The 138,093-nt window shown below is 30.5% G+C and overlaps 12 protein-coding genes across 28 annotated transcripts in view; 4 read left to right on the top strand and 8 right to left on the bottom strand.

Moving 5' to 3' along the window:
- Positions 1-17,603: 17,603 nt before the first annotated feature.
- Positions 17,604-23,891, top strand: LOC111036770. The gene is made up of 13 exons (XM_022318931.1): positions 17,604-18,151; positions 20,145-20,349; positions 20,740-20,867; positions 20,939-21,102; positions 21,580-21,710; positions 21,785-21,944; positions 22,024-22,135; positions 22,196-22,308; positions 22,389-22,518; positions 22,934-23,027; positions 23,216-23,292; positions 23,354-23,578; positions 23,637-23,891. The coding sequence occupies exons 3-13, from the start codon at positions 20,745-20,747 to the stop codon at positions 23,766-23,768; spliced, it is 1,461 nt and encodes a 486-aa protein (XP_022174623.1). The 5' UTR covers positions 17,604-18,151; positions 20,145-20,349; positions 20,740-20,744; the 3' UTR covers positions 23,769-23,891.
- A 96-nt stretch (positions 23,892-23,987) lies between these two features.
- LOC111036771 (structural maintenance of chromosomes protein 1A) lies at positions 23,988-30,640 on the bottom strand. Of its 3 annotated transcripts, none has more exons than XM_022318935.1 (21): positions 30,533-30,640; positions 30,189-30,417; positions 29,988-30,108; positions 29,772-29,874; positions 29,556-29,704; positions 29,315-29,483; positions 29,007-29,219; positions 27,859-28,539; positions 27,413-27,790; positions 27,133-27,255; positions 26,940-27,071; positions 26,787-26,852; positions 26,450-26,705; positions 26,204-26,385; positions 26,011-26,133; positions 25,808-25,941; positions 25,582-25,726; positions 25,058-25,237; positions 24,820-24,998; positions 24,537-24,714; positions 24,110-24,205 (listed from the first exon to the last, which is right to left on the bottom strand). In XM_022318935.1, the coding sequence occupies exons 2-21, from the start codon at positions 30,298-30,300 to the stop codon at positions 24,110-24,112; spliced, it is 3,720 nt and encodes a 1,239-aa protein (XP_022174627.1). In that variant the 5' UTR covers positions 30,301-30,417; positions 30,533-30,640. The 3 variants fall into 3 exon arrangements, with proteins under 3 accessions (XP_022174625.1, XP_022174627.1, XP_022174626.1); XM_022318934.1 differs by having other exon boundaries at positions 30,486-30,597; XM_022318933.1 differs by lacking the exon at positions 30,533-30,640 and having other exon boundaries at positions 23,988-24,205; positions 30,189-30,300.
- Positions 30,641-32,610: 1,970 nt separating this feature from the next.
- Positions 32,611-37,083, top strand: LOC111036775. 2 transcript variants are annotated; one of them, XM_022318942.1, is made up of 6 exons: positions 32,611-32,798; positions 35,097-35,197; positions 35,314-35,399; positions 36,254-36,343; positions 36,468-36,692; positions 36,768-37,083. In XM_022318942.1, exons 1-6 carry the CDS (start codon positions 32,716-32,718, stop codon positions 36,786-36,788), a joined length of 606 nt encoding a protein of 201 aa, XP_022174634.1. In that variant the 5' UTR covers positions 32,611-32,715; the 3' UTR covers positions 36,789-37,083. The 2 variants fall into 2 exon arrangements, with proteins under 2 accessions (XP_022174634.1, XP_022174635.1); XM_022318943.1 differs by having other exon boundaries at positions 35,118-35,197.
- Positions 37,084-37,699: 616 nt separating this feature from the next.
- Positions 37,700-49,660, bottom strand: LOC111036776. 4 transcript variants are annotated; one of them, XM_022318945.1, is made up of 27 exons: positions 49,411-49,660; positions 48,698-48,805; positions 48,482-48,631; positions 47,812-47,898; positions 46,601-46,705; positions 46,349-46,504; positions 44,941-45,021; positions 44,760-44,864; positions 43,806-43,967; positions 43,648-43,740; positions 43,472-43,576; positions 43,225-43,389; positions 42,826-42,963; positions 42,622-42,711; positions 42,441-42,564; positions 42,302-42,359; positions 42,046-42,221; positions 41,795-41,984; positions 41,479-41,667; positions 41,299-41,409; positions 40,495-40,622; positions 40,246-40,426; positions 39,831-40,179; positions 39,663-39,773; positions 39,135-39,248; positions 38,978-39,058; positions 37,700-38,912 (listed from the first exon to the last, which is right to left on the bottom strand). In XM_022318945.1, the coding sequence occupies exons 1-27, from the start codon at positions 49,507-49,509 to the stop codon at positions 38,739-38,741; spliced, it is 3,630 nt and encodes a 1,209-aa protein (XP_022174637.1). In that variant the 5' UTR covers positions 49,510-49,660; the 3' UTR covers positions 37,700-38,738. The 4 variants fall into 4 exon arrangements, with proteins under 4 accessions (XP_022174637.1, XP_022174636.1, XP_022174639.1 ...); XM_022318944.1 differs by having other exon boundaries at positions 41,479-41,670; XM_022318947.1 differs by lacking the exons at positions 47,812-47,898; positions 48,482-48,631; positions 48,698-48,805; positions 49,411-49,660 and adding an exon at positions 47,215-47,426 and having other exon boundaries at positions 41,479-41,670.
- Positions 49,661-51,941: 2,281 nt separating this feature from the next.
- Positions 51,942-53,717, bottom strand: LOC111036777 (phenylalanine--tRNA ligase alpha subunit-like). The gene is made up of 2 exons (XM_022318948.1): positions 53,012-53,717; positions 51,942-52,951 (listed from the first exon to the last, which is right to left on the bottom strand). Exons 1-2 carry the CDS (start codon positions 53,508-53,510, stop codon positions 51,990-51,992), a joined length of 1,461 nt encoding a protein of 486 aa, XP_022174640.1. The 5' UTR covers positions 53,511-53,717; the 3' UTR covers positions 51,942-51,989.
- Positions 53,718-53,924: 207 nt separating this feature from the next.
- LOC111036778 (FGFR1 oncogene partner 2 homolog) lies at positions 53,925-58,122 on the top strand. 2 transcript variants are annotated; one of them, XM_022318949.1, is made up of 5 exons: positions 53,925-54,618; positions 55,071-55,319; positions 55,392-55,538; positions 57,247-57,320; positions 57,402-58,122. In XM_022318949.1, the coding sequence occupies exons 1-5, from the start codon at positions 54,484-54,486 to the stop codon at positions 57,439-57,441; spliced, it is 645 nt and encodes a 214-aa protein (XP_022174641.1). In that variant the 5' UTR covers positions 53,925-54,483; the 3' UTR covers positions 57,442-58,122. The 2 variants fall into 2 exon arrangements, with proteins under 2 accessions (XP_022174641.1, XP_022174642.1); XM_022318950.1 differs by having other exon boundaries at positions 54,484-54,618; positions 57,247-57,477.
- Positions 57,484-59,476, bottom strand: LOC111036779 (signal peptidase complex subunit 3). The gene is made up of 5 exons (XM_022318951.1): positions 59,177-59,476; positions 58,994-59,067; positions 58,356-58,444; positions 58,159-58,262; positions 57,484-57,661 (listed from the first exon to the last, which is right to left on the bottom strand). Exons 1-5 carry the CDS (start codon positions 59,317-59,319, stop codon positions 57,541-57,543), a joined length of 531 nt encoding a protein of 176 aa, XP_022174643.1. The 5' UTR covers positions 59,320-59,476; the 3' UTR covers positions 57,484-57,540.
- A 2,382-nt stretch (positions 59,477-61,858) lies between these two features.
- On the bottom strand, positions 61,859-69,886 carry LOC111036783 (cytochrome b561-like). Of its 4 annotated transcripts, none has more exons than XM_022318960.1 (6): positions 69,809-69,886; positions 67,194-67,312; positions 65,235-65,376; positions 64,409-64,617; positions 62,791-62,945; positions 61,859-62,586 (listed from the first exon to the last, which is right to left on the bottom strand). In XM_022318960.1, the coding sequence occupies exons 2-6, from the start codon at positions 67,248-67,250 to the stop codon at positions 62,433-62,435; spliced, it is 717 nt and encodes a 238-aa protein (XP_022174652.1). In that variant the 5' UTR covers positions 67,251-67,312; positions 69,809-69,886; the 3' UTR covers positions 61,859-62,432. The 4 variants fall into 4 exon arrangements, with proteins under 4 accessions (XP_022174652.1, XP_022174651.1, XP_022174650.1 ...); XM_022318959.1 differs by lacking the exon at positions 69,809-69,886 and adding an exon at positions 67,464-67,674; XM_022318958.1 differs by lacking the exon at positions 69,809-69,886 and adding an exon at positions 67,479-67,673.
- A 3,700-nt stretch (positions 69,887-73,586) lies between these two features.
- Positions 73,587-121,543, bottom strand: LOC111036772 (dual oxidase). The gene is made up of 22 exons (XM_022318936.1): positions 121,038-121,543; positions 94,193-94,273; positions 81,759-81,920; positions 81,481-81,668; positions 81,190-81,394; positions 80,875-81,041; positions 80,519-80,755; positions 80,186-80,377; positions 79,845-80,095; positions 79,583-79,784; positions 78,750-79,079; positions 77,668-77,967; positions 77,117-77,245; positions 76,421-76,624; positions 76,199-76,344; positions 75,958-76,121; positions 75,484-75,858; positions 74,887-75,401; positions 74,613-74,777; positions 74,363-74,518; positions 74,142-74,270; positions 73,587-74,058 (listed from the first exon to the last, which is right to left on the bottom strand). The coding sequence occupies exons 1-22, from the start codon at positions 121,156-121,158 to the stop codon at positions 73,930-73,932; spliced, it is 4,548 nt and encodes a 1,515-aa protein (XP_022174628.1). The 5' UTR covers positions 121,159-121,543; the 3' UTR covers positions 73,587-73,929.
- A 4,835-nt stretch (positions 121,544-126,378) lies between these two features.
- LOC111036781 lies at positions 126,379-129,763 on the top strand. Of its 3 annotated transcripts, XR_002604800.1 has the most exons (4): positions 126,379-126,746; positions 126,814-127,121; positions 127,937-128,034; positions 129,674-129,763. XR_002604800.1 is itself a non-coding variant. In XM_022318952.1 (3 exons), the coding sequence occupies exons 1-2, from the start codon at positions 126,561-126,563 to the stop codon at positions 127,108-127,110; spliced, it is 483 nt and encodes a 160-aa protein (XP_022174644.1). In that variant the 5' UTR covers positions 126,379-126,560; the 3' UTR covers positions 127,111-127,121; positions 127,937-128,158. The 3 variants fall into 3 exon arrangements, 2 of the variants coding, with proteins under 2 accessions (XP_022174644.1, XP_022174645.1); XM_022318952.1 differs by lacking the exon at positions 129,674-129,763 and having other exon boundaries at positions 127,937-128,158; XM_022318953.1 differs by lacking the exons at positions 127,937-128,034; positions 129,674-129,763 and having other exon boundaries at positions 126,814-127,872.
- Positions 128,140-131,780, bottom strand: LOC111036782 (EF-hand domain-containing protein D2-like). Of its 2 annotated transcripts, XM_022318954.1 has the most exons (5): positions 130,307-131,780; positions 129,690-130,251; positions 128,810-128,957; positions 128,565-128,681; positions 128,250-128,497 (listed from the first exon to the last, which is right to left on the bottom strand). In XM_022318954.1, the coding sequence occupies exons 2-5, from the start codon at positions 129,836-129,838 to the stop codon at positions 128,480-128,482; spliced, it is 432 nt and encodes a 143-aa protein (XP_022174646.1). In that variant the 5' UTR covers positions 129,839-130,251; positions 130,307-131,780; the 3' UTR covers positions 128,250-128,479. The 2 variants fall into 2 exon arrangements, with proteins under 2 accessions (XP_022174647.1, XP_022174646.1); XM_022318955.1 differs by lacking the exon at positions 130,307-131,780 and having other exon boundaries at positions 128,140-128,497; positions 129,690-130,158.
- Positions 131,781-132,072: 292 nt separating this feature from the next.
- LOC111036773 (ethanolamine kinase 1) overlaps positions 132,073-138,093 on the bottom strand; it is a 14,933-nt gene continuing 8,912 nt past the window's right edge. For all 4 annotated transcript variants that reach the window (XM_022318937.1, XM_022318938.1, XM_022318939.1 and 1 more), the window contains 4 exons: positions 136,019-136,293; positions 135,392-135,639; positions 134,094-134,319; positions 132,073-133,960 (listed from right to left, as the gene is read on the bottom strand). In XM_022318937.1, the coding sequence (XP_022174629.1) occupies positions 133,903-133,960; positions 134,094-134,319; positions 135,392-135,639; positions 136,019-136,293 (807 nt within the window). In that variant the 3' untranslated portion in view covers positions 132,073-133,902. The remainder of the gene's footprint in view (positions 133,961-134,093; positions 134,320-135,391; positions 135,640-136,018; positions 136,294-138,093) is intronic.

The following is a 138,093-nucleotide window of genomic DNA, read 5'->3' on the forward strand; positions in this document are numbered from 1 at the left end:
TGTAATAGGTGATATTGTATAATGCTGTTTTTAAAATAATGTCGTCAAACTAACATTGTAATATGTGCCGTGCTACGTACGATGTATATTATTAACTTGTCAGTTTCACCGCGCGTATTATTTCGTAGTATATATAATTTACTTTGATAGCTTTATCTTCCGCGGCAAACTAAATGACAAATTACAGTAATTATATTTTACCCAAAACTATATAAATGTCTCCAAAGGATCTAATTGTCTCGAATTTAACTGATTTTAATGGAATAACCGTTCAAATGTCTGAAATGGCCTGTTTTAATTGTTTTGATAAGCATTTAATCATACACATGAATACAAATTCAAACCCTCACGGTATTGCAATCATCCATGGCCTATGGGTAGCTGTGCGATGTATGCAGTTGTCTTCAATTCAAACAAAATTATAAACATTATTTTCTAAATTAATATTCTGCGGTCATCGATGTATTATACCCGCGAATAATGTCATAAAATAAAATACTATTTATATATTTTTATTATTAAAGATTTTAATACAGGGAAGATTAAATTCACGGATAATATTTATTTGTTTATAGTTTACAAAACACTGTTGTATCAAAACTAATAAAATATTATAATTACGATTCTAAAACAACATATTTATGATGTTAAAAATATTTGTAGGTAGGCATTATTAAATTTTATGTACATATATTATGATATATTTTACACTAGACGTTTTAAATTCTTTCTCGCGTATTCGTGGGTATAGAAATCGTGGTCGTGCGAGTGAAATCTTCGTTACGATGTTTTTTCTTCTTATATTACATTACATTATGTACATGAAAACGTTTCGTCGCAGTTTTAATGACCAACAATATTGGGTCACGAATCAAACCAGACACAATTCGCCAATTAAAATTATTTCAAAGCACTAATGATAATTCAATCACGTATTATGTCGTATATTCGTATGCATCGCGGCACGGCCATTTAAATGTTTCACATGAACCGATCAGTGACAATCCTCAGTGGTTGCGCGTGTCAAACAGAATTTATTTTCGGGAGGGCAATAAATGTGTCCGCCCTTTCGCCGACGGACGTTTCAATAATGTGCAGTAGCATTTTTTTTTTTATAAACAAAGTTGTGAAAATATGATTTCTCGGACAAATTCAAAATTTAAAGCAAAGGTATTAAGACCCCTCACACCCGCAATCCCGCAGGTCTGTAAACACATCCCTGCCGCCCGTATAATATAATAAGCTGTATAATATTATGTATAATTGTTGTACATATAATACGCGATGATCGCACACGTGAATGAAACCTTCGGTGTCGGTGACGGGCGAGGACTGAGGAGTAGAGAGAGCTATAATAATATATATACGTACCTACATAAACTAAATAGTATAATATAATAAAATATCGTACACATTATTATTATTATTATTATTATTATACACGTCAACGGTGATCCGCTAAAAACGCTTAAATGACACGCGGGGTGGAAAGAAAGCGAAAAAAATCTATATAAATCTGCCGCCGGATCTAATACAGCGTTTTTCGGATGATTGAGCTCCTCGCATGCAGCCGCGGCGGCGCACAATATAAATCTGTTGTTTATTGTGTGCGTGTGTGTATCTTTATACCGTATTATTGTTATTATTATTATTATTATTACTATTATTATAACATATATATAACCCCCCCCCCCCCCCCGACCGCGTATATACATAATATACACGTATAACATATATATAGGTATACGCCGCCGCCGCCGTCAGAGGTTCAACAAAGTGGGCCCTTTGTACACGCGTGACTTTTAGGGGACGCATTAGCGGCATAATATGTTACAATAACACACTGTATATGTATAAATACGACTATCGGTGGTGAGAAGGCAAAGGCGATATGTCGCGGGGGGAGGGGGGTCGAGGGCAGGGATTATACGATATGGGGAGAGTGCGCGTTTTATATGGGCTGACAGGTCTAGTTTGTAGCCAGTGGCGACGGCGGCGGCGGCGGCGGCAGTGGTGATGGCAGTGGTGGTGGTTGGGTCTCTTCCTTTTTTTTTTTTTTTTTGACGATCGCACATGTGGAAAATGATTTTATTGTTATTATTATCATAACTCGGCCGCCGCGGGCAGCAGCTGTTCATCTTCCGCCGTCAGTCGGCCGTACGATGATTTTTCCTCGACGGTTTTTTTTTTTTTTTCGTTTTGTTTTTTTTCCCCTCTTCCCTCTTTCGTTGCGCCCAATTATTATTATTAATTCGATTTAATTTGCACACACGCGATGACACAACGGTGCGGCGAGAGACATTGTGCCCTGCAGGACGAGGCGACATATTTCGCTCTATTAGTCTCCTGCATGCAGTGTTGTAGTACGCGGCGTGTGACACGACGTTATATACATATGGGTACATTATATGTCGTTATAATCATATATATGCTGTGTACAATAACATCCTGTGGGAAACTGGAGCGCGAGAAAAAAAATACAAATGTATTACTCCGTACATATACCTGTATCCTGCACGTCACAATACAAGAAAGTATATATCATATTTTATGCGATTAATCAGGTGGACGTTATAATATTATGTATTATTGTGCTATTGACTCGTTTGTCTGTGTTGTTTTTCGTACGATGTTTACTCATATTGTACTATCCGTTTACCCACATAACGATTTTTTTTTGTATTTCTGGTTCATCCGAACTATCCGAAATATAATCGACCGCGTTAAAAAAAAACATGTTTAATAGATGCGAATCGTAGCATGCGGTAAAAATATTGATTCAATCAGCTCGTCTGTTTTCCTTTAGATTTTCCATGCACTATCCACGCAACATATACAAACACGACGACTACAGTATTAAAACATCCGTTAAGTTTTTTTTACTTTTGAATCTTCAAAAACTATCCACGCGTCAATCGGTGTCTACAACTTTCACAACGAGGATTTTTCTCATAAAATAATTATACTTCTGTATTTACTACATTATAGTTGACATTTCAAGCTGAAACTGGTAAGCTGTGAGTTTGTATGTAAGGTTTTGTTCAAAAATTTATATAATTGTTCACACCTGTCGGCCGATACCGTTTCTTCTCATTTCCTCAGCACCCTCCAAAATTACTTCTCCGCGCCTACTTTACACTTTGGTTAGTTCAGTGTTTAACGATTTCTTACTGTCAAAACTTACTAAATGCTCTGTTTTATTTTTTACTCCTGGTTAAGTAATTTTGCATTCCACGAGGATTTTTTTATTTCCAAACTCAATATTTTATTCTCGGATAAATTGCACAACCCATTTCTTTGCCATCTCCATTAAATATTATTTTTATTTTTATTATATTATGTAATTAGCGTTTCTTTTTCTTAAGATGGTAATAATAACATTTTAATTGCTTCAGACCCTTAATCATGTCTCCCATAAATGTCCACTAAGCTCTATCTGCACTCACTATGGGTATATTTTGCGTTTGGCACCCAGCTACGTCTTATTTAACTCTCAGTTCATCAAATATTTCCAGAAAACAAAATCGTGCCGTTCTTATGGAATTACTGTCAGATCGTTAACGTCAGTACTAATGAGAGTACATTATTATATGTAGGCTGGCTAGTATTGTCCACCTAATATCGTGCACAATATTTTCCTCTTTTAAAATACTTCTCCTTTCGACCGTAATTTACATGAAAGAAAACGAAAACACTGGAAGACCAAAACTATTTAACTGCTACTTCCTAGAACTTTGGCTCTTTGGATTGAAGAGCACAGCCAAAAATCTACCCCCTAGGTGTATAATACTAACTCATTAGATCTATGTGCCTGACGCTTGCAATAAACTCAAACAGTCAATAATTTTACCGTTGACTTTTCTTGACCTTTTTCTATTTATACTGTTATTTCTACGACTTGTCAGAATTACACGCTTCAGGTGAATTCAGTTAATGTTATATGTTTATTCAGTCTGCAGTGACATTCATCACAATGTCTTCGAATGATCATATATATATATACTGTTTACCCCCTCTCTTTATATAACAACCTCATAAACTACATCTCTTTTATCCTTCTTTAGTTACATAATCTAACATATTATCATTTCTACTAAAGTCCTTTATATTATTTTATATTAAATATATATACATACATGTACACACCATCTCACACATTTTCAACATGCCAAAAATAACATGATATATTATATTATTATATGTATATTTGTTGGAGTGTATATATATCGATGGATTAAATTCATTGTTACTATAAAACTTTTTTTAATCAAATAAATCTCTTCCGATTATCCTATTAACTAAATTATACGTAATCTAAACATCAAACATATTATACATAGTAAGATAATGTCCGTGGGGGCTATGTTATTTTTTTGTGTACTTAGACTCCATGGATACATAATAATCCGCATTTAGGGTGACTCTAAAACCCTTATGGCACCAAACTTCAAAATTTATTCATAACTACTTGATTAAAAATAGTGACTTTAGACACATGACACAACGCGTGTACAATGTAGGGTACACTTTTTTTTATAGAAGAAAAATATAATTTGGGAAACATGTAAATAGTTATTTTCATAATTTTAAAAATTTAAACCATGTACCTAACTAAAATACAAAAATATTAAACATTTGCTTCATTGTAAATTTAAAAGAAATCCAAATTTAAATTTATGCAACTAAAATGAATTTTGTTAAAAGCTACATTAACATTACTATTTTCCAAAATGTTTTTCATTATTTCACCCTAAATATGTATAGGTGTTTGTAATATACAGACGTATTTATGAAATACGATAAAAAAAAAAATTACAATATTTTTACAACTAATACCTACATTACTGGAGTAGTGTCACCAGAGGGGGCCTATTCCATCCGGCCATCCAGCATATTATGTAATCGCACACCAAATTTACATAATATTATTTTTCATCTCACAGATTGAAAATTATCAAAACAATTTATTTATTTTGAATAAAAAAATAATACAAATACCCTACCTACATTGATTGTTTTGCTCAAATTCTATTATTTTAATCCTGTAAAAATATAACACAAGAGTCGGGGGTTTAGGAGTTCACCCCCCCCCCCTCCGAAATTTCAGGAAAATTATTAAATAATTTTTCGTAGAGGAACAGTGAAAAAACGTATAACCTAAAACGGCCAAAACCACTCCAAAAATAGAATTTTGTGTACGCGCTTGACTACAGTAAATGAAATCTTTATAAAATATATTTTTATTCAAATGTCTAAATACGTCCGTCCTATTGTAGACGTATGATATTATGTGGCATGCCATTCTTATTAAATAATCCTTAAATCCATGCAGATCATAAATAAAATTGTAATACTTTGGAAAAAACGCATATGACTATATAATTTATAATAATACATAATATAATATACATTCATTATTGCACACATCACGCCGTCAGCTGGCGGTGTTCATCACAATAATGCATTTGACAAATGACAATTAATCATGCTATTTGATTCCCCGCCATGGATTAAATATTGAATCGCGCTGCAGAAAAGAAAAAAAATGTACATCCTTATACATTTATAATAATATGCGAATTGAGTAAACATTCGAGTGTATTATACGAACTGACTTAATACTTTAGTTTATAGTTAGTGGTAAATACGCGTATTATATTCATATTTATTTCATTGTACAGATATAGGTGCCTCCTATAGTCCTGTATAATACATGTGTGTCGCATAATATCGTGGATTTTATTATCATGCCTCCGAACCCGTTTTTTTAGTGGTATATGGGGAGGGGGGGGGGGGGCAATGGGTTCTGACGAATTTTAATTGTAGCTTATTATATAAATAGTCAGAACCCACTGCCCCGCCCTGTATTTAAATTGGTCAATCGTCTATCTCAGGTCGGCACAGGAATAACCGTATGTAATAATATGTGCAGATAATTCAGTCCAAATTTGAACTTAAAATGTTAAAATTGAAGAAAAAAACGGTGTGTATATTTTAGTTTTACATTTTTTGGTTACAGGGATTATGTTTATCACGTACCTTGTTTTAAATTTTCATTTTGGGCTCGGCTGTTGAAAGCGAACCGTTTTTAAGGGTTCGGATTTGGGCAATAATCTGTATCCTTCGTGAGTGATTTGCTGCTATGTGTGTAGTAACTGATCATTAGTGTGCTTGAGTTCCCCGATCGCTTTGTGTAATAATTAAAGATAAACTACGGCTTTTGGGAATCAGTAATGTACAGTCACACTTCACTATATTTGTCACAAAAAAGTTTCAACACGAAATCCCGAAAAGTGGAAGAAAAATTCACCCAGTACCAAGAGCCTGATTTTAATTTTGAAAACATATTTAAATTCCTTATTCTCTTTTCTAGGTAATGTGAAAAATGGATTTTCGATTTTTTGCATTGTTTAATTACTAATCAATAAATAGTATAGTACCAAACAAGTTATCTTATTTTTCAAAATTTACCTTGATTTTTGTGTTACTTAAAAAAAAAAATTGAAAATCCATTTCCCACACAACTCAGACCAAAGAATAAGGAATTCAATTAATTTTTTGGAAATTATAATTGGACTTCTGGAAGTGTATTTTTTTCTTCTGCTTATTGGTCTAAAATGTAGAAGTATATTTTTGACCAGTTTTTTCAATTCTTGGATGAATGTTGCTCATAACTAAACGCTCATTATTACGCCTATATTATTTATTACTCTGATATAATATCGTATAGACTTATTAAAGTGTAAAATACTTATCAGCCGTTTCGGCAGCAACAAATACAATAATATTACACGGTTCCTCAATAAGTCGTCATCTTTCCACTATTTAAAAAAAAAAGTAATTGTAATTTCTAATAGAAATCGGAGAAAAAACTCTGTGGGACCGTGGACCACCTATGACTGGCCTACGGACCACCGGTTGGGGCAAACTGGTCTAAATAATGCACGAAAATAACGACCAGCTTTCGACGGCCTTCAAATAAAATATCTCATCTCCAATTTTATTCTCGATCTGGATTTCGTTATTTTAATCGCCAGTATTATTGTCCCGCAAATTAATCAGATGAAAACTTGTGAGATAAATAATAATACAACCGGGTCGGTATATATAATATATATATCGTAATATATGTGCGTAATGTAATGTACATAAAGTCATATGACCATTAAAAATAAGCTCGGCGGGATTAGAAGCCGAGGGGGCGATCTCGACAATGGTGGTTTACGGGGAAAAATTCGCACCTGTTCTCTATTTTCTCGTCGGCATATTATTATTGGACACGCTTATTATTTTAAATAAACGTCACGCCGATATCAGCTACTTCGATAATAATACGACGATCGCCGGCACCCAATACGCTTCTGTTTTTAGAGTTTTTTCACCTGTTTTCAATCGCCCTGTCAATACACGTATAATATTACAAATATATTACAAATAAAATATACGAGCTTTACCATATTTTTTTATCACACTCGTTTCCGTTTATAGGCGAAACGAGAAATCTGTTGGCCATTAAAACTTAATATTGACGACGAGAATGTGCACCCGAAGAACATGTAATGTTATACCGTCGTGAAGCATATATATTTTACAGTTTTGCATTGCATATACAATAATAATATTATGCGAAAGGCGCCAAAAAAAAAAAAAATATATGAAAACGAACAGTGTTGTGATACGAATATTATACAGATGGTGTATTAAACAATTCCAAGGCATGCGTTAAAAAAATAAATCGAAAAATGATGTTTAACAAGTGTTTTATTATTGATAAAATATGTGATGGTAGGCGTGTGCTATGCACCGTTCATTATATAACAAAAAACACACGCCCACAATTTACTCTCCCCTTCGGTATGAGAAAAAAATGATTATATACTTTGTGATTGTTTTAGACTACCTAATGCTATGGATGTATATTATAGAGGTGTTTTATGTTTACAAACAAAATCGTACATGATCGATGATCGTTAAATATAATTATTTTTTTGCTAGGACAGTGTTTATTTCTATGTACTTACAACGCAATATGTTCAATGAAATCGTAAAAATAAAATAATTTCTATCACGCGTTTATATTTATGCTTAAAATAAAGGTGAATGATATTTTCCTTTAAAAAAATATACTACTAAATAATGATATTGTGTACAATATAATTCACCAAGTACCACATATTTTTTCTTTTAATAAAGAATTTATTCAAATTCTGTTTTTACAATTTTTGATACGATTAAAGACTATATTTTCATACCCATCGATTTTTGATCTATTTCAGGAAAACCTGTGTTGATACTTGATCCAAATGTATTATTTTTTATGCTGTAAATTACTATTCTGATAATTGTATGAAAATGTTGACGCATTTTAATTTAAACAAGTAAGAGTTTTTGAGTAATTGAACTATATGTAGTAAGGATTTCTTAATAATGATTTCACATACAAAATCAAGTTTATTATATTACATATATTTAGTACAGTATATAATTATTATAAACTTATACAATTTCAATATAATTATTGATATATTATTAGTATATTAATGATTATAATTTATAATTGTAAAACCATTTTAGTGATTCAGCCCCCATATATCTCTTAACTAATTATTTTGAGAAATTATCCGTTGTGCACAAAATGTTAAACTCAAAAACTATTCACTTATATTTCGATTTATTGCACATTTTCAAGCAAGTATATATTTTAAGCATTTCAAAAATTAGGTTCTGATTAAATGCATAACAAATGCATTCTCAGAGGAAATAAATGAGGATGGTTGATTAACCTCCAAGACGTTTATATAATATAATAGGTAGCGCGTATCTACATCACAACTGTCTACCTTAATATATTTTTTAAATGGTATACCGTGGTACATATTGCAATATAATGCTTGATATAGTATAATATGTGGGTACTATTATAATAGTATAATACAACAGCAATTCCAATTGTGTTCAACTAAAAGCGATTATATTTATTAAATAACAGGCGATAAACAAAGTCGCATTTGTCATAATATTATATGCATATACCTTTGTCGCACGCCTTGTTCTTTCATATCATATTTCGTACAGTAAATTTTAATATACAATTATATATATAATAATGGTGATTCCTGAAAAACGGATACGATTTGTCCGTCCTCGTTAAATTAGGTACATAATAAAAACGGCAATCGCCTCTGTATGGGTTTATACGGAGAGTTTAATACAGCACTACCGTGATCAGATACGGTCGTAAATATTACACAAAACTAAAATCAACAGCCTACACACTGCAGAGAGGTCCACCATTTTTTGAACTTGGGGCGCCGATTCTCCCCTACAATACATCCGTATTTCAATTTCGGACGAAAATCCGGGTGGCTCATGGTGGTTACTGTCCCTTAAGACTTGTTCGACATTGTCTACGAAATTATTTCGAGGGTAGAAAAGTGTATAGAGAGAATTAAACTGTGGGGGATAAAGTGCACCCTGATTAAAGTCGATGAATGCTTCGTGTGTGTGTATATATATATATATGTGTGTGTGCCTTCTCGACGGATACATTTAGGTTTTTTTTCATTTATTATTATCATTATTGTTGTTATTATATTTTTTTACTAAATGCCTAGTCGAAACTGTTTCGAACCATTATCCGAATGAAAATGCGTTTTTTTCCATGCGAATGACTTGGAAGTCGAAATCCGTTGTGAATCAACTCCAGTAGGTTTAGGTATATATAGGTACACGTACGTGTATATGTGTCGAAATCCATTGAAATGGAATAATAATAATCGACACTGTATCGTCGTATATATATATTATATATATATATATATATATGCGTCCGTCAGTGGAAAATTACATTTCCAAACGAATAAATCGTCTTGAAAGGTGTTGGCGACAAATAAACGCGGGACATATTATCGCTGTTATTATTGTATAGGTATCATACAGCGACTGCACATGGAGTGTGTTTACGATTATTATTGTGCCAGACGTCCGAGACCTTCTGCGAGACTGTGAATGAGAGTGAACCATGAATGGAACGTATTTCTTTTCTATTATATTTGCGTGAAGATTATGGGTTTTCATTGCCGTCGAACCGACGTTCCTCCAGATAAACCGCTCTGAACAGTCAAGTCTTATCAGCGATCATATATAGGGATCAGATCGGTCTGCAGAATCGTATGCCAACCACATTGAAATGACTATCAACACGTTGGTTTTGGAGATCCATCTAAATCCGTATGGATTATCGTTGTGATAAAACATATCGTAGGCATGATCTTATTGGTGGTTGGGCCATGGCCGAATCTAAGAGCAGCGTACACCTGTACCATAGAGCATAATAATGGTCCATATACTTGTTGTAGATTGTGACTTAGATGATATTATATCGATGTACGCGACGGCACTGTCTTGTTAGTTATTCCGTAATCATTGGGATTTTTGATTTTTTCCAAGTATATCATGGGACCTGAGTTATTGAAAATAACTGCCTAATTTATTAAATGTCTAAAAAAAATTAAATGTTGAATTATTGGTAGATCGTATTATTACCTGTACCTGCAGATCTACCTATTAATTATTATATCTTTATGTTCCCCGTTATTCATATTTAATCTCTGCGCTGCAGCTTAACAAAAAAACATATTTTGTTTTTTTTTTTTTGTACGAATGATTAGTAGTCATTGATTATATTTATGTATTAAGTGGGTGACGACCGGTGGGTAAATGAAAGTATATATTAATATATTATTAATTACTATAAATTAAATTAATTTTTTTAAGTTTAATATTGGCTTGGCTCACTCTGTAACAACGGGCTGAGCACGTCTGTCCGCCTGTGCAAGTTATGCCATGTCTTATACTATTATTGTTGACTGTTGTTAACTTATCAATACTTTGTAAACATTTTTTGTAATTACAAAATTATAACAATAATCGTTATTTTTCATTTAAATATCTAGGTTTGACAAAATTAAAACTTCAAATGTATTCAAAAAAAAAAATGTTTGCTAATATATTTTCAATATTTGTAGAATGTTTAGTTTAATAATTTAATTTGATGAATGTTTTGTTATAATAATTAACATCACCAAATAAGTACATGAAAATAATATATTTTATACATTGGTAAATAAAAAGGACTTTCGAATAGATATTTTATCCAGTAATTCCCATTCAAGTCAATACAACGATAAATACCAGGCAAATACAATTTCTGATTTATCTGCATAATTTATTTGTCATGACCTTCGGCAGAATATATGTCCCCTTTTTTAGTAATTTATTATAATTTTATAACAAATATTTCAATGATATGTGCACTTTTGTAATTTTTTTTTATATATTATAACTATACGAGCGGAAAGTCCTAACCTTCGAATACTAATTGGTTTTTAGTCATTAACATAAATATTAATACTTATATTATACTAAACACTTAGGTTTATAAAGTCAATATTTTAGAGTAAACAAAAATCATGGAACTGAAACACCATATACCTTTGTCTTTTGACGGAAGTCTTGAATATTTACGGTTAATGGTTATTATATGTCGTGAGGTTCGACAATGTTTTGTTTGACACCACTCGGCTCTGAAGTCTAAAACTGTCATCTATAAAACCGTTTGTTTTATTTTGACGATTGGTAAATTAACTTTATAGGTACTACTTTTAAACTTGTCACGCTTTGAATTAATACAATTTCAATTTCAAATTACAGTTGTGTTTGTATGATTAATGATGGTGAAAAATGTAATATATTATATAATATAGTATGAAAAAAAAAGTCAAAATGTAAATCAGTGTGATGGGTATTATGAATTGGTCGGAAATTTATACCCGTACATTTCACCCAGAAGTCAATACGTCATGAAATGTCACATCTGGACTTTGTTATCGTTTTGAGTTATTTACATAAAATAATGGATAAAACGTTTTAATTCATTTTTATTTTTGTATTCATTTTTATTCACAATTTTGTGGGGTAGTTTCCGAAACGCTAAAATGTACACAAATGTTGTCCTGTTAGCGAGATTCATTGCTATCAATAAAAAAAAATCAAATATAAAATATTGAATAGTATATTCGTATTTAAATTATAACATAATATTATTATATAACTAAATGGAATGCAAAAATAAATTGATAAAAGGTGAATTACTACGAAATAGTATATGGGCTTCTTGGTTACAATTATTTAAAAAATTTTGGAAATCAATGATAAATCAGTATTGAGCTCATCTCAGTTTTTGCTTGTACCCATTTGTTTTTTTCTTCTTGCAGACTTCAGTTTATATTTTCCGAACACATTAATATTACCTAACCAAAATAAACAGTCGTGAATCATAGTTGCAACACCATTTTGTCAATGTTTTAGAAATGAAATAGCCCTCTAAAAAAACCAATGTCATAAGTGTCAATTTTTATTTTTTTTTGAAAATCGGGTGATTTAGTGTCATGGCTATATACTATACACAATATATTATGAAATATGGTATTATTCTATTGTGGTTCAATTACAAAATATAGTTTACTAAAATATTCTAGTCAAAATATCCATCGATGTTATATTTTTTTTCATTTGTCTTTAAAATTTGGCCTAAATTCAAATAATATATATAAGTAGACACTCGTGATAAATTGACATACCTGACTATGTATTTATGCGAAAGTAAGTAGTACCTATATCTACTTACCACTCGACTATACTATATTCCATCAAACATTACAATGCGGCGAATCCAGGGTTAACTTGGGGAAGGGGGAGCTTGACTAGAATCCATCATACGTTTGGTATGCTGAAGGTCTGTGGGTGTTTATAATATTTTAGACTTTTGCAACGACCTTTGTTCAAATTACAAATTGAATACATGATACTGCTATCCGCGTACTATAAGCTCGACACAGAACACCGAGATCATTTTAACATTTTTCTGAAAATCTGAACTGACTGCAGCAGTCGCCTGACAGTCCACTGACGACCTCCACCGATGAACAGTATATAACCATATATAATATTATATTATACACAACTGTCGGATTATATGCGTCAAGAATCTGAAAAGGGGGTACACAATATAATATTTAATATTTTAAGTATTTACATTTTAAACGTATGTACCTATTAAGTGTGTTTGATATCATCACTTGTATAAATACTGGGACGCGGGTCGGTCGCTATTTCGTGTCGAACGGAGAATTTTTAAGAAATTTTAAAGAAAAAAAAGACTCGTTTCGGCCGCGATAACCGTTGGTATTTGCACAATTATACGTGTGTACGGGGGTGGGGGAGGGGGCTGGTTACTGTATATTATATTATCCTATGTTATTATACGTATTATTGTATTGCTGTTGTTATTATTATATTAATGTAATGTACAGCACGTGAGATGACCGTTTTTGGGTCGGCGCATTGAATGGACTGCAAAGAAGACGGCGGCGTGGCGGCGACACTATACGCCGCATGAATGGGACGGTATATATTTATTATACCCATGTGTTCTATATACGTAGTATTTTTTTATTATATTAAACGAAACGGTCACTATACATTTTTACGTACCTACATATTTATATGATATGGGTGACATAAAAATTTCACCCGAACAATTAGAGCTCGCGACAAATAACCTCCTGCGTGTACTGCAGCCGTCGCTGTGCCGGACCGTCATTATATACAATATATACAATGGACTATATTATTATGTGTGATTATATAGGTATATGTACACGCACGCGCAATGAATCGGATCGTAAAAATATATAACAATAATAATAATAATAATAATAATGATATGTACAACAAAATAATAACAATATCCGCATATTATATTATAATAATATATTGTTATATAGGTAACAGCGCGTAGGTAGGTGATGGATAATAATAACAGAATACACGTAAATCGTACAATATAAATTGTATATTATATAATACGCGTTATGTTATATTTAATTTTTATACAGAGTATCCGTCGCGCTGCTTAGGTGGTACCCTATATTACACACTATAAATGGATCGGTAGGTTTGTTGTACGTCCCCTACCACCCACCACTGTTGCTGCAGGAGGACACTGTTTGAAATTATAACTTAGACTGGGTAATATTTGATTTCAACAAGACGGCGGGCAAGTCATCGACCGTTGGCCAAAGACTGGTGGTCAAGAGCTACTGCGGGGTCGTAGATGAGGGGGCGGGGGAGGAGAATGTTTGAACTCGAGACCCGCGGAGCTAAGAAATTTGGCATTGAACGATCCCGATCTGTTGAGCTCGAGACTACTTACAGTTTAGACACTGATAATTGTGAGTTCAAGACACGCAACAGAAGTAAGTACGGAAGGCAGGACTTTACTCGAGCATGGGCCCTAAGGTTAGAGCCCTAAATAAAGCGCTTAAAGAGCAGAACAAGTTTTTAATATTCAGTAGCAACTATTATGACGTATGGAACCCAATAACTTTAACGCCTTACAAATGATATGGTCGATGGGGTGTTTTTTTTTTTTTTTGGTTTGATGAACAACAAATCCCAGGTGTTCGTTACCTGTTGGTTGTACCGGATACCAGGAAAATGTACAATTTTAGTTGTACCATTTCTATAAAGAACCGCAAGCGAGGGCTTCCTTGCACCAAATTCAGCTTGTTTATTTTTAGACTTAAGTATACACTGAAAACTTAGTAATAATGATAGAATCTTAAAAGTTTCACAGTATTTTAGGTATGAACACAGCGTATATGACTTTGAGCAACCACGATTTGATAAACTTAAAAATCGATTTAAATTTTTTTTCAATTAGTGCATAGTTAACTATTGGTTATCGGTTATACCTATAGACATTCGTGTGAGAAGAACGACATCGAGTAAAGGACGTAATTGTTGTGTAACTGTTTGAATTCTAGCCCTGAATACATCATAAATCGGCCTGCCGTCTAGGACAATCTAGCGTGGAGTGACACTAAAGTCTTTAGTCGTCTGCGACTTTAAACTCTCGCTAGCGGTGTAAACCGAGAATAAAATCGCATTTAAATAATATCGATCGGAATGGAAACAAAATGTTGTACTAGCGCGTGGAGTATGCGATCGCTCTGTACATTATATACATATTACTATATATATGGACCCTAATATAGTGCGTTATACCTGTATAATATAATATATTAGGTAGGTACACACATACATATTACATAAATATACATATATACCTATACATTATATTTTATATATTATATACATTATACACCCTGCAATATAATATATAGGCGAGGTACATCTGTCTTATTATGTGTGCATTAGCCGTTGTGCATGCCGCACATATATATATACCTACGCTATATACGGTAACTATATAATAAATAATAATATTTCGGAATGAGAGAATATAATGTACCGACGGGTCGACGATGGGGGGGGGGGTTGAGGGGGAGATATGTGTTGAGGGGGATCGGCGGCGGCGGCGGGCTAAGGATTTATTTTCTATAGGCGTCGTAACCTATTTTCGGCGGGGTACGTGCCTGGAAATTTATTGGTTTATGATAAAGCGTACACCTGGACACACCGCACGTCGCGGAAGCCGCGGCCTCATCTGCTGCAGTCTCGTTTGTTGTTTTTTTATTGGCTTTATATCGTTTGGACGAATTGCGTTATTGTTAAAACCGTAATAAATATATATATATATTATAAGGTTGCGGAGACCGAGCGAGAGAGTAAACTGCTCAACTGCGGCATGTATACCTTTATACAGGCACATATATATATAGCCTGACAATACATTATGTATATAATATATAGATCATCGATGCGACTTTTGATCGATTATGGCACACCGCCTATTATACGCGTGCATTGTTGTCGCAGTACATTATCGTAAGATATATTATTGTATATCGTCCGCGAGGCCAGAAAACCAAAAATTAATCATATTCAGGTACTTACGCGTACTATACCGACGAACACGTGATCGTGCCATGCGTAATAGGTTAGGTATATATGGTCGTAACCACGTGACCAGAGCGAACGCGATGCCGATGAAATATATGGCTGAAATAATAGCGCTTGCGATTGTTAGATCATGATTTATATTACAATGATTAGTTGCGAAAAAAATCTGATGCGATTTTTCACACATTCCTTTCCGCCTTAACAATATAGTCTTGTCAAATCTTGACGTGGTTCCGGTAATGGCGTAGGTAGTTATCTAAAATCTACCTAGTGTCGGCGCTGCAATTATTGGCACCCCGGGCGAAACCATGTATTTATACCCCCTCTTCCATTTGTTATTATTAATTTCGTCGAGGCTCCAATTCCCACCCTCTTATACCAGGTACTCTGGACGCGAGCCCTGGTCTCTCACCCCTAACGCCAGCCCTGAAGCTATACTGGCTACTGCAGTTGTACCCAGGGCCCGAGGCCATAAGTGGAAACAAATTTAGTTGGGATCCAATATTTGTTTGACATAGAGAAATCTAGGATACCGGACACAGCTTAAAGTTAAACATTTCGGATTGGGAGACGGAGAATCTGGACCTCTGTACTCCCCTAGGTATGGCCTTGGTTATATTTACCTACTGAACCTACATTTGCATACAAGCAGGGTGGCTCCAGAGGCATGGTTGGGGGGAAGGGAGGTCCTAAGTCATAATTTTCAGAAAACTTTCGATATTATTTTAGGACTTTTTTGAATTGTTGTTTTTAACAATATACAATTTTTATAAATACGAGCTTGGGAGAGGACCACGGCCTTAAGGGCCCCTCCTTGGAGCCGCCCTGCTTGCAGGCATAAAGCCATATATATTAAAATACCTACCCATAATTAAAATTGTTTAAACATGAACGACAAAACGTTAAACACTCTAACCATAGTACCACGAGCCGGTCATTACCGATATGAATAAACAATATACCACGAATTATACGATTATTCAAGTATTTTCGTGCTGTTGTTCGTATTCAAAATAATACACTGATATAGTTACTCGGGTAATCAGGTGTACATTATAAATTATAATTAATAACACAAACAGCAAATTCTTTATTAAAATATAAATCTAAACATGCCGGAAAGTCAGTATTGTAAAGCCCGAGGGCAGTGAATACACTTACTACCTTGCATCTCCCATTCCCCCCTCATAATACGCGGGCGGTGGCGCTCACCCAATTTTTACAACGATAAACCTGCAAAGGCATATATTTCAAAAAAGTTGTACCCCGTGCTTAGTGTACTTAAATAGTGCTCACTGAATACTGAAATGAAGCCAAAAAAATGTTTTTATTGGTTAGGTATACGTCTTGCCTCACCATAAGCCCCAATTTCAGCTCAGAATTTCAGTTAACACTCACCCTTGTTCACTCCACGTATGAAACACTATAGATTTAAGAAGTTATCATCGTTGGCGCACCACATCAGTCATTGGCTCGGAAACGGGAAATCTGGAAATTAAATCATACAAATAAAAACCGTAACGGCAATGCTATCTGCCGATGAACGCGAACCAAAGTTGTGCGCAAGCGTCGAAAAGTTCAACCACAACACGGGTTAGCTATTATCAAAGTATCAAACAATCTATTATACCCACGTTGTACTTGGATTGGTGATACGAAAATGTTACCTACTAATTGCTAAATAGTAGGTTGTAAACTCGTAGACATTAAACATTATGATATTATTATTATTAAATTATTATAACGGATTCCAAGGGTTCGTGTAGAATCAGAGGGTGTCGGTGAAAACCAAACGGCCTAGGCGATAATTTATATATTACGTGAGAATTTTAGAATTTGTACGCCAAAACAAACATCGTATGCAATATTATATTATTATCACAAAACTTGTGATAGCAAAAATAATAATTTATTGTAATCAAGTAAATTTAAAGGACAGCGAAACTTAACTGCGACTTTGTGTTTGAGCTTCGAAATAATTATGAGCTTTCACGTGCGTCGATGATGCACTGTCCAATCTTTACCATATTAGTGTCCTGTGGATATTAAATATTTTTTATTTATTTCCGATAGTTGCAATTTATGATCTCGACTTTTTTTTATCGTTTTAACTGGTTTCAATAATATTGATGTCTGCCTAATCGGTGTCTAATGAGTTTATTCTACTACTGAAAATATGAGCATTCGTCGAAGATGTCATTCCAATTCATTCGTACATTTACAAGTAAGTTTTAGTGTAAATAAATGTTTGATGAGATATGCTATATTTGCAATTTACAAATAGCTTTCAATTAACAATTACTAGCTTTCACAAATATTAACTTTTATCCATAATTAATAACTTAAAATACATACTAAGTGTTAGGTACTAGTGTACTACTGTACCTATAGTAGTAAGGCATAGGCGTGAACAAACTTTTTGGGCTGGAGAGGCACACACCGCAATTAGTGGAAAAGCCCTAACCCCCCCCCCCTTCCCCTCCGACATTTTAAGAAAATAAGAAAATAATTTCTGTGACCTACGAAAGTTACGGCAAATACAAATTTGTATAGCCGTACAAGAACCGCGACCAAAAATAAAACCTCGCCATCAGTAGGCTAAACTTATGGGCGACCCCAATTAAACCATCTCTGTGTTATCACATTATCAGTGCCCTCCCTCCTTTCCAACTAAAAAAAAAAAATAATTAAATAAAAAATACTGGCTACGCCACTGTAAAATAGTTAATTAATTATAAATAACAATAAATGGAACTTTTATACTTTACCGGACACCCCTTTTTTTGACCATTTTTTCGGACTTAGTCATTTTTATAACGAAAAAAACGTTGGTGAAATCAGAAATTGGTGCTCGGACTTAGTTTTCAAGTTACAGGATTATGAAGTTAAGAGCTTTTTCACAATTCTCTTAAATAAGCAATTTGGTCCTTTTCTCAAAACGAGCTGTGGTGCGGTTTTTTTTTTTAATGTTTTTTCTTATAAAAGCACATAGCGACTATTCCTCTGGTTTTTTTTCGTTGATCTTCCCTTTAATTTATATCTTAAAATACCGATTAAATTGACAATGGTGCACAATGAGAAATTGGGATTAGATCAAAGGGCCAAATTCAATAAGAATTATAAATTCTAGTTTCAATAATTATTTTCTGTATTCTTTCAATTGGCATGACATGCGACACACTTTCATGCACGTCTCATAAAATTTAATTACATAATACTGGGTACCTATTATTAATTATTATATTATCATCTAAGTCGAAATATCCAAACCCCCAATCTGCCCCTGAATTAAGTTTTTAATTTTTGTTGAAAGCTAAGAAAAAAATTATATTTATAACAATATCTTATAATAATGTTATATTATTTGACTATATACATATAACGACAAGAGAAGTAGGTAAATGTTATATTATTTGCTATTAAAGTAGTTAATTTATTTTACTATTAGTTGTACAGAGTACCTATATAGGTTGAATTGATTTTAGAAGCTAAGGCTTTAAAGTTGAATTTTTGAGCTAATTCTATTGGAAAATAAAATAATGTCTGCTAATCTACTTAATCGAATTACCTATTTTACGTCTTCATTTTACACATATTACTTGAGTAGGCAAAATGATATTTTAAAATGTTAGTGTTTATTTATATAAACGTTTTTCAGCATAATTAAACTTGGATGTTTCGATCGAATTCCGTATATATAGGTATTTACGTCCATACACCACAGCACGGTGAAAGCTATTAATATGTCTGGTACCTATGCCTTCAATCGTGTTCCACGATACCTATACCGACTATTTAATTGTTTAAATTATTGTTTACACGGGTAGGTACACTCGTGCATAATAATAATAATAATAATATAGTGTCCACGTGTACGTCACCTGACAATAATAAAATTACCGGTTATTACTGTAATATTTTTATCAAGCGTTCTATTTTCGCTACCTTCGCTACGTTTAATTTTATGCATGGATATTGTAATTCGAAGATTGTTGGATAACGGCGAATGCTTATAGTAATCAATACTAACTAGTTATCATTGCAAATGTGCAAATAATATCGTAGTATTCCAGGAATAATAAAAAATAAATAAATTATTATTGTCACCGAGTGGCGCCGGACTCTGCCAACTCTGTCCGTCAATGATTATTGGGCATCACATCCAATATACTCGATGGTTGATGCACATAATTTTTAATGTTGTTTTCATGTGTCAGGTGAATCGCTTAAGGCCTATGACAGGCTGTCCCCGCGAAGATCAAGACAGAGCAGATTGGTACGATTTGTGTGATTTTCTGTGTGAATAAATGAGAGGAAGAATTGTCACAACGCCATAGTTAGTAACCTTACCTAGGTAAACTTACCTGTGTGGACTTCAGGTGAATGGAGAAAAAATTCTTTTGCACATTCCTTATTATAGAGGTGAGTACACTTACATATATTCACCCATGCAGACCGATGGTTTTAGAACGTCTTACCTCTAATTTACAATGCATTATCCGTGGAAGCCAGAAGTGCGTATGCGACATGCGTACCCATATCCAGTCCTTTATTGTCCTTATAATATTTTTATTGTCCATTACCTTAATACTACAGGAATATTGTTCCTTTTAGGATTCAAAAGAATTCTAATATTAGTTAGAAAGTAGAAACTATAATTATTGAGAATTTCTGAATTTGTATTGTTCATATTTATGTCCTTAAGTAATATTTCAAAAAATTAATAATCAGTACTTTCTTAAAATTGGAAACTGAAGTGTCTACATAACTCTATATGTAAATAATAACATACCCAATTATTTTTGTTCACAGCACAAATGTCTATACTTCAATATCAAGAGGACAGTGATTTTGACGAAGCATTTAAAAATTTATTACAACCCGTTGAATCAATTACAAAAAAAGATTCATGTGAAATTATGCAATATGATCTTATTAAGGTAATGCTAAACCTTCACAGGAAAATAAAAATAAACAACATGTTATACTTGTTATGAATGTTTGATATTAGGAACTGGATTCGTATTCAAATCACTTGAGAAAATCTCCAAACGGTAGTTCCACAGTCTTTGTAGAAGCTGCTATAATCATTCAAAACATTTCACTTATTTATCAAAAAAGAGTTGATGAGACAATCAGTTCCATGATGAAACTTATTGGAAAATTCCGATCTTAGTGAGTTATAATGTAACTTTTTAACATACTACCTATCTGGTTTTCTGTTGTAGCCAAATTTAAAGAACGCAAATAAAATTCCCATTTGATTTTGGAATTTGTCATTTGACACTAACTTATGACTTATCAGGTACACTAATGACTAATCAATTACAAATCTGTTTTTAATTAAATTGTTTGCTATTTTATTTTATTGCTATCAATAGTTGTGATATTTTATTGTCCATTTTCTTTCAAGAAAAGTTTTTTCCAATTTTAATTTGTTGTCTATCTTGGGGTAGCCTTTGGTCCTCAGCAAACAAGTTTTTCAATATTTTACATTAATTTAAAAAATATTTTTGTAACTTTATTTGTTAGTGAAAGATTTTGAAAAATAAAACTTCTAATTTTTAACATATACCTAGCTGATATCATAAATAATAATTGTTTTAATGTTATGATTTGATTCTAAATTCAAATATTTATTTGATATAACAGTCGATTAAATGAAAATATTGATCCAGATTATTATGCAGAGAAGAGGGTAGAAAATAAAATCAAAAAAAATAGTAAAAAGGTCAAATGTTTTTCTTTTTTTGGACCAATTGAAGGTCAAATTGTTGGAACATGTAAGTTGATATACCATATAGCATATTGCTATTAAATTACTATCCATAAATAATATGGAACTTTTACTATACAGTGAAAAATTTTGACTGCAAGCAAATCAATGTGAGGGAATTACCACATGTAAAAAAAATTGTATTGAACACCAATATCAAAGTAGATAATAAGTACAGTAAGATATTGCCTTATATTTGTAATGCAAATAAAGAAAATATTGGGAAAAAATATGACTTTAAGTAAGAATAATTATATTATAAAAAAAAATAGCTAATTATGTGATCATACTATTTGTACTTTATAAATCTTTTTTTCAAGGATTAATTTTCCTTTGGATTATGATTTAGCTGTAAGTGAAGAATTTTATTGTCCCACTAAAGAAGATTCAACATTTAAAAATCCTATCAATTATCAAAATAACACTAACATAGTAGGTATATTAATATTAATAAATGATGATTTTTTTAACATTCTAATTACAATAATTTAGTTACCGATGAATTTATTGGATGCTGATGAAATTCTTCCAACTGCTTTCAACTCGATAATTATTGATCAGAATGATATCAATGAAGTTTTCGTTCCTAACAGAATTTCATCAAAGTAAATAAACTTGAGTAATTAACCCCTTACAATTTTGTGATGATTCATCATGCTTATATATTATACATATTATTTTATAGTTCAATACATGTATTAAATGTTAGTCAAATAACTCAAAATGACGACAATCCTGGAGTTCAGGTTTTCAACGCCAAGCGTAATAATTTTACAGATAAGCCCCATGTGAAAAAAAAGGACCTCAAAATAAAAGTAAGTTAATATATACCATACATATTGTTTTTGCAGAATTTAGGCATTATTCTTCAAAAATGACTAATATTAATATTGGTTCCTTTATTTTCGATCATAACAAATTATTTATGATGGACAATTTAAAAATGTATAGCAACAGAGTTGAAAGCTAATTTTATTAAGTTGAAGATTCGTTTAAGGTATTTAACCAGAATTATTTAAATTTAAATTGTTATTTTTGAATTTTAATAATAATATATATTTTAACCATCTTTCCTATTATAATGTAAACATTTAAAAATAACCAATTTGATAATAGCCGGCTTACCATTTTACCTACCATATTGCAATATTGTTCTATCTCTATGGATCGTCAAAAGTGATTTTGTTTAAGGTCCATTTTTATGTTTTATTTGGATATACGATTTTCTAGAATGGAGAAATGATGTCACCTATGCATATGAATGGCACAGAGTTGCATTTCTTAGTTCATGACGAGGAAATGGAAGAAATATTGAGAATTGGTGGTACGTTTTAAATTATAATACATCTATTAGGAAGTTTTTTTTAAATTTGTAAAATGTACATCTAATATTGCCCGCCCCATTTTTATCTTCTCTAAGAAAGCAATTTAAGTTAAATTTGTTTGTAATTACTCTCGCCGCCTTTTCAAATCAAGAAATCAAGTTGTTTATACTTGTTGAATTTATTTAAGAATCAAATGAAAACGTCCAAACTTATCAAAGGAATGCAATAGATATGCAGAACTATGAAAAAAATATAATGGAGACGGTAACTTGAATTCAGCACTCTGAAAAAGAAATTGTATTTCATTACCTATTTATTATTTTAGACAAATGAACCGTTAGAAATGCAAAGACGAGTTGTAGAATGGCATTATAAACTTAAGCCAATTTTAGAAAAAGAAGAAAAAATGATTGAATTTGATGTACATGAATACGGAACACGTATTTTGAGCTGTTTTGAATCTATTGGGGAACAAAAATTGTTCACAGATTTAGTTGGAGGGTTAGACGAAGTAGAAGTTGCTCGATATTATTTGTCTTTATTAATGATGGTATTCACAATTATTTTTTATATTATTCATTTAAGTTAATGTAATCCTATTATTCTAGATTAATACGAATAATTTGGAGTTATCAAATCATATTTCTGGAGAAGATTTTTTGGTAAAACTATTAAAAAAAGACCGTCACCATGAAGAACTTCAAGTTAATATTGGCAATCAAATGACCCAACGTTTGTAATGTACACTTTTTTTTTTAATTTAACTTATTCATAGCTACAATATAAGTCTTATTAACCTGTTAACTTTTTTTTATTTGACAAACAAAATTATTATAATAAAATAAAAATTAATTTTATATTTATGAATCTATTTATCTTTAAATAAACCAAATATTATAAGCTATAGTATAATGTGTAATTAAATTAAATATACAAAAATTAAGAACTAAAGAATAATAAAACTTATAGGACTATTAATGTATAATAAGTTTAAAAAAAAAAATAGTTAACTTATTGCCTATTTGGTGGCGTATGATATACATATTCTTTTGAATTTTTTTACCGTAATATCTATTTATGATTAACGTAGAGAAAATGCTATAGCTTCATCAGTTTCAGCCAACGGATACTCAGCGAGGTCCATCATTATCACTTTACTGATTAAACATTGTCCTTCCTAAAAAATGAAACAGAAACATTCTTACCATTAATATAACATATTTTGATAGTACCTATAATAGTCTAGGTAATAATATAAAATGCATAATATATTATATATACAGTAAACTTTTAATTAGCTGTGGTCTTTTGAAGGTCTGTACGAATCATATTGTACAATAATTCTTACATATTAGAAATCATTACAGTTCAATAACAACCCGATAACGCAGTTTTTCAAGCTTAAGATTAATAAAGGATGATTAAATTTAAAAAAAACTTGAAATTCAAATTAACCACCCTATTCTGAAGATATTTGAGAATTCACTGTATATTATACAACTACTTACATCTGGACAGATCCCAACAAGAGCATCGGCGTGATGGAAGAATTCTTCTTTAAGAGATATAACGATAGTTTGTAAATTGGTTTTTTTCTGTAGAATATAGGAAGCGACTTTCCCAATATTAGTATTGTCCAGAGCAGCATCTATTTCATCGAGTACAAAAAATGGAGCTGGCTGATAACTGTGAACAAATATTTGTTTAAAATTCATAATGTTTCAGATAAATACATTTTAGCTGAGTAAAAATAATTAATATTACAAGTATATCACTTTGCATACAAGTTACCTGTGAATGGCAAATAACAAAGCTAATGCAGCGACGGTTTTTTCTCCTCCTGATAAATTGGACATGGGTTGGAAACGTTTTCCTGGAGCTACACAATTGTAGTTTATGCCATCCAAATAAGGTTCTTCTGGGTTTTCAGGTCCCAAGAAAGCCTGAGCCGATTGATTTTTCGACAAGGCCTATTAAATAAAAGCATGTTTAAAAAAATTTACATTTTAATAAATAAATAAAAGTCTACCTTATAAATCAAATCAATTTCATTGGCTACATGCTCAAAACATTCAGTGAATTTGTTGTGTCTCTCTTTCTTAATACGCTCAAAGTTCTGTTTAGCTTTCTTTGCGCGAGTCCTGGCTGTGTTAAATTCCCGATCGGTTTCTTGCATTTTCTCCCTAGCTTGATCCAATTTTTGCATTGCCTGTTTGACAAACATTTTAATTTAATTATTGAATTTTGAATACAATAACAGAAAAATATTCATTCAAAAAATACAGACAAGTAACACAAATAAAAAATAACAACACAGTTGACACAATACTTTAGAGCATTTTTTCTGAGAAAATTGAAGAAATATGTGACAAACCAAGTTATAGTAAATGGTCAAAACTCAAAAAAATAATTTATCTTTAGAATATGTCATTAAAGAAAAAATTTATACTGTGACTATATTAAATTAGTAATTATAAATTTGTGCAATCAGGAGGTCTTTACAAATAAATAAAAACAACAAATAGTTATTTTGACTAAAATCAATGAATTTACCTTGAAATTAGGGGCATGAATCTTTTGCAGTTTCATCGATTGTTCAGCCATAGTTTTTGCCATTTTATCAGTCAATTTTTTAATGTCATCTAAATCTTCTAAATCCTTGAGATTATCGGGTAATGAAGAGTAATCCACAGTAATTCTATAAATGAGTAACAAAATAAGAAACAAACATTCTAAATAAATATAAATACATTTTGTTTAATGTTGTTAATTAATTAACCTTGCTTCCTGATCATATATCTCTTGTGTGTTGGCTGTACTGTCTCGCCCTTGTTCTTCAGAGTTATTCACAGATTGTTCTTGAATAATATCTTCCAAATTACCTTGTAATAGCGGTATGTTAATGTCCTCCATCTAAATGAATCATTTAACATCAATAAATTTCAAAAAAACAATTTAATATTTCATTAATTTCTACCATACCCGACAGTGAGTTAGGATTGCATGTCGATCAGCTCTACGCATTTCTACTTTGTTCTCCAAGTTAGTTACTTGCTTTTGAGCTGCTTGAATATCTTTAGCAATAGCACCGACTTCTTTTCTTGCCTAAATAGTTTATGGAATGTTCTTTTCAACCATCTGATTACAACTTAATATTTAATATTTATTAACATACCTTGCTGATCACTTCGTCCATTTGATCTACTTCTTGTTTTTTAGTTTGTCGCTGAGCTTTCAGTCTATCCACTTCTTTCATGTCCATCTCTATTTCAGACATTTGCTTCTGTTCTGCCTGTTTGGCACGTTCAAGTTCATCTTCATCATCGTGAACTGCTCTCTCCCAACGTGTCACATTGTCTGGGTAAGAAAATATATTATGATAAATATTTTGTAATGGTATAATCAGTGTTTTTAAACCTACTCTGTGTGTCTTTGGTACGTTCAAAGTCTAATTGACTCATTATTCGATTTTTCTGGTTTTCAAACTCCAAACGAATTTTAGCCCTCTCTTGCTGTGACCTTAGTTCACGTTCTTCATACTGACGAATGTTAGTCATGCCAATTTGACGACAAAAATCAGCAAACACGTCATCCTCGACTGAATTCATGCGACCCCGCATAGACTGAATTTCAATATCACGAGTCCGCATTGTTCTTTCAATTTCTTCGATACGTGGCTAAAACCAAAATATTAATTGAATTTTGCAATTATATATATTATAATACCTTAACTCTTGAAGTAAAAAAAAAATACTTACTCCACTCCCTTCTAATTTGTTTTCTAAGAATTTCAATTCCTTTTCCAAATCTCTGATTTGTTTAAGCTAAACAAGTAATGTTTATAAAAAAATTATTGTAGTACAGTTTTTAAAGCATGAAACATATTGTATTAGGTGAAATTATTTACTAACAGTGTTTTCTTTATCAGTTTTACCATACTTGAGTCTCATATCTAAACCTTTTATTTGGGAGTCAACAGTATTGAGTTCAGACTCTTTACGCGATTTCTTCATAGCATCTCGCAATTCTTCAGATAATTTTTCCTAAAAAAAAAGAATGGCTCGACAATAGTATGCATGAAAAATATTATAGTATTCAAATTACTTTAGAAGCCTTCAATTGAGTCATATGTTTTTCATCCCAACGTTTTGCTTTACGAGCTAAATCCAAACTGCCTCCAGATATAATACCAGATTTTTGATAAAATGTTCCATCTAATGCAACAGCCTAATTAAAAAACATAATACTTTAAAAATAATTTTATTTTTTAACCAGCTGCAAATTAATTTTGTTTAAAGAGAAATACTAAAAAGGTTATTCATAAAAGTCATATAAAATTATTTTTTTTATAGAAAAGTATAAATAATTTTCAGAACAATCTTACGTCATATCTTCCATCTCTTTCAAGTTCATAAGCCACATGATTGGCGTCTTCAGGAGATTCACATACTAGAGCATTGTTGGTTGCAAACAAAACAACTCTATCAATTTCTGGATCAAATTCCAGTACATCATACATGAGCTTGACATTGTGTGGACGACTTATGTTTCGTAATCTCTCCTTCAGTGGTTTTGTTTGCAAATAATCAATGGGCAAAAATGTTTCCGGGTCCAGCATGTGATCTTTCAAGTATTGAATGCACAAACGTGCAGTTTTCTCAGAATCCACAATAATGGCCTCCATGTACTTACCTAACACCTTTGTAATCGCTACATTATAACGGTTGCTAATAGGATGACACATGTTGATCAAGCGGTCATACTAAAACAATTATTTAAATAAACAACTAAAAATTAAAACTTATTACTTCCAACTAATAAAAAACTTACCACTCCTGGATATGCTTTTTTGAAATTTTCAACTAGCTCTTGTTTCTTTTTACGTCTGTTATCATCGTGTTTGTCAACTTTAGCATCACCCAACTGTTCAGTAACATTATCTAAATCCCTTTGAAGCTTGGACACTTTATCTTTGGACGAACCAACATCTTTACGGAGATCGTCAAATAAACGTCTCTGTTCTTCCAATGCAGTTTCACTAGATTTAATATGTTCAGTTAATTTGTCCACTCGCTTTTGGGCCTCTTCTTTTTCATGAGTTTTCTGTTTTATTTTATTTTCAAGTTCTGATCTCAAGCGCAACTCATTATCTAACCTATCTTGATCAGCTTTTTGTTCTCTGTTGATAGAATCTAGCTCTTGTAAAAATAATGCAGACTGTTTACGAGCATCAATTTTCAAATTATTGTACTCCGAAACTTGAGCATCTTCTAACTGAACATCTCTTCCCTGACTATGACTTTCTCCAGCCACTTGTTCTTCATAATCATGGCGCCGTTTTTCAACTTCTTTAAGTTCAGCTTCCAATTCATCAATATCCTTTTTGTGAGCATCATTGGCCATTACTACTTCGGCTAAAGACTTTTTTGCAGTGTTTAATTTTTTACGTATATGTGCCACTCTTTCTTTGGACTTGATGAATGATGGACGTTTTTTATTAATCTCTACCTCCTAAAAATTAAAATCAAACATACATTAAATTAAGACAATAAGAAGAGAGACTCAGTATTTACACAGGTACTGAAACTTTGAAATATATGTATAAATAATTATTAAGAGATATGCACATACATATAAAAAAGTTTAATTTGATAAAAAACATTTCATCATGCAGTTTTTATAATTGGGTTCAATTTTATGAAAAGAAAATTCCTCAAAATATTGATATTATTCTCAATAGCTATAAGTAAATATATACAAAAATAAGGATTATCAGTTAGGTACTAATATTAGGTAGTGATTAAAAGAGTTGAAATTAATATCTGATGATTATGAAACAAGTTTGTATCAAATTAGATAAATGATAAAAGTATATATCCTTTATAAATTTATAATATACAGTTGTCGGTCATATGTGTAAATGCATAAATACAGTATCACAAGCTACGACAATGTGAAAGATCAAAGTGTTGCCTTACTATTTCTCTGATTTCTTGTTCAACTTTAGCCAGATCACGACTAGCCTTGCCTTGCTCCTTTTTTTTTTCTTTAACTACTTCTTCGGCTTTTTCCTTTTTACTTTCTACTTTAGCAACTTCTTTTTTACGGTCTTCTAAATCTTGTTCGTAATTTTTTATCATATTCTCATTTTGATACAAACGAAATAACTGATATTCAACTTCTTTTTGTGCCTAAAAATATATACAAGTTATAATACTTATTGCAGGTAACAGGTACCATCAATTTAAGTTATTATGCCATATCTAATCTAATAATTAATATTTACTAATTCATCCTTGAGTTTTTGATACTTTTCTGCTTCTTCTTTCTCTAACTTTGCTTCTTTACGCTCAGCAGCAACTCCTCTTTTTTTCAAGTATGTGAAATTAGTTTCTTCTTCTGCTTTCATCACTTCTGCTTTCAATCGATCATAATCTTCTTTTAATGCTCCAGAACTAAAAATATATAGTTATTACATAAATAAATAATGTATTTAAAAATACACTAACTCATATAAAATTACTTACCCACTAATTTCTTCAAATAAAGCGGTTCTTTCTTTTGGATTTTTCATAGCAATTGATTCAACTGCACCTTGAAATACCAAGAAATTTTTTGCTTTAACATTCACACCAATCTGTTCTAACTGTGCAAAATATTCTTGATTGGGGACCGACTACAATAACACCAAACATTTATTTAAATAAACAATTTGAGTAAATATATCTAACTAATATATATACTTCATCGTTAATTCGATAGTCTGATGACGATCCTTGCACAGTTCTAGTAAATCGTTTTTCAGTTCCTTCACTATCCATTTTGAAAACTGCAGTTACACTAGCACTGTATAATAAGGTAATTTTTAAATAAAAAAATAAATTACAAATGTTCATTGGTAGTCAATTATTCCAATAATCAATATATAAAATAAATCATTTATCATGCAAGACAAATACCTGCGAGAGACAGGTTGTCCAACAGAAGCACCATGTATAAGATCACTGAGACGTTTTACTCGGAGGCTGGTAGTTTTTTCACCCATAACAAAACTTATGGCGTCCATAAAGTTAGATTTACCTGTGAAACAACAAACAATGGAAATATAGTAAGGTGATACAGTATATTACACTGTCAGACTTTAAATTTCTTCTACTTACCAGAACCATTGGGTCCAATGACAGCAGTAAAGTTCTTCAGAGGACCAATCATATGATGACCCCTGTAGGACTTGAAGTTGTCCATTTCGATGCATTTTAGTACTGGCGGCATGATGATGATGATTTGTCAGGCAACGATTATTCGAACATAATATACATGAACGCCATATGAAGACAAAAATGAATATGTTCAAAGCAAACACAATTGCTCACACATATATCACTGTACCTATACAAGCGTCAAATGAAATTCGATTAATTACAAATTAAAAAGAAAGCTATTATGATCGTACATACTTAGTTGTATAATTACGGGAGAAAAGTACTAAATAAAACAAACCTACCAGGTAGCAAGTAGTTTCAGCCTAGTGCAGTTGTAGTTCCTACAGAAAACAAACGAAGTGATAACACAGAATATAAACAAACACACCAACGTCAATATGACCAATCAGATTTTGATAACGTTCGGAAACAACAAACTGTACCCCTACTGGTGCCACACAAAAAATGGACACAATATTTTCATTAATTTTCGGAAAAAGTGCCACAAAATGCCCAAACTCATATTTTATCAATTAAAAAAATTGCAGAACAATAAATTAATTTAAAACACTATACCGCAATTACCACACAGATCGTTTATTTTTATTATTTCCCGCGCTTTCGTCATTGAACCAAGCGATAATTAAATTTAACCTATTCATCTGTATTCCTGTGATTGATCTTTTGCCAATATTATAAGATTTTTTCAAAATAGCTCTCATATAGTAAATATTGGTAATTGGTTTAAACATTTCTATTTAAAATTTGTTTACCTTGTACGAGAGTTCGGTAATTGGGCATCGTAGTGTTTTTATTAAAAGAGGATGTCGGCTCAATATGTGTGTCCTCTCTATATGATAACTGAACATTGATCCTAAAATCATTTTTTATTTACTTTGTGTACACTTAATGTAGTAAAATCACCTATTTCAAAAAATATAGATTTGACTTAGTACTCGAATTTCAAAAAAATAAAATTTAAATACCCATTGTTCAAACGGGTTTTAAACGATATTTAGACAAATTGATATGCCATACCATACGAAAAATATTAATCTCTAACTATCATTTTTGTAATCGGTAATTTTACTCAAAAATAATTCTGCGGATATTCTTATTTGTTGTCTAGAATCTGGACATTTCATTATAACATCGAAAGTCGAGCATTAGAGGTATTATACAAACACTATTACCATATAATAGGTTAAATGTCACTTATTCTGTGCTATTACAATGGATTTACTAAGGTAAAATGCGGCCACGTTGGGATGTTGTTTGCCCACAAAAACCGATAATAGTTATTTAGAGACACAAAATGTACAGTATCAAAAAAAGTTTTATTCTGCACACGTCAACGTCGTCAACCATAAACAACTGAAAAAAAACATAATAAATTACTACGTCTCGCGTCTCCTCTTCCACTTGTTCAGCCAAGCATCAGTAGCAATAAACCGAATGTCACCCATTTACTAGGATAATTCTTTAGTTTTACTTTTCAACATTGGCCCAGATACGCGAACCCTATGGATTGTAATCCATGAAAACCATTCGCTTAATGCCTGGTCAACTTCGATATCTTTCCTTTTCCGTATACGTTTTTGATCGCCGTTTTGAGTCGAACAGAAGTTTTAGCGTGTAACTATACTTCTTCCTTGATCAGTTTCGCTATCACCGATTTTGGAATGCGTAACTACCCACCGATTTCCCTTCGCGAAGAGCCTAAAGGAAGCGACTTCACAATGTCCAAAATCGCTATTTTGTCCTTGAGGGAGAGGGCTTTTCGTTTTTGAGACATCGTGTTACACGTAGAAATTCACACTTGTCAGTAATGGAGTTAGAGAACGCGTGCCCCGCGGTCCGCGGACCAAGGTGTACAGGACTGGTAACAGTGGTAACGAATGACTCGGTGGCGGGCAGAGTGCGGGGTCTGGGCCAAATGTACTATGGTACAACCACGATGTAGGAAAAATGTTTTATCTACATCGTGGGTACAACGCAAGGTGCACTCAGCACTGGCCACTGACGCAGTGACGCCGGTACAGCCGCGTAGTTTATTTTCTTCATTTCGGAGCGACAAGAATGATGTTGTAAGCTTGGCGGTAAGGCACGATGTTACGAACACTTTTACCATCGAAATGCATTGCTCGAGATCAGCCCGCCAATTTTTTTTTTTAAAAAAGGTCCCTGCATATTACCACTTAGTACTAAGATTTGTATAACCCCCCCCCCCATTTTTTTTAGGAGGGCGCTCTCAAAATTGTTTGCCAGGAGCGCCACCAATACACCCCGTTTTTTTATGTTTATGGGTCACACTGTTAACTAAAAAATGTAATTGTTTGTTTTGTGAACATCGCGAGCTGCAGTATTCGATTTCGATGACACACGTCTTGTACTCTGGTCTGAACGGTTGTGTTTTACGCCTTTTGATTATTTACACGTGTTTTTTTGCAATTATTTTTTATCTTGTTTTTTGTAATTTTACAAAATGCCGAACATTTGTGTTATTTGCAAAAATAAGGAAGGTCAACACAAAGTAACATTTCATCGTTTTCCTAAAGATGAAAACCTGTTAGTATATTTAAATTAGTTGAACCATTACTCGTTACAAATGCAGGTGTTAACTGCAGACTCCTGCAGTGCTCGTTTATTTTTAAACATGTGTTTTAAGGTCCTGAATTAAAATGAATACTAATAATACTATTAATTATTATCATATAGAAATTATAAATCGAGGAATCTTTAGTAAAAATACCTAACTTACTGTTTTTTTTTTTTTTAATTGGCCTTTTTACGATTGATTTTTGAAAATCCGAGTGCTTCATATTGAGATTCTATTTATAAGACCCATTTTTTAAAATTTTCCTTGAATTTGTATATTGACGTATTTACACCTTAAATTACTTAATGCTAAATTTTTATTTGTAGAAGAAAGATCGTTAGTTGACAATTGTTTCTTTTTGTAAAATGAATATTAATTTATTATGATGTAAATAATAAATACAATGAAACTTCCATAATATAATTAAGTCACAGGAAGGGACAAACAAAATCGTAATATAGAGGAATAAGTAATAATTCGTAAGTAATCAGGTAATAATTTGTTTCATAAAATTACATATTTCATATTCCATATAATGTATTAAGAAAATTAATTAAATATTTATTATATTTATCTATTTTATTTATTATCAAGAAATAATTAGCGAGTTTCGTTTGTTTATTATTTTTTATAAACTGTACTTTTTTAGTAAAATGTCTCGATTTCGTTTTAAAAAAACGGATTTGTTATCGAATAATTTATTCGTGTTACTGTAAATAATACCAATTCAATTTATTCACGTGATTACGACTCCGATAGGGGTTCATGTTTTAGCATTTGCATTTACTAAATTCACGTATATTAATAATACAACATGTGACATTTAATAAAACATGTGTTTAATTAAGTTTTTGATTTTTGAAAGAAAATTCACAATCTGTACACAATAATTACAATAAGCAAATTAGATAAAGAAAAACAGAATAAAATAACATGAATGACGTGTTGAGGAAGAAACCCTATGGTAACACCTCTTTTACTAATTTAATAGGTCTCTACACCATTTGCGTTTTAGTCTGCGTGGTGGGTTTTTTGGGAGGGTGAAGGTAGACATGTTTGATATTAAAGTATTACTGTGCGTGTTTAAATTTTGGTGAAAACGTTTTTACATTGCTACGGCTAGTTCAGTGGTAGTTGCTATTTTTAGGTCTTTGTGTAAGGTAAAGTTAGAAACGTACCAGGGGGCTTTGGTAACTAACCTTAGCGCAATTGATTGGAAAGCCTGAATTGGTCTAATGTTCGAGGGCTTGGCCGGACCCCATATTGCTATTCCATAAGACCAGACTGGTCTTATGATTGACTTATATATAATAAGTTTATTTTGGAGTTGAGGAGTGGTCGAAGGAGATGTAGTCTATTGTTTGCTGATTTTCTTTTTTCTTTTAGGCGGGGGCCCCAGGTTAGCCTTTTATCAAGAGTTATGCCTAAGTACTTTATTTCGGTTCGGACAGGGATGGGGACGTTGTTCATGATTAATTGAGGGCACTCACGGGGAGATTGTTTTAATGTGAAAGTAACTTGCACAGATTTATCTGTATTTATTTTGATTTTCCATTTTTTGGCCCATTCGTCGATTTTATTAGCATGGTCCTGAAATGCAGCTGAAGCTAGGTTAGGATTTGAACTGGAGGAAAGAATAGCTGTGTCATCAGCGTATGTGGCAAGAAGCGTGTTACTAGATTGAGGGATATCTGCTGTGGAATACATTGTATAGATCCGAGGATAAATCATTACCCTGCGGGACTCCAGCATATATTGAGTGAGTAGATGAGATGTCGTTACCCTGTCGTACGACAAACGAACGATTTTGTAGATAAGATTTTATAAAAAGATAGTAGGGAGCTGGCATGAAGAGTTTTAATTTGTATAGTAAGCCTTCGTGCCAAACTCTATCGAATACTTGAGTAATATCTAAAAAAAGTCCAGAACAGTATGCTTTGTTTTCGAGAGCAGTTGAGATTTCGTCAGTAAGACGATGAACTTGATGAATTGTTGAGTGCCTACTTCGAAATCCAAATTGATTATTTGGTATGATTTGGTTATTTTGAAGGATGGGACGTAATCTTTTCAGGAGGGCCTTTTCGAAAAGTTTACCAAGAACTGGAAGTAAACTTATAGGACGATATGATGAGGATAAGTGTTTAGGTTTATTTGGTTTAGGTACAACTGTACAAGTATAAATGACAGCAAATTTCCAGATTTTTGGGAAGTGAGACAATCTTAGCATAGAATTATATGCTGTTTTTGATTTTGGATTCTTTTTTAAGTCCGGTCGAATTATTTCCTAGAACATCAGAATCATTACCTGAGTGTTCAAAGAATTGTTCAACATCAGATATTTCATCAAGTTGTTCAACACCTTGTTCAGGTAGTTTATATCACGTATATTGTATATATCTCCTAAATTAAAAAAATATGTATTAGGTACCTATAAACTACACATTGAAATTAAAATTGTAACCAACAAAAAATATTTTATTACAGATTCTGAAACTCAGACAGGACTAGTTTTATCTCAAAACACACTAAGAAAAATGAAACTGAAAAAAAGATTACAGTACACTTCTATGGTAATACATTACTCTATGGTCTGACTGTATTAAATAATTATGATAAAAGATAACAATAGTATGTTTTACATGTTTTACCGTTTTACGTGCTTTGTAGTATTATCTCATAAAATTAGTAAAAAAAAATTTTTTAATGAGTATCGTCATTGTTATATTTTGTAGTATCGTTAAAATTATTAGTTTATAATTATTATTCATTTTTATTTCTCATGAATTAACATATTTACTATTTAGTCCAATGTTCAACATTTAAATTTGTTAATATGATGAACTTCGAAAAAATGGCAAATTTGTTTGCAATCCAAAATATGGAAGTGCAAGAAAACGTAGGGTTACATGTAATATAATATATTATATTACGTGATTTCAAAATTTAGTAAAATATATCATGATCACAGACATTATAATATATATAATATATTAAAGATAAGATATATTATAATATAGATATCTGTGGTCATGATAAAATAACAAAGAACATTTTTTTTTTCTACAAATACAATTATTTTATCTTGGTAAATGTATTATAATTTTTGATTCAGTGTGCAGTGTGCCTTAACTATTATTTATAAAATGCCTTGTTGTGCACCAAATTGTCCTTTTCGTGATAAATGTATAAAATAAACTTGTTTCTGTGTCCCTCAAAACCTTACTCTATGATCCGCATGGGAGAGAGTTTTAGCCAAAAATATTCTCAAGTTTGTTGCCAACACTTCAGAGACCGTAATATTATAGATACATAGGTTTCTTGAGAATGGGATAAATAATTATACAGTATACATAACCTACTGTTGGTATTCAGTCATTTCTTCCTAAATCATTATTGTAATTAATCTAGAAAATTTTTTTTCTAGGAGTGCTTGAAAAACCCTGGACTTTGTGATGAAGCCATTCCTGTACGGGTCGGAGGAATTGATCTGTACAATGATGGATCAATAATTTTAGTAAATATTTATAGACTATAATATTGTGATAGATTACAATAACATATAAATAAAATATGTAATTTAAATAATAATAGTTTATAGGATACCTGTGTTCCTCTAATATATATCTATATTTTTTAAGAACGACAGAACTAATATCTCCAACAATATTGGTACTAGCTGCGGAGATGGACATGACGTGCTATCTTCTATAAACAGTGATCATTGTTACACAACAATACAAATACAAGAAAACAAAATAGCTGAAGTAAATCATGACTCAGATGTTAATACAATGAATGGTCTAAAAAGAGATGCAGCTTTATTTAATGTTGAATTAACGTCTTCACTATCTAAAAGAATAAAGGTACTGCTACTACTGTGAAAGTAAATTGATTTAATTTTATTATTGAGCTTAACATTCAGTTTTTATTATCTACAGCCTTCACAAACATGGTGGTAGTGTGGTATCCCAGTTCCGTCCAGGATTCCGCCAAAATCTTAAATCAACTTATCACTAATTACATTAATTGTAGGCGTATGTTTTATGGTTATTGGATGATTTACATATTGTTATTGTTTTGCTGGTTACCATTTATCATTATACTGCAGATTCTGAGCGGGGCGATGAATCATGACTATTGATTTTGATTTTTTTTTTGTCACTTTTGTTGTTCACCTTTTGAAACAGTAAAATTACTAGTTAGTTAAATTATCGAGTATGTTTGTTTAAAAAAAATATCAATGGCAGTAGAAATGTAGTATTTATTATTTTAGCCTTAAGGAACAAAATACAAGGGTATAAATGTCTATTAAATTTGGATTAGGTTTCATATTTCTGGATAAGGAGCTTTATGTCTCCTAACTAATTAAGGACATTTTTTTCATATATTATTTGTAAAAAATGTATTCTTCTAAAATCGTATCCACATGTTGTGCATTGTAACTTTTTATTATAGACTTATTTTTAATTTTAATTTTGTTAATCAAACTTTTATAAAATGTTTTAAATGTTTACAATTTTATAATGTTATTGATGCAATAAATTTTAGTTTTTAAACATTTTACTTGTATTTTTTAGGCAATTAAATTTACATTCACACCCGAATTATAATTGAAAATTAATGAATAATCATTATAATATTTAGATTTATGTAAAAAAATATTAATTTTGTCGGAGTGTAATGTAACTCCTAACCACATGGGTGAATTGTGTCGAGACAGCTGCACAGACTGGTAGAGAAATGAAAGTGCAATATTTGATGGGCATTTTTTTTGTATAAAATGCAGTAAGAATTTGAACTCCTTATCTCTAGTCTTCATGGTCTGAGTTTTTGATAATATCGTTGAAATAGGTTATAAGTAAAAATATAATTAAAGTTTATAATTGTTTTTAAGTCTAAGTAAGTCCTTATATATATATAAAAAAAAAACTTAAAACTACTAAAATACATCCAAACATTCGATCATGAATTAAAAATATTACACAATACATACGCTATTCACATTTGAAAGCACTAGTACAATAACTAGAAATGACAATTTTTTAAAACTCTTTGAATATATTGAACTAAAAAATTTGTAAACAAATCAATAAAGATAAAAGTAGTATCGTAGGCAAAAATAAGATCTTCCTTTGGTTAAAAACAGTATTCATAAGTTTAAAAAAAAATATACAATTTTGATGAACTCATTTTTAATAGTTACAATAACAAGTAAGGTCCGATTTTGATTTTGAACATAACTGGCTTTTGCAATTGGTTAGTGAGCAAATAATCTGGTAAATCCTAGAATCTAGATGGTGATATTTAAGTTTTGACACTGGTATTCATCATGTTTTTACTAGGAGTATCAATAGTATTACCAATAATAGTTTATTTTCCGTAATTACACAATGATGAAACACCAGTATTCTCAAATTCTAAAAATACTTTGATACTAGTAATTAACCAATATTGGTATGCACCATTATACTGAAAATGTAAACTCTAAGCAGTCAAAATGTATTTACAGTTTTTGCGTGTACCTAATTTAAAAATCTGACTTTAAACCGATGATTGCATTGGATAGAATACCAAAACCAGAATGTTTAGGATAGTTAAATGAAAAAAAAAATGTCAAGTATTATATTTTTATGGGTATGCCTTGTAATTTTTAATAGTAAACGACAAATAAGTGAAAACAGTTAAATAATAGTATGAGAACTCAGTAGTAACTGGCTGTCGATCACAAATTTTTTTCTGAATACTTAACTTCAAAATCTGGTTATTCCACTAGTGAATTCATTTTTACACATCAATATAATATAATATAATAAGACACATTTTAACTAATTATAATCTAATGAAATACAAATATTAAGAATAGCTTTTCTTAGTGATAAACCATTAAAAATAAGATTTAGTTAAAAAAATTACATAGAAATATCAGTCGTATCATGAATGTTACCAATTGGGGTAAAAATTGTTTTATAAAATGTATCTATACAACTATCAGGTAATGCTCGAGAAGGTGAAATAAGAGTAAAACCACTTTGAGTTCCAATCGCCAACCAACGAAAAGAATTAAAATTCTGGTTCCAAGATACCTGTTAAAAATAAAAGCTATTATAAATAATACTTTTGTACAAAACATTAAAAATATAATTTTTACCTTAGTTACATTATCAAGAGGGTATCTTAACAAAGGTTTGCTGGCATCTTGGTCGTTTGGTACATTTTCATTGAAAAGAAACTAGCAACAGAACAAACACATGAAATATTTTTGGTTTTAGAGGAACTGAAATATATAATTTAATATAAATACTTACAAGTTTAGATTTAAGTCCAAATTTTTGAACTGTTTCGTTATAACGGTAACCATCGGAATACTCAGATTCAGTGTTATCATTTGATAAATGTCTTACCGTCAATTGAAGTGTTGTCTGAAATAAAATATAAATATCAATTATCATATTGTGCTACTGATCAAAACAATGTATTGATTCAAATTAAAATATGATATCATTTCTTTATATGGTTATTAACTAAATTAGTTCAAATTTGCTTTAATTCTCTAATCAAAGTAGCACTTTCAGCTTTAATGATATCAATACTCTATTTGGAATGAGATCGTACCTCGACGGAGAAAATTTTTTGTCTGCGAAGGTCAGACGCTTCCCCCACCTAGAAAGCTCGTGAGACCAGCACTGTGGAACAAAACCACGCCCATGGGCAGAAGTCGGCCGCCGAGGTACGATCTCATTCCGAAGAAAGTAAACATTTGAATATGGAAAAACATTTTAATAATAACTTAAAACGCAAAATAAATAAATATTTTTTAACTATAATAAACTTACAGAGTTTCCCTTTCTTATATTATTGGTCTCTGCTAGAAACAACTTTTCATAAATAACTCCATTTGAATTTCCAGTTGCTATGATATTCATCCAATCCGAAGTAGATACAGACTAAAATATTTTGTAAAATTTACTAATTTACATTTATTAAAAAAACTGTTAACAAACCCAATGAGTACTCTTTTGAAAAAAAGCAGGACCATAAAAATCTTCCTCATCAATGGTTTTTGTTAAATCTCCAGATTTTCCTGCATTGTTCGATTTATCTTGATCACTATATGAACTTGAACCATCAGATTTATATGATTCATCACCACTTATATTGGATTCATTAAGAGTTTTGCTTTCATCAGTGTCATCACTGTTTATTTTTTCATCATTCTTTACTAGATCACAGTTACCGAGTATTTTACTTCTATTAGCTACACTTTTTAGAACATACAACTCGGGATTATAACCATCAATATCATCGTCATAATTTGAAAAATTAATAGTACGAACTTTTGAGAATCCTGGACTAAAATAATATTTATGAACCAGTCAATAAATATTTTTAATATTACTATGCAATGAATCAACTTACTTCACAACTTTACTACAATATACCAATGTGTAACACTGTTGAAGCCAAGTACAATCAGATGGACAGTAAGATTTCTTTTGAAATACTGGGGTTTCAGTAGACTTCAAATCCCAAAGAGTTACATTGCCATCAGTTGCTGAAGTAGCCAATATTGTAGTATTAAAATAATTCATGGAAAGACCTTAAAAACAATTCACACTAATCACATAACAATGTAAATTATTTGTAAAAAATAAATAATAAGTTTACCGGTTATACTACTTCTACTTGCTAAGAAAGTATGACTTGGATAAAGTATATCATTATCTAAGAATATTGATTTGAAATTTATATGGAACACACTAACAACACCATTTGAATATCCACAAATAAGAGTTCTGAAAAATTATGTTAAAATGTTAATAGCATTGCTAAAGCAAATTTATAAAATGTATCGCCTCAAAATGTTCACAAAATACAGTGAATTAAGGAACCATTTATACACCATTCCTATATCCTACTATACCTCATATTTAAAATATTTTTTTCCAGTTCTAATGCTTTGATTGTAAAATAAACAATTAAATATTCTTGAAAACAACATAATGTAATAAAATATAATGCTATGATTATTATTACAACAGTTATTTGAAGTTTAAAAAATTTTAAGTATCAGAGGATGATGTTTAAAAATAATCACTTCTTATACTATTTTATGGGTATTATAAATACCATAATACTTAGTGTATAATATAAATTGCTATTTATTGTTGAACATTTTACGAAATGTTTAATTATATTCATGTTATATAAAATATAATATAGATGAAGCATGACAAAATAGATAGTTATCGTCACAGTTGTTAATATTTTATTCAAAATGCACATCTACTTCAACTCCGGCCAATGTCGCAGTTCTCCACTTCTGATTGGTTGATTTTTTTCCTATGTTATATTATGTACGTATTCGATTGACAGTCAATAAGAAGAACGACATAGGCGAAATGACAAGTGGAGGATGCATATCTATTTTGTCAGGATATGAAAAGTTTGTAAGAAAATTGTTTTTCTTACTTGAATGGTGAAACTGCCTGCCAACAAACTTTTGTACATTGTACACCGCCATCAACCCACTCACATTCAAAATTTCTTGCTACTATATGCTGGGCTTTGTAAATATAAAACCTAAATAGATTTATTGAATATCATTAATATTATTTTATTAATAATTTTGTTATCCATTTTAAACAGTACATTTCTGAGATTTCGTCCACAAAAGGCATAGCAAACACAGGACAATCTCCACAAGATGTACTTAACGCCAGTAATCCTATTTTTTGGGGGGGTTCATAAGCTCCAGAAGGGCACCATGCCATATCCCAGACAGCACCATAATCATGAGCCAGACCATAAGACATATGTGGTGTATGAGAGACAGATTCACTACTGAAAGAAATATTAAAATACATAAAAACTAATAGTAAAAACAATCTCATATGATTAATTAGACTCTATAGTTATAAAAAGCTTGAATAGATTTAAAAATAAAATTCCAATAAGCAAAGCTTACATAATATTTGTTAATGAATCGAATCTCCACAACTGCACAAGGGACGGATATTGATAAACGTCCATCTCTTTATGTTCCAAATCTGGTTTAGGATGGCATGCTATTGCCAAATACTGTGTTTGAACTTCCTTTGGAATAGGACACCACGACATAGCCCAATTAGGACCACCAGTAAATAACCAATGCATACCTATAAAAAAAATTTAAGATTAATTAAAAATAAGTAAGCATATTGGCAGTAAATAATATACCATTGATATAAACAGACTTGAAAAGATCAACACAAATTTGTTCATCATTTGAATTAAATATTTTGCAAGATTGTTGAATAGATGGTATATACTTCAATGCTTCATCATTTCTTAAGATCATAAAATCAAAATTAAAATCTTTGTGACAAACATCCTTCCAAAATGTTTTTGTGAAGCTAAAAAATGAAAATAATTTTAATGTTTCTAATAAATTAATATTAAATAATTACTAATTAAGCTATGATTTTGATCTTACAAATTATAATAATTTAATAAAGGCTTTAAGTATATATTTCTGTGCACTTCATATTTATCTGTTTAAAAAAATCAATGATGTAATATTAATTTAATATATTATAATAAAATGTTTAATCAACACATAAATTACAACTTACTTTTTGTATAATTGCCTAAACTATCTTTTTTTTTATTTAAAACAATATCATGAACATTCAAAATATGATCAACAATGTCATTGACACTTATTGTAACAAAATCACATGAACGACACATAAAATCCTGTAAAAAATAGTTTAAAATTATTTATTTATATAAGTTGAAAAATAAAAATCTTACAAAGTATTCAGTAATATATTTGGTATCTGGATGAAAACTTAACACATTTGGAGGCCTTCTCTTCCGACGCATTTTGTAATCACTTCTAGACTAAAAAAATAAGATAAAATTAGTGGTATTTATATAATAATATAGGTACTATATGACTATACATAATACATAATCAATGTGACTAAAATTTAGAAAAATTAAATTTCAACTCACATTGTCTTTGATGATGATATTATGAACATTTTCTAAGCTATTCACACCTTTACAACTTTTTAGTTTGTGAGTTACTAATGATGATGGTTTAATTTTATTTCCACAGTCTTTACATCTTAATAACAATTGTTGAATATCCTGAAAAATAATATATTGATTTATTTGGAGAGAACAAGTGTTGGGGGTTCATCACATGCAAAATCTTGCATATTATTAAGCATTGCCTTGTCGAGGTGTTAAATAAAATTGGAATTTCAATCAAAAGACAACCAAATTGAAAACAGAGCCTCAATGATTGATATTTTCTAAAAAAAAATTAATACATTCCTTGCTCTTTTCCTATGTTCAAATAATAATTTTGCGATATAACTATTACAATTATTCAATAGTACGACTTACATCAGGAGTTTTGCTGCAATATATTACATGGCTTGCAAACCCTGAAATACTTCTCTTAACAGTTTTACAATCTTCACAACACAACTTTACTGATCGTTTACGAACCACGCTAAAAGGTATGAATTGCTTTAATTTATTTAATACTGTATCATAATTTTCTAAATCCTTAAAAAAAAATAAAAATGATATTAAAATAATCTAAATTGTATTAATAATATTATTTTCCATTTAATCAAACTATACGTACAAGTATTTCTTCTCCATCAATCCAACATAAATTTAAATGTTTAGAACAGTGATTAGTACGATATTCATTAAAAGTCATTTCTTTTTTACAACGGCCACAGGTCACCTGAACATTAAACTTACGATTTTAGAAAATGTAAGAATATAAATTATAATCAAATAATATAATCAGCTTACCATTGAATCGTCACTTTTTTTTGGAACTTCTGGATCAGATTTTTTTGTTACATCATTTCCATTTCCTATTTCGTTGGGCAGTCCCAGTTTATCCTAATAAAGAATATAAATAATATAATATTTATTAAGCACACAGTTAATTAAGAAAACAATTTTACCGGTCTAGATTGGCATCGTTTTACATGACTAGCAAAACCAACTACACTTTTTTTTTCATTCTGACACCATTCACAAATAAATTTTACTTTTTTTTGACGTGCAGCATTTTTTGGTAATTTTTGTCGTAATAAACTTTGTATCAAATTCTCATCATCAAAATCCTAAAAAAAAAAAAGAAATTTTAATTTTAACTCTTTAGATAAAACAAAACAAGAATCTTTTCAGTATCTGCCACAATGAAACCTATCTTTGGTGTGAGGGAAAAGCTTGCTACACCTACTGGTGTATGGATTTGCTCACAACTTCTACATTTTGCAAGAAGGGGCTTATGCCCCAAAGGACTAAGAACAATCAGCCAACACCGTAAATGTGGATAGTAAGCTTTATTAAAAAAAAACTTTTTTGCCTACGGTAAATTGTGTGGCAGTCGGCAGATTAAGGGAAAGACCTCAAAATTTAAATAATAGCATGAGTTCAGGATTTGAAAAAGTTTTATTTTTTTTTTATAGTTACTGAAAATATATATGAAAAAATACACTTATTTGTTATTAAAAACAACAAAATGTACAAAGAGAATTTAACAGTAGCAAATTGAATACAAGTGTAGTATCCATTTAAATATGCTAAATTTCAGTCAAAAAATAAAAATAACCAGTAGAAATTTAAATACTAAAGAATTATTATTTTTGAATTATAACTAAAGAAGTAGTCAAAAACAATTTTGTTTGGACTATTAAAATGTTTTTCCTAACCTAAAAGGTATCTTGAAATTTAAACCTATAAATAGTATTGTTTTAAAAAGAAAAAGAAAATTGAATATATTTAATAATTATTAATTAGTAATAAATATACATTATACACGAGTATATTGTTAAGAGCAATATTATTTATTAGTCAGTACTCGCATTACATAGTATAATATGTATATACAATTGTAAAAAAAAATTACTTACTGGTTTTTCATCACCAATTATCCAGCATAAATTGTAATGTGTTGCACTGTGTATATCTTCATACTCCTCGAACATCATGCTTTTATTACAAAGACCACAAATTACCTTAATAAATAAGAAAAAAGAAGTAAAATTTAAAAATTGTAATTTTGTACAAAAAAAAAAAAAACAATATGCATACCATGGAATTGTTTTTACTATTGATTTCTTCTTCATCTATAGGCTGGGGTGAATCAGTTTCATCAGGAATTTGAAGTACTTGCTAAAAAAAAAAACTTTAAAAACAAACCAACATTTTTTACGGACAGTTTCTACATACAAATAAGAATATCTTCACCATATGGATAAACATACAATCATGGATATGTTTTTGCGCTAAAGACCTAACTAAATTAAATTTGTTTCAATATCAAATCGGGTTGATCTTTTTACAAAATCCAATAAGTACCATGACATAAATCTATAAAATAAATTGTAAGATTTGATGTGCAAGTAGAATGCAAGTTATTGAGTAAGTTGGTAAAGCAGATAGTATATGTATTTACATAATAAACAAACATGTTAATCATAGACAAAACTATGGCCATGGCCTGAACTTAATACTGAATGGTTATCTATTGACCTAACAGGATTTTAAATTCAAATTAAAAACTTATTTTTTATATATATAATTTGGCCTGTTCTAATAAGATTCTTTATGCCGCAGACGTACTGGACTCAGTGGCGTGGCGAAGTGAAATATTTTATCGGGCAATTAATTTTTTGATTTACCTACCACCCACCCAGTGGCTTATCCAGGGGAGCCATAGGGGTCATGCCCCCTCCCCCTCAGTGGCCGTATTTGTTATTTTTTGCAGTATTTTAATTTTTTTTTAATTTTTGCTATTTTTAAATTTTAAACAGTGTGTGACCCCTCCCTCCTATAAAAAAATCGGTTGTAGAAGATTGGGAATACCTGTTGAACAACCCGCTACTTCAATAGTATATAGAGTACAGTTGTAACTTGTAGTTACCACATAAATATCAACTAAATGATAATGCTTTAAATAGCCATGTTTAGTGTTGTTATTCACAATATTGCAGTACTGTACTACTGAGTATCTTAGTATAGTTATTAATGATGTTATTAATTCTTATACCATATTCAAATGTAGTTAGTTTTGTACAAAAATATTTCTCACTAAATCCAGTACTCACCATCCACCCACCCAAAATTATCGGGCACCTGCCCTTAAATCACGGTCAACACGCCACTGACTACATCGCGACCAATACCTTCTTAGTAAAAACACTATTATACAATCAAAGTAGTAATTTTAGTAGGCAAATAGCAACTGTTATAATCTGTAAAAGGTAACAAGACAAGACAATTTGGTTTTAATTTTTTTTTTCTGGGATTTGGTCTGGCGGTCAAGTTGAGTTCTTTAACCTCAAACTGAAACAACTTCTAGATTGAGCCACAGCGCTTATTTATCAAACAACATATAAGTTTCTCAAATTTTTGACCAATCCTTAGCCCAAAAATATATCCATGTTAGTAAATGTATATAAATAAAAAAAGCGATATATTGATTTGAAAAAATGATTACCTGTTGTTCTATGGCACATTTTTTCACATGAGAAGCAAAGCCTAACACACTTTTTTTTAAATCATTACACCATTCACATATAAAATTTTTTTTAGCAGTACCGTTTGGTAAAATACTACGGAGTAAAACAGCCATTTTGTTTTCATTTAAATAATCCTAAAAAATAAATGTTCTTTGATTATTTAACTTATTATACCTACTAACATTAAAAATTATATTTTTTTTAATATTAAAATTAATATTTTTACTTACTAATTTTTCTTCTCCTTCCAACCAACATAAATTATAGTGAGTGTGTCTATGTTTATTTTTATACTCTTCATACATCATACTTTCTCCACAACGACCACATGACACCTAAACATCAATAATGAAAAGTATAACATGTTTGAATTTATTATTGAGTATATTATGGTAACCCCTAATGTTATACTAAAAAAAATATTACAATACAAGTATTTGATCACTGAAAAAAATAATTGGAAAATAATACTTTGAGAATGTAGATACAATTATGTATGGTAATGCAAATATTTTGAAAACTATTGACAAACCAAAACATACTACCAGGTTATTAAAATTAAGAATAATTGTCTTCCAATGCTAATATTAGAAGAAAAATCATGATAATGAAAATATATTCTACTATTCAATTAATTTATTATTTTCTTTACTTAAGTCTAAACTAATTTGTGAATGATGTTGATAACAATGTAAGTACTTGTAAAATGGTGGATTAACCACTCTGCATGAAGTGGATATCATGCAAGAAATTTTAAAAACCATAATAAAATATTTTACCATACTTAATATAAGAAACAATATCAAATAAGTCAGGAATATTAGTTTTTTAATAACAGTTTTACTTGATCACTTGAGCCCACTGCTCTAAATGAACCAGAACAGCATTCCAATTCGTAATATTAGCTTTTGTGTTCGTTCGGGTTGGTTATGGTTAGAATTTAAGAGTTTCAGACAATCAAGGGGATTAAAATTATCAAACTTGCTTTTGACAAATAATATTATACAAGTCCAATAGACATGATGCGTGTCTTTGCCGACTATTGTTAATTTCTTTGTCTTATCACAATAACAATGTTATGATCAAAAGTGCAAGTACCTATCTATGCTACAATCAAGTATTAACTGCAATTTGTAAACACAAAAACTCTTAATTGTATAATTCCAATTTTTTTAAACTTAAAATATGTATTTACATTTCATTATAAACATTGATTTAAATTAATTAAAATTAAAAATTAATACTATCATTTTCATATTCCCATTAGGCATATTAAATTAATAAGCAATCGGTTTATAAAAAAAATTCCAATTTGAGCACTGCCTGAGCTATACGTAATTAAACAAAATAGTACAGTACCCAGTAAAATGTTCAAGATTTGCTTTAGCAGTATCACAACTAAGTTTATCCTTTACATATAAATATAAATGTATTAACTTACCATAGTGTCATCATTATGAGTAGTAGATGATACACCAAGATTTACATCAGACTCATTTAGAACTTCATTACTTACACTCACCACTGTCTATAAAAGAAAATTAATTTTAAAATGTTGATACAATACATCATAAAAAGATTTATAAGTGCACACATTTAATATCATAGAACAGTTGAAGCTTACCAAGACTAAAACAAAAATTGCAATTGTTAAAGGAACACATTCAAAGATCAGAAAATATGTAACATAGAAAAAAACTAAATTAGTATATTTTGGTATGATGTCATATTTAGTGCTTGAAATGGACCAGAACGTCCAGAACAACACTCCAGTTCATAATATTAACCTTAGCGTCCGTTACAGGAGGTTATAATTATAATTTAAGGGTTAAAGATTAATTTTATAAGCGTTCAAGTCAATACAATTTTTCATTCCAAGCACTGGTCATATTTTATAACAGGGTAGTGTTATAAAATATAGGTATGTCTCATAAAATATGACAGAATAGTAAAATGACAAATTTGATTGTATACTTTTTTTTTCTCATTCGCCCAACAATAATAATTCTACAATAAAAATAGTTAGACACTATTCACAAGTTACAAATAATAACTTGTTAAATTAACTAGTGAATGGAGCTATTATATAAGTAAATTAAGTACCTACTTACTTTTTGTTTACATTTTTTTAGATGATTGGCAAACCCAGAAATAGTCAATTTAACAGCATTGCACCATTCACATATAAATTTTGACTTAGCTTTAGATTTGGTTAAAGTTTTCTTTAATATTGCTTGTGTTTTTGAAGTATCTGTGAAATCCTATGAGATATACAACTATTAATATAACTCTATAACATTTTAAAAATATTTAAATTAAAACAGTACAATTTCATTTTCTACTCCTACAATCCAACAGAGGTCATAATGAATCTGACGGTGTTCAGAATCATACTCCTGATATAACATTTGTTTTTCGCATTGACCACAAGTCACCTAAAAAAAAAACTAGGTATATTGTTGTAAAGGTATTTAGAAAAATTAATTTTTTTTTAAATCCAGGGCCAAAAGTATGTTATTAGTTCTAATTATAACCAATAATATTAAACATCTTTGATTTAATTACAATAGTAATATTAAATTAACCGATTAAACAACTATCATCTATCATATAGAATGAATTATATTTGTAGTTATGCATAAATAATAAATTATTTGAAGATAGTCAAGTAAGTTCTTTGATTGCAGATCATGCAGCATACAGAGACTAATAAGACAATAAGTAATATGTTAACCTCAATGAAAACAGTAAAAACTAACTCTGAATTAATAAGAAAATAATTTCAATTTTAAAAATTATAGAATATGAAAAAAATTGATTATTCATTACACCAAGAGAATTTGTTTATACATTAATCAGAAAGTTAGTAGTTTAAGATAGAATGGATGCATCATTTCATACAAAATGATCTCAATAATATGATAAATAACTACAACTAATATTCAATAACCTAATTCAGATTTTTTATTTTTATTAAATGTATAATATTATAAAAAAAACCGTTAGGCCTTCAAATAATTTTTAAAAGAAAATTTCTCACGACGGAATCATGGCTGATGATATTTGCAGACACAAAATTCGCAACCGAAGTTTGGTCGTCATCGACTTCGAGTTTGACATCAACAGTATCGCTGTCCATCACCGGAATCGTACGTAAAAGATTAATCTGACAAGATCATAGGGCAACTATTTAGTGAAAAAAATCAAGATAAACGTCGGTATGGTCGTCAACAATTGAACAATGTGAGCACACCACCGAATATCCGACAATTCTGACCTTATCCGGCGACCGGTATCTGCCGACTGCCGACGTGCAGCTGCAATCACTGCGGCCTGCTGACGACGCATGGTATTTTGCGTAAACAAAAGTACTATCTGTACAGTGATTTCAGTGGCTCAAATATGAGATAACCGCAAAATATTGATAATGTTTTAATACGGCACGAAATGCAGTATGCACGATTTAAGGTATTATATCGAAATACTATAGTATAGTTCTAAACTTCTATAGCACCATGAAAAACTAGATCTGCTCTGTCATGTTAGCGCGGTCTTAGAAGACATGATAAAATAAATAATATAATAATATTTTATCATGTTAGAAACTTAGAAGATGTCTGATGTCTTCTACGACAGTGATCCGTAGTATTTGACATTTAGTACCTATAATATCTTAAATTGTGTAATACGGCAATAAGGTAATATTTTTGAGCAATAAGATCCACGTAGATTTGTATTTATAAATCCATCTTCGATTATTGTTCTTGGCTTGAATGAAACCTTAGATCATAATATTATACTATATACCTAGTTAGATCTAAGGTATAATCACAGAACAGATGAAAATATTTTTATATATCTGAGGGTATACCTAGTCATTATAATAGACCAAACAGGTTATAACCTAATTATATAGTTATAATTTATTTTTTATTTATGGTACTATAGGTATGACGTGAATTCAACCAAAAATGGTTAAATATTATTTATTTATTAAATTATAGTATTCAAATTTAAAGCTATTTATCATAACATTTAAAAACCAAATCATTCATTATTCAATGATAGACATAAATAGGTATTGAATTTGTTACTCAAATAACTATTAACTAACAACTTATAATAAAGTAAAAAAGTGAACTCCCTTGTACACATATAATATTTTGTTTTGATGACGATCCATTGAAAACAATTAAATGTAAGCCCACATTTTGTACTCATTATTATAAGGTGAATAAAGCACATTAAATAAAATATCAAACACATTGTTGTGGTCGTTACATAGCTTTACTATAGCCAATCTATGTATTTTAAAACCAACAACCATTTATTTGTCATAGTTATATATAAGTAATTATATTTTAGTATAACATAACTACATAAGTTTTACAATACTTTTTTTCCTCAAAAAAATTAGAGGTATTAAGAACAGTAAAGAATAAAAATAAAAAATGTCTTTTTTATTACATATAACTGAAATTTGTATTTAACATACTAGCATAAGTTGTATTGTTCACCACCTTTATTAATAACGAGTAAATAATTTACACATTTTGTACTTCATTAATTTTAAGTAAACAGTACCTAATTATTTATTATGATTTGTACAGTAATGAGGAATGAAGAAAATATTACTGTTGACAAAAATGTGTGTACCTCCATCAGTTTAAATGAACCATCTGATCAATTTCTACACAACATTAATGATATAATTATTTTTTTCAGCATTGACAAAGTAAATAGGTAGGTACTTAATTTTAATGAATTGTAATAAATAATATTTTAAGTTTTGATTATTCTAGTGCAATATTACAGAAATCATGAATAAATATTTACCTTTGGTTAAGGAGAAGTCAAGCTGAAGTTTTACTGAGTGAAAAAACATAGATGGTTGTATGTCCAATAATGTTACTAACAGTAATAATTTACTTAATCATAATAAAAAATAGAATCCCTGTATTTTTCAGAATTGTTTTTCATGTTCATTGAAGTATTTGAGTGTCAGAAAAACCATTTTGAATTAATTAATGGCAGAAATTGCTGATGAAATGGATACAAGTGGAATTGAATGTGTTAAACAAGCCCTTTATGCAAATCATTGGCCAAATCTTAAAGATAAATTTATATAACTTAAGACTTACTAACTTAACTTAAATATTATTTACATACCCTATTATATTAAGGACAAATAAAAAATTCTAGTACAGAGTCAATAATCGAAAATAGTGTAATAAATTTGCATTTAAGTGGAGATTTATTGGATTTAAAAATGGACACAGCACAAGAAGGTGAGTAGGACATTGATTCATTTAGTAACTATAATAATTAAAATAATATATAAATTATTTACTATGCATTTTCACTGTTGAGATATTTGAAGGAGATTTTAGTTTTTTCATGACTGTTGACAATGTAAAAGAGTTAAAAGAACAAATTTCTACAATGCCCCTAGGAAGAAAGAGAAGATACTGTTGAAAAGACATTGACAAAGTATTGGAAAGTATTTTTGGAGATGATGTAGACCAAGCACTATTTATGACAATAGTGAAATTGAAAGTATTATGAAAACAATTAAATATTCACCATATATATTTGCATCATAAAAGTGATCAATATAATTTATTTGTCTAATCTACAAATTGGGTTATCTTGCACCATTTGTAAATTAACCCTAGGTCCGACTAGATCTCTAATGTTGTTGATGCCATATTTAATCATAGTTGGTCTCTCTAATGATAATCCCCAAGCAATAACATTTACTTTTTCTGGTAATCCCATTGGTAACAGCATTTCAGGACGAAACATTCCAGAATTGCCAATTTCAATCCATTTTTTTAGTCCTTGGTGATAGCAAAATATTTCCATACTAGGTTCTGTGTATGGATTGTAGGCAGGTTTAAATTTGATTTCAGTCATTCCTAATCGTTCAAAAAATGTGTGAAGAACTCCAATCAAGTCTCCCAGGGTTAAATTGTAATCAGCTATTACTCCTTCTACTTGTTGAAACTCTGCCAAATGAGTAGCATCTAAAGTCTCATTTCGGAATACTCTGTCAATACTGAAATACTTAGTTGGTTTAAAATCTTTAGCCAAGCTATATAACATACGAGCACTTACAGCTGTAGTATGAGTTCTCAAGACATTTTTCTTAGCTTCGTCTAAAGACCAATCATAGCCATATCCTTGAGAACCATAGCCACCTTTAGAATGTACTGCTTTTACCTTGTTTAAATATTCTTCAGGAAAGTTTTCACTAGTTTGAGGGTTGTCCAAAAAAAAAGTATCATGCGAGTCTCTTGCTGGATGTTGTTGAGGTTGAAATAAAGCATCAAAATTCCAAAATGAGCTTTCAACAAAATTATTAGTTGGCATTTCTGTAAAACCCATTTCAAGAAATATTTGACGAAAATCTGAGCGAACTTTCAATAAAGGATGTAAGCAACCAGCTGATTGTGGCTGGCCTAAAGCTTCAAAATTGTAAGGCTTGAATGGAGTTGATTTCCATGAACCAGATAATATCATTTCTGTAGTTAGTTCAGTTTCTAGTTTTACAATAGATGTTGTAAATTCTGGACCCTTGCCTGCAAAATGTAATAAAATTAATTAATTTTATAAAGATTAATGAATTAAAAAGAAACTACCTAATGTAAAACTTTTTATGACTACTTCACGAATAAGTTTTCTTTTTTTATAATCCAACTTATCAGATTCAGAAATTTGGTCATTAGATGCTTTCAGTTCCATCAAATTTTCTTTAACCTTATCAATGACTGAATCAACTTTTTTCAACACTTTGTTTGCTGCTCGATCAATGACTATCCAACCCTTTGACATTGCCTGGCTGAATCCAATTTTTGCATTCGGTATTGACATTAATTCCTTTTGAGGTATCCCATCAGACGGAATAGCATTATATAGGTTTACCTCATAACTACCATTCAATAAAACTGATTCTCCTTCATCAGTGAGTTCCCAATATTTGCTTGTTACCGGATCAGCAGTAATAATATTTCCCAATGCTAATATACTATTAACAACACCAATTATTTTTTGATGATCAATATTGGTCTCTTTACTTAGGTCCCATGTGTTAATGGAACCTGCAATATCCAAACGGCTTAACAACTTCTCTGAATCCATAATGAAATAGTGTTAAAAATGTCGCAGTGGCTATTTAGTATTTTCAGGTCCGACGTGAATAATGTTTACTCTAAACAAAGTTAACAACTAACAAGCATGTCAGCAAAATGTAAAAATCGTTTTGGACATCCGACATAGGCAATATGGTAGGGTATTATCTACTATCGAGTGATAAGCACTTGTTCGAAATATGATAACAATGGTTAAACCACGGTTACCTAGTATAAAATCTATGGGGTACACCACCGGTTCTATGACAAAACAAGAGATAATGTGACATTGTGGTAGTATCACTTATCAGTGGTAGTGCAATAATAATATTGAAAAAAAACATTGTTCAGATATTAAACAGTAAACATAGTAACAGAAACAGAATACATATTTGCACTTTCCAGGGTACTGACAACTGACTAGTGAGTAGTTGAGGCGTATTACGGTGCGATCGTTTCACTCTAGTGCGTTAATTCGTAGTCACTAGTTACTACGTATTCACTACTCAGTGGTCAGTGTGCGTGCCTACGACTTAACAGTCATTGATAATATTGTCGTGATCCCGTCCGTTTATAATATTCACATACGGCGAGCATTTTAAAACAATATTATGTCATAGATATAACTCCACACATAATATCGTATATAATATTATTAAAATAATATTATGTCAATATTGGAAGAACGTTGCCCCACTCCGGCCTAGATCTTAAGGGCCCGCCACCTACTTGACTGCCTACGCTCGCGTATTCCATTTCAGACTTGTATAGTCGTTAATCGTTGTTTCACGGTTGCGTTGACCGTCATGTGTTTCGCGGAGTGCGGACATCGTCGTCAATGGCATTTCGAGAAGCTGTTGTGCATACGTCTCGTCGTCTCGTAGACGTCCACCGAGTACCAAGAAGACGATATTAATACACGATATCGTCAGTTATTTTGGTATTACGTCGAAGCTTTGCGATTGTTTACCGGCTTCGGTGCAATGTCCGTCACCGTACAGCAGATATTGTCCGACGCCAAGCGATTGGCGTCCAAACTTAAAGAACACGACACAGCAGCAGATGCGTTGTTGTCTCAAGCCCAGTTCGCCTACAAGAAAATCGACGCTATGAAACAAGTGACTAGATAATAACAATAATATTACTAATGTATTATATGTACCGATTAACGGGTTCCGTCATAGGTAGATTTTGGGTTGGTGTCTGGTGATGGAGTTTAAGACTCCCCCCCTCTATTGTATGAATTAACCCTACAAATTGGCTTTCAGGTATAAAAATTATTTTTAGTTCTGAAACATTTAGAAGTTTTCATAGATTTCCCTCTTTGCCTCCTATTAACAATATCTTATCCTCATAATTTTAGATTTACCTACTGAGTGTTCGAAATAAGACTTAACTGCAAAAGTTAATGTATAAAACTAATAGGTATTCAATAATAATAAGTCCCCACAAGCAATACAATTATATAAGATTCCAAAATTAAATCTTAAGTTATGAGTATCAATTATCATTTTGTATCCAAGCCTAGAACATACTGATAATTATAATGTTTTCACTGTTGCTTATCTAGTATACAGATGATTTGTCTGAACTCAACGACATGGAAGAAGGAGGTCTGCCACATGAAGAACTGGTCAATTCGATACGCACCGAGAGTCGGCAGCTACAAGAGATTGTACGAGAAAATCGAATATTAAGAGCAATGGTTGCTGAACACCAGACTGCACTCGAGATGATCATGAGCAAGTATAGATCACAGGTTTCACATCTTGTTGCCCAAACCAGTGCTGACCAGCTTGTTAACAATCTCACAGCGAAGGTAAAATTAGTCATACTTAGAGTGTAAGTAATAGATTCACAAAATTAATTTCTCTTAATTCTTGTCTTTCAGACAATAGAAGAGAAAAACACTTTGATAGTTCAACAGGAGGAGCGTATCAAAGAAATGATGGCTGTCATGAGTCTCGCCTCTCGTCTAGAAGCCGAAGAAGCTAGTAAAAAGGAAGAAACTATTGGGAGGTTACAAACTGAAAACCAAGTATGTTACTTAGTATCTTATTTTTCTAAAAAACAAAATTGGTGTTGTTAATAAAGTCGTTATACTTTAACCATCATAATATGTAGTAAAGATATACTACAGCTATATTATAACTATTTTGATTTTTGACAATGTTTCTATTTTTAAATTATTGGCACTTCTATCCTAGTCTTACATTTTTTCATTATTTTTGTACAAATTAGTAAATTAACATGCTTGACTAGACTCATTTTTGGTAGTTATTTGATTACTCTGGCTCTGGCATTGTTTCTTTCCAGGTAAAGATAGTTGGTAAATATAAATTTAGTTTAAGTTTTATTCATGTAATTTGAAAATAGTTAGATAAGTACATTATTTTACAAAATATAAAATAAACTACACTACCTACTTATGTAACCCATTCCTAACACTTAATTTGTTGACACTTCTAAACTATGCTTACTTATTATACATTTTTTGTTATATACCTACTTAAATGTACATTATAATATGTAAAAAATTTATTTTATTTTTCATATTTCTTAAATCTTATTCAAAATTTGTATTCTCGATCTCAACACATACTTAATTATGTTTTATAACAATTTTAATTTTATTGACATTTTTCCATAGGAGGTTTGCAATTGCATAGCCACTAAGTTAACATTTATTCAATTTGATAAAAAATATTCTCATTGAAATTAATAAGTAATACATTTATAAATAAATATGTAATCCTAATTGTTATGAAAATTTAGACCATTAATATAACAGCAATGTCTTAAATAATACCTTAATGTGTGAGCAGCTTGCTCATTAGTTGTTTTTGTCAATTTCCCTAATGCTTTTTTTAAAAATATGTCAGAGATTACAATTTTAGTATTATGAAGATTGATAATTATAAAAAAAATGTATTTTCTTTATTGTTTTATTATAACAACTATTTGTGCCTTGTTTAAATTTAAAAAAAAAATCAGGACCATCATTCAAATCATCTGTACCCGTGGGTCATTAAAAAAATATATTAACTTTTGATTTTACAACCCATGCAATATTTTATATATTCTTACTCATTTTTCTGTCCGAAACAATATAACAAAATTAAATTTAAATAGTATAACAGCTAGTTCTTTGTGATTAAATGACATTGACCTTCAATAGAAAGCCAAAAAGTGTAGTCGTGAAATTTAATTTAATTTATGTAGTAAATATTTAGATTGGAGGTATTTATAGTTTCAGATTAAATATAGAAGAAACTAGCCAGTGGTGCCTAAATATTGTTAAATGCATAAATGTGACAACTGGTGTTGAGACTAAACATTTGTAAATAAAATAGATACTCCTTTTTGTTTCTCAAATATATATTTTTTAAATCAATACTATATTGTAAAGCAGGTTTATTTATTTTGCAAAAATCTAATATTATTTTTTCAAGCTGTAGGGTCATTATTGTGTTTGGAGTCATGAAAAGGTTATTTTATTATTTTATATAACTTCACTAATTTTATTCACTCAATTAATGAAATGGTAAATATTTTTTAATCAATGGTTTTAATAATTCAATTTATTAGATAAATATGTGTATAACATAAGTTAAATACTTAAAAATATATACATTGTCTTGTTATTAAAATTATTTAAGAAATTTCCTTTAACACAATTTTATTTAATTTTAATATTGTTTTGGTTTAATTGTTGATAAAATATTATGTTTTATTTTATTTTACAGACACTTAGAAAACTATTGAAAATATCCAGTGATCTGTCCACAGAAAAAGAACCAGATACGATTTTGGAATCTACGTAAACTTAATACATTACCATTGCTTTATCAAAATATTAAATTCAAATGCCATTAATAATTGTGTCATTATAATAATTTAGGAAACACAAACAAATCATGAACACAATCATTTGGACTTAAATTTAGATAATAATAAAATAATTTTGAAGAAAAAAACATACATTAACATATAACATAATATTATATTCATATATTCAAATCAGGAACAATGTTGTGTCATCATCGTGTATATTGTGAGGGAAAACTAAATGTATGAGATCCGATGGCACCCACAATTGGCAGTCGCCCCACATTTGGTATGATGTTGTAGGACAGGGTTAGAGTCACGTTTTTATTTCCTCTGTAAAACATTATAATTATAACTGAATTATCTACTTTTATCATAATTTTAATCTATATTCTTATATAATTAATGAAGAGAACAAATCTGAATGCAAATTTAATGGTAGAAATAATTAACAATTATAAAAATGATTAGTTTAAGCAATGATTTTCATAACATAAGTATAAAAATTTTATTTATTGTCAGTATAGTATGCTATTATAACATTTTTAAGTATTATTTATACAATGACATACTATCCTGTGATTTTAACTTGTAACAACTAAGAATGAAATTTTTAAAACTAATATAAACTATATTGTCCAATTGATTATTGAAAATCAAAATTAAAATTTGATTAGTGCATATTACATTATATACTAATATACCTAACAATGTATTTGTTATCTGTTTCTTAGTGATAAATTAGACTTAAGTATTTTTATGTAAAAACAAATATATATGTTATATATACTTTTTTTTTGTAAAAAATTATTATTATGATATTCAATTACCTTAAACCATTACCATCATCCCAAAAGTAATATTTTGTTCGCATATTTTTAAGACGCAAGTTGGAGTTCTGTCCTCTCAAAATAATCTTGTCCCACAAAACTACCTAAAATAAATAGAACATGAGACAAAATATGTATTAAGCAAGTAGTTAAGCAAAACAATAAAACTATTTTCATTAACATAATATGTAGTTTACTTGATTCAAGGCATTTGTAGGTGTCTCATATTCTGCAGTCATGTAGACAAACAATTGTTTAACATTCCAATTGAATAGGCTAGTGAGATGTGCACAGATGGTTAAGTAAATAATACATTATAATAACTGAATTTTCATAATACAGTCAGACATTTCAGTAATAAATATAGTCACTATATATTTACATTAAAATATTTATTAAGTTAGGTAATATAAATTTGTTATATAATTAATAACTTTTAGCTAAAAAAAAAAATTAGTATTTTCAAGAAGAGTTGACTCAAGGCATCTTGCCCGGGACTTATGCCATTCTTCAATAAGACAGCAAAAAATATATTTGAAAAGTTATCAATAATTACTTGAGTCTTAATGATTTTAAGAAAAGTATTCTTCTCAACACTTATCAGTATCAAAAATCAGAAAATTCAACAAAATAGTAGAATTCATAGTCAACATGAGTACAACACAGGGAAATTGATAGAACATTTTTCAATATTGAATTAATTGAAAGATGTAAACAATATATAAATTTACGATAGAACATTGAATAATCAAACATTTTAAGGTACCTGTTAAGCGCTATACAACACAATTTTAAGACTATATTAATATTAGGTGTACAAATTTAAAAAGGATATCTGTTTCGAGATTGAATGTTATGTGACCCAAGTCATTGATCTTTTTGGATACACCATACTCTGGTAAGTTTTTTCTGAAAACAAATACGTAGGTTAACGGTACAATCATACAAGAGTGTTCTCGGGCATCACTTCGCGTACCCAAGACGAGGTCGGTCATCTGTCATTGATCTATATACTTACACTTCGATTTTGAGCGTCTGCATCTCGGTACCAGTCCGGTAATCGACCAATATGGTGGAAAGAAAACATGCGAACGTGAGAGTGACGAGTACGCTGAGCGTGTACGCCAGCACCGAGTTGCCCCGGGACAGTAGAGAATGCATGGATAGCTGATTTTGTCTGACAAACGATTTCTCAACAGTCTACAACACAATTTGTCGATCGATGAACTAAGACTCAAGACACTCAGTTCAAGACACCGTTTAACATCGTAAAAAATAAATACGTATACACTTCGTTTTAACGGGTGATGGATAATGGTTATTATCAAATGTTATTATGGTGATAACAGAAAATCGTGACGTTGAGCATCCTACGCTGATAACCTGGTAACGAAGAACAAATACATGACGTGGTTACAGCGAAATAGTTGTCGGCGAGACGCGTCATTAATTTATACTATGGATGTTGGGAGTGTGTGCATTCCCACCTTTTTTTGAAAACGACTCTTTTGAACTGCCATAAAAATAAAAAGCCTATCCACATTTAATTTGCTATTAAGTAGTAATTTTGTATTTTCAATTTAGTTTTTTTTTTAACTTTTTGAATACATTTTTGCTGTGGTCTGACACTGATAATTAGTAATAAATACAATTACAATTAACAATTACCAAGAGTCAAGACTCGAAAGTACCAACAAACGATAGATAACAATTATATTGTTCTGTCGAATTGGCACCAGCTAGTCGGCCATAATGAGTTTGGTCACCATATTTAACTTGTCTTCATGAATATTATCATGGCTAAATATATGTGTATATACATTAAATAAAATTAAATAAATAAATACCTAATAATAAATAATGGTGGATCAGATGTACTGGAGAATACCGGTGGATTTAGTTGGTTTCAAATGTTGTCTCCAGATAGAGTAACTCTCAGAGTTTTGTGTATTTTTATATGTGTCTGTTTACGGACAAAAATTTTCCCCTTTCAGGCGATGAACTTGTTAAATTTAAATTATTTTTGCTCTTAGGTTTCTATTTTTCGATGAAATATAATTATTCGATTCCGACAAAATTTGTAATAAAATTGAATATAATTCAAATAATAAAATGTACGACTAAATAACAAATAACTTATCCAATATAATAAAATGTGGATACAATGTAATGTACATGGATATTAAATCCAGCTGTAAGGTACTTAAAATTTAAAATTTAAATACAGTAGAACTTCGATTAACCGTCACTCGATTAACCGTCACTCTCAGTTATCCGTCATAGGTCATCGCCAAAAAAAATAAATAATAAGGCGATTAGACGATTGTCAAATGCTACGCAAGTCTTACTTCTACGTCAAATACGTAATATTGCTGCTAAAAAAGCTAGAGAATCAAAAAACCAAACTAAAGTTACAGATTTTTTTCTATAATATGTGTGGTATATATGTTTATAATTTATATGTGTTATAATAATTAATTTATATGTTATATGTAAGTAATTTTTTTTTTAAATTACACACACGTAAAAAATATAATAAATGTGTGTACATATATGTATGCACACGTTTTTTTTGCAAAATTTCCGTTAACCGTCTATTCGATTAACCGTCATAGCCCCGGTCCCGACAGTGACGGTTAATCGAAGTTCTACTGTAAGTACATGGAAACTCGCACACACTAATTAAACTTATTAAGCATTTTTAATAAAAATAAGTTAATAACATTAAACATTTATGCCTACAAAGTAGTATACTAGACTAGAGTGTGGACTATTATCCAAAGCGTCCCGGAGGTAAGTGATGGTCCGGCTTTATATTATGATAGTATAAGGTACCAATGGTACCATAAACGGGAGATTGTAAATTCCGCCCGAAATGAACAGGTAAAAACAAGGTATATGGTAAATTCCGCCCGGAAAAATATCCAAGTAAAAAAGGTACATGTAAAATCTGCCCAAAAAAATATACAGGTACAAAAATAGTTCCGCCCGGAAAAATAAATATTTTTAAACTACGCGTTCAGTGATTGTATGACGCGACCGTACTTTTCGCCACGCGGCGCGTGTTATAACTTATAGTATTAGGAAGTCACAAAATGTTCGAACATGAACAAAAAATAAATAGTATGGAAGTGATATTTTGACTCGTATTTATTATTATAATTATTACTATTTTAACAATTTTTAACAATTTTATATGCTATACAATATACACGACTTATAATATTATGTGCTAATTATTGATGATGATTTTATTTTACTATAATATTATGATTGTTATATTTACTTTTATAATTATTACTATTCTTACGATTATACATGATTTATGTTGTAATTATTGACTTAATATGTGAAATATATATTTATTTAAATACCCACTTCTAAATTATAATGTTTAATCTATGTTATGTCAGTAATAATATGATTAATAAGACACATTCAGAAATTTGTTTATTAACAGTAATACATTTTTTTCGGGCGGAATTTACATGCGCCCCCATAAACAATGAAAAACCTCTTTAAAAGGGCCTAACTTTTTTTTACTTTATCGCTTTTATCATTTTCAAGAACATTAATATTGTTTTTTTACTTTTTTTATTTATTAAAAATAATTTTACAATGGTTTTTTTATTTTATGCATGATAAATAATATATAATTAACCATAATTTAAATAGATATGTATAACATTTATTATTATTTATATTATTACTTATAATAATTTATAGCTGAGTCATGGTCAAAAGTAACAATTATAAATAATATAATATACTGTAGAACTTCGTTAACAATAAACTATACAACATCAATTATTTTTAGTTTTATTACAGATTATAAGTATTAGCACCCTCCCATGGTATTTATTTTACTATACGTATAGAAATTAAAAATGAATACAATTAAAAAATATTTTGATATATATACTTTTTTAATGTATAGGTAACTCTTCACATTGAAAATATCTGTGTGCGCCACTAACTGATATAATATATTTATTAATTAGTAGGTAGTAGGTGGTTAAATACCTAATTACTAATTACAGATTTCTTCAGCTAATTTTGCATTTAGATAAAACATTTCTAATGACAAATACTGAACGAATATTTAAATATTAATTAATTTCAATTTGCAAATACATCTACAAAAGTATCAAAATAGTATAAATCGAATAAATGGAAAATATTGATTTGTTCTATTTTAATTTGGTCGACATCTAGTAAAATATTTCACTTGAGTGGCAAAATACAGAACTTTAAAACTTACATTTTCTAAAACTTCATTTAAGCAGAGTCTCGTATTCTAGTTTAGGGCGTCTCTTGAATTCAGGTTTGGTAATCATATAAACCACTAATATACAGTAGAACGCAAAAAGAATACCTAAAACGTTTCCAAGCACACCTTCTGCCGGGAACAGTTTATATTGTTTATCCCTGTAAAAACATTGAAATTGTAGTAAACGTTCAACCAAGTTATGGGAGGTTCGCAACTCATCGTGCAGTGTCGTGGTCCGTATATTGAATTCATATAGATAACGAGTGATCAACATTTTGTCACCTATATGCATTGAATATACGGAACACGATACTACACGGCGATTTGTGACCCTCTCCCCCTTTAAAATAAAAAACACGTACAAAACAAAAATTATTTTTTCACTGAATCCTAGTATGGCAGTCGCAACTGCCAATACGAAGTTGGAAATGCCGAAGAACACGTGATAAGGTGCCAAAGTTTCTCTGTGTCGTGCAGCTACTCCCGGATACAAGAAACACCAGAATCCACTAATTAGCTATATTGAAGTATAAAACATATACATTGGTAAAAATGCAACTTTATGTATAATAGTATTAATTTATGATATAAAAATAAACATATTTATAAGATGTTCAAAAAAAGTTGTAGACGCTCTAATATCCGCGGCTGTTTTTATATTTTTATACCTACCTCTAACAATAATAGGTAGATAATACTGCTGCATATTTATTAGGTAAAATATTTAATCACCAGATTACTGATATCACATTCATGTATCAGTCCTAACTATAGTCCAATGACCGTTTCTAAACTTTTTGAACCCCTTGTACCTATTTGTGCACATATCAATATTTTAGGAAATAAAGAATTCAAGAGATACAGAATGTTTGCAAAATATTGATTAGAATAGTAACCAGTCTTGGGTAAATATATGTACATTTATCTTAGAACTTAAATGAAATATAAATATTTCATTTTTGTTAAAAAAGAATAATGGTATCGTAGTGAACTATTAATCATGGCTAACGATGTTCGTATTAATTTTGATTCAAAATAGTCTATTGGTACCTAACCATTTGCAATATTGACAATTAACTTCGTAAAAATAAGGTATTTCAGAAGTTAGGCTAATTTAAAACGAACCTGTAGGTACTTTCAGGACGAGACTTTTTTTAAATTATTTTACCTATTTCCCATTAGTTCACTTACAGTTCAACAGTTAGAATACATACCTCCCTTACAGTCATATTTATATTTTATGCACTCAAATCCTTTAAATCATTTAGGTTCATATGTTATTTGCAATTCAAAATAACTTATTTAGGTTTCTTTTAATTAATTGCCTTATCGAAAAAATTTCAAATTCAGAGTATACTGCAGCCTGCAGATGTCTAAGGACATTTTAATCTACCAAATCTAAAAGTGGTAGTTATTTCACAAAAATAATTTCAATTACTAAATTAAATAATCTACTGCCGATTGCTCCGAACTTATTATATTTAAAATAAACATAAAGGATCATGCGATAAGTTCTTATTCTACATAAAAAACACTACAAAAGAAATTACTTATTGAATTCTCCATGCAATGTCTTAATATTACTCAAGGTAAATTTATAAAAGATATAGATTTTTTCAATTTATCTCAGAACGAATTTTCATTACAGTTACAAGTAGGTAATTATTAGTTAAAACCCATTACCTATTAATTTTATTTTATTTATTCATATAGTTTAAACTTTAAATATATATACTTTATTCATTATTACCATAATTGTATATTACATTTCATATTCCTACTTATCAAACTAAATACTTCAATGTATTATATTTTAATTGTAATTGTTTATTTTAAACCCATGTATATATATATATATTATATAGGTATGTTTGATATTTATATACTATTATAACATTACACTGTCTCATTTATATTGTAATTGAAATCGAATTCCGTAAATAAATATTATTATCACACCTGTGTAATAGGTCAGCTTACCTGGGATAAAAACAATACGACAGTCATAACTCCTAACCAACTGTGCAAAGAATACAAATGAGGAATTTGAGGTTTAGCATATTGGTGTGAAACAAATGCAGCAAATGCAGCAATTAAGATAAGGATTAGTATACAACCATGAATAAGTGCATGTTGGTTTTTTAATTTTCGTTTGGTATTATTCTGAAATGAACGATAATGAAGAATAGCTGAAAACAAAATAAATAATGTAAATAACACAATCAATATCACATTTAGGTAAGACAATTGGAGCATTTCAAGTTAAAAATTTAGAATATTTTTTACAGTATTTACTTGTTTTGTTTATTCAAAATTTGAGAACTTAATTTAAATTTATTATTTTAGGTACAATTCAATTTCATAAATCAGATTGACCATTATTATCCATCCCCTGCCACAAACGTACAGTACATAAAGTATTTCGACACAGCTCCCACATATGTGCATTTTGAAAAGTTTTTTTGTAAATAATAATGAATGAATTTGTTGGACTAACATCCTACAGCTGGGGCTGGTAATTAAATTAATTTAACAATCGAAATTTCAGAAAATTCTTATTTTTTTTTTGGATAAAAATAGCCCTGTCCAATGTCAAACCCTTGGCACATGGACAATACCTCGCATACACGGTAATCCAGGGCTGCATATTAATTAATTTATAAGTTCTGAATATACTTAATATTTAATACCTAACTTGCATACCTAATATTATAAATTTTTAAAGATATTGATTTGATTTGGAATAAAATATTTTAAACAATATTATGTCTTATAAATCCTAATAATACATTTTTTTAAAACTTACAATTTGCCAGTAAATAAATGAATGCAATTGTCATCAGTAATGGATGCCAATTGAATATTATTTTAGGTTCAGTGAAACTAAATCCTCCTCGATATTGAACAATCCAATAGTACACACAATATATTAGTGTTAATCCAACAATCTAAAATTAAAACTCATAAAAACAATTGTTATATGTACCTTTAAAGGTATATGTACACTTAAGTCCTCCTCGCCATTTTGAATTTCTTATCGATATAAGAATGTATATATATATTATATATATACATTCTATCCTATTTATTTTCTTACTCGTTGATATAAGAACGATGGTGCAATCAGATGTCATCGCTCGGCCTTCGTTTAATTTATAACTTAAGGAAATAAATTATATCGCAATTTTCCGTTTGCGCTTACGCATACACATGACAGAACTCTATTTTAACAAGCCTTTTATGAACAAAACATTTTTTTTTTTAAATATGTGGTTTTTTACACTGAACTTGATGGAGCTATCAATTTTTTGCACAGTACTTATATACCTACTTACTAACTTTATGGTGTATTAACGAAAACTGAATAAATTTACCTTTTTTTTTATTACATTGATTTTTTATGTAATAAGTCTGAACAAAAAAAAAACCAACCGAGAGGTCTGTTATACCCTAACTTTCTCACCTTAAAAGTTAGGCCGAGCCCCTAACCGAGATGTCCTACCCTAGAGTTTTCCGACCGGAGCTAGTATATATTTTAATATATAGGAATAATATAATGATATAATTAAAACAATAATTAATAATTAACATAATATACATGGTATAATACGTAGTTTTAGTTTAGCGTAGTTTTGCCTTTCATAACTAGTTAAGATGGATGTAATTTTTAATCATCTCAGTATTTATACTTTACGAATGAAACGTACTTAATACTACGATAAGATATTATACTATTATTTTATACTTTTGTTATGAGACGAATTATAGTGGAATTAGTTTATTTAATTTAAATACTTCATACTTTTGGCCTAGTCACCACAACATTAGCACGTTAGCTTTTATTATACTTTTAAAATAAAATGTCTGATATAAATATTATTTCTCTTCTCAATAATATGATATTTTTAACCCCGAAGCGAGTGTCCACTTTTCTTTAAGACGTGTCATCGACCGTTTACAACTTTCGAATTTGATACCCCAAGAAGGATTTTTGATGTGCTCCAATAGGCACGGCATAAAACTATATTGTTATGTTGAAGCATGTGTAGTTATGAATGGTTTTGTTGATGCACCACAAAAGTAAGTATGGTGGCCAAAAGCTGATTACTTCACCAAAACAGCATAAAAAAAAACGTTTATTCAAAAAAAAAAAATTTAATTCATGAAAGGCGAGGTAAATATGTAAAATAGAATGCTGTGTGTTTGCGTAGCGCTTACGCAAAATTGCGAAATTTTTTACTTCATTTGCCTATAACTTAAACGAAGGACGAATGGCATCTAATTGCACCATCGTTCTTAGATCGATGAGTTACACAAGTTTGGGTTAAAAGATATTTAAAATGATGAGGGGGAACACTAAACTTCATTTGTCCCAGAACGAATATCATTGATAAAATAAAATTGTTTAAACATATCGGTGGAAGACATAAGCGCCAAATGAGATAAGCAAAAAAAAAAGTCGTATCGTACGAAAGTACCAAAATCGTATGATGGTAAGAAAGCGCCAAAATCCCAGGTAGGTTAGGTAGGTTTAATAGTTAAACTTAGAACTAAATCGTTCAAAACTCCAAAGTTTAATCTTAATCTGCGTATTCGTAGGAATCAACCAATTTATTAAAATTATATTATTGGCAATTTTTTTAAAAATCGAACGACTTAGGAAAGTTAAGTTATAACCTAACCTAACCTTTGGCGCTTATGTCAAACAGCCAAATATATTACTATACTATTAAGTAAATAATATAATTAAAAATAAAAAAATTACCTGAAATATTATATAGAACTTAGTATACAAACTAGTCGGGCCGGTGTCACTAGACATAATTATACCGATCAATTGTATTCTTCAGTTTGATGTCCTACGAAATTGTTCTGCAAGCGTAGCTGTAATAATATTTTAACTAATGTTAATAGTTAGTTATTTAGTTCATATTAATATAATGTTATGTTAAATATCTTGAAATCAACCCATTAAATGTACTACAACTGGTATGATCTATTTCAAATGTATATTATATTTTAAAAAATAACGAACATTAAATTTACCTACGTGCTGGTATCCAAGTGCTTTGGACGAGAGTTAAATATTGACTGCCGATACTACTGGTAAATGCAGTGATTGTCGCTCTAACATTTTATACATACAGCGTGATTCTTTTAACATAAAATCATTATTTAAAAAAACTATAGTCATTCGCTTAGTAGAAAAACGACTACTTTAAAATTGTATAAATAAAGTTGTATATTATAAAAATATTATTTAGTTTGAATGAAAGAAGTTAAGATATTTTATAAATCGTGCCTTCTTAATTTAATAAAACAAATTTATATTTCATACTTTATAATGAGTCATATATTTTTACTTAATAAAACAACTTAATTTAGTATTTGACCCCAAAGGTTAAGCTTTTGTGATGTCTAATAAAAATGATAAATTTTTTTTTCTTATTAGTGACCTATGCTATGTTCAATCAAATGACGATAGAACATTATATTATTATCTGGATTTGTACCATGCCCAGTTGGGTTTGCTTCGATAGTATTTTTTTATCTAGTTATAGATAAGTCATCTGAACTTAACAATTGTATAGATAAGTATAGATAATGAAGAAATGTAATATATAGGTATCCATAGGTGGCTAATTGGTTCTAATTGTCGGGGGGTGGGGGCTGGGGGGCACTGTCTTTGCTCAGAATCGTTTTTCGTAAGCCATGATCTATTATCATTGAATTCAAATTTAATACATCTATTACAGTCATCCTACGATACCTAATTTACTGCAAAGCGGTATCCACTTACTATTTTTTACTGTTTTAATTGTTTTTATTATATTCACTTTTTGAATGATAACATCCTTTTTTACTCCCTCACTCCAAGTTAGAATATTTATTTGTGTATTTTGATGTACACAAATTTGAATTTCAAACGATTCGTCCATAGTTATAATATTAATTTATAAGTATTTAAAATTTTAAAAGTACCTATTAGATGAGCGGTGATGGAGAAATATTTACGGAGTATCCCTATGCTCTATGCCACTCATTCCAAGTATAAAAAATTACTAAACCTACTTTTAATTAATTACTAGTTATTTATTCATCGAAATTTAGTCAAATCTATTTCGACAAAAAAGTAAATAAATAATATTAACAGTTAGTGAAATAATTTTTTTTTAATGTTGTTTGTAATGACTTCGACTAGGTAATGTAAAAATTAATATTTTTAAAAACATTCATAGTTTTTAAAATAATAAGCAACTAACGTGAAACAAATCTCCCTGTATATTATATAATATTTTCGGACTAGGTCACACAGGGCAGTATTAAAAAAAAAATACTGCACCGAAAAACGATAAGAATATTAGCTAGGTATATTATTAGTTATACTATTTAGATCCATTGCTTCATAAATTCCCTAATTAGTAATTATCTATAATTTATCAATAACAAAAAATTAATTTATCATATTTATAACAATGATTTATTTACTAATATATTATACTAATATCTAATATAAGAAATATACCTATTTAATGTTTTATTACAATGTATACCATATACTAAAAATACTTGAGGTATTTCTCTGAAAAAAATACATAAAAAAATAATTTTGTTATCTATTCACAAATTAGCCAAGTACTTTATTTTATACATACTATTATATGATTTTTATTAAATGCTTATTAAAATACGTGTTATGTTAAAATGTTTTGTATAAAAATGGGTATCACACCCATGACAAGTTTGGTTACCGCTAGACTACGGCTGGTGTTTAGTTAGGTATAAAATACATTTAAATGTTACAGTTAAAACCCGAAATCCGTTGAAACTAGTTTTAACTAGTCAAAACTAGTTTTCGCAAATCCTCTTAGTCACTTCTGCAGGTCTTAACTAGTTAAAACTAGAATTAAAAGTTCAAATCAGTCAGTAAAAACTAGTTTTGATTAAAATGCATGTATTCGAACTCGTACATAAAACACACACTATACCACAGACTATCTATAAAATATTGCTCGATAATTCGACCGGCCGACTGTCAAATCAATTAATAGCGTCTTCCATCTTAACGCACTGTTGCACCCAGGTTGCATTGATATAGGTCACAGATAATCGTTCTGGTGCAGGCTGGGGCAAGTGCAGATAAAACTCACATTATCGCAATCACGGTATTAGAAGATTAATTAATTAATTTTTATCTTCTAAGACCGTGATCGTCATAATGTCAAGGCGCACGAGGTCCTACGACCAATGACTATCACTGCATTTGGTGCAAAAAACTCGCATAGTGCAGTAACGTGAAACATCAAATTAGTAATTTAGTGCACACTGGTATAGTTGGGGAAACATAAAAAAGCTGCACTAGTGCAGACGTGTTTGTACCTGTTGAACGTATTGATACCTGACGTGGTGGAAAACGCTATACGACAACTTTAATTAAACGCTCATCACTTAGGTACAATATCTTCGACAGATCAAACTACAATGATATTGATCATAGGCATAATTTCGTTAAAATTCAGTCGGTGTAAAACTAATCAGGATAAATACAGTTGTATACACAATTTAGTGTTATCATTAATATGAACTAAGTAAATGTTTATACATAAATAATTAGTATACTGTGATTTATTAATTATTACATTGAATATTGATCTAATAAATTTTAGTACATAAATTAAACTTAGCGTCTACCGTGTACGATTATTACTGCTTCATTGATTTCGTCAATTACAATTTCGGAATCTATAACTCGATTTCTCAGTTTATAAAATAGCTACATTAGACAGTCTTCTTTGTTCCATAGTTGTTCTGAGGTGAGTTTTACGTTTTACCCATGCCTTCATAAGCAGGAAAAACTATAATTATTTTATAAATATTTAAAAATTTGGCATTAGTTAAATATAATAAATATAGACAATTTAGGGGGGCAAATTAAAATTTCTGCAACCCCTCAACAATTCCAGGGGGTGCAAGTGCACCCCAGAAATTACGTCTATGATATTTATAGTAATACGATATCGATATGTACGTCAGTGACGTTGTGTTTCGTCAGTACCATTGTATTCGTTGTAATCATTGTACCTACGTGTTTTTGTCGCGAATTGCCCATTTTCTATCCTAAGTTCTGTTTTCGCTCTCGTTGACGTTCCACGGTTTTGAAAATCGTCGTAGGACTAGGGTGCCACTGTATACTTTGGTGTCATATCGAAAACTGAGAGAGAAATGAGTACCCGAGAACGGTGTTTTAAGAAGTTTGTGGAAGGAAAAAAAGACAATTGTTGTAATATCTTACGAATCTTATAAATAAGTTAGTTGTTTGCCGCGACTCGCATGGATAGATGAACAAGGTGACCAACACAAGTTTTTACGCTAATAAAATATAAATTGTAACGGGAGTCGTTGATCTCACAAAAATATATATAATAAATAGTAGGTACTACGACATTTGTCGTGACTCAAATAATTGTTACAAAAATAATATTAATAATATATTAACAGGGCGCCGCAGAAACAACTGTGAAAATAATAATATAAAAATGACATGCACAACTGTGCAAACAAAATAATAATACTATAGACATAGTACAATATATTAAGACCGGGTCCTCTGGTGGCACTGTCGACTTACATTTCTAGTTCACCACGCCGGCATTCAAGATGCATATTGCACAGGGACCCTGATCCTGACATCGTTGGACGACGATGAAAGATGGATCGCTGAAGCACAAAAAAAAACCGTGCTTGGCGACATTGCGACCGACAGATTATAATATCGTGATCAGTGATCACAAAGTGGATGTGGGGCAAGTGCACGGCGCCGGCACTCGGTACCTACTGGGCAGCGTAGATGCAACGGCCCAGTGTTGGGTAAATTACTTTTAAAAAAGTAATGGAATTAAGTTACTCCGTACTTCAAATATTTTTGTTTAAATTACATTTGCGTTACCTAAATATATTTTGATCATGTTACGTTACTTTTTCATAAATAAAGTAGTGCGTTACAAATAAAGTTACTTTTTTTTTTAACTCTGATAATAGATATCATTTTTTTTTAACCATATTAAATTCATATTATGAAGTATTTTACAAATTACAATCATAGACCTACCTATAATGTACAAATTACAAAATAATATTATGTAAATGTACAATAATCTAATCTATTATATGGCTTTATGGTTTAAACTCAAACTACACATGTCTATGATATTAGTAATAAGTAATGGTAATACCTATGCTATTCGTATGCATATAATGTGTTATATATAATTAATATTATTACAATTTATATTCTGGTTAGGTAGTATATATTATAATATAGTATTGTAAATGGTGACTGCAGTCTAGGAAGGTATTAACATCGACGTAGGCAGGTATATAAGTTTAAATGTGTATATAGCCATATAGGTAGACAGGCAGTATAGTAGTACATATATCATAATTAATTTTAATTCAATTTTATTTTTAAGCCAAACTTTTTTCTTTCTGCCAGTGAAGTAATTACATTAATTCCTGGAATGTTTAATAATATTGTTAACTATTATCGGAATCTACGGAATCAAAAATAAATAAAATTGATTCTGGATACCTTATCGGCTTGTTTTTGTAATACTTTTAAAACTTATTTTAATAAATAACGTGGAAAATAACTCTTTAGTGCCTTATTTCATAGAAATCACTTTTAAAAAGTAATTGCATTACAATAAATTGCGTTACTTTAAGTAAAATGTAATGCAATTACTGCTGCGCTACTGAAAAAGTAATTGCGTTACGTGACTACCCAACACTGGGCCCACGTGTATACTTCACACTGCGATACTGTCCAGTACACAACAAATTGCGGTACGTCAGTCAATAAACGAAAATTGTGACCGAACGATGGGGATCAACAAAAATGCCGACCAACACATAGACTACACACTGCACTTTACCTCGAGCACGGCCGTAGTGAAAAGGCAACCGATGGATCGTTGATCCGACGAGTACGACGGTGACAGGCTGGCGGCGATCATAGCATGACAGAACGGAGAGGGAAACTACTTAGATGTCTGGACTATCGTCCGCGCTGCCATGAACGTTGATCGTGGGGGGGGGGATGGTTAGGTCCTAAAAATGTATTTATTTAATTATACATTTTTTCTTAGACTGCACCATTAGCTATTGGATAATAGCTAAACGGTGTGGAATTAATCGAAATGGATCAATAATGAATTCGATACACCTATAGGTATATTCTTAGGTATACTATGTATAGTTACATATAATTTACATATAATTTTACTCTGTATTTTCATTTTTGTAATTTGTAATATTTTTGTATACTAGCTATAGTAGATCGTAGTTGGTTCTTGCGCCATTCCATTTCCATCATGAATCCACATACTATAATACAATTATGTGAATTAATAATATTACAACAATTACGAATTAGGATAACATTCCGTAGCTATACTCAGGTCTTAGAGCACGACTGGGGAAATTTACGGTCAGCGTTCATCTTACAATACTCAACAATCAATCCTTTAAATATTAAAAAAGTATTTTTTTAATAAAGCCACATAGTTGTACAGAATATAATGATTATGTGTAGGTAGGTACAATTGTGATACTCTTTAAATTCATATAAAAGTCTATTATCGTGATTTCGAAATAGTGGATATAATATTTTATACAAAATTGACACTTTCAGTGTAAAGGTGAAAAAATGGGTAGTCCGTAAATTATTATTTTTATGTTGGAAACTTATTTGATAAAAATCTTATCAAAAGAGATATATTATAATAGAACGATACATGATTAATATTATGCCCTAAATACTAAATAGACACCGACACTATTGCCAAAATGTAATGTATGAAAATATATACATTAAACCTCGTTAAGACGCTCTGTCTTAATAAGCCATCCCCATTTTTCCCGGTCCCAGATACTTGTACACTATATATAATATATCGCCTATAACGCTATCCCGCATAATACGCGGTTTTACGATTTCCCCTTCGAGAGCGTCTTAAAGAGGTCTTACTGTATTATTATTTTAATATTCTTGGGACGGCGTAATAGGTATGCAATTCAGTAACATCAAGTTGACAACAGGTGGCTTTACTCGTATATTAGACCAATATTAATAATACTACGATGTACCAGTAGTTCCTTGTTAGAAAGAATGTTTTATTGTTTATAATTCTGAGTTAGAACTGTGGTAAAATGTATCGTGTACGAAGCGGAAGTATCCTCGTCGGTATTATTTAAGTTTAAAAAGTACACAGAAATACATGACCGAAAGGTTATGTTTGTATTTTACAAAATTTGATGCAACTCACGATAAGATGTATAGTAAATAAATTAACTCTACAATGCAATAATAATAATCATAATAATAATAAAAAAAAGTATTTTACATAATCTTTAAAGTTTTAATAATTAGGAAGTAAGGCACCTAAGAATAAAATGTAATGGCCAAAGATCACAATGTAAGAGTAAAACCGGACGATTACTGATTATCCAAAGTTCTCGAAGTGGTGAATGAAGTATGGCAACTTTCTGCCCTTGTTTACTTCTTCGCACGCCGTCATAACACTCTTCGTCAGCGGCCTTGGTCCGCAGCTGAACACTCCTATCTTGCTTACCTGTGATAGATTATTATTATTATAAGTATCATCATTATCGCTGTCGTTATAAAGTCGGGTGTGATGGATAACAAGATACTTACGTAACTATGTTTCTTCTGAACAAATTTCAAAAATGAAGACATGTCTGGTCTACCGAAATGGTTTACCGCTTTCAACCCGGTAAACATGCTCATTTTGCTCAGTCGTTGGAAGTGGTTTTCACAAATGTACTATTTTTCGAACAACATGAAAACCATACGAATTAAATATTAGCAAACGTTACTTGTAGTGTAATTGCTGCGCAAGTGTTGTATATACGTACCAACATGGTAGTCCGTAAATCGAACTTATGGAAGAATTGAGTGATAAATATATGTATTTCTAGAACATTAGTCACGTCTTTTTTCTCGACGTCTCGCAGCACGTCAATGAACCATTCGAAGTGTTTGTGTGAGGGGCATATCCACAAAAAGTAGACCTGAAATAGAAAAATCAACAAATTAAGTACAATATTTTACATATCATCAGACAATTTATGAACTATTCTTCTTCTAGTAAAAAATGTTACTTACTTTTTTACAGGAAACTCCCGAGTAACGGTTGGTCGACGTACCAAACACCAAATCGTTTAGGATAGAAGCGTACGGAGTGATGCCTATACCTCCCCCGACCATTACAGCCACTTCAAACTTGTACCAGTCTTGATTTCCACCTCCAAACGGTCCTTCGAGACGTATCTGCGCACAAGACAAAAAAATTATAAATAAATGTCTGCATTTGACAATGTCTGTGGAATCTAATTATTGTGAAAAAATATCGTAACATATTATAATGCCATTACGTCACCTTTGGCTGATGGAATTCTGGATTGATATTGCTCGGATCGAAGAAATTTCTCAACTTCCACGTCCAATGCCCTTGGGCCTTGATGTGACAGGACAAGAAATTTTCATGTGGAGCCGAAGTCAGAGTGAACGAATGGTATTCTGTAGACTTCAGAGCAGTGCAATTCAAACGTATCCATTGGCCGGATAGGTACTTAAAGTTCGGTGGACGGTAGAACTTTACTTTGAGTACGTCGGATGGTAGAAGTTCAGTTTCTAGTATGTCCAAGGCCATATATTTAGTCCTCAGACTCACGACTTTATCCAAAATGAATATGATTCCAGGACCGATGAAGTATTTCCAGAACTTCGGTGGCCCGGTTATCCTGGCTAGCCCATGTAATAACATGAGTACATACATTGCCACGTACAGACAGTGAGTGGACCAGAAGTACACGTACGCTTTTTTCCGTATGATGGGATGCGCAAACGTAAATATGATGATCATTATCACGAACAAGCACACTCCAGTAACTCCTGAAATTAAATAGGTAAGAATGTTTCCTACATAGATTTCGATTTTGCAGAGGACTAACACAATCTTATTGTGCTCGCGTACCTGTAATTGTTTTGAAGAGCCAGAACGATATGCCTGGCTTATAGTCGGACGGAAAGTGTATTTCGGACGTCAAACAGTGAAGATTTTCTAATGGCTGAGTGGACACGTGATAGAAATTGATTATATGACCGACAGTGTGAATGATGGAAAAAAAGAATGCAGTGCAAGCGATAACTTTGTGGAATGGTATGTGAGAGTCCAGTGGTATATACTGCTGTATAGAGAAGTCTTTCAGCTTCGTCAGTAAATTTCTCGACATGGTGAGCAATAATAAACAATACCCAAACGACAAAGATGCCGCGGATCCTCTTGTCAACGCTATACCTACTCCCATTATATGACGGAGATCGGTGTGTTCGGCCAAAAACGAATAATCTGAAAAATGAGTTCGTGAATAAGATATGAACTTGGATGCTGTTACAATGTAATGATTACATAAAAAAAAAACAGTTTGAAAATGATCGGAACACTTACATATGAATTGATGAACGAATAATGCAATAGTGATGACGTAGAAGACGAACAAATAAAATATGTTTTGTCTGTTTTCTTCCAAGTATGTGACAATGCAATCAATACGACTTTTGATTTTTCCTTTGTCGTCGTGAAGAGACGGATCGACGTGAAAACTGGTCATTCTACAACGGGGAAAATTTAATGAATAAAATATGCAGTGATTATTTACTGGAAAAAGATCAAAAATTATTATATTTACCTTGCAACATTGGTCGAGGTGTCTAAGAAATTTTGTTTTGCACCTTTGCAATCTAATCCAATTGCGACAAAATCACCTTTGTATTCTTTCATCATGAGTTTAAAGTCTGCGTACGTCATGAAATCTTTATTTGATAGTCCCACATTCTATAATGAACAAGTTTAATACATTATTTTAGATTTACAAAAAAATAAAATTTAATTATTATTGTTATATCAGTACTTGGAACATTCCATCAATTAGTTCGGTGACGTGAGCATCTGATAAACTAGTGGTCCGAGCGATCTCAACCAGGGATCTTAACATTTCGGAGAATTCTCCTTTGTCAATGACTCCATTCCGATCGTTGTCACACATATCGAATATAATGCGGAGTTTGTCTTCAGTTTTACCTCGTGAAAAAAGAACAACCGTGTCCAAAAACTCCTGTGTACAAAAATATTCAAGTGTTAATAATTATGAAATTCATGTGCATAATTTGTACGCAGTTAATAGTATAAAATATATAATAATAGTAATAATATAAATATAGATAATATATAGATTAATAGTGTAAAATAGTAAATATCTGAAACAGTAATAATGGTTATATTTTTGTATACAAAATAGGGCATAAAGTTTATTTTTAAATAAAAATCTGAAAATGTGAAAGGTTATTAAAAAATGTACTACTAAGATGTTATCTTAACTATACATTTCATGAAATAAATTAGTGCCTCTATAGTATTATGCGTCCTAGAGTTGTTATAATTAATTGGAAAAAAAAATATTTTCTACCGGCATCATAGAATGAAAAAAATTATTGACATTTAATAAATAATATCGTCGGTATCACATTGCACTACTGGTAGTGTTTACTAATATACATAGCCCATAGGCACATAGCACACAAATAATGTTAGACAATAAGGTTTAAACCTGAAACGATATTCTTCCGTCGCTGTCTTTATCTACGATGTTGAACATCATTCTGACGAACACCGCATCAGCTTTCATACCCAATGCAGACGCAAACTCTGCTTTTGATAATGAAGTTCTCATGACCACCTGCGAAGTAGTAAAAGTAAAATTTAGTTATGATCAATAAACTGTTAATGAACATTGTAGATTCAAATATTATAACATGTCACGATGAATATAGCCTAGGACTTCAGGTTAGTCGTCACGAGTAGTGTATACCTTACTATATTAAATATATTTACTATGATACGTACAGAATCCTGAATCGTACACTTTGCACATGCTAAATGGCCGTATATTGAATATTTATAATAACTAGGTACTATATGTATTACCATTGTATATATACAATGTCAACATATCATCAACTTACAGCAAATGTACATGATTTGTACCATATATTATGTTTACTTTATACATAAATAGACATTTTATATACACTTCAGAAAGTGTAAAATGCTGGACTTAAGTACTTTTACGTAATATAATATAAAACATTGTATACTTACGTCTCCATCTTCGTCGCCTCTTCTTCGGTCACCCGGTCGAAGTCCGAATGTGAGTGCGTATGCTTCCCTGAAAAAGTGTTCTAGTCTTTTTTGTCTCCTCTCTCGAGTTTCGGCTTGGGCTAGCAGGAAGTCTCTGGGAGCTTGAAGCGTAACTAAGTGTTTTTTGTGCGAATTCAAAAATGCTTCGAACTTGTTGATGAACTTTCGCCTCTCACCAACAGAGTCGAACTCGAGCACCAGATCATGGTCTTTCGGCACTCTAATCAAGACCAATGGACGTTTTTTTTTGCTATTGTCCACCTATAAACATCAAAATATTTTATTATTTAAATTACGTGGGCTCAGAACAAAAATGTACGAATTTGATTTTGTTGAATTCCATTAAAATTATTTTATTCATATACGTTTAGCTATTAATTCTGTAATTAATGCTTAATTCAAAACCGCAGTCATTTAGACATTGTTGAAAGAGTTTTCGAGAGCTAAAAAGTTCTAAATCAACATAATTCACTAATTTATAATTTAATGGTGATTTAATTATTGGTTCGTATTTCTTGCCTACCTAATTATATATTGTTAAAATTAATAGGTTTTATCGACATGATTAAAATATTGAACACTCTAGTAATAACCAAAAAGTAATATCTCGTGCTCGTAACCTTACAACAACAAATTAAAGTACAGTATATTAATATATTGTAACAACAAAATAAAAAAATTCTATAATTCGTATTATTTTGGGTTTCGTTAAAACGTTCGAACCAAGTTAAAAAAATCTGTCGAATCTGTTGGTCCTTAAGGGTAATTCAAATGTTGAATTGAAATTTATATATGTGGGTTTAAAGTTTTTTTATGTTCAATTTGGCTAAGAACAAACCCAACTCACAAAACTTAGTTAAAAATAACGTCTTCATCATTAAAAATTATTCATTACGAAATAAAGATTTGTTTAATGTTTTAAATTAATATTTGTGGTATTCTCAATATGATATTTCAAAATAGCAGTTTTCGGTTCTGATCTCAGAAGGTGATAGTCGTCATCGAGCTAAAAGTGGTACGATTAATTTTATACTCGACGTTACCTGTGATTCTTCGACGGTAATTGTGTCACATTTGGCGAAATTCACCGATCTCAGCTTCTCTCCTTTTCGGTCCACTGTGTGCATTTCGGCTTGAGGGCCGAATCGCACCTTTACTAAACGTCTGTGGTTCGCATGAAGCCATTCTCTCACTGACATTTTTTCAACAATTATGCCGTTCGATTTATTTCCCGATTTCATTTCTTCTTGCTTCATCCTCAAATGCCTTTTGCGTTTGTTCTGGAGTTTTACGACACCATAGCCGGCCCCCGCACAAATGAGCGGAACGACTCCCAAAAATATGCAAACGTAAATGTACGCCAATTCATTTCCCTGCAATTGATATATAATGACATTTTGCAATTGTGAAAACTATAATTATTCCATACTATACATTAAACATACAATTATTATACACTTCTCAGATGTTTACGGTTAGGTACTCAATATAACACAATACAATTAATAATTCCCGATTATAATATATTCCTTGAACGGGAATTACAATTATGTTATTAAAACCTACGCTAGGTATAGTATTATTACTGAAGACAGGTAATATTATACGATAAAATATATTATCCTCAATTTGTATCAAGACTTGTTTTGTAATTTAATACGTGTATAAGTAAAAATATTAATCCTTATTTAACACATTTTACATACTACTAAAATATTGATTACTTGTATACGTTGTAGGTAAGTTTATTTAAAGTTATTTATCATGCATTAAATCAGAATGATCGATACGATTTTCCATCGAATTTCACGTTATTAAAAAAAACAGTTCAATTAAAGTGGTTGAATATTTTAGAATAATTAACATTTGACATTACCTCGAAATAGTCAAATCCTTTCAGATACGAACACGGTTCTAATGTGGACGGTTCTATTTGACCCGGCTGCGGACATGGATCTCCATCGTTCCAGAAGAAGACTTCTCGTTGTATTGTGTCTGGTTCTATATCAGTGCTGTTTACTATTACGTCCCACAGAGTCACTGAACGAACCCATTCAAGCTCCTCGTCCGTGAACATACTGTAAAAACAATGTTTAGGTATGTTTTATGAACACGCTAAAAATGGGTGTAAAACTCACTCGTTTTTATCGTTCTCAAACCAGAACCTATCGGCTTCTCTGATTCGGACAAATTGATCCAAGATTATTGCGGTGAACAATTCACCGGGACCGTCTTTCGACTCTAACATGCCTCCGATATATAAATCTACATTGTCTACGCTACCGTAAGCTTTTAACAATTTATCTGCTAAATCAGGGTGGTTCCGGAACAGCTCCTCATTGATGTCTTCGAACTTTTCGATTCGGGGTAGTTCGAAATACGTCCTGATCTAGGAAACGCCATCATAATCAATATTACCAATTTTTATATCGCAACTTCTAATAAGTGCAGTTCTCTCTCTCTCTTTCGCCAACACTACCGTATTGTAATCTGCTAGCCCATTGTCCCGGCCCCGCATTATGTTGAGTGCGCCGAGATCTCTCCGAGAAAATTCATTTGGCCCAAATAGTTTATCACGGACGTCTGAACAGAGGACCGCGTCTTCTCGTTCAGCCAGCTGCGAAGCCATGCCCAACATAAACTCTTCGACGCTACTGTCAGACATCACATCCTGTATCATTCGAACGTTATCAGTTAAAACAGAGTACAGACCGATCTAGCTTATAGTTATATGATTGTTGGTAGTTATTTTCAAGAGTGGAGTCATCAGTATGTTATTTGCAATATATACGCATATAATAAAGATACTCACACTGGAATCCCACCAATAAGCGCATAGTCTCAAAGCCGGGTTCCCCATAGCTGTTTTTCGATAGTTGCATTTTCCGTCCCTCCGATATATGCCAGGTGGAATCATCGTGTGTCCGAACCGGAAAGCTGACGATTGGAACACGTGGCTGATACCAGGATGTACATCCAGCTTGTAGCCCGTGTACTCTGGTAGTTCTGTTCCCAAGAACGCGGGAATATATTCGTAAGCAATGATGTTCTGCAAAACGAAGATAAATAATATATATTTAAAACTATACAATGATAAATATTCAGTAATCCAGTGATAAGCTTATAATTTTACAAAAAATGATTAGCGTACTGTGACGTAGTACATACCTGCAAAGTGGCCACCACGAACCGCCTAGCTTTCTGAAACACTTCTTCGTCGGACCAGTCCGGGTGGTCGAGCTGCACTCTATCGGCGAGCACGTTGTGCCACTTGAACAACAATATCCCAAACGACAACAAAGCCGGGTTTTGATTACTCCTGGGATCTCCCAATACTATACACATATACACGCGATCAGTTTAGGATAGGTTGTAAATGCCATTTACAAGAATATATGAGTATTACGATTTATGATGTAACATAGTAAAGTAATATGTGTTAAATATTAATATTATCGAATAATCATTAAATGAGTCACTTACGGAAAAGTCTTTCGGGACTCAGCGTTCGCAGAATATTGGGAACAGGATTATTGAATAAAGGGACACGCATCGTGTTCCTCACCGGAAATCCATTACTGGGTTCGCTGAGGAGCGTACCGTTTTTAAAAGATCTCATAGCGTTTATCCACGCTTCACTAGTACTATAGATAAAACTTCCGTCAATCCAGCTAGTGACCCGATTTATCTGAAATAGATGGTTTCGTTGTAATATAAATTAAATTCATTTTTATACCTATATAAAAATATTATGTGTAATATTACTGTTATTACCTGTTGTCTCGGAGTGTTTGGACTTTGACCAGTGTTCCGGTCATAACCCGCTCTGTGGAACGGTATCGACTTACCGCCTTCGCATTCGTGGTCGTACATCTCGTCACACTTTTCGATTTCAATTGGATGCACTTCTATTGGACAACCACTTTCGCTGCCCATTACGATTTCGGAACTCACGACTTGACCTGTGTCGATTATCAACATGATAAACAATTAATTTTTATGAAATTGTTATTGTTCTGGCATTCTTTATATTGTCATATTATTCTGTGTACCGAAAAACGCTAAGATCGCAGTTCTGTTCTTTAGTGACGATAGACCTTCTGATCCTTTCATGAACAACGAGCTTAATTTTCTAGGGCTTGGTCTGTCTTGACCGGGCATCATGTACACCCCATCGGAGTAACTGGCAGGTGTTTTCCTGGTCATGTGACTATCTGTTGACATAAAAAAACAAAAAAAAACGATGAGTTAAGTTGTTGGCAAAGGTATAGACAAATTAATTTTAAATATTTATTTGAGTTAATTAAATTGAGTCAACGTTGATAGCATTAAGCTGTTATACATCTATAACAAAACAAACATTTAACTTTAAAAGTTTAAGGTAATATGGAGAATAGTCATTTAAATTTGTTGATTTTATTTTAATTACCCCTTGGCTCACACATAATATTATAATATTTGAGTACAACTTTTAATTACATTTTGATTAAAATAATAACTAAATATTTTGTTAAGGACGTATCCTATATTATTCCTTCTTAGTGCACACGAGCAGTAGTGGTTTAGAAAATTACGCGTTTGTCTCAACGAAATCATTAAGTAAAAGAATTTTTATTTGTTTATTTATAATTGTTGTATAAAGGTAGACTTTACCTGGCAGAGTGTCGGTGGATTGAACAGAAAAATAATTAAATGTTATTAATTATATATAATTGCGGTTGTAACTAATAAGTTATAACATATAGTTAAATATAATCATGATAAAAACCAAACGTATTATTATTCAATTCAATTTGAAAAAGCCAAATTGTTATAATGGATTCTTCGACTAATTAAGTCATTATGTAATTAGAAAATTTACTAATTGCTATAATTTGTTTAGTTGGAATGTTTTCAAAAACATAACTTATTAACTACCTAGTTAATGCCCAACTTTGGTTTTTGGACATATTTTTGTGTGAAAAAAACCATCATCGGGTATGTAATGAATTATTATCATTAATGTTTGTAAAAGGTAAACACTCTAGTTCTCGACTTTACCGAGGCCGTTCTATTCATAAATTCGACTATACGGCGAAGGCGCGGCAAATCAACCGACCATTGTTTGCTTGAGTTGAATAATGTAACTGTTGCGACAAAAGAATGCGCGCAAATGACAAGAGAGATCCAGTTCAAGTGCTCGTTTTAACCTTATGCCTTATTCGATCATTGGGTTTATGATCGTGGTTTTAAAAGCAATAGTTTAATAATTGTGCAACTATAGCGTTCGGAGAGTTTCATATAAACATTATGGAAAGTAATTTATCAATTAAACCTATTTTTCCTAATGTATGCGACTCATTGACATACATAATATTATATATTATACACAGTTCAACCGTGTGATGGTCTTGTTATTTTCAGGCCTTTCAGCCAGCTCATTATGAGCTACTATAGTCGAATTGTTCATTATAATGCTTATTACTACACATGGTTTGAGTATATGTTAATTTAAACTCAATTTTTCTTTTTTAGTACAATATATTTTTATGTTTTCGAAAGTGTTTTACGCACAGCTATGTATAATATATATACCTATAAATGCAATATATACATGTGGTATAGTAGCATCTCTACAGTTAAATGTATAGTAGGAAGGTACTTTGAATGAATTCATGTCAACTCATTTTACAGCCATGGAGGCCAAATCATTATCACGATCTCACAACTAATTTATAAGCGAAATAATAAGAAGAAAAAAAACGAGAAAATAATACCATCCATTTGTTTTGTTGTTTAGGTGCGTTTGCGAATTGAGCACGATTATTTATTGTCCATTTTCCACATTATAGCGTTACATCATTCCGAGGAAATGTAATTCAATGGAATTTATTTACTCGTATATTATATACGACATAAAGTTTATTTATACACAACACACTGAGTGTGAATCATGTGCTGGATATAGAAAAAACATATTTAGGGTAAAAGTACGGTCGCCTTGAGGAAATATTTTTGGGCGCGTAATGCCAGAAGCACGAATTCGTCCTTGAGCCTCGAGCAGCTTAGTACGTGTGCGGTATAAAAAAAACTTAAGAAAAATAATAAATAAGTACATAATATAAACGCCATTACTCAAACACACCAATTCATTTTTTTCTTTTACATTACAACGACGTACCAATGAAAATATAACGATTTGTAAGAAAAAAAATTACGTTTGGTGTGTTTGTGTGTATATTATGTATATTATAATAACCTCACGCGATCAAGCGCGCGACACTGACGAAACTCAGTAGGTATTCGATGCAAGGTCACTCGCGAAAAATTATAAAACAACATAATATCATATCGGGGTGTTCGGGAATAAAACCAATATATACGGCAAAACATTATAATATTAAAATATATATTATTTTTATTCTTGTTGTTAGTGCGTTGAATTTTTCGAAAGGACAATATTTTACGATACGCGTACGCGCCACGAGCGTATATAAGTACAAGAGAACGATGACCGACTATATGTGTGAAAAACACGTTTCTCGGCGCGGGATGTTGTGCTTCTAATAAAATAATAATAATATAAATATACAGTCGACCGAGGCCATTGCGACTTACACAAAGTCCCGAGATATACGAGGCCGATTTTCGTTTCGACTTGGCCGCGGGCACGTCTGGAGGAGATTGAAAAAGATTCACGTTCGGGCGGTGACTTTGTTGTCTGTCCAGTGTCTATGAGGCTGACGATATATCATAATGTGGCTTATAGGTATGTCGTGTGTATCATGGTTGTGAATTTGCGATACCGATATCAGAGCTCCAGATAAATAGCTCCATATAATATACATAATAGATGTAGGTACATTGGTATCATTGATAAGAGATCGCAATTTAAACCGGAGTCACCAGTCGTGCCAAATTGGCTACGTGACCGGTGGCCAATTTGGTTTCACTTTTGCAGGTTCACTTTTTCTTCATCAAATAGGTACCAACATGTATTTTGTTCAGTTGTGCATGTATGTTCTAATGAATTACAATTATTAATTATTAACTTTTCTTCCTTTTGTATTTTAGATTTTTGTACAATAATATTCATAGATAATATAACAATTAGTGGTAGAATTTGGAAAACATATAAAAGATAGAGGGCCCAATAAAACATAAGAAAAGATAGAGGTGTTAATGTATACACCGTGCCATTCTTTCCTCTAATGGAACATTTTTTCAAAAAATACACCACCTTTATAATATATACAGGACGATTCACCAATCAAGCTCACTCCCCTTTTCTTTAATAACGCAGTTATTTAAAACTGATTTTTGGAAATTTTAAATAAACTTATGGACTATATTTTCAAATTCTTGAGATTTTGTGTACTATACATATTATAACAATGGCCCAGTAGAGATACGAACTTTTGATTTTCAAATGAGAATCACTCCCCTTCCCATTTACTCTCAATTATTCAGTAAATATTGTTTCTGAAAAATTTGACTTATCAGAATCAAAGTTCATATGAGTGGTTTTTGAGTTATTTAACTTTGTGTTCTAAGGATCAAAGATGGGCTTATAAGATATGAAGGCTGTGGAGATTTATTAATTTTAGTCATTAATATTAATATCGATCAATATTAAATAATAATTTATAAAAATGGCCCAATATATAATAAATACTAGTTTTAATATTACGTATATCTTAATATCTTATGTGTTTGTGAAACCATTATATAGAGCCCATTTTCTTAAGTACAAACATTTCAGTATCTAAGAAACTACTCATTTAATTTTTTAATTAGGTACATCGACATTTAAAAAAAATGTATCCACTGAATAATTTAAAGTAAAAAATGGGAGGGGGCGGGTGTTCTCATTTGAAAAACGGAAGTTTGTATTGCCATAGGACACTCCGTAAGTAATACAAACAATTCAATAATTCGAAAAAATTGTCTTTGGATACATTTAAAAATTCCAAAAATCAGAATTTGAATAAATTCATTACCAAATGAAACAATAGGGGTGATCATGCTCTATGAATCACCCTGTGTATGTAAATATTACCTGTACCTATATACGAGTAGGTTACATTTATATGATATGTATATAATGTGTATGCGCTGCTGCTGCGCAGCGTTCGTGCTGATTACGGCCTATATAATTATACACATTACAAGATCATTATTATTAATATTATACGATTCAAAAAACATTAATTCTTTTCGGAGTAATAAGACGTGTTTGCTGCAATTGAATTCATTTGATAATCACATAGCAGTACAGCACATCGAAATATCTTTCAGGTAATAGTACCTTTACCTATATATTTTACTATGTCGTACAACGTATATTACTGTGATATAATATTATACAGTATAGATAAGTATCAATGTCACCGCCGTTAGTCATAGTTAACTGTTTTTCTCTACTTCCCGAACGTCAAAAAATATTTTTGATTTTGATAAAATATCTCCGCTACAGCTTATTATCATAATTTATTATACGTAAGTAGACATAAATCGCTATAGTAGGCAGCTATTCGATAATTCGCGTCTTTCAACACTTCCGTTTCGTTCCAGCAGCGCCAACGGCATACGATGATTTATATTTCCTGATATCAAAATGTTATTACTTTTGTAATATACAAAGATTATGTATGGAGTCCGTATCGCAAAAATGCAAAACGATTTATAATATTTACGTGTTTATTTGCGTACACATATCGCATATGTATTTATACGCACACCACGATTTATCAACTTCACACAACTTAGCTATTACAACGGCTTTGAATCATTCTACATAAATTCATAAAAATATATTTTCGTCGTTGTTGCTCATACAGTGGCCACGGGGAGGTGGTCTAGTTTCTCCACGGCACATCCAAAACAAATCCAATTCAATAGCATCAGTTGCATTGCGTAATGTCATTAATAATCTATCAACATTTTTTTTTTTGGTTTTAAATAATCAACCCTCATTTTTGGTGCTCCGAAGTTTTTTTAGCAAATGAATGGCTCTGCGATCAATATAGTTTGAGAATCGCCAAAATTAAGAGATACAATCTCGGAAACCTGCATTGCATCGGCGGTCTTATTAGTCGTACGCGCTGTATTCCGGTATTCGAGTGCATATTATGCAACTCGGTATGCATCAAGTTCATATTTCGTACCAGATTATACCAATAACCCATTACCCACCTAAATGTATACTATGTGTGTATATTTAAATAATAGGTTACCAGCAATTATGATAATACGCAGCCACTCAGGAAGTTATGTATCGTTTATTGCAATATTGCAGTAGGATAATTTGGGATTGTTATAATTAAAATGTATAATCATTCCTTAGGAGTTAAATTATAAATTGTCTAAGCCACCGTCGGCAATGTAGTACCTATAGTAAATTCCACGTACGTTACTTTACAATTTGTATTTTATTTTAATCTTCGATAGTTCGATATGCTAAAGTCAGAGCTCGATTGGCCCGCCCCATTTCAACGGCTATATGTCTTCACGTATTATAAAATTCGTTTTTATTTCAACGATTAGTGCTATATAATTTAGTTTGAAATCAAATAAATTTTAAAACAGGCCCAGCAAACATAAATAAATTGTCAGGAAGTAGCAGGTTTAAAATTATGAATTATAGTACCACTGTACCATGTGCAGAAATCAAAAATGTAACGGCGAATTTGAATATTAAAACGTATGCCTGTCGCGATAGCATTACAACAATAACATAGTTTATTATATACAAACTAATTTGAATGGTAATCACTAATCAATTAAGTTTTATCCATTTAGTTTTTATAAGAAAAAGTATTAGTATGAATTATGAAACCATCATATTTAATGCGCCTATATACTCAATATTTGGTTTTCGAAATCTTATAAAGCGTAACCCTTAAATGTATTAGGCACTGTAAAAAATTACTTGGAAATTGCATATCAATTCTTAAAAATAACATAAATATTCATACATAAAACAGGCAATTTCGTTGTAGTCATTATTGACAGTGCCTATAATTATCAAAATTGCCGGTATAATGACGTAAAACCAGTAAAACTTGTGGAGGAGGAATCAGGAATTATTCAGGATATGCGCGTTTAAGTCTCCATATATGTACACAATATTTACATCAATACTACACACATACATGATACATATTATATAGATGAATAACCACAGCAGTCAACACGGTGAATATTATATAACCTACACGTATTTGTAATGCTTTTTATCCGTTTCCGTTAAACACCTTATAATCGTTATACATAATATACGAGTCCATTGCGTGCTAATAATGTGCTACATAGGACGTCCAGATACCTATACTTTAAGTACTACGAATTAAGGTATGCCGTCACTCCCTCGCGTCTTTGCGTACCCACCTATTATACATACTCTACTGCTACACCCGCTGTATTGTTGTACACATAAATATTAAATATAATATGCGTAAAATATTATTACGAGTACACTCGTCGTCGTGTTCATACTTAATACAATAATTTATAATTCACCAATCGATGCGAATCTGCTTAAGTCTTATACTTATCAACACAACTATAACCGGCAAGTCATAACGACCGTGGTTAAATAGAAAAGCATACGTTTTGAATAATATTATTTCTATATGTATTATTATTATTTTTTTGACCATGCAATTCCCGAATTCAAACAAGCATGCGCGTTAGCGTGTTTAATAGCGTACTCGATACAAACGGTTATATTATACTGACGTGACGGGCGCTATCAAATACGCGTGTGTTTAATGTTTATAATCTCCATGCTCGATTATACTCGTGTAATAGCATACAAACGCACACTGTCCGTGTCCGTCCACATCATCACGAAGATGTGACGTAGACGATGACGATATAATGTATATTATAATGTTTTTGGCGAGTGAAAAACCAGTGAAAAACGTGTGTATAATCGTTTGCTGCTTGTTTTCATCGCGTGTCGTATTTCTGTCGATTATAACTCACACAGACGCATGCAGTATGATGAGATTCGCAGGAACTGTAATGTAAGGACTCTGATATACAGTGGATTGGCGAACTTGAAATCATTGCTCAGAGCCAAGTCCACATTATATATAACACCCATCCACCCAAAAACCTGATAGAGGTATTTACTGTCTGCATATTTCTAACTACACCTGTCGTAGTAAATACTAAATTATTACCCATCCACCCACACCGAAGTACCGAACATTTAAAACTCAGAGGCTGCACCTTCTCCATAACTCCCACCGTGTCAATATAAAATATACTTTTGTACATGTACACATAGTGACATTGCATAGTCCATGTATACAAATCTTTTGGTACCTGCATGTCAAACAAAAAATTACGATTGGTTCGTTTAGCCTTTTAAAATATAGTTGATTATAGATATTTCTTACATCGGTGAACGAAATAAAAATAAAATGCAATTTTGTAAAAAAAAAATCATAATAGCTAACCAAAAATAGTTTCATCGGTCTCAGTTTACTAAGTAACGTCAAGATACGTACCTACATGAAGTCCCCCCCCCCCCCCATTATGCAATTATTTTCAAACAAGTTGTAAACGATTGTAAATTTATTGTAAATTCAAACCCCGAATTTGTAAATCATCTGGGACCTCGGGAAATGAAAATCAAGTTGAGGGAGACTAAATTCACGTAGCCCTTCAGGTGGTCCGATCGTGATTGTTTACAATTTGTTTGGAGTCGATCAGACCACCTGAGCCACTGACCTCCTTGTACGTCGCCTAGATGACCATATTTCACTTAAAATGTGTTCACGTGTCGTATGGATATACTATCCCTAGAGGAATAGCCATTATGATTATAGAAAAGCACGGAGTATTCGTATAGTGGTTCACAATTTAATGAATTCTAATTTTTATTATTGTTCTATTAAGTATCGGCTTTTTATTGTAGTTATAATTTATAAACGATTTGTTTTTTATCGGAGCAGCTGCTGCTGTGCCCGGGAGGATTTATTATCGTTGTACGTTCACCTGTACGGCCAAATAAACGGCCTCGATGGCAATGGTTTTCGTCTGCAGTAAGAGATAGGTAACCGAACTAATATATTATGACGAAGATATAACCATTTATTGTACATTATATGGTATACCATTATAGAAAAACGCAAATAATAATTAATATCCACGCGGTACCTATATTATGTACGCATAGGATATTAATTTATATGTTCGATTTTATTGCATATTTTATCGAAACGATATGACCTTGCTTCAGATTCAAACAAGGAACAACTCGTCCTTGGCAAAAGGAGCGCTAGCCAATAGTAGTTTTCGACTGCTGTGGTTACTTCACGGATCCTGACGACGTGAAAATCCGCCTACCTATACCTGTTCCATGGTATGCGTGTATTATGTAAACGTAATTAAATATTGTCTTTAAATAATTCACCGAATTTGATCGTGTCAGTATTATAATAATAAAAAAAAAATTATTTTCGAGATTATATTATAAAGATATATTTATTTTTAATCGTAGATCATAATATCATTTACGTACCGGACGTCAGGACAAGACTTTATAATATAATGGTTTGTATACCAAATAGTTTTCTTTATTATATCATTGTTTTAATATATTAATATGTTCTATCGCAGAATCTCAAGCTCGCAGTGGCTATCAGAGTGATCGCCCCCTTTTATTATTTTATATATTCTACACAATATTGTATTTTTATCGAATCATTAGTACATACTACATATTAACTGTCGCCTCCTACGTTGCCGTCGGTTGGTTCTCCCATAGTCGCTAGATTTCATAAGATTAGCTCGTAGTCTAGCTTATTTACGGGGAACTCTTGCGAAACTTAATTTTGTTTTATTTATTTCTATTTTTAACATCGATTAGTTCGGTATAATTAACTTGGCGATGGAGAATGATGAATGGAAAAAATAAAATTCCCCGTTCCTGGTGGGCGACGAAATCCGTGTTTGGACTGGCACATGCGAATTATAAGAACAGTACAATAGGTGCTATCTACTTCAACTATCATCGTTTATTTTATAATCGACTTGTATGCCAGCGGGTGGTGGAAAATTGACAATCTGCAATCAAGTGAGTATTGACTAGGTAGTTAAAAAGTTCATTTTTTTTTTAATTGTTAACTTTGCTAATTATTGTTAAAGAATCCGTAGTAACAACTTATCTACTTCTATAGGTAGTTCATTTGAAAAAAAATACATTTAATTAAAATCATACAAATCACGTTTAATGTTTATATGCAACTATAACTTTAAGTCTGTACCTAGTACAAATATTTAGTTATTCTTTTGTTTAATCACCTGACATTGTATATATACAATGATTTTAAATAGATAAAAATACATTTTCCTTGATAGGAAATTTAGTTGGCAACATAATAATTATAGTTAAGTCTTGATCTAAAGAAACATTAGTATATAAAACAGCTGGTTTTAATGTGTTTTCATTGTTAAATGAGTTTTAAAATTTTATGACTTTAAATTGTTTCACAATTTTTTTTAGCCTAAAATCACATTTATAACTTATAAGGCTACCTACGTTACCAAATCTATTTGGTAATTATGTTACGAAATAATGAAAAATAATGATTTTAACTTTTAAGTACCTAATCACAACATTATAAATATGTCTGTGGACTGTAAAAAGATTTGGAAAAATTTACAAAATAAAAACCAATTTTACAGTTTTGTTCGAATAAAACAAAAATGAATATATATAAAATAAATCAATAACTGAACACTGAACAGCCACTGAACGATTAACATGACATGTGCGTGTTATCGACGTGTGTTTTTATAGTAAATATAATATTATATGAAACACAAATAATCAAAACGGTCAGAACTCAAAAGAATAATTTGTATTTTTAATATGGAAACTTTATTGATTTTATTATAATGATAGGTATATATTACTCATATTAGGCTATAGTTAAATTTAAACACATAATATTTACGTTTATTTCTAAATCAGTTATGTCGCCGTGCAACTGCCAACTAAAATTAATATTTATAAGTTCTATGGAATGATCGTGTCGATTGCAAATTCGAACATTACTGTTTTTTTTTAACCCGAGTGGAATTAAAATATTATGTTGATTTGGTTAAGAAGTGCGCAGTTTTGCAATCCCCAACTACATAAGACATAACATGTATAGGTAATATTTTGTTGATATAGGTACAAACCTAATTCATGTATTAAAGTACACAATATTTTTTACTGCCACGATATCTGTATGGCTGCATAATATATATTATATATAGTCATATAGCTAACGACATAATAACTGTGTTTTTTTTTTGTCCCAAGTGCACCCGAAATATCAGCCTAGCGCTTATGAAGAAAAAGATCATTAACAATAACTATAATACTATTTCATATCTCTAATGTTTTATTTTGTATGAAGAAAAAAAAATAAATAGAAGAAAATATACATGAATGCAAAATATGATCATAATGTGGTTCCCAAAAATTCTGTTTTAATTCTTTGTGTTAATTTTATATTGTTTGATTATTTACATCATCATTTTTTCGGATGAATTTCAATCTGCTACATTTATTCTTTCATGATTATAATTTATAAGCAGCTTTGGTAAGTAAGTAGTATGTACAAGCATGCAGTTATATACATTTAAATAACGTTCACAGTACAGTAATTGTTGTTATTATCTCAACATTCGTGGTGTTGTTGCCTGGTAAGTAGATCATTGTTGTACACACAAGTATACGTTCGGCTTACGAGTTGTAAGTAGTTATAACCCAAATTGATTAATTTAAATATACCTAGAGGAACGAGAATTTTACGAGCGCGCTGCAATTAGATGTGAGATATCTGCTGGATCGCAGGGCTCAGATAATCATTGCATATATTAGCTACGTAGTTAAGTATATTATATTATATTATATTATGCAGGTAGGAACTGTAAGTATATATATATATTAATATAATATAATATAATATAATACCAACATAATATATATTCAAACCTCATTCCTCATCACACTCTGCGAATATATTATTGTGCGTGTGAAATTACCGTAATCGCAATAGCGAGCGATGAATAATTTTCCTATCGTAAATAGGAAGTGTGTAGTGTGTACAGTGTATAATATGTAACGAAGTAGGTTATCACTTATTATTATATATTAATATGTATACGTAGTATATATATGTGATACTATATAGTGAGAAAAGTGTGAAAGAAAGAGAGAGAGAGAGAGAGAGAGAGAGAGTAGAGAGAGAATCTCTCACTGCACCTAGCACAGACTGTAAAATAATGTTATTACTGTTTCGTTCCATCTCAAGTCCGTGACATTGACATGTACCGAACGATAGCAACTACAACCGTCGACCACAGAAATGTAATCAATCAGCATCATTACGTGTTGTTCACGTTATTACGACGGGGAAACCGCGAATACTGCGCACGTAATTCAGAAGGAACATGACGATGGGGCCACAAGACGACGACAAGACTAATGGACAAAAATACATCCACCGATGGGCATAACTGTAAACTCTGTCTACATTTGAAGGTAAAATCTTGATTTTTTTTTATGTACTAAATATGACTGCGCGAAATCAAAATGGGGAATATGAGAGATGAAAAAACATTAATCTATGTAGAGGTTAGACAACAAGCCTAATATCAGAATGTTTTTAAAGGCTAAACATTAAGAATGGGCTGACCACATTTGGCGGATGGATGGTAACTCTTATGCGAAATGTCCGGACCAAAAACCTCCAAAAAATTTGACCAAGTGTAATTACCCAACCAGCGGTAGTTTAGATAAGGTAATGAAGGATATCTCGGATATCAAAGATCGAAAAATATATGGAACAGTTTTGTTAAGGCATATCACTATAATGAAAAATGAAAAAAATATATGACTGCGCAAGACTAACAAGTTTTGCTAATTTATACAACGTCGTGCAGGTTTTTAAATGTCGCAACTTGCAATGTAGGGATAGGTAATATTATATATTTAAGGACTAAGGTATACACAAATGTATAATGACAATAAAAAACAAATATACACAACCTAACCTACATTATAAAATATAACTATAATAATGTATAATATTATATACTTTATTATTACTTAAATAATTTGCATTGTAACCTTCGTTCGATTAAAAATACAGCATATTTTATTAGACGTTGTTGGCGGCGATATATTATTATTAATGAATACCTAATGACTATTGCAGTATCATCTAGATCGCGAAGACATAGAATATAACAATAACATTTATACATAATATATTATACATATATATTATCATTATCATAAAATATAATAATAAATAATTATACGACCGATGTCAATCAACGAAAAACGACTAGGCGGTGGAGTGACCATATTTTATATAATAGTTCTACTAAACAATGGTGAACGACGTTGACAATTCGATAATCGTCTGACATTCGTCGAATCACTACGATCTACTAGTAAGTATAATATAATCGAATAAAAGCTTTGACTTACCAATCGAACCCCATTGCGGATGTGCCAGATTGTTGAACCATCCGTCAAACCTCTGTTTCTCCGTGAAGCTGAATTGTTTTTCTGAAAAACAAAAAAAAAGGCGTCAGCATATTGATGGTACTTGTAGTAGTTAACCTATACTTGTGCGGTACTTATTAATGTGTTGCAGTATACAACTTAAAAACTGTGAGCGGATAAATCCACCAAACTCATAATATGTGCACTAAGTTGCGGTGTTGCAACACGGTTATTATAATATATATATTTTTGTTTTCAGTAGTGGCCTTAATGAGCTCGCGACCAACACAACGGCCAAGTCATTATTAAAAAATAAAATATAATAATAAATACTCGGAATTATGACAACGGTCGGTGGTTGTTAAGTAACGGGTCTTTAGGCGCGATATGAAGTAATTTCTTCGGTGGTTCTCACAGTCTTTACACACACACACACACACACACACACACACACACACACACACGCACAAAGAAAATCATCACGACTATCGTTTGATGATACACGATGATAGATCGTGAAAACTTCTAGTGATCTGGCGCTGGGCGTATGTCTCGTAAACTGGCTATACCTATACAGACATAGGTGTACACACCTATATATTTTTTGTACACTGTATTTTTATTTGTGACCAATTACTTTGTCAATTCCTTTAAAAAAAAAAGAAATTTTCACCCTCCAATGTTATAACTTAATAATTAACACCCATTCCATAAATAATTGTATTAACTGTGTCGTATTTAGAAGGTTAAAACCTTAAGTATTGAGGTGGTTTGAGTGAATTATATTGTCGATGCAATACCTATCTTATTCATAATCATAATAACTGGAAAGTATAAATTATTATGGTAGGGTGAATGGTTTTTTGAACATTTTCTGTATGAATAATTTTAAATTGCAATTAAGTAATCAATGCTAATCGTGGTTCAAATGCATTTAGTAGTTATCATCAGTTAACAGTTATTTTTGTCCACTGAAGGGGTGGACATGGGTGGGCGTTAATATGGGGTCTTTCACCGCTATGATACTTTCAAACCACTTTTACAGCCTTTAAGTATTCAAACGGTATATCTACACTTATTTTTAAAAGTTAACAGTAACATATACGCTTTTCATAATAACATGTGTATTTACTATTTATTATTTACTACTATCATATAAATCAATATAATATTATCATATACACATATACACTAAAGCTCATAAATTATAATATACAATTATCTATAATATTAATAATCATAATAATTTACAATTATTACTTTTATATATTTTGTTCTCCATTGTCTGAATTCAATATTGTCATTCGATAATGTGAATTTTTCGCTCTTATTTAATCGCGGAATTCGAATAATATTGTACACTGTTTGTTCCCGTCGACTTGTTAAAATAATAATAATAACATCATCGGTGTACAATAGTGAATAGAGTAATCAATCAACTGTATTATTACGTTCAATATATATAGAGTGATACAACATGTGTTATTCAGTTATTATATTTATTGCAGTGCGATTACAAATGTGTTGGCGCACACTAATATGGCAATACACACGCTCAATCCTTTTTTGGCTTTTATACCGAGAGCCTGTTTTAATTTATTTATCATACATTATTATCAAATTAATTATATCATACAATTTACTAGAATTCAATTATTTTAAAGTATTTTATATAAATAATTAAATAATATTTATTGCTGCTTTGCCTGCAGATAAATGCCTATAATATAATACTACAGTTAAACCTCGTTAAGACGGAATCGTTTGGGACCGTCCAATTTTTCCGTCTTAAACTCTCAACGGAAATTCCGACTTGATGAAGTTCACATTCATTACCTAAGCATGTATTTGAATTGGGACCATGGAAATTGTCCGTGTTACAAGGGTTTCCGTCTTACAAAAGTTCCGTTTTACCGAAGTTATTGTAAATTGAAGTCATTGTATTATATGCTTAATTTTTGTTATATAATTAGTAATTACTCATTTTTCAGTGAAACAAATAGATATCTTCCTCGGTTTGTTAAAAAACAAAAATATATGATATATTTGTATTATATTATATATTTGTAGTTAGCTGCTTAGATGAGTGCTTAGATTAAATAAATAGCAGTTTAATTACATTATGTACAGCTGTATCTACTAACTATACCTTCGTATAATATTTTGTTTTAAAACAAAAATCTCATCAGACCGGCAGCATAAGTCCTGAGACCACTATAATTCACTTCAGATAAAAAATGATGATTTGATGGCTAGTACATATAGTGTATACTTGTTTTAATTAAATTGGATAAATCAACAATAAACCACAATGATAAAATATTTTCAAAACAAGGACGCAAAGCTCACGAATTCCAAAATCCCGGGTAAGACTATTGTTTTGTACAATTTGAACGAATTACTCACAAAGTCAGTAAACGCGTTGAAGGCCGAAAAGTAGTTAATCTATGAAAGTATAAATATAGACATGGACGTATATAACATCAACATAAAAAATGAATAGCTTTTCGAAAAGCTAATCAACTTTTTAATACCGCTTTTATGGGAATCTACGAGGGATAAAGATTATTTTTACGATAGTTATTAATATAATATGTTCAAATCCACGATGTTTGATAATGACGGTTACAGTGACATAAATACTAATACTTGAGGAGATAACATGAAAAAAAAAATAATAAGTTTACGGTGAGTTTTTGCATTTAATATAATATCATAAGAGACTTCAACGCAGTCACTAAGTGGACTCGTTGTGTCACCCAACGCGATGCGTGTTGCCGACCTCGCCTAGATGAATCGACAGCGACAAAGACATAATATTATTAAAAAATTATAATTTATACTATGTATAAACATTTTATCAAACAGATGTAGACTACGAATGTATTTCGGTCGGTATATAATATAGACAGTAGGTATACAAGGTATATACACACACACACAATCATTTATCATATTATATGATTCACATAATATATTACCATATACAATGCGTAAACCGGGACGTGGAATCGTGACACTGACACAGCTCGACATAAAATATTCCGACCGTTGCAACCTGCAGCGTACTTGGAACACTGGTAATTAAAATCGCACGCAGTTAGGTATATAATATACTATATATCGGAATATATACGATGGACGCTGTTGAAATGACGAGTATTATTTTTATTTTTTGTATAAGGAGAAGCGGTCTTGATACGATTCGGATATAGGTACACGCACACACACGGGTCACGTATGTCTCGTAGATGTATATTATTATATAAGTCAAGGCAGCCTCTTCGACAACGATGCTGGTCGCGCGGGTCGATGTATCACATAAAGATTTAATATATTATTATAGAGACCGTATTATATTATATGTATATATATAAAGGTATATTTATATTAAACTGCAGTAGACCCGTTTTCGTTTGTATACGCGGCGCATAAACTATATCTACAGTATAATAATATTCTCGTCACGATCGTACGGAATACATGATAAAAAAAAATCATAGTGGAATCATTAGAAACACAACACGTTTCACGGTGTCCGTCTATCGTGTCTCGTAGTGGAATTCCTATCGTCCCCCGCCTCGGTACAACTGGATGACACATACAGGGCGATTCACCAAGCATGCACACCCCCATGTTTTCCCACGAATAATGAATTCATTAAAATTTTAATCTTTGGAATTGTTGAGTGTGCAAGTATACTTAAGGATAGTGTATTAAATTATTTACATTTTTATATTATTTAAGGAGTGTCCCGTCGTAGTGGTACAAACTTTTTTTTTTAATGAAAAGAAATTCTGAAAATGTTGATGTAACTACATCGAAATTTGAAGTAGAAGCTTCTGTGTTGTTAATAGTATTATGTTATACTAAGAAATAAGGATAATAGTCTTTAAAAATGGTAGGTACCTCACAAAATTATAAAACAGATGTAATATTGAATCTACAGTATTTATAATACTCTATTTAAATTGTTTTTTTTACAAATCATATCATATTTATGGATTAATATTAGTTTTTCTTGTTTTCAAATCATCATAAAATCTATATTTATCTTCCAAGCCCATTATCATAGAGATCTATATTAGGTATCCTTTAAAGTTTAAACCTGCACAAAGTTAAATAACTCAAAAAATACTCATTGAAATTTCGAATAGATAGATCTAAGTTTTCAAAAACTAAAATGTAATATCATTCCACAGGATAAAAAGGTGATTTTAATTTAAAAATAAAAATTTATAATGTAATCGTAGACTCTTTGAATTATTTAAAATAAAACTAAATAATTTAAGATACTATTATTAAGATACTTATTAAGTATAATAATTTAAATAATGCCAAAAATCAGAATTAAAATAAATGCATTATTAAATGAAAAAATCTGGATGAGCATGTTTTGTGGATCGCTCTGTATAATATGTATATTCATTAAACTGTTATATTTTTATTTTTCACGGCCCACTCGTCATCTTTTCCACCAGCATATATCGTTGTTCACCGTCGTCATTGTCGTCGACTGAGTAGTGAGTTCGTGTTGCAGCGATTGCGTAAAGCTCGTTTGACACGGCCGCGGAATTCATAAGCACGTGGTTCATGCTGTTTTCGTACATAATTAATACGTGTAATATGCATAACACTATGATATATATAACAATATGATATATGTATATAATATGTACCTATTTAGCACGCGCGCGTAGGATGCATCACGATCGCATTTGACGTGTTGTGTAGCCACATATAAATATAGGAATGATTGTTGACGTTCGCGATTTTCTATATAATATTTTATACTCATGTATGCCGTATACGGTATGCCTACACCATGCCAAAAAAGAAACTATTCGCATTCTACGTATTCTCTTCATGGCATTTCGATTTTTGATCTCGAGTTTCAGTCTTGGAATCAGACCGGGTCACTTTGGATTTTACATTTTTCTGTCTCTGTGCCCTGAGGATAGTCTTTCATATATTTTTGAAACATATACAGTTCGAGTGACAATAATACTCCAGTAATTAATCGAATTGCTGCCAACGAACTATTTTTTTTTCATACAGATATTCTATAACCTAAACCTTTGTATATGTTTAAATCAGTAATAAACTAAATATTATAAAGTATTATTTATAGTTTAAATCGATTAAATTGGTTTTGTGTCTATATTATAAAAATACATGTTATACAATTCAAAAAATTATTCTTAAAAAAAAAATATTTTTTAATATTATTGCTTATTAGGAAGGTCCATAACTATATGCTTGTCAAGTGAGGTATAGAGAAAAACTTACTTTTTAATCAAACAAGATCATAATATATTATTAGTATATAAATTCCATATTTAAGAAACAGATGTTATTTTTATTCAGAATATTGATTATACAATATACATAAGTACTAACACAAGAACCATTCTACATTAGGTCAAGTTATTGTCTAATCCTAACTTAATGTAACCGAACTTTTGGCCTAACGCATCTTATTTAATTTTTAATAATATAACATTAAATCCTATATTCCTGTTATATCCTTGAATAAGTAATTTTACATTTTACTTATTTAAGAGCATGTACATACCTATGTATTTGGAAATATTATGGTTTTATGACGATGGCCAATGCAGGTTGCGAATTAAAAAATAAAATAATAATTGCACACTCTCCATCAGAACTGATGTCGACGTCCTTTTTGGTCCAGTCATGATACCGAGTACCGACTGACATTAAAATGCTTTTTACATGTTAATACGAATTTATTAAATGTTACGTTTTTTCCATGACGTATTACGGCCTCGTAAATCATACGCTGACTCTACAAAATTATTAAACATTAAATAATATTACTGTGTAAAATATTATGTGTGTTTGTGTGCGCGCTTGTGCGTGTAAGCAGTAAGCCTCAAGGGCTCACTACGGCAAGTATGCGACTGCTCGATCCCATAGGTATATGTACGATGTATCCGCCATATATATATATATATTATATTACCTATAAACATAATATGCGCAATACGCGTGTCCTGTAGTGTATAATAGGCATGTACAATTGCGCCACCTCAGCGCAGGGTGATTCATTATAATATGTTCTATGGGACATAATATTATAATATCTACGAGCAGTCCATTTCACAATCTGCAATATTACAGTACAGCAGGATGGATAAAAATCAAAATTTCTCTCCTCTCCATATTTATATAAATTGATCGGCCCGTTGTCGATTTTAAACACTCAGTCATGTGGAGTAAAACAGCAGTATAAAATGCTCCCTCGAAAGAAAAAATAAGAATTTGACGACAATATTTAAAGATACCAAGTCAGATTTACAGTTGACATAATATATGATACGTTTACAGTTTTACCAGACATTAATGATAACTACTAAGCTATTAGATTATTGCCGTGAAGAAATAGTTATTATCATAAATCTCCAAATACGAGATAGTAAATATTTAAAAAATTTAAGTCATGTATACATAATATACATAGTACATACCTATTTAACAACAATCACCAGTAAATATATGAACTTCATAGTTCACTGGATAAACACATAAGATTAACGAAAAATAACATACAATTGTTTTATTTAAAATTAATTATGAAAATCTCATTGACAACCAGAAATGATTTTTTTTTTAAGGTAACTAGTAAGAATGATATTATATAACATAAGTTTAAGTTTTAGTAGTTCATTTAATTTATTGCAACAGGACAAAAGTACTTGTAAAATATATATTTTTTATTTATTAAATATATGACGAAATTTCTCATAAGTAATTAAACTTTAAAGTGATCTTAACCGGATGTGCGGAGAAAAGATTATACGTATCTATGCATGCAGCCGTGTAGACTGAGAGATACCAGATGTACCTATTCGAGAGTCAGAAATTGTGCCGAGTCGCGTCGTTTGGTAGCAAAACTCAGTTAAACGTTATTCATGATTATGACATAAGTAATATTATACTACGCACATTTGAATATATACACGAGTTTAATAGTACCGACACGATTGTATTGTGTTTCAAAACAAACGACGATAAAATCACGACATTGACTGCAACGGCGGCAACTGCAGCAGCAGCGCCTTAAAAGTATGCATAAATCCGCAGGAACCTACTCTGATTTTAGCTTAACTAATAGCTTATAATATTATGTTTTATGCTTAGTTAGGAAAGAATTTTCAAGATAAAAGTGTGAATAATCAATAAATTATCATTAATGTACTAATACATTTCACATCCTCCACAAGAAAAATTATGAGAAAATATCTTTTACCTATATAATAATATTTTAAATTGTAATTTGTAATTTATATTGTTTAACCTCCCCCTCCCTTAAATTGTTTCTATCAATGCGAGTACGTAATTGTTGGGCAACATATTATTATCATTGCAGCGTAATTAAAATTATTAGTTCTGGGACTTTTACATTAATTTCTTGATAGAAAAATCATTTATGCGTATATATTTATACATTTATTGAAGTATCTGTAGACTATACGCTTAGTGAAGTAATTTTCAACGTCATTAAATAGGTGTAAAAACAAATAAAAGCTATTAAATAATACTAATGAAATAAAATACCGCGTTTTATCGATTATTCAACTATCCTACAGCACGGCGGTATAAGCTAATTCTTAAGGAACTGTTTTTTTTCTAGTTGGAACATTATATTTTATAGTATTTCATCTATTAAGGTCATTCAACAATATAATTACGAGTATATTTTTCATTATAATGTATATAGAGGAACGAAGATATATATATACATATTTCCATAGGAAAATGTGTGACTGTATAAGGATTAAGGACAATATTATACTATTTGCAAAGAGAAGAGCGTAGGTATACTTACTAGTTACTCGGTCTAACTATATTATATTTTACTGCAGTATCCACGTTCGTATCTCCACCCGGCAGCGTTTCATGTTTATTTTATGGCAAATAATAATATATTAGTCGTCCGCGATTACATATTATATGTAGGTACATAACGCACATAATATAGGTACCAGTTAACTATCTCCATATAGGTAGGTATATGGTTAAACGTATCCGCGATAATTTTCTTTTTAAAAAAACAATAATAAGATAAAAAAAAATATTACATATATAGACGGTTGGCACGAGTCGTCCAACCCTCGCATTTACCACGGTATTATAACAATATAGCTTTTACGTATTATGTGGCCAAAGGTCGTGCGAGACTATAACATTAAAATAATAAACATATATGATTATCGTTTAAGCAGACGACGCCCCCGAAAAACTTCTTGATTCTCGACGATATCACGAATAATATTATTATGTTTTGGGTTAAGACATCGTGTCTTATGCTGGTTGCATACAAATTGTGTGCCAAAACTCAAATTTGGGTCAAATTGCGAGTTCTTCATTTAGTGTAACCAAATTGTATGATGCTTGGATATTATATTATACAACACAATTGTAAGATTTCCCTTCTCAGTCTTTCAGACTTACGAGTAAGTTTATAAAATTTAACTAGTGTGGTTAATAATAGCATCAGTATGATGTAACGTTTAAAAAAATGCTCTATACATTTTCTTTAATCATTAATATTAATTCAAAAAAAAAAAATAACATATCATCCTGATGTTATTTTAATGAATATAAAAACCTTTAACACTGGGCTTAACTTACGCCCCGTTTTCTAGTGTTGGGAGGGGTAAAAGTATTGTTGTCTCCCCTTGAATAATAACATGGGGTGATTTTATCCCTATGCCCTACCCCTAAATTTAATCTGTTATAGAGAAGGTATCGAAACTTCGAGTGTAGGTACTTAGTGTAATGATGATTGAGTAATTAACTGTAAAATATGAGTTAAATTTGAATTCAATGATAAACATCATGGTGTATAATGTAAAACAATTTTTGTGTAGGTACTTACGTTGTTTAAGTTAAACAAAAAACAACTAATATAACCTTACATTTTATACATATAGACGTATAATATATGATTTATGCTCAAAGCTCTATCGATGTTCTTTATCATTAAGTGCCAAATACTTGAAATGAATAATAATTAAAAATATTATCTTAATATACTATACAAAGAAGGCAGCGACAATGTTGATATTTTAAGCAGTGAATGTTATATTGTTACCTAAATGTTAAACTCTAGTTCAGCGAGTGTGTATAGAGTGATAGACTGTAGTTGAGTGTATACGAGAGTTTATTGTTGTCTTACCAATCAGATTCGATCGATTTATAGTACATATATATTATATAATGTAATCTCTTATCCCGAGTCATTGAATTTAATTTTACACAGAGCCTCATTATCGAAATCACAATAGCCTATAGTATAGGCCCTATACTATTAGGTGTCTGCTAGTGATTAGTGTGCGAGACTCGAATGCAGTGTTATATTATTACATTCAAAATAAACGAGCCTTGTAAAATCGTTTTACTTACATTCGAAGTAGTTCAAAAATCTAGAAGGAAAACCGAAAGCTCTGATATTATGCATATTAAATATGATGGTAGGAAAAAAAGTCTCGAGGAAAAAAAGTCCCGGAAAAAAAGTCTCAAAGAAAAAAAGTCTCGGTGGAAAAAAAGTCTCAGGGAAAAAAGTTATATTTTTATAAAAAAAAATATGTCATTGAATCGTAGTCGTATTTAAAAAATAACACATAATATCACATAAATATAATAATATAAATAATAAATATGGATTTTGAAATTGCTGTGATTAAAGCTGCAAAAAATATCTTAGGTGAACATATCCGTGGTTGTTTTTATCATCTCACACAAAGCACCCACCGAAAAATACAAGAACTGGGTCTTGAGAATCGGTATCGCAATGACAACGAGTTCAATCTAATAAAATTCAATAAAATTGAACTCAAAGATTTTTGAAAGCTATAGGTCAAAATATTAAGCTACAGCGATAACAATTTATAATTTATATATCTATAGGATTTTTTATAATTATGTAATTATTTTTTTTCTAACTTTGTGTGATATATATATGTTATTTTTTAAATACGATTCAATGACATGTTTTTTTTTTATAAAAATTTCTGTAAAATGTATTAACTTTTATTCTGTAAAATATGTTTCTGACAAGTCATCTAACATTGTGTGATATACATATTTCAAAATATTAAGCTACAACGATAATAATTTATATTATTTATATTATTATATTTATGTAATATTATGTGTTATTTTTTAAATACGACTACGGTTCAATGACATATTTTTTTTTATAAAAATATAACTTTTACTCCCTGAGACTTTTTTTCCACCGAGACTTTTTTCTTTGAGACTTTTTTTCCGGGACTTTTTTTCCCCGACACTTTTTTTCCGTTCCCCATTAAATATACAAATAGTGAGTCAGTATTTCGTAATTCGATTATTGTATATTTCTCACTCTCTGGATGCATTTTGACTGCAGGAATCCAAAAATTGACCAACTACCAAGAGAAAATATGTTACAATACTTAATATATTATAATATAAAGAATAAATTAAATAATAAAAAAATCATGTTTATATGATACAATGTTCAATGGGGTCGTTTGTACTTTGTAAATCGCTAAATCGTGCTAATAAGATATCACACAAATCGATAATATCCCAATAAAATGTGAAAAAGAAAGTCTAAAATTGCATTCCTAATCGTTTATATTTTATATCTTATCAGTTACCTACCTATACTGCATGCAATTAAATTAGGTATAAGTATACTATCTACCTACACTCTACAGCTATATACAACCTATATCTATTAATGACTGGTAATGATTTTAAAATTGCCTGCAAACATTTGGGCACCAACTACTGAAAATCTAAAATTACGCCCCCGAACTACCTACTTCTGTTACATTGGGCACCTATAATTTGGGTGTTGGCCGATTACGTCAGTGTTGATTGTGTAGGTACAAGCACAGGGGACGGTCGGCGTGACGTGGCGGTCGCTTGAAAAAGTTGCTACACATAATATTATGTATATATTATTAAAATTATTATTTGCAGGTGACTAGAGTCGTACAATTGTAACGAGCAGATCATTAAAATATGTGTTATGAAACATGATATTATTATGATAATCAAAATAATTATATTGTTATATTATTATTATAGTGGATGTGAGAAATGTCGAGAGCATGAAACGCAATAGTAAAATTTCTTAATAATATATAAAATATAATACTTATACAAACATTTTTTTTATTATCATTAAGAACGTACAATACTACAATAGTATTTTACTATACCACATGAATGCCTATAGGTATTAATAGTTATAATTAATAATACTATTTTATTATATAATGCTGTATGTCTGTGTCCCTGCGTAAAAGTTTAACACTGCGAAACCGAAGTAGATCAATTATAATTACTATAAGAAAAATTGCCATTTGATCATTTAAACGTGTTTAACAACCCGACTTTATAAAACTATTGACCTCAGACCCGGTTGATCTCATTTCAGAAAAGCAATCATTATCCACCTTGATAGTTGATTTGTTGTAAATATCAGTAATGAAATAATGATAAAAAATTATGTTTAAAAAAAATTCATTATTATACCGAACATAATTCAATATTAATCATACCGGACAACCAGTTTTTTACGAGCCGTGCAAATAATGTGTACATAATAATACATTGATTTGATATATATTAATATATTATATACTAAATAATATATAGTTTATATTGATCAATCATTGCCTTTACCTATATGGTTACGTATAATAAAATATACAGTATACAGTATACACCAATACGGTGATCCATAAATCTCAACAGACGAACAAGCTGAGCTACGATGTCCTACCTATATTTTATTTTATCTCATTTCTTAAAATAGTATTTTTAAGCCCCTTTTAACAGCGAGATAGTTTTTTAATGATGCAATATAGTTTTACCATCATGATTGGTACTTAGTACTATTTGACTTCAACCGTTAGTACTTTTATTGTATCTATATCTAGCTGTATAGACTATAGAGTAAAACTTACAACACGCATGCGATCCAAATTAAATTTATTGCTTCCGCGAAGTACATAGAATATTATTATGTACCTTGAACCGAATACCTATATTATAAATAATAAATATAAAGCAGTCAAACGGGAAATTCGCCATATAAACGCCTACTATCTTTGTAGATATCTACCGTTTATCTCAATCGATCGTCGGACGGAATTTTTTTTTTACTAACATTATCTGAATTGTCACTCACAATTGCGATTTGTCAGTTAATATCTGCGGTGAATATCATATGATTGACAGTTCTAGTGGATGATGAGGGGTCATGACTCCCTCCCACCGCGACATTGAAAAACCTGACATATGCAAGGAGCATGTATTTTTTCAATTTTATTATTTATTTATCATTAATAATATTGAAGCTATAAAGTTTTGGTCACGACTACAGAACGATCGCTGCAACGTCATCAGCCGGCCAAAACCCAGAGAGATCAATATAAAAATAGCTTCCATATTGGATAAGTCTTTGATAATTTTTAAACATGACTATTTCCAATCAATTATAACCATTATCACCTTGTTTGTTTCTACTTTTTCATAATATTTTTGGTTTTTGCTTTTCTGTGAACGTCAAATGTTCAACAAATTTTTTAATGATTGGCATTGGAAAACTCGATGAGCAAATAATTATTATGGGTTATAATTTAACCATACTATAGTATAACCTACTATACTAACAACTAATAGAGCTGTAATGATTAAATATATATAACTTCAACCAAATATAAACAAACATTTTTTTTTTTGATTTAAGTACTGCATTTGTTTAACTGCCTTTAACTGAATTCAGCCAATTAGGTACCAACTGAAAGTTGTTGGCCAGTATACATTTCATAAATAAAAATTTTAATATTTTCAAAAATACAATTTTCTTGGTTAGGATTTTAATTCGTTATACATTTAGGACTGTAAAGTTAATAAATTAAAAAACCATAAACAATTCACTTCAAAATATCAAAAATGCACTAAAAACCCTTTATAAACATTACAAGCTAAATAAATTCTGTGTAAAATGCACTAAACTGCAGTGGTTCTCAACCTGGGGGGGGGGGCGAGTCCCCCCTAGGGAGGCGTGACAAAATTCATGAAAAATAAAAACATGCTGTTTCCTACGCCGTGCCATGCGGGTGTGAATCTTAAAGTAGTGAGGAGGTGGGGTGTGAACTCATAAAATAGTTTGAAAGGGGGCGCGGATCTCAAAAGGTTGAGAACCCATGACTAAATATACGTATCATTAAAAATTCAAAAATATAAAAATCTCTCAAGTGTAAAATATTTACAAAACGAAAATTAAAAAATGTGTGTAAATAGTTTTAATTGTCAAAAGTTATTAATATTATATCGAACAAATTATTAAAAAAAAATGGAAACATGACCAAAAAGAACCTAATACAAATCAAAATCTTCAAAAAAGCCAAAAACTGAAAGAATAAACGTTACAAAATTGAATTCATTAGAACATAAGTCAAACTTTGTGTTAAGGAAGCTATGTATTACACTTTAACAGCAAACTAATAATATAAGTACATGTAGTATATTATGATAACGTCTAATATTCATTATATTTAAATTGTTATAATGTATTGATTAATGATTGAATAATTGATTTGTTTTTTTTAAGAAAAATAATAATTTAAATAACAAGCGGTTATTTTCAAATAACTTTAATAAACATTTTAGGAGCAGATAGATTTGCCATCATAAATAGTACACTAATGCCATTGTAGATGATTTGAACTGATTAAGTTACTATACATATGCTCTGAGTTGGTGGTCTGTACATAATATTAAATGGTGCAGGTTGTCTTAGCCCGCTCTATTAGGTTGAAAATAACACGTTTTTTCAGAAAATAATAAATTAAAGATACTAGTGATACGTAATTTTTGAGACTATTATTTGCAAACAGCCATATATCTATTGCGTTCGCGACGTTGCGATATTTGTGTAAGCAAGGACAGACTGCAGAAAGCGGGAAGTTTCACTATACCTACCTATGCATAAATATTATTATTATTTTATTACTATTTGTATTCGTAATGTTGTGCAGTGCGGAAACAAATGTATATAATTTTTAATGTATAATATGCATATATGTATTATATATATACATATATAGTATATACCTATAATCTATATTATATAGCGCCAGAAGGGCCGTGAATTAATATTGGGTTTCAATGTGGATTGATTTCGTGCCGACTGACGGATAATATACAGTATAAATTTTAATAGGTATATTATTATATTACTACAACCTCCTGTTGATGATATTGTACTTCTCAAAAGTTCATTGAACATGCCAATACTGGCCCACCGGAGTATAGTATAATAAAATAAAACGTTTTTATTTCTTTTAAGAATAATTAGATGTATTGAAAAACATAAATCTTCCTCGAAACAAAAGTATGATTATTATAATGTAATTCTATATATTTTCCGCATAATGCTATAGCTGCGAGCCTGTGCATAGGGACTAATCAAATCACAATGGTATACCCATACAATTGTATAAGGCATTGAATACAACCTCATTGTAATAAACTATTAAAGTGTTTTATATTATGTGCATCGAAGTGATTTGTTTTTCCCAATTAATATAAATATATAATTTAGAAATTTAATGGAATGCATTGATATCAAAAAGTCGAGTATAGTTCATAGACAGTTTCAGACTGACTGCGAAAGGCAAGTTGACCAATTACACATTTTATACATTCTTTATACTAATAATAATAAAAAAAAAAATACCTTATTCATTACTGCCTTCTAATAAAAACGTAATTGCATCATTTCCACATACCTACTTAGCTCAACAGATAATGTTTAACTATATGAATGCAATTTTAAACAGGAAGTTATTTTGTAATAGTTCTATTGGATTGGTTGGTATATTGATTGTTAAACCTACCTATTATAAATATATATATATATTACATATAACTTTTTATGAGAAGATAAGGTTAATATTATAATAATTTTCTTATTTGATTGGACTATTTACATTTTACACATTTTGTTTCTTTGAAAAGACTGCAAAGTTTAATTATTTGTTTACCTACCGTTTATGTATATGTATTAATATATAATAGCGAGTAGCTTGGTATAGTACAATATGAATACATAATATTATGTAGCTACCTACCTGGCTAAATATAATAATTAAGAATAAAGTTAGATTATCGCTTTATGGTAATTTTCAAGTGGTTTATTTGAATTGTGCTTAATGGATTGGCTATACGAATAGTCGGTTTCTTTGTGCTGGGCAATGAAAGTCATAACACGTAAGTCATAAAAAATTAACACACAAATATTGAAACATGTTTCTACCTATATATCGTTGATCTATAATATTATATAGATAGTAATTAATCTAACGATAAAACCAAGCTTTGCGTTGTAATTTTTTTTAGGTGGATTTGTATATAATATTTTTATGATTCAGTTTAGATGTGATAATACTGCAGAATTTCAACACAGAATAATTATCACGGGTAATTAATAATAATAATACTATACACTGTTAAAAATAACAGCTGACCGGTGTACATATATCTACGATATGGATCGTTATCTCTAAGTATATTGGATATTATTCCTATCCATATATACCTACAATACCGGTTGTTACAAACAATGGGGTCTCGAGTATAAAAGAACTTAATAATTATGGTGATCTGAATTTATTGTGGAGATCGTTAAAAAACAAATCTAGGGCCCCATTATACGATAGGTGAATGAAAAAAAAACCGTAATGCCCAGTTGTAATAGTATGTAGGTATAGTGAGACCGCCGCAGCGGCAGCGTTAATACAATACGCGTGTGTATAGTGTATGTATAATAATAATATATTCCATATACGTTGGCTATGTATGTATTATGTATACAGTAATATAATTGTTTCAACAGTTAGCCTGCGAGGCATATGGTTCAGCCCAAAAGGTTAAGGTTTTAATAGACCGCCGCGTGTGTATACGAAAAAAAATGAATTATTTTACTAATGACCAATAGTCTATAGTTGTGACGCGTGTGTGAGCGGAAAAAAAGAAAGAAATGAAAACGTTATACTACACATAAATATAAAGTTAGGTACTAGTTATATATAGGTATTTATTATACATTTGTATCCAGATACCAATAACATGCAAGTGGGATTCTAAAACCACCCAGGTCAAAATCACCTATCCCAGTTTTTGCAACTTTACAGGAGATTAAATAATCAATGTCCACGCATGCAGCTGCAGTTGATAATGTTACTAATAAGTCAAAAAAATCTTACAAGAACTGAAAAACGTAATATGTGTGCAAATGTTGTCTCTTAAGCCATGTACTAAAATTAAAAATAGTAGGTACAGTAGCCAGACTGCAGCCAATATAAACTATAAAGGTAGGTGTAACGTGTTACTGACATATTCGGATAAGTATACGCAGTTATGGATGTGCATGTGCACTTAAGACATTTACATTTAATAAAGTAACTACTAGTTACTACTTATATTACACTTTGATAATAAAACTATATAAGTAACCATTGCACCACATGGCGTGATTTTATATTAACTGCCGTGGACGAACATCGACATATTGTTATACACATAGTGATATATTTATAATATTTCAATATATTATACAATACACTCATAAACCTACATTTAATGAGGTTCAATAAAAAATACATGTACATAATATTATACCACAATTTATGATTACTGATTAGTTGTGAGTACTGTAGTGAACCGTATTGGTTAGTTATTCATATGTATAACGATTAATGACCCCTCTGTTTTTTGTTAATGTCTACTTAGTACCTTCATAAATTATATACTTAAAATATGAAGCTATGAACTTATGGTTTTTGCATATAATTGGAAATTTTTCGGAATTTTAGATAGGTGAGACGAAAATTGCATTCAAGGCAATGCCATATCTTAAATACGAAATTTAATTTTGCATATTTTAGTCGTTATTAAATGAATATAAGTACCAAATATTATACATTGTTTTTTCCCAATAATTTGAAAAAAATTGATGGAGTAAGACTAGTAAGAGTCTTATAGAAATAGGCAATATGTATCACCTATACCTTACCGATAAGGCTTACCTCATTAATATTTTTGTAAATAAAAATGAGTCAAGTTTAAATTTGAATATCTTAGCATTAAAATATTAGTCCAATATGTTCCTCATAAGATTTTATACATAATTTTTTTCATGGACATTTTAAGTTAAAATGTTTACAAAATTAAATATTCAAACGAAAAATAACGATTTTTGTAATTTAAAAAATATTTTTATTGACTTGAAATGTTAGTTACTTTCTGACGTTTCCGTAGATTCTTAATTATGAATAACTTACTATATCCGATTTGATTTTCAAAATATTTAGATTAATTTTAATCTATTCTACTACGAACTTAACCACGATTCATGAACCTATTCACACCGAAGTGAGGTAGCTACGTATCGGTATATCGACTTACAAGTGAATAACAAATAGCGAGGCTACACTGTGTCCCACATAATTCGTAATGGACAGCGACGATGTTACAGTAGGTAGATAAAATATGATTTGTAATACACGGTGGAATGCAGTTGTTTCGACAATAATGATAATAATATTAAATCTGCGTTAATATTATTCATTTTTGTAATAAATTAAATAGGCCCTAGGAAGACCCGGTCGGGCTGTATATAATATGTAATAATATGTAATGTAATAATATTATGCGTATACGCGCCAATGGTGTACGGCCTGCACGAATCGTTGACGACCTCCCGGCAGCCAGATTTTAACCTGAGGGTCAAAAGGTGTCGCGCATATAATTTTATTGAGTGAAGTTATATATTACACAGAGACCTATATATAATGTAATAATGGATTACAAAAATGAATGTATTGCGCAAAACTGGCAAATGATTTCGGTTTGATATATCTCTGAGTTCTGACACTATCCGCTATACATTTAAAAGTGTATTCCTACTATATGTATAGCTATGGGATATATGTTATTATGTTATAACTTATATGCATATAAGTATAATACTATAATATATTAGTCGTGTTTGCATGTGACCAACAACGCCACTGCACTTGGGTTTTGAATTTTTTTTCATTATTATGTTCTTAAGCAAACTGAGATACAAGAATTATTACTTTCTAAACACTTATTACACTATATATAATAAACATGCACACATACAAATCCTATATTATGTATTTATGACTTAATATTATTATATGTTTTCCTCCGGTGTTACTATAATATATTATAGTATTATATTGTACTGTTAATACATTTGTATTTTGTGTGCACCGATTAATAACGATTTATTACCTATAAGTGTATATAATTATTTTAATTACTGCTTATCCTCGCGGTGTGCATTACTCTCTCTAATATGCAAACGACTTATAGAATACGAAAACATTATTGGATAGTCGTAGTTGGATATAGTGGGTAACCTAACCGCGGTAGTTGTAGGTATTATATTTTACACTTATACGCATATATGACATATTTATACATCCATAAAATAGAGAGGTATATATAACTATATGAAATTATATTTACTTATCATTTTTATGACGACTAAGTGTAGCTCCAAGCTTGGCAGTTACCACTTACCACAGCTTTTACATAGATCGAACAATCAACTTTTAGAAGAACGAAATAAAAAATAAAAACCGGCGAAGTTTATACTTTATAGCATTGCTGTATTGTAGGTATTAATGATTTTTTTTCTAGTAGCTAATTAGTAATAGGTTGAACTAATTTTTGTCAAAAACACATTCCGTTAGACGTAATAAATTACTAACCTATAATAATATAAAAATATAGAAATTTTTGCCTTATTATTATATTATCTAATAAAATATTATCATCTGTCTTGATAACTTATAAGTCAATGTCAACTGACATTTTTACTTTACCCTTTTCTATATAGGTACATTATATGATTTTGAAAATATTTTGGTTACTATTTAGCTTACATTTTAGAATTTTTTTTCAAATCATGATTTTAAATTTTTTTTGAAGATGAAAAGCTTGAAAATCTAATACAAGGTTTCATATAATTTATTCTAAAATAATTAAAAATATCGACAATATCACGAATTTTTTTTTAGACATTTGATAATTCAAATTTTGATAAAATTGTATATTTAAACGAATAAATAATGATTTTAATTATTTTGCTCTAAATTATAATTGAAACTTTTTTTTCGTTTACCAGTATCTCGTCGTAATATTACGCGTAAGTACCTAATGTAAAAATTATAACATATTAGACATCGTTGTGACACTACGTTCCACTCAGAATCTAATTTCGTATCAAATGTTATATCATTGAATTCAAATTTAACAAATCAATTACATTGACCTGACCTTAACAACCATAAAGTTTACTCAAAACCTACTGTACAACAGAGCCACTCTACAGTTTTATGTTTGATGTTCACATAGAACAATTAGTCTATAAGAATCTCATGATAGTTTGCTTCTTTTAGTTTTTCAAATTATTTCTAACTGAACTCATCGATGAACTTTTATGTCACCAAACGTTAACTCATGCTAAAACAATATTAGCTGTTATAGTCTTCCTCAAAATGTTCAATCATAAAACAAATATCAATTCTGTGGTGTATTCAAATAAATAATTATTTAGGGTTAAGAGTACTATAAAACTATTTAGGTGGCCTAGTGTGGCACGATGGTGGCCTCGCTGGCCTCGGTCGCAAAAGGTGCTCTGAGTGCAAGCACCGGCTGGTTTCACTAGTTTCCCTAGTGGGTTACTACCCAGGTCTTAAGTCACAAATCCTCGCTACATGTACACGTATTCTAACCAGATTGTACCTCATCCACAGTAATAAACCTACAAAAATTAAAATAACCCAGGCTAATGACATGACATCAAATGACAAAGCCTTAACTTGATTTAAAAAAAAAAAAAACTTTTAAGAAAATTATAGAACACTAAAAAATATAATATGGTATCAATTACCAAACGATGAAATGATTTTAAACTACTTAACAATACGGTTTTGTTCTTACAACATTATGTAGCTTTCTAAAAGTAACGTTGTTGAGAACAATTTATTAGACTTAAGTAATTCTATTCAATTATCAACTTAGTATCAAAATATTTATTTCAACGGACAGACCATATTTTAGAATAAATAAATAAACAAATGGAACTATGTATTTAGTGTTTATATTAACGACTTAAATTAACAAAGAGTTAGATATCAACTGAAAAATCCCGATGTTCCTTGAATATTTTACTTATATGATTTAAAATGGTATATTAAATTATAATTTATAATATTATGTAGATTGTAATGTGTAGTTGATTATACCTAGTAATTACGATTAAAAAAAATTTGAAAAAAATAGTTCTTACTGGTACTCACGCTGTTCTTATTTTCGTGGCATTTCCAAACTTTGTATTATTATATTTTACAATTTCACGAGAGATATAGCAGGTAGCCGATAGGTATACTTTCCTCTATGGCTGCAGGACGTATAATAGTAAATTAATCAAAACAATCACCTAACATTTTAAACTTATAGCTTATAATTAACATTTCTTTTATTAATTTCTATACTATATGCGTTGACTGTTCAATTTAAATCATATTATATTTATTATTTAGATCAACTGCAATAATACCTAACTTAACACCAATTTCAAAAATACTGGGTCAATATTAAAATTATATTATTATTATTAATATATATATACATTTAATTAAATTATTAAGATTGCGGTTTTGACGTCTTTAAACGCTTGTAATACCTATACCTATCAGACAACTGAGCCCGTTGCATCATAACACGATCAAGACAGCATATCAAAAATTAGATACTCAGTGATTTAAGACCGGCATAACTGCGTAAGAAATAATATTTCATTCAAATGAAGGGCCTTGCTCGAATATCATTCATTCATTTCGCAATAACTTGTTTTTTTTTTATTAACATTGATAAACCTACGTGCCTAAGTGTTTTCAGAATAATTATTATAGGTAATATCCAATCAAAACATTACATTATTTGCTTAACTTCATAATAAAACTTATTGCAAATAATTTGTATGGCAACGTATACTTCTATAGGTTAGGAGTAATAAGTATTCTAACACTAATATTACAATTTACAATTTATAATATTAATTAACATTGACATTTTATAAGACATTAACAGCTTAATAATCTACCTATTTAATTAGATAACATTTTTGACCCTTGTGAACATGCCATGTTATTAATCGACTCATACAATATATGACTTGGTCAATTATCCAACGTATGAATAAATTTAATTGTTGAACATAATAACATATAGTTTAAAGAATAGGTAAGTGCTTTATTTTATAAATTCTTCTTAAAGTTACAATTTATATAGCTATACCAATATAAGACGTGTTTATTTGTAATATATAAAATAAAATAAAATATAAATAATACAAGTTGTATAAATTATATAAATAATTGAAATATAAAAATAATTATTGATTAAGAACAAAGAAATACTAATACTATAATGTGCGTATAATACCTATGTATTAGTGAATTACCTAGGTAATTTATATAACAATAAGCATGTGACTTTAACGCTGGTTAAATATGTTAACAATAATATTATGGTATTTCTTTTTAAGACCTTCAAGTTCTCGAGAAGTCTACGAAGTCTAGATACGAAACAAGCCAATAAAATTGTAAATACTTACTTCAGTAAAAAATTGAAATATATTTTATTTTTATTCACAATATTTCGCAGTATATTATATAAAAATTAAAGTATTATAGCCTATGTAAGTAATCAAAAAAAAAAACTAAAAAATATCGGAAATTAGAAATATCTACAAAATGCGTTAACATCACGCAAACATACAAATTATTTTGTGTTTGAAAATCCATACATTTATTAATTTGAATATCAACTACACTATTGAAAATGTTAAACAATCATTTTTCCTTATACTATTTTTATTATTTTGAATTATTTCCAAAAAATATTAGTGGTAGAAATTTGGATAACTTTTATATTACTCCAATTCTTATTGTCCAAACCCAATGATATTTTTTAAATATTTAAAATAATTTTAAGCTATTTATTAGCATATGACATTTTATAATATTTATTTTTCTTCTACAAATGTTGATGGAAATGTAGTACTATTAATTCCTCATAAGTCGTTTTTACAGTATTTAAAATATATTAGCTATAAGAATAGAAATACATTTTTTTATAAACGTTTGATGTTAAAATGTTGATAAATATGACTAAAATATTAAGTTTAATTTTCAAAACGATTCATACAACGAACCTATTTATATTACTATACGGTCATTGACTTTCATTGAAGTTAATAATAATAGTCAATATTATAATAATTAATACTTAACACGCCCGTTGTAATGACTTAATACTTAATTATAATTAATTCATAATTTAATATACCTACTCAAAACTTATATGGCATTTCCTAGATTGTTTTAAACATAATTGATTCCATTTTAAATTATTAAATCATAGCATAATATCCATAGGTTCATAATATATTACATTAAAAAAACGAGCATCTGTGAAACCTGTGAGATTTACCAGTAAAACCTAGATTTTATAACGGCTAAAACTGTTTGTAAATGTCCACATTTAAGATATTTACCAATTTATTACGGTAAAACTTAAAAATTTCGAACTTTTACAGATATTGATTATATAAAAGTCCAACTACAAATTCTGGTGTGCCTAACGTTTTACAGAAATCAATGGGTTTAAATATCCCCTTAAATGTGTACATTTACCTTTTAATTTTGCAGTCTGTGAAACCTATAGGATTACCTGTTTATCCTTTAGATTTCATTAGTATTCTTTTCTTTAATTCGCATACCTATACCATAAAATACATATTATATTTTGGAATCTACGAGTTACCGTTTATTCCTTTAATTATACTTTGTTTAAACGTATAAAAATAATAAATCAGTTTTAAAATTTATCCAAGTATTTTATTTTTTAAAACTACGATTCATACTTAATGGATAATACAAGAAATAAAAAAGGGGGAAAGTAGGTAACCGCTCTGCTGTACAGTAGGAGTCGAGTGTAACTCGTCATTGAGTAGGTCACTGTAAGAGATGTGTTAAATTTGAATTCAATGATAAATCATTGCATACGAAAAACGATTCTGCACGAAGACTGTCAGCCTATATTAGCCAGTATATTTTACAATAATTAATAAACATTTTTTTTTTATTATTAATAGTGCGGTATACACTATAATCAACAAATAGCATACATTGAATATGAATACTATATATGTAAACATTTCAAATCTGTAAGTAAAAACGCATGAGGAATATTATATTCAATTTCCAATTTTTTTGGCACTAAATAAACATTTAGTGAACATATCAAGTATATCTACAGTTATTTGTCTTTGAGTTTATATAAAACACAAAATCTATATATTTAAAAACCATTTTATCAAAAGAAATCCTGTTTTTTCATTATTTATTTTTATTTTTCCCGATTATTTTTAAAGGTACTGAGAAATTTTAATTTTGACCACTCAAAAGTACCAATATTTGATCAATTTTCTATCAAAAACCTCTTTCCAAGTTCAAGTTGGACACATTTCCTTCTATTTATAATGTATACAAACACAAATGTTACACTCATCATTGTAAAATCAATGAACTCCGCTCATAATTTAAAAATATATTATAACAGGATAAATATTATTAAATTGAAAAAGCTTTTTAAGTAAATATTTTTATGTGTAGTAGAAATTATCTATATAAGGTACCTACGTATATCAACGCACTATTATTTAATTTAAAAATAAGATTTATACCTACCTAGTAGATTATATTATAAGAATTTTCTAAATAAATTTACAATATAATGAAATATTATACTAAGCGTATATACTAACCATAGTAGTATAATTGATTTCGTCATGAAATATATTTTATTAATAACTAATCTATGTCATATTATGTGAACTAGGTATATAATATATATATATATATATATATATATACTAGCTTAGTCAGCGTACCTATAACATTGATGGATTAATAGTAATTAGTATTAACCTTGAAATAAGTCGAATTTGTGGCACTTAAAGTAGGACAAAAAATATGAATCACTATTATTGAGTACCTGCCTCCTAATAATGAAAATTAAAAATGTAATGTTTAGTAAAAATAAAAAACTACGTTCCAGCAATTTAATCATAGCTAACCTATATTTTTTGAGTAAACCTTCGTCCAAGGGTAACGGATGATAAGTCTGTCAATAATCTAATATAAATATTTTATAATTTTTAATTTTTTAAGTGGAAATATAGCTGATGTTATATCTAGAATAATAGAATATGCAGAGCAACAGCCTCTAGCTACAGCACTACTTAGTACCTACCAATACGCTAAGCTGCCCACAATTTCCTGAATAATCTGCAAAGGACATTTTGTAACTGCACTCCTTTTTATTCTTCATTCATAAATGTTAGTATACCCATGCAATATGCATATAGTAATATGTCTTAAATAATCAAAAAAATATTTTTGTTACTTACATACTGTATACAAAGTCGAATAATATTAGTACCTAGTTGAATCGTTCATAACACAAAAATAACAAAAGGAGTAGTTTTGTAGACAGTCGTTTCGGAATAGAACATTACTCTATCATATTATATTTTAAATATCGAATAAAACAGTTGTAGCATTTTTTGTATTCGAAAAAGTAAAAACAATGCTTAACTGAGTTTTGACTACCGATAAATTGTAACTTTTTATTTTTTTGTGATTTTTTCAGAAATGTTACGATATTATATTTGAAGTATTTTTCAATTTTCAATTTATAGACTTTTTAAAATTATACACTCAAATTTTTTTATAATAACAACCTTTACCTATAGATAATTCCATCTCTGTAATATTTTTAATCCATATAATATACTGCTGTATACGAGATACATATTTTTCACATAAAACTTTAAATGCACTCCTTCTTTCTAAACACCCCCCCCCCCATCACCACCCTTTAGGTACATAATACATAATACATATATAAATACTTTATATTACTACTTTAAAAAAAATTATATATCATTTTCTGGAAACAATTAATCAGAAACATTAACTGTTTAGAACATATTTATTTATTCCAAATACAAACTTCTAATTTCTTATATGTTTATAATATCCCTTTAGTTAAACGTTACTTGAAGCCACTGAAGATAATGTATGTAGTAGTGTTTGATTAATATTATATTATTAAGAATTAAAAATACTAAAATACTTTAAACAGTACCTACATGAAAATAATTACCGTTTTAATCATTAAACATTATACGTTTATAATACATTATAATTTTAAAATGCAAGTGATGTTATACATAACATAGCATCCGGGCGGATTACATTAGATTGTAACACCCAACAGTTAACGATATCAGAGTCGCTGGCGATATACTGACAAGTTATTTTAAAACAGTTTTGAACATAATTAAACAACGATAAAAATTGAATATTATTAAAATATAATCTCTTTATAAAGGGCCTCGCCTGTCTATATTAATAAAATTTAAAATTAAAATAAATAATCTATCGGGTATACTATAGATGTGTGTAATAAATATATATTATGTTAAATAGTTTCAATACATTTCAATTAGTTATAAATGCTTTGTCTTAAAACATTTATAATTTTAACTTTTATATTATTATTAAATATAGTAGACACTCTGAATGTAATAAAATGTGAACAATTAGTATTTATTATTATACGATATATTATGTATATTTATTTACATGGAAATAAGTTGGTACCTACCTAACCTCGTATTATAGTTTATAAATTAATATTCCATTTATAATAGTAGCTGGTACCTAGGCAATTACGTGCAGTTTGAAAGATTATAAGAGTAGAATTGCAGATGCTTTCGCTCGTGGATTTTTAGACGAAGTTACGTAATGATATTAGTAAAAAGTAAAACCCATAAACTAAAAATGGGTAATAATGATAATTATACATTTTTTGAAAATGTTAATAGTTTACTAATAGATACTATACATTTGTGCACCGAGGCAGTATAATTTAAAAATTGTGCACTAGAAAGCCATTATTAAAAGCAATAGCTATATAGGTACTCTTTCTCGGAATTAACAAATGAATTATGTTGGTAAAAAAACCCATGTACCTACTCATTAAAAAAGCTCACGTCTGAATGTATGTATATAAGACACGATGAGTGTCCAACGACCGAGGAAACCATCCTATTGCAAATAATCCAAAAATCTATTGGTAAGAGCAGTGTTGGCAAACACACCGCCAGAGAAATTTCGTTCGCGGAAATCTAGAAACCGACCTGGCTATTCCTCTTCGTAGTGTAATGCACGCAGAAAAAAATTATTTTTTTGTTTATTCTTTTATCATAATTTTTGTATAAAATAATTAAACTTATTTTTTATTACATTATAGCCATATTATACCTAATGGCCATACTGTGTCAAAAATGAATTTTGAAAATGTCAGGTAAAAGTAATATCTATTCATCGTGTTTAAACATACTTGCTGCAGTACCTTAAATAACACGACTTTCATATTTTTGACATAGGTAAAAACTAAAATTGAAATTTGGATATTTAGAGAGGAAATGTAAATGTGACCTATGGTCTGTGACAGCGGGAAAGATGCTGGAGAGGGAAATCGTATGCTCCGTCGTCGACAAAAAAACGGACTCCGGCTAATGATGTGCTTGGAAAATAATAATGAAAAAAAAATGACTTACGTGCAGTTGACTTGGTCGTCGACAGCAACGCCGTGAGCAAGCACAGTGTCAGTAAAAACAGCACCGGCGGCCGGGCCTTTGAGTATTTGGCGACGTTGTTCATCGTTGTCTTCGTCGCCATTTTATTTTCGATACTTGCAGAACTATTATACGATTCCGTATTATATATGAACCTATTTAATATCAATATGTCGTGCACTATCTAACCCACGGTGTTCCACGGGTAGTCTTCCGTTCGCTACCTACGGCATTACGTCAAATCCCACAATACCCACTAAATGCAATATCGTTCCCGCCCGCTTGAGTTTGGCGTACGACTGTTGATCATGGGAGAAAAAAATGTTCGAATCAGGTATTGAAAATATAATATAACTTATATATTTGTATGACAATATTTACGAACACGTTACGGGACCTAAAATCACCGTCGGACGTCGACGGGCGTGCGTCGCGAACGAACCGTGTTGACGAACTGCGGTATGCGTGGTGGACCCGGAGGTAACGTCGTCGGCTCTCTGCGGTGTTGCAGTCTGTGAGCGCGCGAGCTGGGAGAAAGTCGACTCTGTGCGTGCCGCCGCCCGGTTTAAGTCTTCGGCGGCGACAGTGAAAGTGCACAATGTATTATAATATAATTATATTGTGACGGTGGTTGTTTAGCCGAAACAAGGTCGCCCATCAGCCGACCTGTGAAACGTACGAAAACATTGTGCCTTTATTATTACGCTGCAGTTTATAACATTTATATATTATGTATATCAATTATTACTGTTACTATTATTATTAATCGACGTTTGTGGATGCACGTGCAACAATTATTGTCCATTAATAATATTATCGTATACATTATAGCACTTTGCATCGTATCGTGAGTATTCGTGAGGATTAACTTAGGATATAGGTAATATTAAAATGTGTATGCATTATAATATGCACAATACATTGTCCGTCATTGACATACCAACGTCGGAGCGATTATAATAATAACGCCAACACAGTTTAAGAGATTATGTGCATCTGAGCGTCTCTGAACAGTGCCACACATCTACAGTCTTCACTACTAATTACTAAAATATTCGTCTAGCTCTCTCTCTCTCTCTCTCTCTCTCTCTCTCTCTCTGGCGTGACGTGACCTGCCGCAATATATTACAATATCATTCCGTATCAGCGGCAGGACACCACTACTCTATCCTGATTAAAAAAAACCAGTGAGTGCGCATCTCCACTTAATTCAAGTTAAGAATTATGGCCTATGCTCGCGCAGGTATTATAAGAGAATGTCATAACAATTTTTGCCCATAGTGTATATCGAACACTCATTTGTAATGATAAATGATAAAATGCAAAGAAAATCTGCTATTCAACCGTTTTCGTTTTGTAGCGAAATCATTGAAGGACTTGTATAAAAACCAGACAAATTCACTTTTTCACGAAATAACGTGAAGAAAATAAATCCATACAAGTTGTAGGTAAAACAACCATATTAGTCCGTTGTATTATATATAGGTAAGTATAATAGTTTTTACAGTGCACGGACTTGTGAGATTTATTTATTTTGATGTATCAGATAAGTCCGGACATAAATATCTTGAAATAATTCATCTTGAATTAAAACGGAGGGCATTCCTTTTTGTTCAAGGAAAGTTCCCCTGAGTGGTGGGTTTTACGTCATTGGTTTTAATTTTACCAATTTTTGGCCCAAGATTTTTTTACTTGGATATAATAATTGTAGATTTTGAGACCCGATATCAGAAATATTATTTCAAGCAAGTATTGCTGTGTCTTCGAAGCAAATGAGGCGAGGAGAGTGTGGTTATTGTTGTAGGTACCTACATCGGCAGTTACGATTTATTATTGAATATAGATAACGAGTCACCATCCCACGGGAACTCCACCTTTAATATTCCGAAAATAGAATAATGATTGTTTAGAAGAATTAAAAATACATTTTTCAAACCACATACACATAATAGTATATTGTGTGACAAGGGCGAGAAGTGAGCTATTTCGGTCGAGGGCCGCATTTTGTCCAAAACTGAAGTTGCCTTCCCGCACGAGCGTTACTATTTTTTGTCACGCCACCACGTTCATCGATCACGCAAAGGTAATGCAAAGATCTTATTGCGACATTGCAAACACCAGACTATTCTACGAAAACAATTTCATGAAAGAAAAATGTTTAAGCGTCATGCAAGGAGGTTGTTAGATTAGTATAAGATGTAACCAAAAGTTAATGTTTTGTAAGGACCGTGATGGACCGTGGTATAGATTTCAGTGTCTAGTTGTGCAGTGGATACGCCCGGCACTTTTTGGTATTTCCATTTTACAGTCCGGCACTATGGGAATTCCCACTTTACCACCCGCTAGACGGAAAAAGGTCGCTTCCCCACGCATCAACCATCATCAAAAACAATACTTTCGCCGCAGACGTGACGAAAAAGTATTTATTGATCATCCTAATTTTTTTTTTTATACATAAATTGCAGAGAGCTCGCCTTCATTCGACGGTCCAAATTAGGAAATTAGATAAATAACAATTAACATAACAAACTATACTACTACAGCTATAACAAAGAATTATCGTATAGCCGATAATTAATTTTGTTACAACAATAAACATTTACACCTTATTAGAATAATAGCCAAAAGGTACTAAATACTACCGTCTATTATACATAATATGTTTATTGTTATCACTAGGTAATAATAATATTGAATTAAAATCTGAGAGTCGTAAACCTGAAATCACCAACAAAATAATACAACTTGCATCATAAGTTATAATTCTTGATCGTTATAGTGAATAAAGCAACTTAAGTGTAGGTAAAACTCGGATATACGTAATAGGATATTGATAGTGATAATTATTTGTAATAACAAAATTATTTAATACTTCCAAGGTCATGGGCCTCTATGCCTCGCCTAGTCGCCTATTAATATGTGCAATTAAATTAATGTATTTATTTACAATTATTTTCAGAATTAATCAGTTTCAAATAATACCTGTACAAACAATAAAAAGTTGGATTATATTATGTAGTTAGTAGGTACCTATAAACAAAATTAGATTTATCTGATTTTCGATTAGTAAATTAACCCAACTAAAAAAATTGTTATATTTTATATTTTTATGATAAATACCAACATAATGTACGAGTATAAATATAATATAATACAAACTGAACCTATGTAGGTAGGTATATATTGCAAATAATAACGCTGACAATTAAATAATAATAAAATTAAAACCCTGGCAGACAGACGACAGTCTGTTTCAGCAAGTCTTCTATTCTACTATATAGTACCAATTTCATTACCTTGCAAATAATTGCGCAACATTTGCACAAAAAAACACTGTATGATAAAACACGACATTAATATATTACATAGGTACTAATATAATATTATATTATTATACCAATCTACTACCTACTATTACATTTTGAAATAACTGCAACAAAATATAATCGTACCTGTCACCTGATGTTATGAAAAAATACATTTTTCATACCACCCACAACTCACAAGCTTAAATTGAAAAGTAATGGACTTATATATTAGATAATAGTCCGTGTTCTATAATAATGTATAAGTGGTTGCCAATTGCCAGTTTATGAAAAATGATTATTACAAATAGTTATAGTTTCATAATATTCACACAATTCACAAGATATTTAATTATTTACAATATCAATAAAAACTCGATCGATGAATGTTAAATACCTACTTTGTACTTGGTATAATTATTATTTTAAGAAGTTTAAAATTTTTAATTAATTAAACCATGTCTTTAGGTTTGAGGTGTTTGAAAAATACGAGTAGGTAGCTTATATTTTATACTATAGTACCTACCAACATAAGTATTAATATAACTTAGTTGCACTTTAGGTGTTTAACTTAATTAGATAAAATCTTACATAATTTTTTTTTTTTATTAAAATAAATGTTGCCCGACAAGGTCAATAATTAAACTTAAAGTTATTAAATAAGAATTTTTTTGATGTTATTAACTTATTACACAATAGACAACGATAATCATTTACAAACATTTACAATGATTGAGGAATCTTGAAAGTATAAAGATATTGATTAGGTACATTTGATAACAATAAGAATAATATAATAGGTTAACCTACCTATAGGCTATAACCGTACCTGGATAATAATAAAAGTAATTTTATTAAAATTCGATATCACTCACTCAAAATTAAACGTGAAATATGCAGATATAACAATTGAGCTGAGCACGTAAAATACAAAAAATGAACATGTTGAATGCCTCGTAGTATTTTGCCCAGAATCCGAACAAAATTATTCCCGCGATTATGTCGGTCATCTACTTGTTGACGTCGTCCTCCAGCGCAATGCGGTTTTTTTTCGCTACATATCTACTTGTTATTATTATTTACCATTTGAATGATTAATATATAATAAGAAAATGTACAAATGTTTTATACTTGTAGCAATGAATAATATATGTACGAATTATTATGAAATAATATTAATATGTAAATTCCTAGTATTATTTTCGTCTGTAAATAAGAAAAATTTATCATGAAAATTATATTATGTATAAAATAATATAAATAACTATAAAACTGTATATCATAAGAATAATGTTTACATATAATAGCTTTAGCTACAATTCTACAAACATGAGCACTGGCCGGTATCGACGATTTCCTGGAAAAATAGCCATTACTTTGCTAAAAATAAACTAAAACGAAATCCGAATTCATAGTTCAAAAGTAGATATTTCACTGAATAACCGTGACTCAAAACAGAAGCATTGCTCTGATAACCGGGTGAATTTATAAGCCACAAAGATGCCTGTACCAATATTGTCGACTACCCATCGACCGCGGCACTCAACGTGTAATAATTGTAACCATAGGCACCTACTAATCTGGAAGTCTATCTAAATGTTAAACCATTCTTATTAGTTTTTAGGTACTTATAAGCGCACAAAGTGTATACTGGTGCATAATTTTATATTGTTGGTTTGTATGTAATTGAATATTTGTGTATTTGTAATTTGTATACAGCGATTTGTGATGAGAAAAATTTAGTTAGTACCTAATACCTATCGTTAAAAAAAATATATTTCGTGAGGAAAACATTTTTTTCTTCTCTTATTTTGAGTTTATCCTTTTCAAGCATTGAATAGGCAGCTAAATTAACATTCATGGCAGTCATGTAATAGAATTTTACTACTAAAAACCATAATATCATTATAGTTGCTTAATATTGATTTTGAATTTTGGCTACACTGTTTACATGCAACAATACATTGTTATCATTTTTTATCAAAGCATAATAATGAATAGACTAATTCGTTATGTGTATTGAAATTTGAAATTGAACAAGAGTGTTTAAATTTTGAATCAAATAGTTTTTATTGTTGTTAGTTTGTATTTTGTAACTTTTAATAAATTAGTTATAGTATTCAATATTGAGTACTGAACATTTAAATTGCACCTAATTACATAAAGTTTTAGGCATTTTGTTTCTATATAATTTTTAAAAATGCTTAAACCCAAGAAAAATAATAACCCATCAAAAAAACGAGACGATGATAACGATAATGCCGCTCGTCCTAAGACCTGTAAGTTTGAGCCCAAACCTACTCTGTATTCTTCGGTCATTCAAACAGAGTCGAAGTTGAGGAACATTTCACTTTCTCGTTTGGAACCCAAACCAAATTCAATCAAAGTATGAACATTGTGTGTGTTTGAGTGCACGTAAAACTATTTATGATTGTATTTTTGTTCATATTCAGGGAATTGTCAGGGAAGTAAATTTTCCATTGAACGAACATGTGTACGATTATAATAAAATGGTGAATGTCGGATTAAATACAAATTCAAGTGCTGTTACAAAACCTAAGCCTAGAGAAGCACATTCAACCAAAAAACCAGTACCCAAGTTAAGTGATTATTACACACCAAGTTTTGATAATGTCCAACGTATACAAATGGACAGCATAACAACTAATCCAGAGTTAACGGTACAATATGATGGTTTGGCAGTAACGAGATTACTGAATGAAATTGATGATTTAATCTTCAGATTATAATCAGTAGTGAAGTAAATTATACTACCTGTTTGTTATTTATTTTAACTTTGTAATATTTGTAAATCTTTAATGTTATTAAGGCAATTGTTTATTATTTTTTTTAATTGATCTAAAGCCCGAGATGTGGGGCCATTAGCTGTTTGTAGGGGGGGGGGAACATTGAATTTTGTGGAACACATGTATGTTTGGCAGAATTTCTAGTGGGCACCCGAATGTTTCTGCAATGCCCGAGTGGGGGGCGGCGGCTTCTCTCTCCAGGCACCGTGACTGCCCGAAGATCGATGTCGCCCGTGACCGAGATTTAAACCACCGATGGTGTGCGTCGCAACAGACGCTTTGGTCGACTCGACCACTTTACCCCCAACTGTTTATTATTTTTCAGTAAAAATGCAGTTTGAATTCAATTACTACTTATTTAGATTACATTTTTAATGAATTATAAGACCGTTTTAGATTTTTATTAACTATAATAAAAAAAATTTTATTTGCTACATCTAAGATACCAATTTAATTCAATCATGTACTAAACACTTAAAGCTTTATACTATGTTTAATTTTTTTTTGTAATAAATGGATACCACAATAATTCGATCATATTTACCTACTATGCAGGTTATGCAAGATGTATTTTTAATTGGTATATCATGTTATATTACCTCTTAATACATACATTTTGTATAATATTAATAAAATATTATTTTTATGTAACCAAAATATTATATACCAAAGCACAATTAAGAATATATTGTGGTTAGAAGGTTATATGAATTTAAAATTAAATTTTGTAAGTCACATTTATTAAAAATATGTTTAACCAATTTTTTAGGCAGACGATTTTGTAAAATTCAAAGTACCATAACATAATATTATACATAAGACATACCTTGAAAAAACAATAATGGAAGCTTAAAGATGAAGTAAAAGGTAATTTATACAGATTTTACATTGCATTGTCTATTTATGTTTTGTTAGTGTTGCATTGGCAACTAATCTTTTTGGATGTAACAAATAATTTGTAGAAATCTGAAAGAATAATGTAATATGTAAATTTTATTTAGTGTAGTGTCATTCGCTCTTAAAAAGTGTTAATGGTTAATGGTAACACTAACTGTTATTAATTGTAAGTTAATTATACATTTTAAATCATTGCAGTTGTAGTAAAGATGATTTTTATGAACAAATGTCTAAAAACCTTATACAATTAAATTGTTCTTAACTTGATATTTAACATTATTTGACAAATATGTACAACAAAATTATTAATGTAGATAACTATCAAATTTATATTCACTGGATATGGGATACTATTCATTGTAGGTTGAACATACATGTTTTCTTTTAATATATTTTTTAAAAACTGCTTCACCACCTATTTGGAATATTTAGCCTAAAAAAATAAAAATAAACATTTAATAATCTTACTCACCCATTTGATAAATAGTGTATTAGTGTACCTTTGCCTCGAAGAAGTCTCTTACGCCTTTAATTCCAACTTTATTAAAGTCTACTTTTTCTTGTTTGGCCAATGCCCGTTGACAGTACTCCAAAGTTTTACGGTTTGTCATAACAAACTTAACAATATTAATAACATGTGTTTCTTTATTGGGTTAATTAAAACATTCAGATTTATATTGATTATTTCAATTTAAAAATATATTAATTTTTAAGTAGATTTTAAGATTTATCAACTTAAACATACTTCTCTAAAAGTCAATTTTCCATCTTTGTCTTTGTCCACATCATCGATCAGTTGACTTAATGAGTTTTCAGTCCATGGAACTCGACGTTTGATCATCATTCGTTTCAATTCATTTCTACACAGATATCCATCTTTGTTTGCATCATATCTATGTGTAAACATAATTATATTTAAAAAAAATAAATATAGGTATTCAAAATAACTTTAAGAGTTTCATTTACGGATGGTTTCTCTTCACTTTATTTTTGCGTGACTTGTAAACTAATTATACAATATCTATGTAAGTATAGGTTGATTGTATATTTCTAAACAAAATATTAGACGAATAACAAAATTATTCGTTGGCTTTAATTATTTAGTTGACAGAATACATAAACCATACACATATAAGTATAGGTACCTACCTAAACTAGGTTTAGCTGCTAGAGTGCAATATGAACCAATAATATGGAATGGAATTTTTTTTTAAGAAGTTACAATCCAATTCACAATCACTATAATGTGTGTGACCCTGGTGGTAATAAATAAAAAAACATATTTCTTTTTTTAATGAGTTTAGTCAAGTCAATATTTTCAACACATTAACTTTAAACTTTTATTGTAAAGTAAATTATTTGTTTATATAACATAAAACTTTATGTATTAGTATTGTTATTTCCATTAATAATAAGTTTGAGTTTAAGTTAACAATGACTTAATGTCAGGGAAACTTTACTAAATAATAATAATAAAAAAAAGGTAATGTCATAGCAATAAAGTAGGTATTTATAATAATTTTAGTTTTCATTTAGCACATAAATTATAGTAAATCTACCTATGATAAATGATAATCTACAAATGTGCTCAAGCGTTTAAATCACATAGGTCACCTATGACGTACTGGTTAAAAATATCTTCGATCTTTTGAATCTGCGCCGGACTGAACTCTGAGAATTCCAAATACACTTGTCGCTTGGTCGTGTTGGATGCGTATTCATTAGCGGTCAGCAAACCGCCCTCGCCGTTCGAATCAGACGAATCTTCCTGCATGGTCGGTACTTATATAGAAGACAGAACGGACGGGTTCGGACCGGAAGGAAGTGTTGCAAGCCGAAGGTGCGAAAGTACAACAGAATCGGGGATATGAGTGATCGGCAAGAAACAAACCTACGAAAGGAAACGTATATTGAATCTGCTGCGACCCGAAGTTAAGACTCCGTATGTTCGCGAGTTATTCTCTATCGTGCACTTCCTATACCTACAGGATAATTGACGTATATTATGAATATTATATTGCTTTGTACGTAACTTAATTATATAATACGCGACTTTGTATAACAATAAACTTATCCGAGAAAAGACGCTTCACTGTGGTATATTATACACGCCTATTCCCCGTCGAGAGGGATGTTTGGAAAATGAGTCAGTCTCACACTCTGTAGCTGTAGTCACGTGTCACGTCACTATAATAATAAAAAAATGTATAAAAAGCACTCGTCACACGTAACTGCTATGTACTTAGAACGCATTATTGCTCATTGTAATTTGTATAATCGTCGAGCCGCATATACTTTGTACGCGCGTGTTTGTTATTGTGTTTTCGCATTACTCCGACGTCGTTTAACGGCTGATAAATCCAACTGAATGTGAATGAATATACGTATATACGATGTGCCTACATTATGTACGAAGGAAAGCGATTGTTCGATGGCGGTCATCAAGTACGTAATATGAATAACATGAATAATCGACAGAGCGTTTATCGAAGTATTGAATTTTTAAATCGTTTTCTTTTATTGAACACATTTTCAGATTTTAGAGGTGCAGGTGGCTGCTACCTGGTGTCATCATGGCAAACCTTATTATATTGGACTGTTTTTGTCTCTTCACTTTTAAGGTCCGTTACCGTGCAAATAAATAGCGTTCCAAATTATATTGGTTGATACATTGTCATTATTTTGGACAAATGTAATTGAAACTATTTCTTAAGTGTTCAAAACAGATAACAATGCTAACACATCTTGTTTGAATTCCTATAAAATATATTTAAAATTGTTTATTAGGTATGTAACAATAAGGGAAGGAAGGTCAATGTAGTAGGATGGGAGATGAATGCGCTTAAGCAAATATAATTTTTTCTCATATTAGATTTTGAGAAGAGCGATGAGTGCATTGATTTTACAATGGAGTGTGTTTCTTTTTTTAAAAAAATTGTTGTGTTTGTTTTCACCATTTATGAGAGTGAAAATGCTTCGATTTTCTGCATCACCATCTTTTGATAGAAAAATGAATCTACTAATCTAGTTGATACTTATTTGCGGGGCAAATTAAAAATTTTTCAAAATCGTAAGGGAAAACAAAAATAAGAAAAACAGGAATTTTTACAAGCGGTTGAAGTTCAAATTTGATTTTAATTTAAATTAACAAATTTCATCGAACGATTTTCTTATTTTAAAATTTTCACTAAATGTTTATTTTATCAGACTAAAATGCACTTAACCCTCATCATGAATTTCGATTTTTTTTAAAAAAAAAAATTAAAAAACGTGTTTTCCACTCTGATTTCAAAACTTAGAATTTTTTTGCGGAAACCATTATTTTGGAAGTTATAGCCTTCCAAAATGTGCGATTTTCCGTTTATACACAGTGAAGTAGTGTGGAACGTATGCGTATAAACGTAAAATCGCAAACTTTGGAAGACTGTAACTTCTAAAATAATGGTTTCCGCAAAAACATTCAAGCATTTTCAAATTCAGCTTTAAAAACACGTCTTCAATAAGATTAGTTAGATTCGTGAGAGGTGAGGTAAAGTGAATTTGTTCCACAAAGTATTAGAATATCATCGCTTTTGAATTGTTTTATCGTATATTCTTACCGGTCAATTGAATGAACGTGACGTGTTGTATAAATAAGTAGATTTTATTTTTTACATAATAGCATAGCACAACAAATTAGCATTATATATTAATTACATTATACATTTGAATATTTTATATGCATAACATAACTTTATATAAGTACCTACATTATATTTAAAATAATACATATAAAACATATTTTTAAAAACAATAAATAAAACAATTCTGCAGGCATTATATTAAATATTTACATAACACATAATAAATTATGACATTATACACAGTGTCACTCACTTGTTTATAGTGACTTAAAATATTGAATAGGTTATTAATGACACGGAGACGGAGACGTCATTGTCATACATATACTAGAGTACTGGTCACAAATGTTTGGATCGATGTCACTGTCAGCATCCACTCGTCGTCTCGCAAAGTCTGCCGAGATTCGAGTTCACCACATGGCTGTACCACCATCATTATTTGCAACATAACCTCGGAACTACAATATGTTGACATCAACGACACCTCGAATACACGAGCACCTGAGAAATGCTGCTGTCTCTGCGCGTTTCCGAATCTCCTACAAAATACGGCGGAACTCGTCCGTATAAAATCCTCGGTTCTGCGAAAGATTTTAATCCTTCGAGCACACCACGGGTAGAACGCTGGGAACAGACGACCATCACCTTCTAAGAACGTCGTCGATATAGTTCGTCTAGGGTCTACACTGCGCCGTGGAAAAATCACTGATCGCCGTATGGCTACCGTTCGTCAAGGATCGGCCAGAGCGCTGTCTGACTAGATGACGTTTGACTTTTGACGTTATCGTAGTCTCAACGTGTTTTATAGACATATTATATAGACGGCCGTAGTTCTGTCACGTTTTCAATATATATCGGGAAAATATACATATGTATACATCGTTCTCAAGTACCATTATTCACTTTCCAAACACTTATTTGGTAGTGTGCTCGGCCAGTGTGCGAGTGTGTGACCAATGACTCGAGTTGAGCCGGAGCCAAGTGAATATTATTACTAAGTATATCCCTATATCCATTTCAAAGTCAAAACTGATTCACGCCGGGTTATTCGAGGGAGCACATCCGGTGTCTTGTGATCTTGAACCCGGAGTCTTGGTTACCACGGTATTACCATTGCAAGGCGGGCACTTGATTAAATCCGTTGTCATGACGTAATCTCCGTCTTGGGCAATTTCCAATTTTAGTAGCGCATTTGCCGTGGCGATGCATTGGTCTGATAACACAATTTTTTCTTGGGACAAACATCACTGCCAGCTCAGCTCTCAACAGGCCCTAGGGCTTAGACTATCCGAAAGTCCTGGTGAAACAACGTTGTTTTAGTTTTCAAAACTTTCCATTTTTTGATTTTTTATAGGGTTGACTTCGTATTACCTACCGCAAAGTTTGTGGAAAATTACTTAAAAGTAAAGTGTATATTATGTATTACTTTAAGTCTAACTTTATGGCTTATTTTACCGGTATAATTTGTCTTCGGACTTCAAGGTAGAATACCGGCTATTGGAAGTAACATGTAACATACTAACAGTAGTTAGTATTAATATTCTTATACAAATTACAAGGTGAGTAAGATATTAATATTCAATATTTTAAGTTATATCATCATTTGGTATATTTATCACTGATTGTAATAAGAAAATGTTGATTGTTTCACTTTAAAACAAAAGCAGTGCTGGTGAGTCAATGTGTACACAATTTATATGTTTCAACAAATCTCTTTGTACTATAATTACTAAATTATAATATTGTGATTGTGGCTTGACGTGGCACGGTATTTACATTTACTTGCGCACGCGCCTTGAGTGGACTCACCGGCTGGTGTTACTGGCTCCCGGATGGGTGACCACGGGGGATTTTTAGCAACAAATCCTTGCCACATACTGCACATGTGTTCTGACCTAACCGTAAAAACCCCCGCAGTAAGAGCCGGCTAATAACCATGCAGGTGATACCATATAGGCATACAATTAGAAAAATTATTGTGATTACGATGCAATTTGACGGCGGTGTAGCAGGTAAATGACGTTAATCATCCGCATAGTGGTAACGCATTCAAATAAAAAATAAAAGTTTATGCCTATAATTTAATATTTATTGACGAAGCGTGGTGAGCCTATATTATAGCATATTTTTCTTGTCTTATAATGGTATACATGAAAACATATTAATTTGAAAGTATCATACAATTATAGAATTATGTAAGGAATGTCACAAGTGTTCATTTGATGAGTGAACTTTTCACTTTCATGTACAGTTCTAATCTCATTTCTGCATATCTGAAATTTAAAAATAAAAATGTAAATTATTAAAGGTATAGCTTGTGGGTTTAAAATTTTAATTAGTAGGAGAATCTCATCAAACTTTGAACTTTAAATGTCTATATTTCTCATTATATCATTATATTATTACTTTAAATAATCAAAATCGATCACCGATATTTCGGTTTGTACGAGTGACCAGAATATCCATAGCAAATGCGATGCAATTGTAAACATGTTTACTTGGTCATTGAGCACGGCCACTCTTGGATCGTTTTGGTCCAAAGATTCACCGATGTATTCTTCCAGATAGGACCTCAGCCAGTCCATTTGCAAATCGACATTTGGATACAATGAAAAGTCCGGTTCTTGTACACCTGCGTCATTAAAATGTCAATGTAAATCGACGATAAGATAAAAGAAATATATATGAATATATGATGATTGATGACAAATATAAAGATTCCCTGCACGTTTGGAATAATTTTCATTATTAAATACCATACTCAAATAATGACGGACATATGTGTTCTCTTGTTGGTTATAAGTAGGATACTTACAACCAGAATGGCTAGAGTTGCCTCAAAGTTAAAAGTAAGGGTATAGATATTGGTATGCGTATAGGTGCAATTTGGGGGCAGGGGCTGAGTTGCGTGCTTAACGCTAGCAGTTTTGAAATGAGCACCTTTTTAAGTACCTATTTATGTATATGTATTGGAATTTAGTTATATCTACTACTTACTATAATAACTTATAATACAGAATACTAAGTGTTCTGTAGGTATAGCTCGAGCTACGAGGTACCTATAGCATATTTGGTATAATGTGTCAATATTCCTTTTCGACCTTAAGAAAAATATTTTTAACAAGTTAACTATTTTTAAAAAAAATCGGTGTTAACCATAAGTACTTGATAGTTGATATACTTGGTCTGTAATTAGGGTTTTCTGATACTTGGTTTTTCTAACAAATATAAGCAAACTGTATGGTTTTATTCAACACTCAGTATGAGAGTACTTTTCTAAAAAACAGGAATTTTAACGAAATTGATTTTGTTTTTTTGTTGCAATTCAAAAGTGAATAGCTGTGTAGACTTTAAATTTTCAGAAAATATTAATTATATCATTATTCATTACTGTCTACAGTCTACATATTATGAAATAATTATCAATATACTTCAAGACAGGCCTACTTAGACAATTGGAATTTATTCCTTATTTAAAAAAAATGTCCGCTTAATATTTGTGGGTTCACAGCTTGAAAATTTAAAACAAGATTCTCATAAGTTGTTCTTACAGTTGATAAAAAACAACATACTCACCGTTTTATTTTACAAGCTTTCAAGTGTTTAAGAAATTTGTCAAATTGACAAAAATATATAAATAATTGTGTAGATTGTTGTATATTCGCACATTTTTAATTTAACTCTATTGATAATGTAATACACACCAGCGAATTCAATAAAGTGATTTGCTATGTCGAACGCCTGATTGTTGAACATGGCGTACTCATAATCGATGAATGCTACGCTGACGGGACTACCTCCCAGAGCGTTGTCACTCTGTACAAGTATGTTGGTCAACAGCAGGTCGTTGTGACAGAACACGACTGGACTTCCGATGTTCTCCAGCAATGTTTTGACCGTTTCAATATCGGCACGTAGACTTTTGACGCCTTGAGGGAATGTCTTTCGATACCTATATTGAGTATGAATGTATTATAAATAATGGAATCACGAGTAGACGGTTGTAAAATAATACATTTTATATTATATTGTACTATAGGCGTAAGTGAAGGACACAAATCTATAGTTTTTTTAAATCGTATACCTATATGGCTATATTATATTTACCTATTTATTTAGTTAAATAATGGTTACCGTTTAGAAAACATTTTTTTCTCCAAGTTATATACATATATAGTCATATAGGAAGTGTAAACGAAGCAAATTCCCGATTCTTTCTTTCGAAAACACAACTACTCGCCACTGATCGATAAAATAGGGTTTCTCGTTAAAATAAACACCTTGTGTATAATAAATAATTATTAATACTATGAATTGTTTTATGTACTAACTGGAGGTCGATGGACGGCGAGCTAAAACGTTCCGGAATGAGATTGGCGAACTGTTCCATTTTATTCCATAGTCCGGATTTATTCGTCTCGTCGCCTGCCCCTTTACCACTTGTACCTAACCGGTGAAATCTCGCCATTGTTCTAGCCACTACCCTGTAAATATTCGGGTCCCGGACTGTGGTAGTGGTCAGCGTTTCGCCTCTAATGTATTTGTACACCAAACCATTATCGAACGTTGCGTACAGATCCGGCGCGATTCCAGCACGGTACAAAAACTGGAAAAACACAGAACGCACATTGTTATGACGGGATTATATATTTTATAAAATCTACAGTTCATAACAATATGGTCAAAAATTAATAATATATAATGAATTATTTCATCAAAACAATTGCCCTTTTGTAATTATAACTTATAATCAAATATAAATTAATGTTCTTAAAATGTGCATAGCAATCAATTAGATTGGTAAGAGTGACTATACAACGCAGCATGAATACTACAATTTAATAAGTGAAAAAGTTAATACAGGTAAACAAGGTGTAATAAAAATACCTGATAAATGAAATAATTTTTGTTCTAATCAATCATTAAAAATTATTTTTTTGTAACAATACACGCTCTGGCTACAAAGACGGTATAACATTTTTTTTTTTACAGGAATAAAAAATAAAAAACAATCTTTTTTGGGGAAAATTCAAAATAACCAATTTGTACAATTTGTAAATTTAATAAAAAAAAAAATATAATGGTAAAAACTTCTATTTAAGTTAAGTAGTTTATTTTTAACGATTTTTAAAATATTAATATTTTTTTCGGAGTAAGTTTATTTGAATCTTAATAACTTTTTTCAACATTTTTTTGAGAATTTTATCTTAAATTATTTATTGTTCATAAAATTTTCATTTTTGATTTACCAGGTTAACACTTACTAACTGAATACATATTTTACATTAAAAAAATTCGATTTTTTGAAAATGTAGAGTTCTAATAAATACTTGAATAAAATTATTGAAATTTACCGGTAGATGAGTGTTTGTACTGTTAAGAGAATCAATATAATCATTCAATAATACTTAAATACAAACGATTATTATTATATATAATCTTTTAAAACATACTAATATTGGTACTCACAATAATTAGTCTTAACAACCATACAATAATAAAATTGGCAATATAAATTCCAATGATATAAGTTTACTACCTACTATTATATTGCTATATACTACTATATTAGGTACCTATACTTTATATTTTGTATGTAATTACCAGGGCTCGGGACTTTATGCATTTGCATATTTGTTCGGGAAGTAAATAGAATAAAACTGATCCGATACAAATTTGTGTTGTGGTATTTAGAGTTAAAGTTTAAAAGTTTATTGTGCATATGTTTGCATATTTTGGAATTTTTTTCTACAAATGCATATTTTTAATATTTATTGATTTTTATTGCATATTTTAAAATAACTTTTGATTATTTACTCTTAAATCATAATGTATTGAAGAAAAATGTTGGTCTTGCTATGCTAAAGAAAATTAAAAACATTCTTAACGGTGAATTAATTGACATGAAAGACTTACCAGAAGACTTAGATATTAATGATCTGACATATTTTAAATATGCTCCCATCACATCGGTAAACGTAGAAAGATCATTTTCCGCCTATAAAACTTTACTTACAAATAATAGAAGGTCTTTCAAAGTCGAGAACATAAAAAAACATTTGATAATCCAGTGTAACGCAAGTAAGTACATAATTAGAATTATAAAATGATTATTTTTTAATACATAAAAATTATAATTGCTAGGTATAGAAGATGCTGAGTGTTGAAAAATCCAAAGACCTCCCATTCAACAGTTTTTACATTTTTTTTTTTAGTAATATAGTATGTATAAAATATACATTTTTAGTAATATGTACAAGAAATGTTTTTTTTAAAATTAAATTTGAATAATTATGTATTTTTTAATTAAAAATAAATGCATATTAAAGCGCATATTTTGATATTTTTTGGTGCATATGTATGCGCATATTTTTAAGATTTTAAGCACATAAAGTCCCGAGCCCTG

The sequence above is a fragment of the Myzus persicae genome, unplaced genomic scaffold (genome assembly GCF_001856785.1).
Source record: "Myzus persicae strain clone G006 unplaced genomic scaffold, MPER_G0061.0, whole genome shotgun sequence".
NCBI lineage: Eukaryota > Metazoa > Arthropoda > Insecta > Hemiptera > Aphididae > Myzus > Myzus persicae.

Coding starts and splice junctions, on each gene's coding strand:
- LOC111036772 (XM_022318936.1), bottom strand. CDS start 121,158: ATGGCGACGAAGACAACGATGAACAACGTCGCCAAATACTCAAAGGCC. Junction 76,345..76,420: donor TAATTGATGGAATGTTCCAA/GTACTGATATAA, acceptor TGTTCATTATAG/AATGTGGGACTATCAAATAA. Junction 74,519..74,612: donor CGGGAGTTTCCTGTAAAAAA/GTAAGTAACATT, acceptor TTTCTATTTCAG/GTCTACTTTTTGTGGATATG.
- LOC111036775 (XM_022318942.1), top strand. CDS start 32,716: ATGCCGAACATTTGTGTTATTTGCAAAAATAAGGAAGGTCAACACAAA. Junction 32,799..35,096: donor TTTCCTAAAGATGAAAACCT/GTTAGTATATTT, acceptor TTCTTTTTTAAG/TCCGGTCGAATTATTTCCTA. Junction 35,198..35,313: donor TTGTTCAACACCTTGTTCAG/GTAGTTTATATC, acceptor ATTTTATTACAG/ATTCTGAAACTCAGACAGGA.
- LOC111036782 (XM_022318955.1), bottom strand. CDS start 129,838: ATGCAGGAAGATTCGTCTGATTCGAACGGCGAGGGCGGTTTGCTGACC. Junction 128,958..129,689: donor ATCGAAGATATTTTTAACCA/GTACGTCATAGG, acceptor GTTTACACATAG/ATATGATGCAAACAAAGATG. Junction 128,682..128,809: donor GAAAATTGACTTTTAGAGAA/GTATGTTTAAGT, acceptor AATATTGTTAAG/TTTGTTATGACAAACCGTAA.
- LOC111036778 (XM_022318949.1), top strand. CDS start 54,484: ATGTCCGTCACCGTACAGCAGATATTGTCCGACGCCAAGCGATTGGCG. Junction 54,619..55,070: donor AAATCGACGCTATGAAACAA/GTGACTAGATAA, acceptor TTGCTTATCTAG/TATACAGATGATTTGTCTGA. Junction 55,320..55,391: donor TTAACAATCTCACAGCGAAG/GTAAAATTAGTC, acceptor CTTGTCTTTCAG/ACAATAGAAGAGAAAAACAC.
- LOC111036783 (XM_022318960.1), bottom strand. CDS start 67,250: ATGTCTAGTGACACCGGCCCGACTAGTTTGTATACTAAGTTCTATATA. Junction 64,618..65,234: donor CATTTATTTACTGGCAAATT/GTAAGTTTTAAA, acceptor TTTTGTTTTCAG/CTATTCTTCATTATCGTTCA. Junction 62,587..62,790: donor GAAAAAATAATTTTTGTTTT/GTACGTGTTTTT, acceptor ATGTTTTTACAG/GGATAAACAATATAAACTGT.
- LOC111036777 (XM_022318948.1), bottom strand. CDS start 53,510: ATGGATTCAGAGAAGTTGTTAAGCCGTTTGGATATTGCAGGTTCCATT. Junction 52,952..53,011: donor CATAAAAAGTTTTACATTAG/GTAGTTTCTTTT, acceptor TACATTTTGCAG/GCAAGGGTCCAGAATTTACA.
- LOC111036771 (XM_022318933.1), bottom strand. CDS start 30,300: ATGCCGCCAGTACTAAAATGCATCGAAATGGACAACTTCAAGTCCTAC. Junction 29,705..29,771: donor ACTATCGAATTAACGATGAA/GTATATATATTA, acceptor GTGTTATTGTAG/TCGGTCCCCAATCAAGAATA. Junction 27,791..27,858: donor AAAAAGCATATCCAGGAGTG/GTAAGTTTTTTA, acceptor TAATTGTTTTAG/TATGACCGCTTGATCAACAT.
- LOC111036770 (XM_022318931.1), top strand. CDS start 20,745: ATGTCTATACTTCAATATCAAGAGGACAGTGATTTTGACGAAGCATTT. Junction 21,711..21,784: donor AGGTCAAATTGTTGGAACAT/GTAAGTTGATAT, acceptor TTTACTATACAG/TGAAAAATTTTGACTGCAAG. Junction 23,579..23,636: donor ATTTGTCTTTATTAATGATG/GTATTCACAATT, acceptor CTATTATTCTAG/ATTAATACGAATAATTTGGA.
- LOC111036776 (XM_022318944.1), bottom strand. CDS start 49,509: ATGGACAGCGATACTGTTGATGTCAAACTCGAAGTCGATGACGACCAA. Junction 42,565..42,621: donor AATATATTACTGAATACTTT/GTAAGATTTTTA, acceptor TATTTTTTACAG/GATTTTATGTGTCGTTCATG. Junction 42,222..42,301: donor TTATTAAATTATTATAATTT/GTAAGATCAAAA, acceptor TTCATTTTTTAG/CTTCACAAAAACATTTTGGA.
- LOC111036779 (XM_022318951.1), bottom strand. CDS start 59,319: ATGCATTCTCTACTGTCCCGGGGCAACTCGGTGCTGGCGTACACGCTC. Junction 59,068..59,176: donor CAGACGCTCAAAATCGAAGT/GTAAGTATATAG, acceptor ATTTGTTTTCAG/AAAAAACTTACCAGAGTATG. Junction 58,263..58,355: donor CTACAAATGCCTTGAATCAA/GTAAACTACATA, acceptor TATTTATTTTAG/GTAGTTTTGTGGGACAAGAT.
- LOC111036781 (XM_022318952.1), top strand. CDS start 126,561: ATGCTTAAACCCAAGAAAAATAATAACCCATCAAAAAAACGAGACGAT. Junction 126,747..126,813: donor CCAAACCAAATTCAATCAAA/GTATGAACATTG, acceptor GTTCATATTCAG/GGAATTGTCAGGGAAGTAAA.